Source organism: Lactuca sativa, chromosome 8 (genome assembly GCF_002870075.4).
Source record: "Lactuca sativa cultivar Salinas chromosome 8, Lsat_Salinas_v11, whole genome shotgun sequence".
Lineage (NCBI taxonomy): Eukaryota > Viridiplantae > Streptophyta > Magnoliopsida > Asterales > Asteraceae > Lactuca > Lactuca sativa.
This window is the reverse complement of record NC_056630.2, coordinates 296,480,927-296,625,105: the sequence shown is the minus strand read 5'-3', so window position 1 is coordinate 296,625,105 and position 144,179 is coordinate 296,480,927. Positions and strand designations below refer to the sequence as shown.

The 144,179-nt window shown below is 37.9% G+C and overlaps 5 protein-coding genes, 4 long non-coding RNA genes, 1 other non-coding gene and 1 pseudogene across 19 annotated transcripts; 6 read left to right on the top strand and 5 right to left on the bottom strand.

Moving 5' to 3' along the window:
* Positions 1-63,093: 63,093 nt before the first annotated feature.
* Positions 63,094-64,758, bottom strand: LOC128128011 (uncharacterized). Its single transcript, XM_052766767.1, has 4 exons — positions 64,669-64,758; positions 64,368-64,603; positions 63,866-64,281; positions 63,094-63,656 (listed from the first exon to the last, which is right to left on the bottom strand). Exons 1-4 carry the CDS (start codon positions 64,756-64,758, stop codon positions 63,094-63,096), a joined length of 1,305 nt encoding a protein of 434 aa, XP_052622727.1.
* LOC111884901 (small nucleolar RNA R71) lies at positions 64,165-64,271 on the top strand. The gene has a single exon (XR_002847949.1). It is a non-coding gene; the product is annotated as a small nucleolar RNA R71 (small nucleolar RNA).
* An 8,188-nt stretch (positions 64,759-72,946) lies between the features above and the next one.
* On the top strand, positions 72,947-74,526 carry LOC122195614 (uncharacterized). Of its 2 annotated transcripts, XR_006186015.2 has the most exons (4): positions 72,947-73,460; positions 73,540-73,629; positions 74,229-74,296; positions 74,396-74,526. It is a non-coding gene; the product is annotated as an uncharacterized LOC122195614 (long non-coding RNA). The 2 variants fall into 2 exon arrangements; XR_006186014.2 differs by having other exon boundaries at positions 72,947-73,629.
* A 1,582-nt stretch (positions 74,527-76,108) lies between these two features.
* LOC122195752 (uncharacterized) lies at positions 76,109-76,935 on the top strand. Its single transcript, XR_006186451.2, has 3 exons — positions 76,109-76,572; positions 76,658-76,776; positions 76,861-76,935. It is a non-coding gene; the product is annotated as an uncharacterized LOC122195752 (long non-coding RNA).
* A 6,130-nt stretch (positions 76,936-83,065) lies between these two features.
* LOC111884897 (E3 ubiquitin-protein ligase UPL5-like) lies at positions 83,066-84,615 on the top strand (annotated as a pseudogene).
* Positions 84,616-95,956: 11,341 nt separating this feature from the next.
* LOC122195306 (uncharacterized) lies at positions 95,957-96,633 on the bottom strand. The gene is made up of 2 exons (XR_006185581.2): positions 96,306-96,633; positions 95,957-96,211 (listed from the first exon to the last, which is right to left on the bottom strand). It is a non-coding gene; the product is annotated as an uncharacterized LOC122195306 (long non-coding RNA).
* A 353-nt stretch (positions 96,634-96,986) lies between these two features.
* LOC122195561 (probable inactive poly [ADP-ribose] polymerase SRO3) lies at positions 96,987-98,454 on the bottom strand. Its single transcript, XM_042897567.2, has 4 exons — positions 97,867-98,454; positions 97,477-97,715; positions 97,289-97,401; positions 96,987-97,193 (listed from the first exon to the last, which is right to left on the bottom strand). Exons 1-4 carry the CDS (start codon positions 98,358-98,360, stop codon positions 97,095-97,097), a joined length of 945 nt encoding a protein of 314 aa, XP_042753501.1. The 5' UTR covers positions 98,361-98,454; the 3' UTR covers positions 96,987-97,094.
* A 6,902-nt stretch (positions 98,455-105,356) lies between these two features.
* On the bottom strand, positions 105,357-107,790 carry LOC111884898 (glutamate--tRNA ligase, chloroplastic/mitochondrial). 8 transcript variants are annotated; one of them, XR_006186089.2, is made up of 6 exons: positions 107,442-107,788; positions 106,803-106,959; positions 106,604-106,706; positions 106,151-106,252; positions 105,817-105,931; positions 105,357-105,737 (listed from the first exon to the last, which is right to left on the bottom strand). XR_006186089.2 is itself a non-coding variant. In XM_042897673.2 (5 exons), exons 3-5 carry the CDS (start codon positions 106,684-106,686, stop codon positions 105,675-105,677), a joined length of 261 nt encoding a protein of 86 aa, XP_042753607.1. In that variant the 5' UTR covers positions 106,687-106,706; positions 106,803-106,959; positions 107,442-107,782; the 3' UTR covers positions 105,357-105,674. The 8 variants fall into 8 exon arrangements, 2 of the variants coding, with proteins under 2 accessions (XP_042753607.1, XP_052622907.1); XR_002847943.3 differs by having other exon boundaries at positions 105,817-106,311; positions 107,442-107,790; XR_006186088.2 differs by having other exon boundaries at positions 105,817-106,252; positions 107,442-107,790.
* A 74-nt stretch (positions 107,791-107,864) lies between these two features.
* Positions 107,865-111,527, top strand: LOC111884900 (uncharacterized). Of its 2 annotated transcripts, XR_002847947.3 has the most exons (5): positions 108,360-108,501; positions 108,926-109,009; positions 109,360-109,413; positions 110,544-110,604; positions 110,700-111,527. It is a non-coding gene; the product is annotated as an uncharacterized LOC111884900 (long non-coding RNA). The 2 variants fall into 2 exon arrangements; XR_002847948.3 differs by lacking the exon at positions 108,926-109,009 and having other exon boundaries at positions 107,865-108,501.
* Positions 111,528-138,110: 26,583 nt separating this feature from the next.
* Positions 138,111-141,208, top strand: LOC128128160 (uncharacterized). Its single transcript, XM_052767037.1, has 3 exons — positions 138,111-139,685; positions 139,761-140,399; positions 140,483-141,208. The coding sequence occupies exons 1-2, from the start codon at positions 138,264-138,266 to the stop codon at positions 140,004-140,006; spliced, it is 1,668 nt and encodes a 555-aa protein (XP_052622997.1). The 5' UTR covers positions 138,111-138,263; the 3' UTR covers positions 140,007-140,399; positions 140,483-141,208.
* A 573-nt stretch (positions 141,209-141,781) lies between these two features.
* Positions 141,782-144,055, bottom strand: LOC128127600 (uncharacterized). The gene is made up of 3 exons (XM_052766240.1): positions 143,984-144,055; positions 142,645-143,243; positions 141,782-142,559 (listed from the first exon to the last, which is right to left on the bottom strand). Exons 1-3 carry the CDS (start codon positions 144,014-144,016, stop codon positions 142,406-142,408), a joined length of 786 nt encoding a protein of 261 aa, XP_052622200.1. The 5' UTR covers positions 144,017-144,055; the 3' UTR covers positions 141,782-142,405.
* Between the last annotated feature and the right edge of the window lie 124 nt (positions 144,056-144,179).

Genomic DNA, 144,179 nt, shown 5'->3' with positions numbered 1-144,179 from the left:
ACACTTTGCTACAAGTGTTAGGAGTACCAAGGGTTGCATATAAAGAGAGTATGGCCTCACATTGGAGTTTACTCCTCAAATGGTGGCCCTTAGGGATGTTTACGGTTTCTAGACCACTTACCCCATGATTTTACGGCCGTAAACTCATGGAAGTGGTGCCATTGGGTGTTCAAAGGTCTTATACCACTCAAGGAATTATGCTAGACTCGAATCAAGGGATTAGGAAATGACTAGGGCTCAAAATGACCTTCTTTGGAGTTTACGGTCCTTGGACCACTCCTTGGGAGTTTACGGTCGTAAACACATGGGTTTACGGCCGTGAACTCATGTTTGCCCATTCCTTTCGTGTTTTTGGTGGTTCTATCTTAGGCATGCAAGGTTTTGGGAGGTCTCCCCAAACCGTAAACACATATAAACATGGGGATTTTGATTATTTTCGAGTGTAAACAAGTTCATATTAAGCACATAAGAAGCTAGGGCAAGTGTACTTACGATCTACGAGCTTGAATGATCAATTTTGGCCCAGAACACTAGTGTGTGTTCTTGGTGTTCTTAGTGTTCTTGATGAACACTTGAAGATCTAAGAAAAGAGAAGATTTCCATGGATGAAATCGAGTATAAACACTAGATAAGGTGTTATATGAATGAATCTAGGAAGAAAAACACTTACATTTTGGCGGATTTAACGGAAATGTGATATGATACTTGAGAGAGTTTCTTGGGTGTTCTTGAAGTTGGAAGTGAAAAATGGGAAATAGTGGGTAAACTCATGCTTTATGTATGAGTCCATGCCAAAGGGGGTTTACGGTCCAAACTCCCTTGTTTGGTCGTAAACACCTAGTTAAGGTGTTAAATGGTTATTTGCTACATAACACTCCGAACGGACACTTCCATTTAATTGTTCGTTTAACAAAAAATTAAAATAAAATACTCAAACGGATTTTAATCCGGCCAAAATGTTTTGAGATGAATTTGGCAAATTTTTGATGTGCTTGATTGCGGAGTTTATACAATGAAAATTTCGGGTTGTCACATCATCCCCCCGTTAGAGGGAATTTCGTCCTGAAATTAGAGTTCAAGCACACACACAGATGCAATTGAGTGAATCAAAAGATAAGGATGCTTTAGACTCAACAGGTCTCCTCGCTCCTAGATGAATTTAGGTCTTCACTTGGCGTTCCAGCGAACCTTTAATAACGCGATGCGGATTTGTTTCGGTCGCTTGACCTCTCGGTCCCTGATCCCTATAGGTTCTTCTACGAAGTTGGGCTCTCATTGATTTCGATCTTGACGAGTGGGATTTCGAGAGTCACGTCGGACAAGCACTTTTTCAAGTCTAAGACGGGGATAGGTTCGGGTGGAATTTATGGAATTCCAACAGAAGTTGTGGTCCGACGGGGGTTGGGCCAATTCTTATCAAGAATCTCAGATAGTCCTAAGCTCTTGGGAAGATAGAGCTTTTCAGTACTTAGAACATAATGTACTTCCATGGTTAGATCATCACTTGGCGTGATCGCCATTCAGAAGTTCCAAAAGTTCTTTCACACTGGGAGTGTGGTTCTCCGAGTTGGTTCTTAGAAGGATCAGGTCGTTTTCGGATTCACATTTCCTACTGATTGGCTTTCGTAGGTTTTCTGGATCGTCGGATGTATTGGTTATATGCTGGCAACTATTGGCTATGGGCATCTATCTCCAACTAGTGCAAAAATGGACCTGCACTTCTGACTCTTGAGATGTTTCTAATGGAAACTCTCAAGGTCGGTGTGATAGGGGTTTTTACCAGACTATGCTTAGGAAATTTAAATTTTTATTATCATCTGATAGATGCTTTCACATCATAATCCCTAATCGGAATGAATTATGCTCTTACTCGCTTTGTTGTTTCATGCATAGCAGTCTCCGATCAGGGCTAACTTAGTCCTTAGAGATTTTCTGAAGTGTTGGACTATTTCAGGAGGTGGTTCTACTATTTCTTTTAAGATAATATTCTTTGGAACACCTGATAGCCCAACTAATCTCTAAGGCATGCCCCGTTCTCAATTGAGTTGGCTCCCTCCAGTTTGTAGGAAGCGCGTGTTCTTGTACAACCCATCGACTAACACCTAGACTGGTGTCGAGTCTATAATCTCTTTATGATCTAGGTTATAAGGTTTAACGCAACATACCATTTTACTTTATTCAAGTATTCTTGGTTGCCGAGGTGGTCCTGTGGTTCTTAGCATTCTAGTATTCACTTCGATGAATGCAGTAGATCGTCTATAGTGTGACGGTGACTTTTCTCGCATGGGGCGGCGGTGGGTCCTAGGCACTACTCGTCTGTAACGGAATGGACGAAGTGCCTGAGTAGTGCGAGTATTACTTGCAACTACTCTTCTGGTGTTTCTGAGTTTCCTCGATCTAGATCAAATCTAGAGAGTATAGGGTTCCGTCACTCGGAACTTCTAATTTCCTCATCCAGTCTTCTCAGAGTTTAACCTGCCATAGCTTCCAGGTTCTTGGGATCTCTGCTGAGATGCTTAATTCGTGGCATTAAGCGTAAATGGATGGTCGTAGTCAATGTTTTGATTCTTACGACTTAAGTTACTTTTCCTAACCGAGGGTGTTAGCTACTATGTTGGCTTAACCGGGATGACAACCCACAGTGGTTTTCTTGACTCTAGCTCCTTTTCTATGGGACAAGATGAAGGGTCTTATTATAAGGTTCGTGGTCGACCTCATACTCGGCTTAATCACTAATACTCGGTGTATGCAATTCATATATAACTGAGATTTGACGGGATGTTCAGATGTGTGGCCCCACGCAGACCCACAACCAAACGAGGAACAGGGAGTAGGGAGGAAGCACACATCTTAAATCTTATTGATCTAAATTATATACCACTCTAATGCATATACGCAGTAGTAGTAAGTTAATCCCATGAGTTCTTTCTCTTAATTCACGAACCTGATTGTGCAGTCTGGATGGCCTTTCTGCGGGATCTATTGAATAGGTTTCAGGCAGTTGTTGTCTTCCAAAGAATCTACGGTGCCTTTCGCTTCTGGTTCTAATGTCTAGGGGGGGGGGGGTTGGTTAACAACGTGTGGTACCCTTCTCCTGGTTACTTCAGAGGGTTTGGATAAGAGAGATGACTGACGGTTCGCATTAGGTTTTCTTATTAGGTTTGGAAGAGCCTTTATTTGATGAATAGGCTATGGTGAAAGTTCTCTTTACACAGCACTAGGAATTCTCACGTGGTCGCACCAAGTCGAACCATGATTGATGGCAGTGTCGAATTTAACAAACATCGACATGATATGGAATGGAGATCGATAGGACCATGTGCTGAACAGGGCACACAAGCTCTTAGCGTCTCGGGTTTCGTCCATGGTATCACTATCACGGATACTTGGACCGCTGGAATTGACGCGAAACTCTAGGGGGTCTTAATGTTTCGGAATAATGTACTTTTCATGAATGGATTTCTCACGAGGCCTCTCTATAATCGCCTAGTATACACTAGTCATGTATAATTAAGATTAAAAGGACTATTGACTGAGTGACTCCGCCCTAAATCCACAACCAAACGAGGAACAGGAGATAAGGCAGCATCACTCACTTGAGGTCTATCAATCTAAATTATAAATGGCCTTAATGTATATACCAAGCCATCATAGCTTTACCCAATGGGTTTTTATGTTTTTCAATCGTGCTGCGACTTTCACCTTAACAAGGGAGTAATTACAATTAGAATTGATTATTTAAAGTTTTAGGTTAGTTACTCAGGATCGAGAGAGGCACCAAAATTCTACCAGGTTCTTTGATGTTCCCTTAGGCATTAGGGTTAAAATCCTCCTGCGCCCTTGTCATTTCTTTCCGTTGGGCAGTCCCTCTTGAAGTGCCCAATTTCATCGCATAGGTGGCATACTGGACTGGTGTGACAACCCGTAATTTATTCCGTCACTATAAACCGTTCACGTAAATAAAACCGTTCGTATTCCAATTTTTCCGTTAACTTTTGGTTTAAATTAATTAAAGTGGGGACTTTTATTATGACCTCATGAGTGTCCAAACCCATTAGAAACGCGTAAAAAGACCCTCGTTATTTATTTGGAAAATTTTAGTTACGGCTAAGTCGTAATTACGGCAAATTAATAGGGTAAAATTTTTAAACCCCGTTTAACGTCGGTATCAGGTAGATTTCCATCGGGTCTCAAACTCAAACGATATATAAAGTTGAGAAGACTTCATTTGAACTTTTCCACCACCTCACACCTTTCTCTCTCTACTTTCTCTCTCTAAAACTCAAACTTGAGCCAAGAACATCCCTTTCAAGCTTCAAAGTGGTAAGAAATCTATTCTAGCATGTTTCTAAGCTTGTTTAGCTTGAAAATCTATGTTTAATCTACCCAAAACACTCAAGAACAAGTGTTTACAGTTTAGGAACATCTCCCAAAACCGTAAACTCTCTTAAAGGGGTTTTGAAGCCCCAAAACCCTTCCAAGTCCCTTCTAGTGCTTAGATATGGCTTAAGGACTTGCATGCACGAGATTTGAACACCAAAATCACATGATTTGGGTAGTAAACATGAATTTACGGTCCAAGAACATGCTTGGACCGTAAACCCTCATTCATAGACCATAAACACCTTTTAAGGTGTTAGATTGCCCCTTAAACCCCTCCAAAAGCTTCGATGAGTGCCTAGAACCTTATATTCTTTTATGAGATGCACCAAAACATGTTCAAATGTGTCACACTTGAGTTTACGGTTTGGGAAGGTCTCCCAAAACTGTAAACACCTTCAATATGGTGTTTAAGTGCCCTTAACACCTTATATGACTTAGATTTGGGTTTAGAACCTTATATGCTTAACCTACAACCACCAAAGCACATGATTCATGGACAAACATGAGTTTATTGCCATAAAATCATGTGTTTACGGTAGTAAACTCCTCAAGTTCCATTCAAGAACCATAAACTCCTTTTCCAAGGTCAATTCAAGTCCCGATCAATTCCTAAACCATGGAATCAACCCTAGAACCTTCCTTTGTGCATTGTAAGACCTTTAAACATCCAAAAGCACACCACCCATGAGTTTACGGCCGTAAAACCATGGGGACATGGTCTTTGGACCGTAAACACTCCTAAGGGCTTACTCTTGAAGAGTAAACTCCTTATTTAGGCCATACACACCCTTAGATGCTACCCGGATCACTCCTAACACTTGAAATAGAGTGTTTTCGCGTTTTGGAGTATATTGTCTTACTTATTTGGTAGTTCAAGGTCTAATTAGATACAATTATGTATCTCGTCATATTACATAGGAACCTTGCGTGTACTCAAGCCCCAATCTGACGTTTAGCATCCAAACCGACACGTTTCTTGACTGGTGAGTTCATACCCCTACGCCTTTTTTCGTGTTTTTCAATGTCTTCAGGGGGGAATACAAGCAAATTATAAATGTTTTCGAAACTTAAAACTAATGTAATTCTATAAATATCTGGCAAACTTTTAGATATCTTTACCTCTTATGTATTATGCGGAGCATAAGGGATGTTTTATCGAATATAACTACATGGATTTCAATTACAGTAAAGGAAACAATCAAACCAATCAAATTATTATGGGAATAATTTGGGGTCTTCAATTCTCGTTTTATGAATTCGGATTTCATGCAATGGCAATAGATAAACTATGTCTGATTCAGTTGATCTCTATTTAATGTGGAGTATTATGCCGGATAGTTTCTTTATACTCAATTATTTATACTCTATTATGTTTCGAAACGAATATGACATTCGATAACGACAGAGTACACAGTGAATAATTTAATACTAGCTTGTGAGATTAATCTTCATTATACCCTACGAGTTATCAGTAAATCCTCCCCGGAAGTATAACCAGAGTCTCCTGGAGGGAGAGCGTGGAATTTGTGAATAGATCTATTCGGGACTGACAATCCCACACCTTAACTGTTAGCTACAGTTAGGCGGGAACGCCTGGGGTGACAAATTATGGATATCGTTCGACGCCTGAAGAACGTCAAGGAGGTCTCGGGTCACATTAGCATGGTTATACGACTCACAATATGTATTAAAATATAAGTTTATTCATGGATTCTATATCTTCCTTTAATCTATAGTTTTATGTATTAAAACTACCTACTGTTGTACTGGATGGTATTCCCAGGGGTTTTCAATCTATAGTTGTACGTATTAAACTATCTACTGCTGTACCAAACGGAAATTCAGATGTTCTAACTAAACTGTCTTTATAAGAAAATATGGAATTTTCTTGGATAACAACTTTTCAGAAAACCAAAAGAAACATGTTCTTTTTACATAAACAAACATCTTATGAACTCACCAGCTTTATGCTGATTTTCAAACTGCTTGTATTCTCAGGTTCACATTAGACAGGTACCCAGTAATCTTTTGGAGAAGATGGAGCATATAGAAGACTCGTCTTAGCTTTTGTTCATATGATGTATACGTATAAGACTGTATCACTTTACTTTCAAACAAATGTAAACACTTCTATGTAATGTAATGGTTATGTTTACTTCGCTTACTATGTACATTGGTTGTGATACTTAACATGAAGTCACCTCCGCCCCGGAACGTTTCCGCCTTCGGTTTCGGAGTGTGACAACTGGTCCCCACATTGGTGGTTGATGTAATGAATTCAACCGGGGTTCTATAGAAGCGAGCGGTATGCCCCTTCATGTTGCACCTAACGCAAGAGAGTTCCCGACAGATACCATGATGATGGTAGTTACACTTGCTGCAGCGGGGGAGGTTTCCTAGGTATGGCCTTCTTGGAGTCGAGACGGAAGGGTTGACAGAGGCATTGATCACTTCAGCTCGTTGCCCTTCGGAAGGTCCTTGAGTCGAGGTACTCCCCTCCTTGTTCTTAATTTTTCTTTTCAGTGGATTTGGTTGGGTTTCTTGGGTGGCTTTACACACCGGTGCTGGTTGCTGCTGTCCATTGCTTTGATCGGGATTCCCGATAGGGCTCTTGCTAACATTGGCGTTGTTAGCGTTCAGGTGAGGCGTGATAGCTGCTACGGCTACCGAAACTGCAGCTTAGAACATAGATTCATCGAATTGAAGGACCGGTGTCTTACTAACAGGTTGGTTACACTTCTTCGGAGGCATGGTTTTTCCTACACGAAAAGGAACACAAGCTGATGAGAGACGATAGTTAACCCTAGACGTAACTTTCTTTACTATGATAGGCATAAATTTTCCCGTTCCTTGATTGATGGTTATCTGAGCGTCGACCTACATCCCTATGATGTAGTCTAGGTAACTGGGTAGGAGTAAGTGTATCGGAAGGCCATAAATCGGGGCTTATTCCAACTAAGTTATCTTTAAATTGGAGAGGTTCACTCTCCAGCTTTGAAAAGACCTGAGAGAAGTTCGGAACGAAGATCATAGGAGAAAAGGCTCATGAAAACTTATGGATCAACACTCTCAATCGAGGTTTTGAGATCCGATCTATTCGTATTTAATCGCGACGGGAAAGACGATTTGCCTAAAACATAGTGTGAGTAGTGTAATCACTAACTCACTAAATTGTATTATTTTATGGATTTATTAGCATGACGATAAGGGGGAAAAGACACTTCTCGGGTTCCATGCATTGGCTCCCTCTGTCCACCTCTTATCCCTGACTGGAACAGGCGTTGGCTTTCTTCGGGTACTTATCTAAGGTTCTCGTCTCTTATAGACATATTGAATTTCTACTCCATCTTACTTTCGATTCTGACTCTGAGTTTCATCACTTCATGATGGATGACTGGAATCTCGGAAATTCAGGCGAATTTCCCACTATTGTCCCTAAAAGGTATAGGCACATGGTGGTTTCAATAGTCTCGTCCATGTTCATTTATTTCCTAATTGGAAACCTTCTCAATGAACCTCTTTTGGGTCTGTATCAACTCTTCTATCGATCACTGAAGTGGATAAGGTTTTCTAAAGGGTTTCGTGCGAGAATGGAAATGTTTAAAGAATCCTAAGAGATTATTGAAACATTTCACTGGGTGATCCATATCGAGTCCTGCTACAATTTCATAGTGTATACAAATCATATATAACTTAGATCTGATAGGCCTTCGAATATGTGATACTACTCTATATCTACATCCAAACAAGGAAAAGGAAGTAGAGCGAAACCACACATTCTTAGCCTATGAGATCCTTACTATATATAATCTTGGAAGTATACACTTTGTAATCATAGGTATATCAATAAGGATCTTTTTAGTTTTTTTTTTCACACAAGGTTATTTATGGTTCCTAAAATACCCCTATGGTATTTTAATTACATGGTTGATTCTTAAACTCTGAATATGCTTCTGGGTTTATTGTAAATCTTTTAGTATCCTAAAATACTCCTATAGTATTTTAAACTTTATGTTTGGCTCTAGCATTCTTATTTGGTAAGTTTCAGATTAGTTGCAACATCACCATCACTCCCAAACACACATTAGTCGCATCTCAAATAAATGTAGTTGATCAGGTTACATTTATTCCAGCTTACGATTACATAACTGCCCAGGTTTGACGGTAATGGTCAACATCCAAAGACTTTTATTCTTGTTTGTCTTGTGATACTTTGTTCGGGTGTTTAGATTCTGGATGTTCTTATACTTTTGTAAAATATGGTTATATTTTAAAGTAAAATTATTGGTCAAAATGTAACATCCCAAGTTCAGAAGTGCAAGTTCAGGGTTCAAAGTGTAAATAAGGATGGTCAACTCGGCGAGTCCATGGGTAGACTCGGCGAGTTGAGTCGCGATTCTGGTCGCGTGTTAAGTGGCCAACTCGGCGAGTCGGCGGCTGGACTCGGCGAGTTAGTGCTGAAGAGAGAAAAACCCTAATCTTTGGGATTGCACCCTATTTAAAGGACTTAATGTCCTCCCTTTAGTCCCCTTAGCCCCCTTTGAAGTCCAGAAAACCCTAGATCCGTTGGTGAGAGCATTGGAGAGCAAATTGGAGCTTTGAGAAGTGATTGGTGAAGAGATTTCGAAGATTTAGAGGTTTGGAGCAAGGGGCTTTGCAGAGATTGGGATTATTCTTCAGTTGGAGCTTTCTTTTGAGGTAATAATTCATTTCTTGAGCTTTTGTGCATCTAGATCTATCATTTGTGGAAGTTTTGGGAGCATATCTAGTGTTATGTTGGGTTTGGAGGATGGATCTGAGGTTGCTACCTCAGATCTGGGATTGAGATGATTTAGAAGTGCATAAAGTCCATGTCCTTGAGTTGTTGATGAAGCCTTCTTGTCCCAAACCCTAGCCTTGAGTGTTTATGGCTTAGATCTCTTTGGATTCACGTAAAGTTTGCCACTTTACGTGATGGATGGCTTGTAGAAGAGTAGATCTATGGATTGGAGCCCTTGCATGACTTGAAGTCCACTTCATAACTAGAGGTACTCGGCGAGTCACATGGGTGTATTCAGCGAGTTGTATGAACATGAGCATGGACTCGACGAGTTTGAAGAACAACTCAGCGAGTCTGTTGAAGATTGCCTTGGACTCGGCGAGTCTATTCTTGGACTCGGCGAGTCTGGTCGTGGGACCCTAACTCTTCTGGTTAAATTGTGAATCGGTGAGTCGAGGGACGACTTGGTGTGTTGAACAGGATAGGACTCGAGGATTCTTGGACTCGGCGAGTCTCGGGGTGACTTTGCGAGTAGAGTCGAGGCATGGGAGTTTTCAGAGCATAGGAACTCGACGAGTCATCGGGTTGACTCGGCAAGTTGAGTCGTGATATGGGGTTTCTCAAAGTATAGGGACTCGCCAAGTCAGCGGGTTGACTCAGCGAGTAGAGTCAGTCAGGAAGGTTGACTTTGACTGAGGACTTTGACTTTCACCAAGGGTTGACCAGTTTGACTTCCAGGGGTATTTTGGTAATTATTGGTATTTATTGGTTTGTTTATTTGGTAATGATCAGTGGTGGAGTTCTTGCTGGTGGTCGGAGAAGCGTGGTCTTAATCCTTCAAGTCGGCAGTTGCAGGTGAGTTATCCTCACTATATCGATGGGGTCTAAGGCACCAAGGTCGGCCCCCTTTACCAGATGGAAAGCCGGATAGTTGTTGATTACTTTATTGTAGAGTTATGTTACGATATGAGCATGAGATATACGTGTGACCGGAAGGTCTTATGTGCTATGGATAAATAATTATATGATATGTGATCCGTATGAGTCAGGATGCGATATGAGTATGAGTTATATGTGCGACCGGAAGGTCTTAGTTACCATGAGAAGTATTAGCTAAGTTGATAGATGTTATGTGATTCATATGAGTAGGATTGTGATATGAGTATGAGATATATGTATGACAGGGAGGTCTTATGAGTTACGAAGAGTATGCGATATCGGTTGTCTTATGATATGTGATATGTATATGTCATGTGTGACAACTCTAAATTTATTCCGTTACTGTATCCCATTTCTGTTAAAAAAATTTATTTTTATTAAAATTTTCCGTTAACTTTTGGATTAAGTTAATTAAATTGGGACTTTTATTTTGACTTCATAAGTGTCGGAACACATTAGAAACACGTTAAAACACCCTCAATATTCATTTGGAAAAGTTTTAGTTACAATTAAGTCGGGTTACGACAATTTAATCGGGTAAAATTGTAAACCCCCGTTTAACGTCGGTATTGGGTGGATTCCCACTTGGCCACAAACTCAAGCCTTATATAAAGAATGAGTGGCTTTCATTTGATCTTTTTCCCACCTCCTCATAACTTTCTCTCTCTACTCTCTCTCTCTAAAACTCGAATTTTGATCCAAAAACGACTCTCAAGCTCCAAAATCGTAAGTAATCTATCCTAGATTGTTGTTTAACTAATTAAGCATGCAAATCTATGTTTAAATCATCCAAAACTCTCAAAATCATGTGTTTACGGTTTAGGAACACCTCCCAAAACCATAAACTCTTATAAGACGGTTTTGAAGCCGCAAAACCCTTCCAAACCCTTTCTAGTGCTTAGCTATGACTTAAGGACTTGCATGTACGAGCTTAGAACACCAAAATCATGTCATTTGAGTAGTAAACATGATTTTACGGCCCAAGAACATTCTTGGATCGTAAACACCCCTTCATAGACCATAAACACCTTTTAAGGTGTTCAATTGCACCTTAAACACCTCCAAAAGCTTGCATGAGTGCCTAGAACCTTGTATTCCTTCAAGAAATGCACCAAACCATGCACAAATGAGCCACACTTGAGTTTACAGTTTGGGAAGGTCTCCCAAAATCGTAAACACCTCCAAGGGGTGTTTACGTGCCCCTAACACCTTGTATGGCTTAGATTTGGGTCTAGAACTTGTATGCTTAACCTACAACCACCAAAACACATGAATCATGGAAAAACATGAGTTTACGGCTATAAACTCATGTGTTTACAACCGTAAACTCCCCAAGGGTCCTTCAAGAACCGTAAACCCCTTTTCCAAGGTCAATTCAAGTCCCGATCACTTCCTAAGCCTTTAATTCAACCTTAGAACCTTCCCTTGTGCATTGTAAGACCTTTAAACATCCAAGAACACACCAACCATGAGTTTACGGCCATAAACTCATGGGGATATGGTCTTTGGGCCGTAAACACCCCTAAGGGTTTACACTTGAAGAGTAAACTCCTTATCTAGGCCCTACACACCCTTAGACGCAACCCGTACCACTTCTAACACTTGAGATGAAGTGTTTTCGTGTACCGGAGTGTATTTTTCTTACATAACTAGTAGTTCAAAGTCTAATTCGATACAATTATGTATCTCCTTATGTTACATAGGAACCTCGCGCGTGTTCAAGCCTTAAACTGATACTTAGCATCCTACCCGGCACATTTCTCGTCTGGTGAGTTCATACCCCTACACCATTTTCCGTATTTTTCACGTTTTCAGGGGGAGAATACAAGCAAAAGTACAAGGAAACTTGTACTCAAAACTTACTATTTTGTATGAAATGTTACATGTTTAGTATGCTTTTTACACTGAAATCCGTATTAACCAACCGTCTAACTTGCAGAGCTAGTTTTCAAACTAATTGTGAAACTTATTATAAAATGTTATATTTTATATTTCACGAAGGATTTCATGCCATTCATAAAACTGGATTTTTCCGTATTATTACTTGTAAATTCGTTATTCTTAAGATTGGAGACACGTCCTCGTAAACACTCCACAAAGATACGCGATTGGAGGACCGCCCCTATAAAAAGAATCTCTTAGAAGGAGAGCGTGACTTGAGTGTATAGATCTATACGGGGCTGACTACCCCGCACCTTGTTGCTAGGTATAGTGGGACCGACAAGTCTACGAGTGACAAAAGTCATAAATGATACTGCCCCGTTACGCGCCATATCTAGTTATCGTATGGTTATGGAACTCGCAACATAGATAATGGTGATTTACTCTTAAGTAATAATGAACCTAGTGAACTAACCTCAAAGTAATAATTGTTTTCATTACTAGAGGGTATCAGTAATACCCTTAGGTATTAGTTCACAACCTACTTATTAGTTTTATGTACGTGTTAAAACTAATGTACTTTCCAAGGATAACTAAACTTTCAGGGAAACTTTACTTAACATTGCAAGTATGGTAGATACTTGTAAGTTTCATTCCGGATCAATAACCAACCACCTACTTTTAAGGAAAATAAGGGTTTTTCCTGGGATAATTTAACTTAACTTTTCATAAACAGACTGTTTAATAGATGGATAACCACACTTCTTTTATAAGGAAAATATGGGATTTTCCTGGGAAACAACTTTTCATAACACCAAAGGAAACTTATTCTTTTACCAGAAACAAACCGCTTATGGACTCACCAGCTTTATGCTGATATTTTAAAATTGCTTGTATTCTCAGGTTCACGTTAGACAGGTATCTCGCTTTCTTTTGGAGAAGATGGAGCGTATAGAAGTCTCGTCTTTACTTTTGTTATACTGATGTATATATAAAACATGTATTACCTTGCTTTTGAACAATGTAAATATTCCTATATAATGTAATGGTTGTGTTTGCTATGTTTGCTATGTACATTGGTTGTGATACTTTACATGACGTCCTCCGCCCCGGAACGTTTCCGCCATCAGTTTTGGGGTGTGATAGATTGGTATCAGAGCCCTTGTTTATAGTGAACTAAGTATACCGAACCTTACATGGTATATAACTATAAACACTAAGGGGCCGAAGCTCTGAACTAAAAGTATACTTTAAAAATATAAGTATTTTTACTCCAAGTATACAAGAATACCTAAATGCCAGAAACCGTAACCCCGAGTAGAACAAAACATAAGTAATTGGGTGTTGTACACTGCGGTTAAACCTGGGAAGTTATGTAGTCGTGTCTAGGGTCAATATAGCCTGATCAACTATATTCATTCGAGACACGGCCAACATGTGCTTGGGAGTGACTGTGGTGTGCAGCAGGCCTAAAACTTACCTAATATCCAAACAATGAGTCATCGTCCCAGCGAAACATAAAATACTATGGGAGTATTTTCTAGAGCCAACTTCGTTATAGAAATCCTCGTTCATGTGTTTCTACTCATTCCCCTTAGCATTAAATTCCCTTGCTTTGGTAGCTTTTCTATATATTATCGCATAGTAGAACACTCTATCTGTCATAATGAGATATCTCTTGTTCCATATCTCTTGATTCAATTTAGAGGACTTACCATCCTCTCTTTCCTGATCATTTTAGATCAAGATGCCTCCAAAAAAAGACCCAGCTCAAAGAACAACAATCCTCCTCCACCACTACCTCCCTCTCCATTTGATCCTGCCATGTTCCAAGCAGCTGTTATTGCTGCTGTGGCAGCTGCCATGTCGCAAATGAACCCTGGTGGTCTTGGCGGGCCAGGAGGTGGTACTCAGCCTCAAAACCAAGAAGGTGGCCACGGACACCAGAAGGAGTGTTCCTGCAAAGATTTCATGAACGCAAAACCCACATCCTTCGACGACACAGGAGGTGTTATTGCCTTGACTCAATGGATTGAGAAAATTGAGTCCATTTTCGAAATTTGTTCCTGTTCCGAAGCCAACAAAAATTCGCTACTTGCACTTTCGCCAACAGGGCATTGACCTGGTGGAATGGTTGGGTCAAATCCCTAACCCTACCAATGGCAAACGCTATGGGTTGGGAGAGTATGAAGGAGCTGATACTTGCAGAATACTGCCCTCGGGGCGAATTGCAGAAACTGGAGCACGAACTCTGGAACCTTAAGATGAAGGGTTCCGATGTCACCGCTTACACCTCCAGATTTGAAGACGTGGCGCTTCTCTTCTCGGGAATGGTTACCCCGGAAAGTACAAAGATTGAAAGATTCATCTGGGGATTGACCCATCCAACCAAGGGTAATGTTTTTGCTGCGAAGCCAAACACATTCGACAGCGCTAAATGCTTGGCGCAAACCCTGATCGACCATGGGGATGATCTTGATCAAGTGGCCACTGCTCCTGAACCGGCGAAAAGGAGTGGTGAGAAAAGAAAATTTTAGATGCAGAAAAGGGTCAATCTTCCCAAGAGCCCTCCAAGAAGCAGCAAACTGTGGCAGTCCACGTTGCTACTACTCCCGCTGCTGTTTCTGTCGTCGCTTATATAGCTCAAGCACCTACCAGTAGGTATGCTGGTACCCTTCCTCAATGTGAAAAGTGTAAATTCCACCATAACCCCGGTCCTTGTCGTGAACTTTCATGCTCCAACTGCGGTAAGAAGAGGCATACAATCTGATTCTACAAAACACCAACCCAATCAACCAATCAAACTTCCGGAGCGGGTGTCGGTCAGACCTGCTACGGTTGCGGTGAAGTCGGGCATTTCAAGCGAAACTGCCCCAAGGCAGCAACAGCTGGCAACACCGGGAGAGTTCTATCTATGGGACGAAATGAGGCAGTCGCCCATCCCACCGTTGTCTCAGGTACATTCCTTCTCGACAACTCTTATGCTTGCATCCTTTTCGATTTTGGTGCTGAAAGAAGTTTTGTTAGCCATTCATTCAAACACCTTCTTAAACATAGTCCTCAACCCTTAATCGAGACGTTTACCGTCGAGATAGCTAACGATGAGAAAGAGAACGCTAACGATATATTCATAGGCTGTACCTTTACCCTAAATGATCATTCCTTTCCCATCAACTTAATGCCAGTTTCCATAAAGAGCTTTGATGTTATTATTGGCATGGATTGGTTGAGTCCCAATCATGCTGATATCCTTTGTTACGAAAAAGCCATCCGTCTCAATCTCCCCTCTGGCCAGACTCTCATGATCTACAGCGATAAACTTAGTTCTAATCTTCGCATCATTTCATGCATCAAAGCTCAAAAGCTTCTATGAAAGGAGTGCCATGCATTCCTAGCCCATGTAGTCAACGAGAAAAAGGAAATTAAAGACCCCGAGAGCTTCCCTGAAGTCTGCAACTTTCCTGATGTCTTTCCCGAAGAGCTTCCAGGAATTCCTCCTGAACGGCAAGTCGAGTTTCGCATCGACCTAATTCCTGGAGCTACCCCCGTAGCCAAGTCCCCATATCGCTTAGCGCCAGCAGAAATGCAGGAGTTATCTAGTCAGCTCAATGAGCTACATAGTAAAGGGTTCATCAGACCGAGTTCCTCACCCTGGGGAGCCCCGGTATTGTTTGTGAAGAAGAAAGATGGATCCTTTCGGATGTGTATAGACTACCGCGAGTTGAACAAATTGACCGTCAAAAACCGTTATCCTCTTCCTCAAATAGATGACCTCTTCGATCAACTTTAAGGAGCCAGTTACTTCTCAAAGATAGACCATAGATCAGGGTACCATCAGCTACGAGTTCACGAGAGTGATGTTTCCAAGACAGCATTCAGAACTTGATATGGTCACTACGAGTTCATAGTGATGCCCTTCGGTCTAACCAACGCACTGGCAGTGTTCATGGATCTGATGAACCGGGTGTGTCGCCCCTTTCTAGACAAGTTCGTTATCATATTCATTGACGACATACTTGTCTACTCCAGAAGCGAAGAAGATCACAAACAACACTTGAGGATAGTGTTGGAAACTCTTAGATCAGAAAAGCTGTACGCGAAATATTCCAAGTGCGAATTCTGGATTCGGAAGGTAGTATTCCTTGGTCACGTAGTAAGCGAGGAGAGTATACACGTGGACCCGTCCAAAATCAAGGCGATAGAGAATTGGTCGGCACCGAAGACACCCACATAAATCCGTCAATTCTTGGGTCTCGTCGGCTATTATCACAGATTCATTCAGAATTTTTCCATAATCGCCAAACCCCTAACCACTCTGACACAGAAAGGTGTACCCTTTTGTTGGAGTGAAAAGCAAGACACTGCATTCCAAAGGTTGAAGCGAGCCTTGTGCAGCGCACCTATTTTGTCCCTGCCCGAAGGGACAGAGGATTTCGTTCTCTATTGCGATGCGTCCAATCAGGGCTTAGGCTGTGTGCTTATGCAGAGAGGAAAGGTTATCGCTTATGCCTCGAGACAGCTGAAGGCACACAAAGTTAACTATACGACTCACGACTTGGAGTTAGGAGCAGTGGTCTTCGCACTGAAAATTTGGAGACATTATCTCTACGGAACCAAGTGCACAATCTTCACTGACCATAAGAGCCTGCAACATATCTTCGATCAGAAAGACTTAAACATGAGACAACGGTGATAGGTAGAGTTGCTCAATGATTATGAGTGCGAAATCCGCTACCATCCCGGCAAGGCCAATGTGGTAGCAGATGCCCTTAGCCGAAAGGAAAGCTCAAGCAACAAGGCGAAGACACTAACAATGACCATCCATTGCCACTTATTCGTACAGATTCGAGAAGCCCAGTTAGAAGCCCTAAAACCAGAGAACATGTTGAATGAAGCCTTGAGGGGGATGGATAAGAAAATTGAGATCAGAGGTGACGGAGTCTACTATTTCATGGACCGAATCTGGACCCCAAGGTTCGGAGGTTTCAGGGAAGTTGTCATGAACGAAGCTCACAAGACCAAATACTCCGTTCACCCAGGTTCGGGTAAGATGTACTTGGATCTCAAGAAACTACACTAGTTGCCAAACATGAAGGCTGAAATCGCTACCTTTGTGAGCAAGTGTCTGACTTACGCCAAGGTAAAGGTCGAGTATCAGAAGCCCTCAGGTTTGCTCCAGCATCCCGAGATACCTGAGTGGAAATGGGAGATGATTACTATGGATTTCATCACCAAGTTACCCAAATCTCCGAGTGGGTACGATACCTTTTGGGTAGTTGTCGACCGATTGACAAAATCCGCTCACTTCCTTCCGATTAAAGAATCATTCAAGATGGAAAGACTCACGCGAATCTACATCCAAGAGATATTCCGACTCCATAGTGTACCTGTGTCCATTATCTCCGATCGAGATAGCAGTTTTACCTCAAGGTTTTGGCAGTCCTTCAGAAAGCTCTTGGAACTAAGCTGGATATGAGTATAGCTTATCATCCTCAGACAAATGGACAGAGTGATAGAACTATCCAAACCTTAGAAGACATGTTTAGAGCATGTGTCATCAATTTCGGAAAGTCATGGGACACTCATCTACCCTTGATCGAGTTCTCGTATAACAACAGCTACCACACCAGCATCAAGGCTGCCCCGTTCGAAGCCCTCTTCGGTCGCAAGCGCAGATCCCCTCTGTGCTGGGCCGAGGTAGGGGACATGCAGCTAGCTAAGAGTGGAGTCCCCGACAGTGCTCTCACTGGTCCTAAAATCATCCGCGAAACCACCGAGAAGATCATCCAGATCCGAGAACGACCGAAAGCTTCATGAGACAGACAGAAGAGTTACGCCGATAAACAACGGAAACCTCTGGAGTTCCAGGTTGGAGATCGTATCCTGTTAAAGGTCTCGCCCTGGAAAGGCATGATACATTTTGGAAAGTGCGGAAAAGTTAACCCGAGGTATATAGGACCTTTCGAGATCCTCGCTAGGATCGGTCCCGTAGCTTATAAACTCCGATTACCTCAAGAGCTTAGCAACATCCATCTTGTATTCCACGTCTCTAACCTTAAAAAGTGTCTATCTGATGAAACCCTCGTAATCCCCCTTGATGAGATCAAGATCAACGAAAACCTGAACTTTGTGGAAGAACCAATCGAAATCATGGATCGATAGATCAAACGTACGAAACAGAGTCGCATCCCGATAGTGAAGGTTCGCTGGAATGCCAAGCGGAGACCCGAATTCACTTGGGATCATGAAGACTCGATGAAACAGAAATATCCGCATCTCTTTCCAAATCCATGATTTGTAACTTAATTTTAAATTTCGGGACGAAATTCCCTGTAACGGGGGGATAATGTGAAAACTCTAAATTTATTTCGTCACTGTATCCTATTTCCGTTAATAAAATTTATTTTTATTAAATTTTTTCGTTAACTTTTGGATTAAGTTAATTAAATTGGGACTTTTATTTTGACTTCATAAGTGTCGGAACACATAAGAAACACGTTAAAACACCCTCACTATTCATTTGGAAAAGTTTTAGTTACAACTAAGTCGGGTTACGGCAATTTAATCGGGTAAAATTGTAAACCCCCGTTTAACGTTGGTATTGGGTGGATTCCCACTTGGCCACAAACTCAAGGCTTATATAAAGAATGAGTGGCTTTCATTTGAGCTTTTTCCCACCTCCTCATAACTTTCTCTCTCTAAAACTCGAATTTTGATCCAAAAAAGCCTCTTCAAGCTCCAAAATCGTAAGTAATCTATCCTAGATTGTTGTTTAACTTATTAAGCATGCAAATCTATGTTTAAATCATCCAAATCTCTCAAAATCATGTGTTTACGGTTTAGGAACACCTCCCAAAACCGTAAACTCTTATAAGAGGGTTTTGAATCCGCAAAACCCTTCCAAACCCTTTCTAGTGCTTATCTATGACTTAAGGACTTGCATGTACGAGCTTAGAACACCAAAATCATGTCATTTGGTTAGTAAACATGAGTTTACGGCCCAAGAACATTCTTGGACCGTAAACACCCCTTCATAGACCATAAACACCTTTTAAGGTGTTCAATTGCCCCTTAAACACCTCCAAAAGCTTGCATGAGTGCCTAGAACCTTGTATTCCTTCAAGAAATGCACCAAACCATGCACAAATGAGCCACACTTGAGTTTACGGTTTGGGAAGGTCTCCCAAAATCGTAAACACCTCCAAGGGGTGTTTACGTGCCCCTAACACCTTGTATGGCTTAGATTTGGGTCTAGAACTTGTATGCTTAACCTACAACCACCAAAACACATGAATCATGGAAAAACATGAGTTTACGGCTGTAAACTCATGTGTTTACAATAGTAAACTCCCCAAGGGTCCTTCAAGAACCGTAAACCCCTTTTCCAAGGTCAATTCAAGTCCCGATCACTTCTTAAGCCTTTAATTCAACCTTAGAACCTTCCCTTGTGCATTGTAAGACCTTTAAACATCCAAGAACACACCACCCATGAGTTTACGGCCGTAAACTCATGGGGATATGATCTTTGGGCCGTAAACACCCCTAAGGGTTTACACTCGAAGAGTAAACTCCTTATCTAGGCCCTACACACCCTTAGATGCAACCCGTACCACTTCTAACACTTGAGATGAAGTGTTTTCGTGTACTAGAGTGTATTTTTCTTACATAATTAGTAGTTCAAAGTCTAATTAGATACAATTATGTATCTCCTTATGTTACATAGGAACCTCGCACGTGTTCAAGCCTTAAACTGATACTTAGCATCCTACCCGGCACATTTTTCGTCTGGTGAGTTCATACCCCTACACCATTTTCTGTGTTTTTCATGTTTTCAGGGGGAGAATACAAGCAAAAGTACAAGGAAACTTGTACTCAAAACTTATTATTTCGTATGAAATGTTACATGTTTAGTATGTTTTTTACACTGAAATCCGTATTAACCAACCGTTTAACTTATAGAGCTAGTTTTCAAACTAATTGTGAAACTTATTATAAAATGTTATATTTTATATTTCACGAAGGATTTCATGCCATTCATAAAACTGGATTTTTCCATATTATTACTTGTAAATTCGTTATTCTTAAGATTGGAGACACGTCCTCGTAAACACTCCACAAAGATACGCGATTGGAGGACCGCCCCTATAAAAAGAATCTCTTAGAAGGAGAGCGTGACTTGAGTGTATAGATCTATACGGGGCTGCCTACCCCACACCTTGCTGCTAGCTACACTGGGACCGACAGGTCTACGGGTGAAAAAAGTCATAAATGATATTGGCCCAGTTACATGCCATATCTATTTATCGTATGGTTATGGAACTCACAACTTAGATAATGGAGATTTACTCTTAAGTAATAATGAACCTAGTGAAATAACCTCAAAGTAATAATTGTTTTGATTACTAGAGGGTATCAATAATACCCTTAGGAATTAGTTCACAACCTACCTATTAGTTTTATGTACGTGTTAAAACTAATGTACTTTCCAAGGATAACTAAACTTTCAGGGAAACTTTACTTAACATTGCAAGTACGGTAGATACTTGTACGTTTCATTCCGGATCGATAACCAACCACCTACTTTTAAGGAAAATAAGGGTTTTTCCTGGGATAATTTAACTTAACTTGTCATAAACAGGTTTTTTAACAAATGGATAACCACACTTCTTTTATAAAGAAAATATGGGATTTTCTTGGGAAACAACTTTTCATAACACCAAAGGAAACTTATTCTTTTACCAGAAACAAACCGCTTATGAACTCATCAACTTTATGCTGATATTTTAAAACTGCTTGTATTCTCAGGTTCACGTTAGACAAGTATCTCGCTTTCTTTTGGAGAAGATGGAGCGTATAGAAGTCTCGTCTTTACTTTTGTTATATTGATGTATATATAAAAACATGTATTACCTTGCTTTTGAACAATGTAAATATTCCTATGTAATGTAATGGTTGTGTTTACTATGCTTGTTATGTACATTAGTTGTGATACTTTACATGATGTCATGTATGAATTGTATGTATGTATGAACTGTATGTTATGGACCGGAAGGTCAATGGAGCATGGACCGGAAGGTCAATAGAGTATGGACCGACAAGTCATTATGGGTAAGACTGGAAGGCCTACCAGGTTTGGGACGGAAATCCCCTGAGACATTTCGATCGGAAGATCCCATAGAGTTATGGCCTGGAAAGGTGTATGTGTTGCATGTGGCATTTTGGGGGTAATTCACTAAGTTTTCGAGCTTACAGTTTCAGTGTAATGTTTCAGGTAATTCAAGACATCGTGGCAAGGCAAAGGCGTGATCGTACCGCTCCTTAAATTTTATGTTGATGTTCTGGGATACTCTGATAATAAATGAAATGAAAACCTTTTTGTAATGATTTTATGAATATGGGTTGATTTTTATAAGTTTAAAATTTATTGTAAATTTTCACGGTGTTACACAAAATGTTTTATCCCAATGTATTTATAGGTTGTATATCTTTTATGATTAGATATACTGAGCTCACTATAAAGAATGCTCTGATACCAATCTGTCACACCCCAAAACCGAGAAAGGCGGAAACGTTCTGGGGTGGATGATGTCATGTCAAGTATCACAACATATGTAGTATAGTAATCAATGTACAACAACCATTGCATTAATAGTAATAATTTTACATAGGTTACATTTAACAACAACATCAAGAGTAAAATACAGAGAATAACATATAATGCAACTCGGTACAAGGTTGTCTTCGCGAAAGCCCCCGAAGTATACTTGTCTACCGATGACCTGAGAATACAAGTTATTTTGAAAGCGAGTATCAGCATTTTTAAATGCTGGTGAGTTCAAAAGTATTGAATGACATTGGTATAAATACAGGTTTTACTTCAAAAATAATCTCACACAATGATGGTGATTTGAGTTTACAGAGTATTAGAATCCTTTCCAGAAAATCCTATATTTTCTAATAAAAATAGTCTTCTACGAAGACCCAACTATTTTATGTTTAAGAAACATTTTCCCCTTAAAGGTGCTATCATGATCAAAATATGATTTATACTTTAAAGATTATGTGAGAAGATCATATTCAGAAGTAATAGGGAAAATAATATTTTTACCTCAGCAGTAACGTTGCTGGCTAAAAGTAAATAAAACATAGACTTCGGGTAGTATTGAATGAACAGCGGGCCTAGAAAAGTCTAAAGGTAAGCAAAACATAGACTCCAGGCGGGACGCCTCACAAAGTTTAAAAAGGGTAAATAAATATAGACTCCAGGTGGTGTTGAATGAACAACACGCCTAGCAAAGTCTAAAGGTAAACAAAAAATAGACTCCAGGAGGGATGCCTCGAAAATTCTAAAAAGGGTAAATAAATACAGACTCCAGGTGGTATTAAATGAACAACACGCCTCGCAAATTCTAAAAGGATCAAATACAGACCCTAGGGTGGTGTTGAATGGACAACACGCCTCGGAGGGTTTAAAAGAATAAAATACAGACTCCAGGATGGTATTGAATGAACAACACGTCTCGCAAAGTCTAAAAGGATCAAATACAGACCCTAGGGTGGTATTGAATGGACAACACGCCTCATAGGGTTTAAAAGAATAAAATACAGACTCCAGGTATTGAATGAACAACACGCCTCACAAAGTCTAAAAGGATCAAATACAGACCCCAGGGTGGTGTTGAATGGACAACACACCTCGGAGGGTTTAAAAGAATAAAATACAGACTCCAGGATGGTATTGAATGAACAACACGCCTCGGGGAGTCTAAACTAGTCTTTTATCCTATGCGGGTTGGTTTAAAGGTTTATAATGTGACCTGGTATATAACTAGGAAAATAGGTTATGATGGTTTCATATATAGAAAATACCGTGATAATACTTATTACCTTAAAGCAATGAATTATAAGGTAAGTCTAAGATACTTGTAACCATACTGATTAACAATCGAATACTTGAAGACCTGCTGGCGTCGGAATGAATATGACATTTGTCACCCCATGGCTTGGTCGGCCGGGATTGTAGCTAGCAGTCAGGATGTGGGAGTGTCTGTCCCGTATAGATCTATACACACAATGCCCGCCCTCCCTCCAGGAGGCTCTGGTTACCAACTTGACAACGGTGGAATCCGTGTCATGAGGATGTATCTCGTGGTTCGAATTCTATAACCTTTCTCTTTATTAAAAAGTATAAGTGTTTAGAATATAGTTATAACTAAGTTCTCTTTCATGAATGTTATGGTTGGTTTATAAACTATACCTATTATAGTTTAATTGAGAAGTTATCTAGATGCCTTTGCTACCCAAAGGATGATGATCTGGTTGATGGAACCTTTATGACTACATATGTTTACATGATATATAACTACTATTTAAACGACCTTTGGACGGATAACCAATACCCCAAAGCCACATCCAAACAAGGAAAAGGAATTAAAGCGAGTTAGCCTTCCTAAGTCCTTTAAACATTACTTATATAACTATACATATAAAACCATGCATTTAACAATAAAAGAGTATAAAAAGAAGTTTTTGGTAAAACCTTTGGAAAAACTTATAAATAAGGATTTATCACTTGATGTAAGTTTATAAAACAAGCTTTGAAAACCTTTAGCTGGATAAAACAGTTTAACATGCAGAAATCTATTTGCTATACAGTTATTAATCACATGTGATTGATATAATAACCCTATAGTTCAACTTGTATCCCCCCAAAAAAGCATTTAAAATCATTTAAAAAGGTTGATTAAGGGGTATGAACTCACCTGACGTGGGTGTCTCGGATGAACGGACAGTATAGGATGCTAAGTGTCAAGTGAGGACTTGAACACAGACATAAATCCTATTTAACATGTAATGATACATTTAAGTATCAAATTAGTCATTTAACAACTAATTATGCAAGTAAGGACATCCTAAAGCATGAAAACACTTTGCTACAAGTGTTAGGAGTACCAAGGGTTGCATATAAAGAGAGTATGGCCTCACATTGGAGTTTACTCCTCAAATGGTGGCCCTTAGGGATGTTTACGGTTTGTAGACCACTTACCCCATGATTTTACGGCCGTAAACTCATGGAAGTGGTGCCATTGGGTGTTCAAAGGTCTTATACCACTCAAGGAATTATGCTAGACTCGAATCAAGGGATTAGGAAGTGACTAGGGCTCAAAATGACCTTCTTTGGAGTTTACGGTCCTTGGACCACTCCTTGGGAGTTTACGGTCGTAAACACATGGGCTTACGGCCGTGAACTCATGTTTGCCCATTCCTTTCGTGTTTTTGGTGGTTCTATCTTAGGCATGCAAGGTTCTAGTCACTTATACAAGCCATAGAAGGTGTTAAGGGTACTTAAACACCCTTTGAAGGTGTTTACGGTTTTTGGAGGTATCCCCAAACCGTAAACACATATGAACATGGGGATTTTGATTATTTACGAGTGTAAACAAGTTCATATTAAGCACACAAGAAGCTAGGGCAAGTGTACTTACGATCTAGGAGCTTGAATGATCGATTTTGGCCAAGAACACTAGTGTGTGTTCTTGGTGTTCTTGATGAACACTTGAAGATCTAAGAAAAGAGAAGATTTCCATGGATGAAATCGAGTATAAACACTAGATAAGGTGTTATATGAACGAATCTAGGAAGAAAAACACTTACATTTTCGCGGATTTAACGGAAATGTGATATGATACTTAAGAGAGTTTCTTGGGTGTTCTTGAAGTTGGAAGTGAAAAATGGGAAATGGTGGGTAAACTCATGCTTTATGCATGAGTCCATGCCAAAGGAGGTTTATGGTCAAAACTCCCTTGTTTGGCCGTAAACACCTAGTTAAGTTGTTAAATGGTAATTTGCTTCATAACACTCCTAACGGACACTTCCATTTAATTATTCGTTTGACGAAAAATTAAAATAAAATACTCAAACGGACTTAAAACCGGCCAAAATGTTTTGAGATGAATTTGGCAAATTTTTGATGTGCTTGATTGTGGAGTTTATACAATGAAAATTTTGGGTTGTCACATTGATTCATGATTGTTCTTAAGATTTTGCATTCGTCATCTCATTGTTATTCTCAACACTCTAGTGATGAACGCGTCACTCCATAGCGAGAACACATGAAGATCAATTCATTCAATCGGTCATAGTATGATTCGATTGATTCTGTTTCCTTATGCTTGAATTCTCCTAACTCTAGCAAGCATTGTTTGACTAGACTTTTCTTTGTCTTCTCATTTCCTTGATATTTCTCATTCAGTGTATCCCAAATATGATTTGCAGTTTCACATCCTCGAACATAATTGTAAACTACTGGTGGAAGAGAACTATGTAATTCACGCAAACATTTCTTATCGTTTTCCTGCATCTTTCCTTTTCTTGTGATCATGTCCTCAAGAGTTGTAGATGTACCAACAATGACTAACATGTCTTAACTAAATGGTCATCTTCTTATGGATCTCATCATATCTTCATCAATACCATTCAGATAATCCTGCATCCTGTCAGCCCATTGCATATAATACTCCAGAATCAACATCAGAATCTTTGCTGATGATCCGAGCAAGTGTGAGAAATTAGTCATCGTGTTCATACTGAAATTTGCCATTGTTGTACGTATTTTGAAAAAAGAGAATTTTGATTCAAGTAGAAATCTAAGAAAGAGATTGATCAGAAATCGGTCGATCTAACAAAAAGAGTGTAGAATCAATTCAATACAATCAATTCACCAATTTCATGATTCAATTTGCGGAAGATTTTGAATCGAAAAGAGTGATTCAAAAAAAATGAAAAACTACGAGAAAACTGCAATCGATTGAGTGAATCTGCTCTAATACCAATTGATGTGAGTTAGAGATTGATTAAGAACACAATTGAATCAATAAAAGTTGCAAATGGAAACGAGATCTAAATAAGATCTGTTTGGCTCAAATATAGTTTGAAGAGTACAAGAGAGAATTTCGAGTACAATTGACAAAGACGTTCTAATCGTTACTTTATTCTATGTACTTATCCTATTTATAGGATACAACAGACTCACAAAAAGTTACAAGGACTAGGCATTGGGTGTCGAAACTAAGATGCCTTGTAAATAGATATAGTTTCGAAGCCAGACTACTTTCGACACTATACAGACACAAACTACATTCGACTTCTCACTATCCACATTCGACCCAACAAGAACCAAAGAATGCATTGATTCACTTGGTTAACTAACATTTTGAAGTTGAGAAACAACACAAATTAGAAAAATATTGAGCAAATTTATAAAATGAATCAGAACTTTAAGAAAAGAAATCAAAAAGCCTAACCTGACTTGTAACAATTGGTAAAAATTGATCAGAGTTCGGTGGTCAAACCACTGCGAACCTTTGGGTATTAAAGACCAATTGTGTGTAATTATATGTTTATAATGTATAATAAATATATTATATTCATAAGTACTTTTAGAATGTCTCAAAATGTTCAAAACATCTATCGCTGAAGATAGAATCGAAAACTGCTAAAAATTAATTATTGGTAACGTTAAAAAAATAAATTTTTTGCATCAATTGTATCTTAGAGTTATGGATAAGATATTTGAATAGATTATGTTTTCCTAATTTCGTGGATAAAAGAACTTCGAAAATTCAGCTAATACGTTAGAGTTGTAACACTCGTGTTTCAACGAATTATTGACCAAATATATTTTTATGACATTAATTACCGATTGTTGAATTTAAATAGGTCATAATATTATTCTTTATATATTTAATAAAGATAATCTAACATTATTATATATTTAGCCAATTTGAAATTTATATATATATATATATATATATATATATATATATATATATATATATATATATATATATATATATATATAAAAGGTTAGGTTCATGTGAGACGGCCTAATTTTGTGAGACCGTGAGACGCATTTTTTTTTATTTTTTTTATTTTTTTAGTTAATTCAAGTTCCGAAAATAATATTTAAAAAAAAGAATTTTTAGATTTTTCCATTTATTTTGCATTTCAAAATTATTTTTTAGAATATGTACAGTGTAATATTCTATTATAATATTTCACGTATTTTTCAAAACATACGGGATTTTTTTTAGTTAATTCAAGTTCCGAAAATAATATTTAAAAAAAGAATTTTTAGATTTTCCGTTTATTTTGCATTTTAAAATTATTTTTAGAATATGTACAGTATAATATTCTATTAGAATATTTCAGGTATTTTAAAAAAAAAAAAAAAAAACGGGATTTTTTTTTGTTTTTTAGTTAAGTCATGTTCCGAAAATAATATTTAAAAAATGAATTTTTGGATTTTTCCATTTATTTTGCATTTTAAAATTATTTTTAGATTTTGTCTCATGGTCTCACAAAATTAGAATCGTCTCAAATGAATTTGAACCTCTATATATATATATATATATATATATATATATATATATATATATATATATATATATATATATATATATATATATATATATTGTAAGTTATAGTTTCTTTTAATTGATTTGATTATTTACGTCCAAAATATCTTTAATTTAAAATGCATGTGTGTATATTTAGAGGATCATCTGGTACAATTCCTATCTTCTAAAATCTATTATTACACAGACCATTTCACTCATTCCTCCCCACCTATCTCCTAACTCTCGATTTCCATTTCTATATCTCTATACATACACATGCATTCTCAAATCTGGTGAGTACCGGCTGTCACCTCCCCCTCCGGTCGATGAAGCACCATCCAAACCCACCCTCTTCTTCGTTTTTCTCCCGCCGATCGGAACTGCTGAAGCCCCCATTGACGGCGACTGCTGCTGCCTTCGTCCCCTTTTCTTCTCCGATCAGAAGGGAATTGAAGACCCGTTCCCTTTTGTTTGAATTGTCGGACCAAGCACCACTAATGCCCTCCTTGTGTTCCTCCTCGCCCCTGGATCGGTGGCTGCCGGAGACGGGACGAGTGAACCAAGGGAAGCAAATCAGCCCTCCATTCATTGTTCAAGATTTAAAGAGATCCCTTTTGATTTAAATCATTTCAAAAATAATCCCTTTAGTTAAAAACTTAAAATATTACAAAAATAGTCATGAGCTTTGTTTTAACTCAAGAAGACGTCAAGATGCGGTTTCTCTCATGAAACTTCACCAAAACCAAGCATAGATCGAAATCACGTATCGAATGTGAGTTATATGGCCCCTCTTTCACATTTTTAATATTTAGGGGAGAATATATATATATATATATATATATATATATATATATATATATATATATCTATATATATATATATATATATATATATATATATATATATATATATATATATAATAGCATCATAATTTATTATTGGTCAAAAGTTTACGAAATAACAAATCTATTAAGTTAAAGTGGATTATAAAAAGATGATGTATTTATATTTTACTTGAAATATGAATGTAATTATTAAGAAAAATCACAAGCTTATAAGTAAATTGTTATAATGATACAATTTATATTAGAAGTCACAGAAATGAAAATGACCAAAAATATTATGTGCACATAAAATGAAAGTATATTGTCATATTTGGTAGAAAAGTCAAATTTATGAAATCGTATAATTAATAGTTAAAATTATCGAAAATTAACTTTTAATATATAAGGTTATGTAAAAATGAATATAAAAGCTATTAATATATTTTTATATTATGTATAAAAATATAACTCATTTTTACCAAATCACGGATGTTCGTCACATAAAATAACATGTTTAACTTCAAGATTCAAGAATAATAAATTATGAAATACCGCATCGTATCAATAATATGACTTATTAATGTTATGGAATTTGTTGGTTTCACGCTGGTTGAAACCTGAAAAATGTTATAAAAGCAGCCGTTATGTTGCCCAAATTTCGTTATATCACACAATAAAAATTTAGGAAATCCATTAAGTCTTATTAATCTCAAATACTAAAAGACTTCAATCAACTATTATTTCTAAACAACAAAATCATAAATATTCAACAATCTTATAACAGGAAGTTTAGAACTAGGATGCCTATTAGACACATTGTTAGGATCCATCTGTCACACCCTAAAACCGGAACGGCGGAAACGTACTGGGATAGATGACGTCATGTCAAGTATTGTCACACCCCAGAACCAAGAACGGCAGAAACGTTCCGGGGAGGAGGGCATCATGTACAGTATCACAAACAATGAATAATAGTAAACAAGCAACAACATCATCCATTGCATTAATAATATAATTTCATACATGTGTGTTCTGTCAAAGTTATAGACACCAAAAAATACATATCAAAATAAAAGATGAGTCTTGAACGAACTCCATCTTCTCAAAAAACATGGCACATGTACCTGTCTAGTGGTGACCTGAGAATACAAGTTATTTTGAAAGCGAGTATCAGCTTAATGCTGGTGAGATCATAAGTATATTAATGTCTGAGTTTGTATGAAAATGTTAGTAAAATGTTTCTATAAGATGCTTTTGTATAATGTTTGAAATCTCCTAGAAAACCCTATGTTTCCTACTAACTGTAGCCTTCTACCAAGGCATCTAGTGTCTATACGTATGTCTCTTGATAGAGTGTGTGTTTTCCCCAATTCGGACTATCATTTACCAAAAATATAGATTCTACATTACCGTGCATCGTGTGAAAATTTACGAAGTGAATGTTAATGGAAAAAATGAGATAGTACTATGGTGTAGTGTCGTACTACAACCGTACTAATTACCTTAAGTCTAGGATAATCTTTATAAGTACTGTAGTATTTGTAATAAGTGACTACCTCTGTACTCCTATTGCCTTATTTGAGGGATAAGGCCTAATGTGATGGCTAGAACCCAGGCTAAACGCTCCCCTGTCAAAGGGATTTTGGGACCTTTACACGACGCTTGCCTGTATGCAAGCCGTGAACATCCACATTACTATGATCATGTATACCCGATATAGCTACCACAATGCGTTGTGATTCATCGGTATAGTTAGATCCTGAACTTGTTCTATGCTATAGCACCTAGTGATGTATGTCCTATCAAAGTATATGTAACCGCACTCATATAAACGAATATATGTAAACGTACTCATGTAAGCGTAATCATGTAACACATATCTATGTAATAGTATAGTAATGTATTGTAATGTTCTGTGTGTGCTAGCTGAAATGAATGTTCTCTCTCTATCTAGCAAGTATTTACTCATGAATGAACTGACTAATTGTATGTTTCATTGTTCTAGTAATAATAGTCTCCTCTTGTGCTACCCCTATGGTAACTTACTGGTGATGTACTGGTATGTATGAACATGGGAGTAAACCCTTGCTACCCAAGGGTACCGAATAAACTGGAAGGACTTTTTATGACTATATATGTACACATGATATATAACTAATATTTAAACGACCTTCGGACGGGTACCCAATATCCCACCAGACCACATCTCAAGCGTGAAAAGGAAATAGGGCGAGCAGGCCTTCCTAAGATGTTTAAACACTGCTTATATAACTATACATACCTAGACATGCAATTGATAATAAGTAAAATAGAATTTAAGCAAATGTATTTGATAAGTATAAGAACTTGTAAAATAGTTTGAAGCAAAACAGTTTGATAAACAATTTGAACAATAAGGAAATCACTGGTTTTGTAGTTATTAATCACATGTGATTGATGTAATAACTATAAGTACTTGACTTGTATTCCCCCCATAAAGCATTTAAAAACATTTAAATCATTGGTTAAGGGGTATAAACTCACCTGTAGATGGTGGTTTTGATGAACTGGACGGTGTAGGATTGTTAGGTGTCAAGTGAGGACTTGTACACACACTACGATCCTAATGAACATATAATCACACATATATGCACTCAATTAGTCTTATATTACTAATTGATAATTTTAAGACATCCTAGAACATAATAAACACTTTATATAAGTGTTATAAGCCCTAAGGATTGCGTCTAAGCTATTGTGGGACAAGGCACTTGGGTTTAGGGTTCCAAAGGACCCTATACTTGAGTTTACTCTACATATAACCTCACACATGGAGTTTACGGTTGTAAACTCTTGAGTTTACGGCCGTAAACTCCCAAGCTTGGTGGTATTTTTTGTTTTGAAGTTCTAAATGATCCCTAGGATTATTCCAACTTGGTGGTTTAATTCTTGGAGGGTTTAAAGCATAGAAACACCCCTTTGAGGAGTTTACGGCCCTAAGGCCATTTCCTTTAGAGTTTGCGGCCGTAAACTCTTAAGGAAAGGTGTTTTTGATGCTTTCAAGTCTCTTTCATATGTAGGATAGGTTCTATACATTTATCTAACGCTAATGAAGGCCTTAGGCACACATTGGTGCCCTTCTTTCATGTTTGCGGCCCAAGAGCCTTTTCCCTTAGATATTACGGCCGTAATCTCTCTTTGGGAAGGTTTTATGATGTTTTAAGGTCCCTCTAATAATTAGGAGTAAGCCTAGGTGATTGTCCAAAGCCTTAGGACTATTAAAAACACCTTTTGGTCCTTGTTTTTGGAGTTCACGGTCCAAGAACTCCTTGGGCCGTGAACACCTAAACTTGGGTGTTTCTTTGATGTTTTCTTGTCTTAAATACACTTACCTAAAAGCCTAAGGTCGTTATTTAACATGTGGAAGGGACTAGGCATCATATAAGCCTCATATAGGAGTTTACTCCCCAAGATGTTCTTGGGCGGTAAACTCGCGAATCTTGCTCTTTTGCTATGTAATCGATGTTATTAAACATGTTATAAGACATATAATACAACTAGAGAAGGGTACTTACGATTTGGGATGAAAACCCGAAGATCCGTGAGAGAGAATTGGCTTTTCTCTAGTTGGAATTGTCAATAATGAATGAATATGGCTCAAAATTCTATATATAGTCCTTAGATTTTTGGCAGAAAATATTTTATTCCTGTAATGAACTCTAATGTAATAGCGTTTTGGAATAACAGTGTTGCACAAAACCTTAGTGCATCCACTCTCTTGATATCTCCTTAAGTGTAAATCCAGAAATACTCAAAATTATACAGAAAAGTTTGAAAATTTACTGTGACTGTTATAACTTCTATTGACCTGATAAACTTCGTACAGAATGGAAATTTCGGATTGTCACATCATCCCCCATTAGAAGGAATTTTATCCCGAAATTAGAATTTAAGCAAATAAGAAGTTACAATAACTAAACGAAAAGATGAGGATATTTTAGCTTCATCTGATCCTGTCATTCCCAAGTGAATTCAGGTCCTCGTTTGGCGTTCCAGCAAACCTTCACTATTGGGATACGACTTTGTTTCGTTTGCTTTGTCTCTCGGTCTATGATCTCCACTGGTTCCTCCACGAAGTTGAGGCTCTTGTTGATCTCGATTTCGTCGAGTGGAATAACAAGAGTCTCGTCGGACAGACACTTTTTCAAGTTCGATACGTGGAAGGTAGGATGTATGTTACTGAGTTCGCAAGGCAAGTTAAGTTTGTAAGCTACAGGGCCGATTCTTGCGAGAATCTCAAAAGGCCCAATGTACCTTGGATTTAGCTTTCCATGCTTTCCGAAGCGTATCAAGCCCTTCCAAGGTAAGACCTTCAATAGAACGCGGTTGCCCACCTGGAATTCCAACGGTTTCCTACGTTTATCAGCGTAGCTTTTCTGTCGGTCTCTGGAGGCTTTTAATCGTTCACGGATCTGAACGATCTTCTCCGTCGTTTCCCGTATGATTTCCGGACCTGTGAGAGTGCTTTCAGGAACTTGTCCTTTAGCTAACTGGGTAATACCCACCTCAGCCCAGCACAGAGGGGATCTGCACTTTCGGCCATAGAGGGCATCGAATGGAGCAGCCTTTATGCTCGTGTGATAACTGTTGTTATAGGAAAATTCGACAAGGGGTAAGTGAGTATCCCATGCCTTCCCGAAGTCGATCACACAGGCTCACAACATATCTTCCAAGGTTTGGATTGTTCTCTCACTCTGCCCGTCGGTCTGTGGATGGTAGGTTGTGCTCATGTCCAGCCTAGTTCCTAAGGAACTTTGTAATGACTGCCAGAACCTCGAAGTGAATCTACTATCTCGGTCTGAGATAATAGATAAAGGAACACCGTGCAGTCTTACAATCTCCTTAATGTATGTCCTTGTAAGCTTCTCCATCTTGTCTGTTTCTTTGATCGGTAGGAAGTGTGCAGACTTGGTCAGTCTATCGATGATGACCCATATGGAATCAAGTCCACCCGTCTTCTTGGGCAACTTGGTTATGAAGTCCATAGTGATCTGCTCCCACTTCCATTCTGGTATCTCTAGTTGTCGTAAGAGACTGGAGGGTTTCTGGTATTCGACCTTGACCTTTGCACAAGTAAGACATTTACTCACGAAGGTAGCAATCTCTGCTTTCATGTTAGGCCACCAGTATAACTTTTTGAGGTCCAGATACATCTTATCTGACCCCGGGTGCACGTAATAACGAGTGTTGTGCGCCTCGTTCATGACTAAGTTTCTGAAACCACCTAGGTTCGGGGTCCAGATCCGGTCCATGAAATAGTAAGCTTCGTCACCCTTAACCTCTAAGTTCTTATCCATCCCTCTTAGGGATTCACCCGTCACATTTGCAGGCTTCAAAGCGTCAAGCTGAGCTGCCTTAATTTGTGTGGACAAGTGTGAATCGATAGTCATAGTCAAAGATTTGACTCTACGACCAGAATATTCCTTCCAACTCAGGGCGTCAGCTACTACGTTGGATTTACCCAGATGATAACGAATTTTGCATTCGTAATCACTGAGTAGCTTGACCCACCGTCATTGTCTCATGTTGAGCTCTTTCTGGTCAAATATGTGTTGTAAGCTCTTGTGGTCTGTAAAGATAGTGCTTTTCGTTCCGTACAAGTAATGTCTCCAGATTTTCAAAGCAAATACAACTGCTCCTAGCTCAAGATCGTGGGTTGTGTAGTTGACTTCATGTGTCTTTAGATGTCTCGAGGCATAGGCGATGACCTTTCCTCGCTGCATCAGAACACATCAGAGCCCTTGATTCGATACATCGCAATAGACTACGAAGTCTTCTATTCCTTCGGGAAGGGATAGTATTGGCGCGGTGCACAAGTATCGTTTAAGCGTTTGGAACGCTCTCTCCTGCTTCTCTTCCCAGTCAAAGGCCACGCCCTTCTGGGTCAGGGTTGTAAGAGGTTTCGCTATGCAGGAGAAGTTCTGAATGAACCTATGATAGTAGCCAGCGAGGCCTAGAAATTGATGAATTTCCGTAGGCGTCTTCGGTGCTGACCAGTTCTCAATGGCCTTAATCTTGGAAGGGTCCACGTGTATTCCCTCTTCGCTAACCACGTGCCCTAAGAATTCGACTCGTCGAATCCAAAATTCGCATTTCGAGAACTTCACGTAGAGCTTCTCTAATCGTAAAGTTTCGAGGACTTGTCGCAGATGTTGACTATGCTCCTCCTTACTACGAGAGTAGATAAGTATGTCATCAATGAAAACGATGACGAATTGATCCAATTAAGGACGGCACACCCGATTCATTAAGTCCATGAATACCACGGGCGCGTTTGTTAATCCGAATAGCATCACTACGAATTCATAGTGCCCATAACGAGTTCGGAAGGCTGTCTTCGGAACATCCTCCCCTAGTACTCGTAATTGGTGATATCCGGATCTTAAGTCAATTTTCGAAAAGAAGCTCGCCCCTTGCAGTTGGTCAAACAAATCGTTGATCCGTGGTAATGGATAACGATTTTTGACCGTTAGTTTGTTGAGCTCCCTGTAGTCGATGCACATGCGAAACGATCCATCTTTCTTCTTGACAAACAAGACTGGAGCTCCTCAGGGTGAGAAGCTTGGTCTTATAAAGCCCTTGCTGAGCAGTTCGTTAAGTTGACTGGACAGTTCTTGCATCTCTGCAGGCGCTAGACGATAGGGCGATTTGGCTACTGGGGTAGCCCCTGGAACTAAGTCGATCCGGAACTCGACTTAACATTGCGGAGGTAATCCTGGAAGTTCTTCTGGAAATATGTCGGGAAATTTGCGTACTATTGGAATGTTCTGAATGTCCTTCGTTTCTTGGCTCACATCGACCACATGAGCAAGGAATGAATGACATTCCTTTCGCAAGAATTTCTGAGCCTGGATGCTCGAGATGATACGAAGGTTTGTGCCGGGTTTGTCGCCATAAACTACTAAGGTTTCGCCAGATAGCAGATTAAGGCGAACAGCCTTCTCGTAACACATGATATCGGCACGATGAAGGTACAACCAATCCATGCCGATAATGACGTCGAAACTTTTAATTGAGACCGGCATAAGATCGATAGAGAATGAATGGTTATCTAAATTTAGGGTACACCCTATGAATATACTGTTAGTGCTCTCTATCTTCCCATTAACCATTTCTACATTGAACGGTTCATTAAGTGCTCGTGATTTCTGCCTAAGTAAATGAGCAATTTTTTGGTTCACGAAACTCCTCTCCGCTCCACTATCAAATAGAATGCATGTATAAGAGTTATCGAGGAGGAACGTACCAGTGACCACTGTAGGGTCCGCAACCGCTTCCTCTTGTCCTATGGCCAAAACTCTTTCCACTCCACCGGCAAACCCTACCTTCGGGCAGTTTCTTTTGAAGTGGCCTACTTCGCCACATCCGTAGCAAGTTTGGCCTGCTCCAGCACCGGGGGATTGGTTAATTGGCTTCGCCGGAGCTTTATAGAAACAGGCTGTGTGCCCCTTTTCGTTGCAGTTCAGACACTGCATCTCCCGGCATGCGCCGACTTGATGGAAGTTGCATTTGTTGCACCTAGGCAAACTTCCAGAGTACTGCTTTACCGGAGCAGTAGCGGCAGGGGCTATCGCAACATGTACTGCCACGACTTGCCTCTTCTTGGCAGCCTTAGCCTTCTTCTTGTCATCCCAGAACTTCCACTTGGGGTCAGCGGTCCTTGCAGGTTCTGAGACGGACAGGGTAGTTGTTGCGGCCGGGGTACAAACCTCATGGTCTATGAGCCGTTGTGCCAATCGCTTGGCACTATCAAATGTAGCGGGGTGTGATGCCAAAACATTTCCCTGGTATGGGGGCACCAGTCCCCATATGTATCTTTCAATCTTCTTTCCCTCTGAAGGAATCATGTTGGGACAGAGGGCCACCAGTTCACAGAATCTGGCGGTGTAGGCGACTACGTTGGAGCCCTTCATGGTTAGGCTCCATAGTTCTTCCTCCAGCTTTTGGATCTCGCCCCTCGGGCAATTTTCCTCAATCATGAGGTCTTTCAAGGTTTCCCAGCCCATCGCATTAGCCACTATAAGAGTTAGTGACTTAACATGGCCGTTACACCATGTTAGGGCTTTTGTTTCAAAGGTGCAAGCAACATACTTCACCTTGCTCTCCTCGGGACAAGAGCAGATTTCGAAACCAATTCAGTTTTCTCAAACCATTGTGAGAGGGCAATGACTCCGCCAGTCCCTTTGAAGGACAATGGCTTGCAGTTCGTGAAGTCCTTATAGGAGCACTCTTTCGAGCGCACAGGAGCTTCAACCTGAACCGACTGAACAGGAGTTCCTCCTCCAGTAGAACCACATGAATGATATTGGGCCATGGCGGAAGCCACAGCCGCGGCTACGGTAGCATTTAGAGCTGTCGTGTCGAATTGAGGAGTAGGTGGTTGTGGAGGTGGAGGAGGTGGTGTTTCGTTATTTGGGTTTCTCCTTGGATTTCTGCGAGGCAGCATCTTTGATCTATAAGTTTATGAAGATGAAAGAATTGATAAGAATTTTAAGGAAGAATTGATGAGAAAGACTCATGAACTAACTCCCCATAGCCCAACTATATAATTGATCGAAGATCAAAACCAATAGATGATTATATTTAGATATTGATTCCCATATGATTAGGTACCTGTCAATATTACTGGTATTACTGCTGTAAAGAGTTCGGGAAAAACAGCCTACAGTAATAGGCCTTACATCAACCAAAATGGGAAAATTTTGACAGAATTACAACCTAACCAAGACCTAACAGGCCTATGATTTACAAGATAGGAAAATAGACCAAAGTTTTACATAACTAGGTTATATCCAAAAAGAGAAGTTGATAAGGGTCTATCGGCGACGAGAACTGCCAGAGTGAGTCCTTGATCCTGACAGAAGGTGTTCTAGGTCCCTCATACGCCTATCAGCCCTTGCTTGCTGAGCTTGAAGTTCTCTGACTTCAGCTCGTGTTTCAGTGAGTTCCCTCTGAAGAGCTGCATTATGGACTAGTGTCCTTTCATGAGCAGACTCTAGTTGGCGAATGCGGACAGTGTTAACACATGTTTTGGCATCAATCTCCAAGATTCGATTGACAGATGATTGACCCAGTATCGTGTTCCAAGAAATCCTACGAACCATGATGGGTAAGACTCTGTCAGCAGATCCTCCATTAGTAAGGTTGTATAAACTTATGTCCCCATTGTAGGGAATGGCTTGACCTTGTTCATGGCTCCATGTATCCAAGTTTGTTGCCCACAGAGGTGTGGGTCCTTGAAATACTGGTCGGGGGTTGTTATTTGGAGCTTGACCTACTTGAGGTAGGTTATTAACTTCGGGATCAGAGTCAGATCCATCCGAGAAGCCTTCTGCTTGATGATCATCCAAAGGGATTTGATGCTCATCATCGGACTCTGCCTCCAGCCATCCAGCATTTCCGTTGGGTGGAAAGTACGGGTCGCCATGATGAAATCCAACCATTAAAATCTACTCGAGAAAAGGGATATAAGAAATAGCTAATTTAGACGAACTAGCTAAGATAATTACAGTAAGACCAAATACCCCTATGGTATTTCTTTATGGTTGTGTTGGTAAGTTTTTAGACTTGTTGCCACATCACAACCATTCTTGGGCATATACTAATCACTCCTCGGACCAGCATAGTTGATTAGGCTATGCCATTCCCAAGACTGATCATATATCCCCAGGCTTACTTGTGATATTCAACAATCGTAATACTTTTGTTCTTGCCATTGGGACACTGATTTTAGTATGAATGCAGGCACGTATACTTAATTAAATATTTTATTATTTAAAAGTATAACTCTTGGACAGAGTCTTTTAATCCCTATGTATTTATAGTTAGTATATCTTTTATGGGTTGATATACTCAATTCACTATAAACAATACTCTGATACCAATCTGTCACACCCCAAAACCAAGAACGGCGGAAACGTTCCGGGGCGGAGGACATCATGTACAGTATCAAAAACAATGAATAATAGTAAACAAGCAACAACATCATCCATTGCATTAATAATATAATTTCATAAATGTGTGTTCTATCAAAGTTATAGACACCAAAAATATACATATCAAAATAAAAGATGAGTCTTGAACGAACTCCATCTTCTCAAAAACCTGGCACCTGTACCTGTCTAGTGGTGACCTGAGAATACAAGTTATTTTGAAAGCGAGTATCAGCTTAATGCTGGTGAGATCATAAGTATATTAATGTCTGATTTTGTATGAAAACGTTAGTAAAATGTTTCTGTAAGATGCTTTTGTATAATGTTTGAACACTCCTAGAAAACCCTATGTTTCCTACTAACTGTAGCCTTCTACCAAGGCATCTAGTGTCTGTGCGTATGTCTCTTGATAGAGTGTGTGTTTTCCCCAATTCGGACTATCATTTACCAAAAATATAGATTCTACATTACCGTGCATCGTGTGAAAATTTACGAAGTGAATGTTAATGGGAAAAATGAGATAGTACTATGGTGTAGTGTCGTACTACAACCGTACTAATTACCTTAAGTCTAGGGTAATCTTTATAAGTACTGTAGTATTTGTAATAAGTGACTACCTTTGTACTCCTATTGCCTTATTTGAGGGATAAGGCCTAATGTGATGACTAGATCCCAAGCTAAACGCTCCCCTGTCAAAGGGATTTTGGGACCTTTACATGACGCCTGCCTGTATGCAAGCCGTGAACATCCACATTACTATGATCATGTATACCCGATATAACTACCACAATGCGTTATGATTCATCGGTATAGTTAGATCCTGAACTTGTTCTATGCTATAGCACCTAGTGTTGTCTGTCCTATCAAAGTATATGTAACCGCACTCATATAAACGAATATATGTAAACGTACTCATGTAAGCGTAATCATGTAACACATATCTATGTAATAGTATAGTAATGTACTGTAATGATCTGCATGTGCTAGCTGTAACGAATGTTCTCTCTCTATCTAGCAAGTATTGACTCATGAATGAACTGACTCATTGTATGTTTCATTGTTCTAGTAATAATAGTCTCCTCTTGTGCTACCCATATGGTAACTTACTGGTGATGTACTGGTACGTATGAACATGGGAGTATACCCTTGCTACCCAAGGGTACCGAATGAACTGGAAGGACTTTTTATGACTATATATGTACACATGATATATAACTAATATTTAAACGACCTTCGGACGGGTACCCGATATCCCACCAGACCACATCTCAAGCGTGAAAAGGAAATAGGGCGGGCAGGCCTTCCTAAGCTTTTTAAACACTGCTTATATAACTATACATATCTATACATGCAATTGATAATAAGTAAAACAGAATTTAAGCAAATGTATTTGATAAGTATAAGAACTTGTAAAATAGTTTGAAGCAAAACAGTTTGATAAACAATCTGAACAATAAGGAAATCACTGGTTTTGTAGTTATTAATCACATGTGATTGATGTAATAACTATAAGTACTTGACTTGTATTCCCCCTCATAAAGCATTTAAAAACATTTAAATCATTGGTTAAGGGGTATAAACTCACCTGTAGATGGTGGTTTTGATGAACTGGACGGTGTAGGATTGTTAGGTGTCAAGTGAGGACTTGTACACACACTACAATCCTAATAAACATATAATAACACATATATGCACTCAACTAGTCTTATATTACTAATTGATAATGTTACGACATCCTAGAACATAATAAACACTTTATATAAGTGTTATAATCCCTAAGGATTGCATCTAAGCTATTGTGGGACAAGGCACTTGGGTTTAGGGTTCCAAAGGACCCTATACTTGAGTTTACTCTCCATATAACCTCACACATGGAGTTTACGGTTGTAAACTCTTGAGTTTACGGCCGTAAACTCCCAAGCTTGGTGGTATTTTGTGTTTTGAAGTTCTAAATGATCCCTAGAATTATTCCAACTTGGTGGTTTAATTCTTGGAGGGTTTAAAGCATAGAAACACCCCTTTGAGGAGTTTACGGACCTAAGGCCATTTCCTTTAGAGTTTGCGACTGTAAAATCTTAAGGAAAGTTGTTTTTGATGCTTTCAAGTCTCTTGCATATGTAGGATAGGCTCTATACATTTATCTAACGCTAATGAAGGCCTTAGGCACACATTGGTGCCCTTCTTTCATGTTTGCGGCCCAAGAGCCTTTTCCCTTAGATATTACGGTCGTAATCTCTCTTTGGGAAGGTTTTATGATTTTTTAAGGTCCCTCTAATAATTAGGAGTAAGCCTAGGTGATTGTCCAAAGCCTTAGGAGTGTTAAAAACACCTTTTGGTCCTTGTTTTTGGAGTTCACGGTCCAAGAACTCCTTAGGCCGTGAACACCTAAACTTGGGTGTTTCTTTGATGTTTTCTTGTCTTAAGTACACTTACCTACAAGCCTAAGGTCGTTATTTAACATGTGGAAGGGACTAGGCATCATATAAGCCTCATATAGGAGTTTACTCCCCAAGATGTTCTTGGGCAGTAAACTCCCGAATCTTGCTGTTTTGCTATGTAATCGATGTTATTAAACATGTTATAAGACATATAATAGAACTAGAGAAGGGTACTCACGATTTGGGATGAAAACCCGAAGATCTGTGAGAGAGAATTGGCTTTTCTCTAGTTGGAATTGTCAATAATGAATGAATATGGCTCAAAATTCTATATATAGTCCGGAGATTTTTGGCAGAAAATATTTTATTCCTGTAATGAACTCTAATGTAATAGAGCTTTGGAATAACAGTGTTGCACAAAACCTTAGTGCATCCACTCTCTTATTATCTCCTTAAGTGTAAATCTAGAAATACTCAAACTTACACAGAAAAGTCTGAAAATTTACTGTGACTGTTATAACTTCTATTGACCTGATAAAGTTTGTACAGAATGGAAATTTCGGGTTGTCACAAGTATCACAACATATGCAGTATAGTAATCAAAGTACAACAACCATTGCATTAATAGTAATAGTTTTACAAAAGTTACATTTTACTGAGACATCAAAGTAATACTGAAACTAGTATAGATACAGCTTGGTTCTTGGTTGGCTTCAAAAAAGCTTTCGGGTGTACCTATATATTGCTGACCTGAGAATACAAGTTATTTTGAAAGTGAGTATCAGCATTTTTATAAATGCTAGTGAGTTCATAAGTATTTAGTGTCATTTGTGTAAGTAAGCATTTTATTCAAAATAACTTCATGAAAAGTAGTAGTTTAGAATCTACGGTGTATTAGCGTCCTTTTCCAGAAAATCCTATATTTTCTAAATAAAATCAGTCTTCTACCAAGACTCGACAGAGTTTTGTTTTAAAGAGTAATTTTCCTTTAAAACTATCATTACTAAAATACGGTATTTGACATTTAAAGAAGGTAGGAGAATATCACTATGTAACAGCCCGGAATTTCAGGTATTTCTTTAAATTATTTTGGGGCACATTTAGGAGGGGACTCGGCGAGTTGGTGCATGACTCGCCGAGTAGGGCCATGGTCTTGGTCGCAGACGCGCGACTGGACTCGACGAGTCCAATAAGGGACTCGGCGAGTCGACGCTGTTCAGCTGAACCCTAGCCGTTTCGATTCTGAACCGTATATAATGATATTATGGCCGTCATGTCGTGTTTTTTTGGCCGATTGAAGATCCCCTGGGAGTGTGTGAGCATTTGAAGCAAGAGAGAGGACTTGAGAAGGCTTGAAGAGATTGTTAGACAAGGAGGAGCAAGGTGGTGATCAAAGGAATTGAGTATTGGAGGTTTGGAGACACAGGAAACACGTTTCCAGGTAATTTTCGGATCGAAATCTGTAACTTTTACGTTGAATGCGAGTTTAGGGTTTAGGAAACCCAATTAAGGGTTAGTTAGATTATATTGTTGTTATAAGTGTTTAAAAACCCCTGTGATAGTATATGTGAAAGTCCAGGAAGCCCTATATCTATATACTTCGAAATCATGCGAAATACAGGAGGCAGCGGGTTGACTGCATGGCGGGGACTCGCCGAGTCCAATGATCAGACTCGGCGAGTAGCTTGAAGATTCACTAGAACTCGCCGAGTTGTTCTTCAGACTCGGCGAGTAGCTTGAAGGTTCACTAGGACTCGTCGAGTTGTTCTTCCGACTCGGCGAGTAGCTTGAAGATCTACTGGAACTCGTCGAGTCGTTCTTCGGACTCGGCGAGTGGTGTCAGGATGTCTATACTCGTCGAGTTACCCTTTTTACTCGACGAGTCCGGTAAAGATTGATCGTTGACCTGTATATATCTTAGAGGGGTCAGTTGTCTTGTTTGATAAGATCATTAACTAGGGCTGTGGTATTATAGGGAACCTGCGGACTAGCGGATTGTGTGCGAGTAGCTCGAGGAGGTTATAGCCTGCGTACTACGAGGTGAGTCTTCTCACTATACTTCACCCGGAAGGGTTTGACTGTTAGACCGGAAGGTCGCGTGTGTTATATTCATGCTATGTCTAGAGAGATAGATGCTTTATATGCGATGTGTGCTTATATGTGATGTATGATTATACGGGCCGAAAGGCGAGACTTTATGTGTTAGAAAGAACGGTATGATATATGTGCTTTATGTGTTAGAGTATTTGTGTTATGTGTTATATATGTGTATGGGCCGGAAGGCAATTATCTTGTGGATCGAAAGATCCGGGCCGGAAGGCAATGTTATGTGGATCGAAAGATCCGGGCCGGAAGGCAATGTTATGTGGACCGAAAGGTCCGGGCCGGAAGGCAATATTATGTGGACCGAAAGGTCCGGGCCGGAAGGCGTATGTGGGTAAGTCGTATACTGGGGAACTCACTAAGCATTTATGCTTACTAGTTGTGTTTATGTTTTTCAGGTACTAGTGATGACCGTGGGAAGGCGCCGGCGTGACACGTACACACTGCCACTGTTGGAGATTCTGGAGATTTATTATTTTTATTTTGAAATAAACTTGGAATAAACCCTTTTGTCGAATAATGATGTTTTATTTTTAACGAAAAATTTATTTGAAAATTTGAGCTGTTACAATTGGTATCAGAGCCTTGGTTTGAGGGATTCGGGTGTACTTTTGGGTGCAACTGAACTCAGACCGGGGATTTGAGGAAAAAACTTTTTCTTAAAAATAATAAGGACATAACATTTTATAAAGGGCAAGGCGGTAAAAACAAGGGTGGAACAGTGTGTACAAGCAGCCAGCGTCCGAACGGTAAAGATCCCCAGAATACCTTACGATGTTATGTTATGCACTGAATTATGAATTGTTATGCATGCTAGAAGACTAGGTATACATGATAGGAATAGAATTGCCTGTTTTGTGATGCCTTAGTCTAGGGAGATTGCTTAAATGAGATATTTGGTAGCGTGCAAGTAAATAGTACATACTAGAAGTAGAGTACCCGTTATTCGGGATTTGGGGAGGAAGATTTGGGACGAATACTGATACGGTGTGGTCGGTAGTATTGGGCCCGTACTACCGAAGGCACCGGATCAGTGGAAGACTCAAATAAGAATCCCTGGAAATCGGAGACTGGGTAGGGCGCGTATTGAGTACAATTGTACTTGGTGGAGTCTCTGATGATTTTATGTTGTATTTCAGAGACATCATGGTTGTCACACGCAATGGGGCGAGTTCGAGCGGTGCGAGTGACGAGGAGATTCGTCAGATTATTCAGGAAGAGGTAGCTGCGGCGGTCCGGGCTGAGATCCCGGAGATGTTTGGGTCTATTAAGACCACGTTGATGGAGGAGTTTGAGGAGCGGTGCGCCGCAATTTCTGAAGCTGCAGTTGCTGCCGCTACCGCAGCGGTGGCTGCTGCCAGGCCACAAGGGGGTGATTCATTACCATTCAGGGAATTCAGCAACACAAAACCCCCTGAATTTGATGGGACGCAGGATCCGATTGTAGCCATGAGGTGGATCGCCGACATCGAGGGGTGCTTCTATACTTGCTCATGCCCGGAACACTTGAGGGTACGGTTCGCCTTGAACCAGCTCCGTCTGGGAGCGAAGGATTGGTGGAAGTTCGTGACGGTGAACTTCACTCAGGCAGAGATTACGGCAGTGACATGGGAGAGGTTTACGGAGATGTTCAGGGATGAGTACGTTCCCCCGGTAGAGAGGGAGCGGTTGATTCAGGAGTTCTTGACCCTTAAGCAGGGTACTGATTCGGTGGCAGTGATCACACGGAAGTTTCATGAGAGGGCAATGTTCTGCCCCGAGCTGGTATCTACGGAGCAGTCGCGGATGAGCCGCTATTTGGGTGTTTTGAAGAGGGAGATTCGGGAGTTTGTGTCAAACTCCACCTATCGCACTTTCACTGAGCTTCAGGCGAACGCCAGGAAGCGCGAGATTGAGTTGGAGACTCAAGCGAGGGAGGAGGTTGAGTCTCAGCAGGTGGATCGACGGCCGGCCCAGTCTCAGCCGGCAGCCAAGCGGATTAAGTTCGTTGGTTCGAGGATGGGAGGTTCGAAGGGTCGCACTTGCGCGAAGTGCGGCAAGAGTCACGAGGGGGCGTGTCGAACTGGTGGTTGCTACAAGTGTGGCAAGGACGGACATATTGCCAGGGATTGCCCTAAGGGGTTTATGGTTTGTTTTCACTGCAACCAGACAGGCCATCGGAAGGCCGAGTGCCCGCAACTTCGTCAGGGAGCTACACCTACTACCCGGACTACTGAGACCCGACCGGTGAAGGTCGAGGCCCCGAGGGCTCGCGCGAGAGCCTTTCAGCTGACTGCGGAGGAGGTCCGCGCTGCGCCCGATGTTGTGGCAGGTATGTTATCTTTCATGTATTTAATTAAAGGTCGAAATGTTATGCTTATGTTAATGTATGTGTAGGTACTTTCCTTGTGAACTCTATGCCTGCTCTAGTATTATTTGATTCGGGTGCGAGTAGATCGTTTGTATCGTTAGCTTTTAGTCAGCACATCGGCATTAGTCGTGAGCCGTTAAGTCGGCCTTTGAGCGTTTCCATTGCGGCTGAGAGGGTGATTTGTGCTACGGAGGTTTTTCGGGGATGTGTGCTAGAGATCTTCGGGGTCGCATTTCCGATTGACCTAATTCCTATTGCGATGGGTGATGTCTGTGTCATTGTAGGCATGGACTGGTTGAGCCGATTCAGCGCTGTCATCGACTGCGAGCGTCAGTTGGTGACTATACGAGACCCTAGTGGGGGAGTTCTTACGGTGTACGGCGAGGGTACCCGTTCGAGATCAGCTTTTTGTTCGGCTGCTAGGGCGAGGCAATGCCTACAGCGGGGATGTAACGGTTTCGTGGCGTATGTGATGGATACGCGGGAGAGTTCCGAGAGACCGAAGACATTGCAGGAGGTTCCAGTGGTGCGCGAGTTTCCAGATGTTTTCCCCGAGGATTTGCCGGGAATACCTCCTGCGAGGCAAGTGGAGTTTGGTATCGACCTAGTTCCAGGGGCGGCGCCTATTGCGAAGGTGCCTTATCGTCTTGCACCTCCAGAGATGCAAGAATTGTCCTCGCAACTTCAAGAGTTGTTGGGGAAGGGATTTATTCGGCCGAGTAGCTCCCCGTGGGGAGCACCGATTTTGTTCGTCAAGAAGAAGGATGGTTCACACCGGATGTGTATCGATTACCGGGAACTGAACAAGGTGACAGTTAAGAACCGCTATCCGTTACCAAGAATCGATGATCTATTCGATCAGTTGCAAGGGGCATCTTGGTTTTCCAAGATTGATTTGAGATCAGGGTACCATCAGGTAAGGGTGCGGGATGAGGACGTCCAGAAGACAGCCTTTAGGACGCGGTATGGGCATTACGAGTTCGTGGTGATGCCTTTTGGGCTCACCAATGCCCCAGCAGTGTTCATGGATCTCATGAACAGGGTATGCAGGCCGATGCTGGATCGGTCTGTGATTGTATTCATCGACGACATTCTGGTGTATTCGCGGTCTAGGGAGCAGCATGAGGGACATTTGAGGGAGGTCCTTGAGGTACTGAGGTCGGAGAAGCTATATGCAAAATTCTCCAAATGTGACTTCTGGTTACGGGAGGTTCAATTTCTGGGGCACGTTGTAAATCAGGCAGGGATATTGGTCGATCCGGCCAAGGTGGAGGCGGTGATGAGATGGGAGGCACCAAAGTCACCTTCGGAGATCAGGAGTTTCCTTGGGTTGGCAGGGTACTATCGAAGGTTCATTAGGGACTTCTCCAAGATCGCAGTGCCACTTACCAAATTGACCCGAAAGGGTGTTACATTCTCATGGGGACCCGAGCAGCAGACTTCCTTCGAGACACTTCGTCAGAGACTGTGCGAAGCACCAGTATTAGCCCTTCCTGAAGGGATGGAGGACTTCGTCGTATATTGCGACGCATCGATTTCAGGACTGGGTGCAGTGTTGATGCAGAGGGGCCATGTGATAGCCTATGCATCGAGGCAGCTGAAGCCTCACGAAGCGAGATATCCCACGCATGACTTAGAGTTGGGGGCAGTAGTGTTCGCCCTCAAAATTTGGCGTCACTACCTGTACGGGGTTCGTTGTACCATATACACGGACCATAAGAGTTTGAAGTATTTGATGGATCAACCCAACCTAAACATGCGCCAGAGGAGATGGTTAGACGTGGTTAAGGATTATGACTGTGAGATCCTATACCACCCAGGCAAGGCTAATGTGGTAGCCGATGCATTGAGTCGTAGGGCGGGGGGTACTCCGTTGCGGGACGTATGTTTGAGATTGACGGTGGTAACTCCGGTATTAGATACTATTCGTGGGGCACAGGCCGAGGTTGTGAAGTCTGGGATGCAGAAACAGGAGCGGGTCGTCGGGTTAATTTCAGAGTTCGTTACGGATGGGCGGGGACTTCTGACATTTCAGGGTCGGATCTGGGTGCCATTCGTGGGCGGTACGCGTGTCATTTTGATGGAGGAGGCACATAGATCGAAATTCTCGATCCATCCCGGTGCTACGAAAATGTATCTGGATTTGAAAAAAGAGTACTGGTGGCCTTGCATGAAGAGAGACGTTGCGTGGTTCGTGGAGAGGTGTTTGACCTGCCGTAAAGTTAAGGCCGAGCACCAGAGACCGCACGGTAAGTTGCAACCCTTGGAGATCCCTGAGTGGAAGTGGGATCAGATCACGATGGATTTCATCACCAAATTGCCGAAAACTGCCAGGGGAGTCGATGCGATTTGGGTGATTGTGGATAGACTAACAAAGAGTGCACATTTCCTTGCCATTAGTGAAAGTTCATCAGCAGAGAAGTTGGCGGAGTTGTACGTGAGAGAGATAGTATCTCGGCATGGAGTGCCGACCTCGATTGTTTCGGACCGCGATGTACGTTTCACTTCCAGGTTCTGGAAGAAATTCCATGAGGAGTTGGGTACTAAACTGCATTTTAGTACCGCATACCATCCCCAGACCGACGGTCAAAGCGAGCGGACGATCCAGACATTGGAAGATATGCTTAGAGCGTGTGTGTTAGACTTCGGGGGTAGCTGGGATGCGCATCTGCCGCTGGCTGAGTTTTCCTACAACAACAGCCATCATTCGAGCATTGGTATGCCACCTTTTGAGTTGTTGTATGGTAGGAGGTGTCGGACTCCCATTTGCTGGGGAGAAGTGGGACAGAGAGTGTTGGGCAGTACAGAGATCGTACTTCAAACGACTGAGCAGATCCAACGGGTGAGGCAGAGGTTATTGACCGCCCAGAGCCGACAGAAGAGTTACGCGGACAGACGCCGGTCCGAGCTCGAATTCCAGGTCGGCGACTTCGTTCTCCTAAAGGTTTCTCCTTGGAAAGGGGTGATCCGGTTCAGGAAGAGGGGCAAATTGGGGCCCCGGTTCATAGGTCCATTTCGGGTAATTGCAAGGGTAGGTCGGGTAGCTTATCTGTCACACCCCAAAACCGAGAACGGCGGAAACGTTCTGGGGCGGAGGACGTCATGTATAATATCAACAACAATGTAAAGTAGTAAACAAGCAACAACATCATCCATTGCATTAATAAAATAATTATTATACAATTGTATTCTGACAAATTTTGATAAACACTAAAGCATAAATCAAAATGAAAGATAAGTCTTGAATAAGCTCCATCTTCCGTTTTCCTTGCATCGGTACCTGTCTATGATGACCTGAGGATACAAGTAATTTTGAAAGCGAGTATCAGCTATAAAGCTGGTGAGATCATAAGTATTAATGTGTCTTAATTTGTGAAAACTTATAACTTCTAAGACTTGACATTGCTTTAAAAGAAAACGAGTATAAGTATGAAAATATTTGTAGCTCAACTGTTTATGTTTGAAAATCCCTAGAAATCCCTATGATTTCTATTAGTAACAAAAGGAGTCTTCTACCAAGACTTAACTGTTCTGTGTGTGTGTTTCTTGTAAGAGTATGTATTTTTCCAAAGTATAACTATTATTACTCAAAATATAGATTGTACATTTATGTTTAAGTGAGGTTATCACTGAAATATGTACTGGAAAAATTAACGTAGTACTAAATCGTAGCTCTAAAAGGGCTACTATTTATCAACAGATAGCATCTACATTACCGCGCTTCCTATGAAATATTCGCGAAGTGAATGTAATGGGAAGGAGATGGTACTATGGTGTAGTGTCAAACTACAACCGTACCTATTACCTTAAATCTAGGGTAATACTACCAAGTACCACAGTATTTGGATATATATATATGTCTATATATCAATACACCGATACTCAACTTGCCTTATTTGATGGATAAGGTATAATGTGATGTCTAGATCCCAGACTGATTCGCTCCCCTATCAAAGGGATTTTAGGACCCACACACGACCCCTGCATGAATGCAAGCCGTGAGCACCACATTACCTGTGATCATGTATACTCGATATAACAATCACAATCGTAGTGTGCTTTATCAGTATAGTTAGATCCTAAACTGGTTCTGAGCTATAGCCCCTAGTGACGTCTATCCTATGTATATGAAAGCGTACTCATGTAAGTGTGATCACGCAATTGTACTTATGGTGTACTGAAATGTTCTACGTGTGCTAGCGGTAATGTGTGATCTCTTTATCTAGCAAGTATTGTCATGTAAGTGTTCTAGTATAGTTGTATATGTTCTCGTAGTATAGTTGTATATATTCTCTTCCTAGTATAGACTCATGAATGAACTGACTCATTGATCTAGCAGTTGTAATAGTATGATTCTGTGTTACCCCGATGGTAACTTGTTAACGGTGTGTTTAGTACGTATGATTATGGAAGTACTTTTATGTCTATATATGTCTATTTGATATATAATTAATATGGAAACGACCTTCGGATGGTCACCCAAAATCCTATCAGACCACATCCAAATCGAGGAAAAGGAAACAAGGTGGATAGCCTTCCTAAGCCCTTTAAACATTATTTATACGTCTATACATATATGGGCATGCAATTTGTAATATAAAAGCATAAATAAGTTTGGTAAAACATTTGAAACATAAATATTAGTTTTAAGGAAAGATCGACTTGATGTCAATCTATAAACCATTTGAAGGCATAAGTTTGATAAAACAATATAAGTATAAGGAACATTTGTTTGAAACACTGTTGTAAATAAGTTTGAAATATGATAAACAGAGTAAGAGGCACAGTGTAATAAGGAGTTTAAAACATATAAAATGTTTATAAAAAATCATTTGAAGGAAATTGTTTGGTAAAACGGCTAAATGAGTAGCCAAATCTTTTGATTGTTGTAATTTAATCACATGTGATTGATGTAATAAGTAATATACTCCTACTTACTAATCACATGCAATTGACATAATAAGTAGCATGATTCTACTTGTATTCCCCCCCATAAAGCATTTAAAAGTAGTTTAAAACATTATTTAAGGGGTATGAACTCACATGAAAGCTTGAAGATAGCGAGATGGAAAACCGGGCAGAGTTTCGTCTCGGGAAACGGATTTTCCTCGGGATTCTCGGGAATCTCGGGAGTAAAATCGACCCTCGGGACTTGAGCAAAAAGACCAGAGCTTCGGGTTATAACGGGCACGGAAAACGAGGCAAGATCGAGAGAGAAATGAGAGAATTGAGCAACTTTTTCGGAAAGCCTCGCATCCTATTTATAGGAAGGCTGAACCGCCTCCGAACGCGGGGCGTACGCTCGTACGCAGCGCGTACGCGTACGTCATGCGTGACCGAAGCCTCGACTGCCTCGGTTCGGATGGGACGGGTTGCTGGGTACGCGGGTCGGATGGGACGGCGGGTCGGATGGGACGTCGGGTCGGACGGGTCGGAGCTTCGGACGGGTCGGATTCCTCGGATATTGGCGACGTGGACGATCCGAAGCCCTTGATCTCAGTACGCGGGGCGTACGAAGGTACGCAGGGCGTACTTCGGACCTATCTGATGACTCCCCTTCGGATAATACCAGGAATTTACAATTAAATTTATATTTATTTTAATTAAACTTCTAAAATTCATATCTCCCTCATACGAACTCCGTTTTTGATGTTCTTTATATCCACGCGAAGGTGAGACCATGATCTACAACTTTCGTTTAGATTCCGTTGGCAAATTCCGAAATTATTTTTATTATTTATTTATTAAAATGACGTGATTAAGGAATTTCTTCTAAAATTCATAACTTTCACATCCGAAGTCAGATTTGGACGTTCTTTTTATGCACGATCATAGATTGAGGTTGTCTATAACTTCCATTTAGATACTTAAGGCTAAAAACTATTGCATCGAAATTTCACGTCTTACGATTAATCGCTGATGCCGGTTTTTCCGAGAATCTTCGGTTGGTCATAACTTCTTCGTTATAACTCGGATTTTAGGGTTCTTTATATGTACGAAAACCTTGATAAGATTCCTACTACTTTAATTAACCCAAATAAGTTTTTAGGAAAGTTACAATTTTGACCTAAATTTGATTGGTTTACATTACATTGTCTCGAAATATCGGGTTGTCACATCATCCCCCCGTTAGAAGGAATTTCGTCCCGAAATTAGAATTTAAGAAAGGAAGTATGCACGAATGATTGAGTCGTGAGGAGGAAACTTCCTAATCGATTGGTTCTAGCGCACCTAAGTGATAACGGGTTCTCGGTTGGCATTCCAACGAACCTTCACTAACTGGCGATGGCGTTTCTTCGTCCGCTTGACCTCTCGGTTGAGGGTCACTACGGTTCTAATACGAAGGCGAGGATCTCGACGAGTGGACTTGCAAGAGTCCTAACGGAAAGGTATGGTTTTACGATCGAGATGCGAAGAGTAGAAAGTATGATACTGAGTTCGCGGAGTAGGTCTTGTTTGTGTGAGGCACAGGACCAATTTTGATAAGAATCTCAGAGGTCCTGTCTAACTTGGATTTAGATTTCCACGCTTTACGAAGCGTATTAAGCCATTCCCAAAGTGAGTCATCCTAAAGAACTTGGTCACTCACTTGGAAACTCAAAGGTTCCTTTTCTTACGTAACTCCTCAGTCAAAGGCCACCCCTTGCTGGGTCAAAGTCGTACGAGTTTCTGTAGCTTGCGAGGAGTTCTGAATGAACTAAGGCGGTAGGTCGGTAAGACCTAGAATCTGACGAAAAACTGTCGGAGTCTCTGGTGTTGATAATTGCTCAACGGTTTTGACAAATTGAGAGAGTACTCAAAATTTCTCACATTGCCATCAGTGTGTCCTAGAAATTTGACTCTTCAATTTCAAAACTCAAGCCTAGAGAACTTTGCTAAAAGTTCCTCTGTAGGAATGTTACCATGGGCCTTCTTCTTACTACGAGGGTAGATAAGTAAGTCATTTCATGGGGAAATGACGAATTGATCCAAGTAAGAAAGACGTAACCCTTCATTTAACTCATGAAAACCATGGGCGTATTGGTCCTATCGGAAAGGTATCACTACGAACTCGAAGTGTCCGTATCGGGTTTAGGAGATAGTCTTCCGGACATCCTCCCCTAACACTCGAACTGGTGATATTCGGATTCCAGATCCATTCCTGGAAGTAAATTCTTTCCTTACGTTTGCTCAACCATTTTGTATATGCGAGGCAGAGATAACGCTTTCTATGAAAGTTTTGACGAAGTCCTCGATATCTGAGGCACATACGATGCGATTCGTCGATCTCTGGAAGAATATGACCGAGGTTCTCTAGGGTGAGAAACCTAGTCTTCTAATTCTAATTCTATGTGGTTCGCTTAGTTGTTTGCACTGTTCTGGTATCTCCATGGGTGTTTAAACTATTGGGCGATCTGTTTTCGGGAGTTGTACTGGGTTCTAAGTCTATGACGATGTGATTACTCGTATACTTAGGCAGTTTCTCCGTCCTGAAGTCCATTTGAGAATTCATACAGGGTTTCACGATCACCATTTCGTGTATACGAGGCGTATATAATTAAGATTGAAAAGGTAGTCGAATAACTGATTCTTCCTTACCCTCACATCCCAAGGAGGAAAAGAGTTAAGGCGAAATCATTAATTCTAAACCTGTAGAACCTTGATCATATAACACTCTTATGTATACCTTCCTCAGTGATAGATCATCCGTATGAATTTTCCTAGATTGCACTTGACGTACTGCACGAGTGGTACATCGAGGATTTCCTTGGAAAGAAACTATCTAAGAGGTAATCCTGGAATGAGCACTTCGGCGTTCTGATAAGACGGCTTCGCTGAAAAAGTGATCTAGAAGAAAGAGATGTACGCATGAAGCTGTTTTCGCATCGATCAAATTGAATCTGATTGTATGATAATGTCGGAATCATACAGAACTTTAAAGACATTAGAATTAAACATAGACGATTACAGACAAAACACAACTGTGCATCCATGAACAGAGTTACAGTACTTTAGATTTACCACTAGACTATTGCTGCGAATAAGATATACTACAAAAGACAAGTATACGCAGCACGAGAATTCTTATACAGACAGGATCTCGCAAAAGGTAAGACTCTAGTTGTACTAGTTCTAGATAGTTTATAAGTCTGTTACAACGAAACGCCTTAAATACAATAACGTGGTTCCTGAGCAGGCTCTCCTGCAGCTGTGATCCTGGGAATCTTCCCGTCTGCGCCAGGGTTCTGCGTTATCGGGCAATCCTTCTTGAAGTGCCCTAACTCACCGCATTGGTGGCATGACTGGCTAGTACTCACATCAGTGGAGGAAGTGAAGTGTCGGGTAGGAGTCATGGGAACACGGGTGCTTTCCTTGTTTTCCTTCTTTGAGCAATCTCTTTTATAGTGCCCAAACTCACCACAGTTATAGCAATTTAGGCTGGCCCTAGTGGTGAAGGTAGCTTTACAGAAACGGGCGATGTGTCCTTTCTTGTTGCAGTTCACGCACTGCAAGACGCGGCACATTCCCTCGTGGTGGAAATTGCACCGGTCGCACTTCGGGAGTGTTCCCTTATATGGTCTGCTCGGTACTGGGATGGCAGAGGTTTGTGGCTGCTGTCTGGCAATTTTCTGAAACCGTTTGCGTTCCACTTTGGCTTGACATTTTCTTTTCTTGTTCTCTGCTTTCTGGCTTTGCGAGCCTGTGGATGTTACTGTTGGATGACTTCCTGGATGGATATTGCGATTGGAAACTTTATTCCCATTAGCAGCATTGACTGTGCTGTTAGCGCTACGGTGCGCCATGACCGCGGTTACGGCCGCCACTACGGCAGCTGTAACTGTCGTTTGAAAGGTGGCGGCGTCCATTGGAAAAGTAGAGGTCTTGTTGCTTGGTTGGTTGTTTCCGGACGACGCCATGATTCTGTAACATGAAAGAGTAAAGATTTGTAAGCGATTATGGTTGACCCTGATGTACTTAGATTGTTCATGAAAAGAGTAAGAGTATGATCTCTAAAGTTTGACCTACATCCCTATGATGCAGTCCTAGTACGGAATGGAAATATGTTCGTAGAATGGTCACAAGACGTTTGTCGTTCGAACTGAGGTATCGTGGGTTGGTGAATAACAAGATCCAACCACTGAAAGAGACTTGGGAGTGTCTCCTAAATAAATCACCATAGTCCAATGACTTGACTAAAACATGTTTCAGATAGACTCAAATGAAGGTAAGATAAAAGTACTTGAATGAAGAATGACACAGAAGTTAGCCGGCTGTCAATATCTTTGATATTCACGATGTAACGTTTTTGGAAAATGACCTTGTGAAGGTCTTACATCATATCCTCGGAAGATAGTTCCTGACAGCATAAAGACCTAACTAAAGTACTTACGGAATCAAGATAATTTCATAGAAAATACCACATTGGGCATAGACAGAAAAAACACGGTTTCTTGTTATAAGGGAAATAAAGTAAAGCGTCTACTACCGCGACGGTCATCCCTCTGGTGAACTCTTAGTTCAATCAATTGACGTTCCATGTCAAGTAGGTGTCTTTCGCACACCGTCTAGCGTACTCGGAGCTCTATGACTTCGGCTCGGGATTCAGCCAGTGCTTGCAGCAGGGTTTCGTGGTTTCTCTCTGATCTCTCGTGAGCATCCTCTAGAAGAAAGGTGTGGAGGGTATGCATTCTAGCATAGGCGACTTCTTCTGAAATCTGATGTAGGGCTGTCCTGCCTTGAATCTCATTTATGGCCTCTCTGCGGACCAAGATTGGCAAGACTATATCTGCTAAGCCCTCATTACTCAAGTCGCAAAAGTTTCGGTTGCCAATAAATGGCATGGGCTGATCTTGTTCTTGGTTCCATGTTTCCGAGCATTCCACTCACTCAGGGTCAGGCCATGAAAAGCCGGAAGAGGGTTAGGAATTTGGAACGGGAGCTACTCGGGGTAGGTTCTCAACTTCTGGTTCGGAGTTAGCATCATACGAAAAGTCTTCGTCATGGTGATCATCCCAAGGGATAGGATGATCGTTCTCTGGTTCTTCTCCAAACCAACCAGCTATGACTTCATTCGGAAGATATTGGTTGTCACGGGGATGGAGTCCAGCTATGATTTTTATGCGAGAATTTAGGGTAAGAGGATAATTATCAGACGAACTATCTAGATAATTATTTAGAAAACCTTCATTAGTTACATCACTATTTGTGAAGTGCATACCAGCTATGTGTAACCTAAACAGGATAGACCTTCGAATAAATGACCTTAGTTCCAAATTCACACAGAATAGGGGTAAGGCAAAATTTTCACAAATTCTAAGTCTATAACATCCTAATTACATATAGCCTTAGTGTATCCACTTAGCAACTATCAACTTAATAATGAAGATCCCGTTTTAATTCTCAAGTATAAAGTACTTATAGTAATACCAAAATACACCTATAGTATTTTAAATTTTTTTTTTTTGTTATGTTGTATTGTTCTCATTGGGGTAGGGTTGGTAAGATTTTAGCATTGTTGCAACCACACACTTAAACTTAGGCACATGCTAGTCAACCCTCGGATAATATAGGCGATCAGGCTATATCTTCCCAGTTTTGACCATATGTCTCTAAGCACATTTGTGTTGCCCAACAATCGTAATTCTTTTGTACTGTCCTAGTGACACTGATTTTAGTATGAATGCAGCACGTATACTTACTTAAATATTTTACTATTTAAAGTATAAACTCTCAATCAGAGTATTTTTAATCCCATATGTATTTATAGTTAGTATATCTTTTATGGGTTGATATACTCAATTCACTATAAACAATGCTCTGATACCAATCTGTCACACCCCAAAACCGAGAACGGCGGAAACGTTCTGGGGCGGAGGACGTCATGTATAATATCAACAACAATGTAAAGTAGTAAACAAGCAACAACATCATCCATTGCATTAATAAAATAATTATTATACAATTGTATTCTGACAAATTTTGATAAACACTAAAGCATAAATCAAAATGAAAGATAAGTCTTGAATAAGCTCCATCTTCCGTTTTCCTTGCATCGGTACCTGTCTATGATGACCTGAGGATACAAGTAATTTTGAAAGCGAGTATCAGCTATAAAGCTGGTGAGATCATAAGTATTAATGTGTCTTAATTTGTGAAAACTTATAACTTCTAAGACTTGACATTGCTTTAAAAGAAAACGAGTATAAGTATGAAAATATTTGTAGCTCAACTGTTTATGTTTGAAAATCCCTAGAAATCCCTATGATTTCTATTAGTAACAAAAGGAGTCTTCTACCAAGACTTAACTGTTCTGTGTGTGTGTTTCTTGTAAGAGTATGTATTTTTCCAAAGTATAACTATTATTACTCAAAATATAGATTGTACATTTATGTTTAAGTGAGGTTATCACTGAAATATGTACTGGAAAAATTAACGTAGTACTAAATCGTAGCTCTAAAAGGGCTACTATTTATCAACAGATAGCATCTACATTACCGCGCTTCCTATGAAATATTCGCGAAGTGAATGTAATGGGAAGGAGATGGTACTATGGTGTAGTGTCAAACTACAACCGTACCTATTACCTTAAATCTAGGGTAATACTACCAAGTACCACAGTATTTGGATATATATATATGTCTATATATCAATACACCGATACTCAACTTGCCTTATTTGATGGATAAGGTATAATGTGATGTCTAGATCCCAGACTGATTCGCTCCCCTATCAAAGGGATTTTAGGACCCACACACGACCCCTGCATGAATGCAAGCCGTGAGCACCACATTACCTGTGATCATGTATACTCGATATAACAATCACAATCGTAGTGTGCTTTATCAGTATAGTTAGATCCTAAACTGGTTCTGAGCTATAGCCCCTAGTGACGTCTATCCTATGTATATGAAAGCGTACTCATGTAAGTGTGATCACGCAATTGTACTTATGGTGTACTGAAATGTTCTACGTGTGCTAGCGGTAATGTGTGATCTCTTTATCTAGCAAGTATTGTCATGTAAGTGTTCTAGTATAGTTGTATATGTTCTCGTAGTATAGTTGTATATATTCTCTTCCTAGTATAGACTCATGAATGAACTGACTCATTGATCTAGCAGTTGTAATAGTATGATTCTGTGTTACCCCGATGGTAACTTGTTAACGGTGTGTTTAGTACGTATGATTATGGAAGTACTTTTATGTCTATATATGTCTATTTGATATATAATTAATATGGAAACGACCTTCGGATGGTCACCCAAAATCCTATCAGACCACATCCAAATCGAGGAAAAGGAAACAAGGTGGATAGCCTTCCTAAGCCCTTTAAACATTATTTATACGTCTATACATATATGGGCATGCAATTTGTAATATAAAAGCATAAATAAGTTTGGTAAAACATTTGAAACATAAATATTAGTTTTAAGGAAAGATCGACTTGATGTCAATCTATAAACCATTTGAAGGCATAAGTTTGATAAAACAATATAAGTATAAGGAACATTTGTTTGAAACACTGTTGTAAATAAGTTTGAAATATGATAAACAGAGTAAGAGGCACAGTGTAATAAGGAGTTTAAAACATATAAAATGTTTATAAAAAATCATTTGAAGGAAATTGTTTGGTAAAACGGCTAAATGAGTAGCCAAATCTTTTGATTGTTGTAATTTAATCACATGTGATTGATGTAATAAGTAATATACTCCTACTTACTAATCACATGCAATTGACATAATAAGTAGCATGATTCTACTTGTATTCCCCCCCATAAAGCATTTAAAAGTAGTTTAAAACATTATTTAAGGGGTATGAACTCACATGAAAGCTTGAAGATAGCGAGATGGAAAACCGGGCAGAGTTTCGTCTCGGGAAACGGATTTTCCTCGGGATTCTCGGGAATCTCGGGAGTAAAATCGACCCTCGGGACTTGAGCAAAAAGACCAGAGCTTCGGGTTATAACGGGCACGGAAAACGAGGCAAGATCGAGAGAGAAATGAGAGAATTGAGCAACTTTTTCGGAAAGCCTCGCATCCTATTTATAGGAAGGCTGAACCGCCTCCGAACGCGGGGCGTACGCTCGTACGCAGCGCGTACGCGTACGTCATGCGTGACCGAAGCCTCGACTGCCTCGGTTCGGATGGGACGGGTTGCTGGGTACGCGGGTCGGATGGGACGGCGGGTCGGATGGGACGTCGGGTCGGACGGGTCGGAGCTTCGGACGGGTCGGATTCCTCGGATATTGGCGACGTGGACGATCCGAAGCCCTTGATCTCAGTACGCGGGGCGTACGAAGGTACGCAGGGCGTACTTCGGACCTATCTGATGACTCCCCTTCGGATAATACCAGGAATTTACAATTAAATTTATATTTATTTTAATTAAACTTCTAAAATTCATATCTCCCTCATACGAACTCCGTTTTTGATGTTCTTTATATCCACGCGAAGGTGAGACCATGATCTACAACTTTCGTTTAGATTCCGTTGGCAAATTCCGAAATTATTTTTATTATTTATTTATTAAAATGACGTGATTAAGGAATTTCTTCTAAAATTCATAACTTTCACATCCGAAGTCAGATTTGGACGTTCTTTTTATGCACGATCATAGATTGAGGTTGTCTATAACTTCCATTTAGATACTTAAGGCTAAAAACTATTGCATCGAAATTTCACGTCTTACGATTAATCGCTGATGCCGGTTTTTCCGAGAATCTTCGGTTGGTCATAACTTCTTCGTTATAACTCGGATTTTAGGGTTCTTTATATGTACGAAAACCTTGATAAGATTCCTACTACTTTAATTAACCCAAATAAGTTTTTAGAAAAGTTACAATTTTGACCTAAATTTGATTGGTTTACATTACATTGTCTCGAAATATCGGGTTGTCACATTATCGGTTGGAGTTGCCAGCGGAGCTGAATCAGATTCACAATACCTTCCACGTATCGCAGCTGAGGAAGTGTATAGCCGATGAGGCAGCAGTGGTTCCGTTAGAAGATATCCAGGTAGATGCGAGTCTGAATTACGCCGAGAGACCAGTAGCTATCAGAGATCGGAAGATCAAGGTTCTTCGGAACAAGGAGATACCTCTGGTGTTAGTTCAGTGGCAACATCGGAAGGGATCGAAGATGACTTGGGAGCCGGAAAGAGAAATGCGGGAGCAACATCCGGAGTTATTCGCAGAATGAGAGACTTCGAGGGCGAAGTCTAGTTCTAGTGGGGGAGAGTTGTAACAGCCCGGAATTTCAGGTATTTCTTTAAATTATTTTGGGGCACATTTAGGAGGGGACTCGGCGAGTTGGTGCATGACTCGCCGAGTAGGGCCATGGTCTTGGTCGCAGACGCGCGACTGGACTCGACGAGTCCAATAAGGGACTCGGCGAGTCGACGCTGTTCAGCTGAACCCTAGCCGTTTCGATTCTGAACCGTATATAATGATATTATGGCCGTCATGTCGTGTTTTTTTGGCCGATTGAAGATCCCCTGGGAGTGTGTGAGCATTTGAAGCAAGAGAGAGGACTTGAGAAGGCTTGAAGAGATTGTTAGACAAGGAGGAGCAAGGTGGTGATCAAAGGAATTGAGTATTGGAGGTTTGGAGACACAGGAAACACGTTTCCAGGTAATTTTCGGATCGAAATCTGTAACTTTTATGTTGAATGCGAGTTTAGGGTTTAGGAAACCCAATTAAGGGTTAGTTAGATTATATTGTTGTTATAAGTGTTTAAAAACCCCTGTGATAGTATATGTGAAAGTCCAGGAAGCCCTATATCTATATACTTCGAAATCATGCGAAATACAGGAGGCAGCGGGTTGACTGCATGGCGGGGACTCGCCGAGTCCAATGATCAGACTCGGCGAGTAGCTTGAAGATTCACTAGAACTCGCCGAGTTGTTCTTCAGACTCGGCGAGTAGCTTGAAGGTTCACTAGGACTCGTCGAGTTGTTCTTCCGACTCGGCGAGTAGCTTGAAGATCTACTGGAACTCGTCGAGTCGTTCTTCGGACTCGGCGAGTGGTGTCAGGATGTCTATACTCGTCGAGTTACCCTTTGTACTCGACGAGTCCGGTAAAGATTGATCGTTGACCTGTATATATCTTAGAGGGGTCAGTTGTCTTGTTTGATAAGATCATTAACTAGGGCTGTGGTATTATAGGGAACCTGCGGACTAGCGGATTGTGTGCGAGTAGCTCGAGGAGGTTATAGCCTGCGTACTACGAGGTGAGTCTTCTCACTATACTTCACCCGGAAGGGTTTGACTGTTAGACCGGAAGGTCGCGTGTGTTATATTCATGCTATGTCTAGAGAGATAGATGCTTTATATGCGATGTGTGCTTATATGTGATGTATGATTATACGGGCCGAAAGGCGAGACTTTATGTGTTAGAAAGAACGGTATGATATATGTGCTTTATGTGTTAGAGTATTTGTGTTATGTGTTATATATGTGTATGGGCCGGAAGGCAATTATCTTGTGGATCGAAAGATCCGGGCCGGAAGGCAATGTTATGTGGATCGAAAGATCCGGGCCGGAAGGCAATGTTATGTGGACCGAAAGGTCCGGGCCGGAAGGCAATATTATGTGGACCGAAAGGTCCGGGCCGGAAGGCGTATGTGGGTAAGTCGTATACTGGGGAACTCACTAAGCATTTATGCTTACTAGTTGTGTTTATGTTTTTCAGGTACTAGTGATGACCGTGGGAAGGCGCCGGCGTGACACGTACACACTGCCACTGTTGGAGATTCTGGAGATTTATTATTTTTATTTTGAAATAAACTTGGAATAAACCCTTTTGTCGAATAATGATGTTTTATTTTTAACGAAAAATTTATTTGAAAATTTGAGCTGTTACACACTAGTAAAATACTAAGGGAAAATAACATATGCCTCAGCAGAAATACTGCTGACTAAGGCAAAAGAAATTATAGACTCTAGGAGAGTATCGAATGAATGATACGCCTTGCTCAGTCTAACAAAAGGAAACCCAGACCCCAGACGGTATCAAATGAACGGTACGGCTAGCAAGGTCTAAAACAAAGAAACACAGACCCCAGACAGTATCAAATGAACGATACAGCTAGCAAGGTCTAAAACAAATGGTAATCCTAAGTGGGTTGTTTCAAGAATACCGTGTTAATTCTCATTACCTTAAGGCCATGAATTAAAAGGTAAACATCGAGATACTCGTAACCATATTGATAGACATTAGAGTACTTGATGCCCTGCAAGCGTCGGAAAGAATGTGACATTTGTCACCCCTTGGCTTGGTAGGTCGGGGACTGTAGCTAGCAGTCAGGGTGTGGGAGTGTCAGTCCCATATAGATCTATACACACAATGCCCGCTCTCCCTCCAGGAGACTCTGGTTACCAACTTGACGACGGGGAGATCCGTGTCCTGAAGATGCATCTCGTATTTTAAATTCTATTGTAAGTACTAGAATAATGATATAGACTCACGAATGAACTGACTCCTTTGGAATTCTATGAACTAGAAAGAGTGATTAGAATCTCCTAACTATTCCTATAATAGTTACTAGTGTCTATGATCTATGAATGATGAATGGAAGGATGCCCTTGCTACCCAAGGGAAATGAAATGGTCGATGTAAACCTTTATGTCTATACATGTATACATGATATATAATTAATGTTTAAACGACCTTCGTACGGATATCCGATACCCACCAGACCACATCCCAACGAGGAAAAGGAAATAGGACGAACTAACCTTCCTAAGTCCTTTAAACATTATTTATATAACTATACAAGTACAGGCATGCATTTAACGAAGTAGAAGCATAGAAGCATAGAAGAAACCTTTGGTAAAACCTTTGGAAAACCTTTAAAAATAAGAATTTACGACTTGATGTCGTTATGTAAAACAAGCTTTGAAAACCTTTGGAAATCCTTTGAAAAACCTTTCCTAAACAACTTTGTAAAATGGTTTGTATAAAACGGTTTAAGTGAAGAAAAACATTTGATATCAAATCACGACTGGATGTCTCTTAAGTAAACAAACTTTGAAAAACCTTGGATAACCTTTAATGATCTAAAAAGGGATATTCATACTTTAACAAGATTCGAAAAACCTGATTTGGAAACCTTTAATCTGGATAAACAGTTTAACATGAAAAATCTATTTTGTTGTACAGTTATTAATCACATGTGATTTATCTAATAACTATACAGTTCAACTTGTATTCCCCTCTATAGAAGCAGTTAAAATCATTTAAAAGGTTGATTCAGGGGTACGAACTCACCTGTCGTGGGCGATTCGGATGAATGGACGGTATAGGATGCTAAGTGTCAAGTGAGGACTTAACCACACACGTGAATCCTATTTAACATGTAATGATACATTCAAGTATTTAATTAGTCATTTAATAACTAATTAAGCAAGTAAGGATGTCTTACTACATAAAACACTTTGCTACAAGTGCATAGAAGGTGTGTATGGATTCACATTGGAGTTTACTCTTCAAATGATGGCCCTTATGGGTGTTTACGGTTTCAAGACCACTTCCCCCATGAGTTTACGGCTGTAAACTCATGATAGTGGTGTCATGGGATGTTTAAAGGTCTTATCTCACTCATAGAATCATGCTAGAGTCAAATCAAGGGCTAAGGAAGTGATTGGGGCTCAAAATGGACACAATAGGGAGTTTACGGTCCATGGGCCACTCCTTGAGGAGTTTACGGCTGTAAACACATGAGTTTACGGTAGTGAACTCATGTTAGTCCATTTCTTTTGTGCTTTGGTGGTTCTAGGCTATGTAGACAAGGTTCTAGTCACTTATCGGCCAATCGCAAAATAATATCAGTTTGTTCTAAAGTGCCTAAGTCATGTTGATCAAAAAGATTTCCTGGGATTATATTAACACTTTTGATATTAATATTACCTAGGGTAATAGAAATGAAAGGTGCCCCGGGATCCTTAAGCTTGGGTGAAAGTTTATTTGATATTATGGAACTCGCATGCTCGGTTAAGTCAATCTTTTTAGGGAGGTGTGCTTGGAGTTTGCGTTTTTGAACACACAAATCCTTCAAAAATTTAGCATAAGAAGGTACCTCCTTAATAAGTTTGACTAACGGGATATTTATTTTAATTTTGACTAAATAAATCTCACATGTCTTCCATTTTCTGCCCTCTCTTCCCAAAAGGGAAGGATGTCGGTTTCTCTAAAGCTGAAGGGTATGGTGCGGTATTAACCTCCACACCATGCTCCCCAACTTTAGAGTCATCTTTACCCTTAACTACTTTTTGTTTTTCAGATTTGAAACCTTTCTTAAACTCTTCTTTTTCATCAAATATGACTTCAGTGTCACTGTCATTATCTAAGGTGGGAGCACTTACCTTGTTGTCAACCTTTTTCCCACTACGCAAGGTGATTACCTCGTTCACTTGATGCTCTTTTCCGGGTCTTTGGGTGTGAGATGGGTTGACTGTTGTGGTGCTTGGAAACTTGCCATCTTCTCTTTTCCTAATTTTCTCCGCCAGTTGAGCAATCTGCTTCTCGATAGCAGCTATGGATTTGGAGTTGGTGTCAGCTTTTTGGTATGTTTGAGTTATAAACTCCACGATTTTGTCCAACTTGTTGCTACCTATTTCCTCCTTCTTTGATGTTCCACCTTGGTTAAAGTTGGACTGTTGGAACTGTTTTGGCTGATTTTGGTTTTGGTAATTCCCTTAACGGTTGTTGTTGTTGAAATTCCTATTATTGTTGTAGTTCCCGCCTTGGTTGTAGTTCCGATTGAATGATCATGGATTATTTTGGAATTGACCATAGTCATGAACTTGATTGATTTCCTCTTGACTTCTCATGCACTCATCTGCAATGTGTCCTGAATCTCCACAACTTACGTATATCTTATGTCCCTGCGAAAAAAAAACACACCTTTCTCTTTGCCTAGACTAGAGAGTAGTAAGTCAAATTTTTTATTTGAAGAATTAATATCAGATTTGACTTCATTTTTCCAGTTTTTTTCTAGTCCAACAGAAACAGCCAATGAAACTGGGTTGTCCCGTTTCTTAGCTGAGTAATTGGTTTTTGAACCATGACTCAACTGCTCCAAGAATCGCCAAGCATCTTCACTATCTTGCATCATAATTGTGCCGCCAGACGAGGCATTAATCATGGTTTGATTGGCAGTGTCGACTCCATCATAAAAGAAACGTACAACTTGCCAACGGGGAAATTCATGATGGGGACATGAACGCAACAATTCCTTGAGGCGTTCAAATGCATCATGAAATTCTTCATTGGGTTTTTGAGCAAAATCTTGTATAGCTTTTCTTATTTCCGTTGTTTTACTAGCAGGGTAAAACTCTTGCAAAAATTTAGTTTTTAATTGCTCCCAAGTAGTAATACTATGGGGGAAAGAGAAGTGAACCAATACTTAGCTTTTTCTTTTAAAGTGAACGGAAATAAATGAAGTCTAAATGAATCTCTATTAGTTCCTCGCGGAGTATTCGCGTTAGCAATTGCAAGGAACTCATAGAGGTGATTGTATGGATCATCAGTTTTATGGCCTCTAAAGATGGGTAAGACACTAATTAGTTGTGGTCTTACTTCCACATGATGCTCATTTCCTTCCACGAAGAGTATAAGTGAAGCATCATCATACTCTCCCGGCTGAAAATGAGACGCCACAGATTGTCTATTAGGTTGCGGAAAATAAAGATGAGGGAATTGGTTACCTTTGTTGTAGTATCCTCCATTTGCATTATTGAATCCACCATTTGGATTCCTTCGATATTGATTCCCAAAGCCTTGATTTCCGAATCCATCGTTGTAGTCATTGTTGCCACCATTGGGGAAATTCTAGTTGTTCCAATTATTGTTGTAGTTCCCATTTCCACCCCGATTGCCTTGATTTCGCCTGTTACCACCATTGTGGTTCTGATTCCAACCAAGTCCGTTGTCACTTCCATCATCAAAGTCCCAGTCATCCTCGTTACCACCATCACCACCATTACCGAATTGAGGACCAACATTTCTAGGATTTTGGTTTTGATTTCTAACATTACCACCGTTGTGGTTTCCTACATTGCCTCCCATATTTTGTGCCCAATTTCCTCCATTCCCACCATTTTGGCCACGGTTGTTTCTATTTGGTTGTGGTTGCACTGGTTGGATGATTGGTGCACCGGCATTGTTGTTATTCTCATTATTCCCATTGTTGTTGTTTGGGAATTGAGGAGCTAATGGTGGAACTAGTGGTGGAGGATTGTTGGCTGCACCCTCACGCCCCTCGACCACATCTTCCACAACAACATTATCTACACTCATAGTGTTGATTTTCCTTTTGGCGACCCGATTTGAGCGAGTTGTTCGTTCGATTTCCGGATTGAATGCAAGTAGTGAAGAGCATCCGCTATGTCTCGTATGCATGCACCGGTGTGCCTGCACAACACAAATAAAACAAAACGTGAACTGCAAACAAGAATTTAAAATGAAAGTAAAAGACTATAACTAATTAAACACAATAGCTCAAGTGCACAATCTCCCCGGCAACGGCGCCAAATTTTGATCGAGGTCGTTGTCTCGGTTAAAAATAAACCAACTAACCTAAGTAGATATGGTAAGTCGGGTCGAATCCACAAGGAGTTCGTGGTTAAACTTTGTGTCAAAGCAGTCAATAAAAAGAAAAGTATTACTATCAATTGTCACAAAAAAGATTAAAACAAAATTCAAACAAAAGCTTGGAAATTTATTAATTAAAAATAAAAATCTCAATGAGAAAACTAGAGTACTCTCGGTTCAGTTATAGACAGTTTAGATTCACACACTTTCTTCCCTAGAATCCTAATTCAATTACTTAGATGTAATTGGGGTTTATTAACTTGGAACACATAGTTTGGGTACATAATATGTTCATTCAACTAATTGTCTTACTCCTTTATGTCTAAATGAAATGTGAACAGTTAGTGAACTAGCAATAAAATGTCTTACAACTACCTATTACCATATTGAGATTCAATATCATAAATTGGAATAATATATGTTGATTCATTCACTTGTCTTTATTCCTAAACTAATTGAATTTGGAAGAAATGATAAATTGGCAATAAACTATCTTAATTATGACATCAAACAACTTCATACAACCCAATTTCAATCGTTATTACCAAAAGATCATCATGTGAAGCATAAAATAACAATTGGAATTAATTAGAATCAAGTAATAATCAAGTGTGTTCATCCAAAAGTCATAAACATCCCCGGAAGTAACCCTAACGGTTTAGCCATCCATTAAATTCATAAAAATAATAACTTTGATTAAATGATTGAAATGCACAATAGAATTCATAAACAAACTTAAAATCATCCAACAATTGTAACCTAATGATTATCAAAATATGGAACAAATGAACCTTGTGAAGAAGTAATCGTTTCTGAAAGTTACTAAAATTGATGAGAATCACCGATTGAATGATCTTCAAATGTTGCTTGATGATGAATTGAATCGAATCTTGCCTTGAATCCGGATTGAAATGGAATGGATTTGTGTTTCCAAATGTTTCCAAGGGTTTTAGAAACCTTAAAAACATAGGGAAAACTCTGAAAATCGCAGGTGGGAATCCTAAAAACGAATGCACCAGTCCCAATTTATAATGTGAGACAAAAAATAATGAAACTGAGCGATGTGGGACGTTGGACGTCCCAAGAGACGTCTTAGACGTCGTGTATAACGCCCATGCGTTCTTTGTACATCATTGCATGCCTTCTATCATCCTTGAAATACACTAAAAAATGGCCAAAAACGTCAAACGTCTTAGGAGACGTCTTAGACGCCCTCTAGGACGCCCTTCCTTGATTTCCAAACTTTCCGAAACACACTGTTCCAACACGAGACGTCCCTAAAATGCCAAGACGTCCTAGGAGACGTCTTAGACGCCATGTAAGACGCCGACGGGGCTCTCCCTTCTTTTCTGCTCTGAATTAACGACCAAATGCTGACCATTTGACCTGGACGTCCTAGGGGACGTCTTAGACGCCTGGAGGCGTCCTTCATCTTCCGTGCAAGTTTTGGTGGTCAAAACGACATAACTAGCATAAACACAAAACACGAAAGTTGTAGCAAATCTTGTCTAGTTTCCAGAACTTCATTATTCATGTCAATCGGAGCTCCAAAACTTGAGATACGATCAAAGCAATGAAGAGTGGTCAACTTTCCTGACAACATTTCTTCATTCCTTGAGCAATTCGTTTTACTTGCAGGTTCCGCCCACTTTTAGTACGATATATTGACCTGCATATGAAGTTCAACAACTCATCAAAGTAGTGCCATTCTTGGACAATTACACATCAATTCAACATAACATTGATAAAATAGACTTATCAATATTATTTAAAATATTCCAACAGGTTTAAATCCGGTCAAAAATATTTTTGGGATAAATTTGGCTAATTTTTGACGTACTTAATTTCGACGTTAAAAAAAACGGAAATTTTTGGGTTGTCACACCATCACTCCAGGGTTTCCCTGTAGGTGTCATGTTGTTTCTAATCCATGTGAGTTAGCTTCGTTTCCTAAGCCATTTTAGACTATGTTTCTAGGTATACTAAGACTGTGTGTCTTGGTGGAAAACCCTTCATTTTCATAATCGTTAATCCGACAAGAACAACTAACGACAAGTATAAGTGTCATACTATTGATCTTGTATGGTTAGACCGTCCGCCTGGAGTTGCTACCTACAACTAAGACTGACGAGACGAATTTTGGTGTTGACGTTAGTAACATTGAATATTACCACGTGTTATAACGGGGTGAATGACTTAAGCATGCCCTACTATGGAGCTAGTGCAAAAAATGTAGTGTCACGAGTTCGGTTATGAGTTCATTATAAAATCTCAGTTTTGTTTCGTTAACGTATAGAATTGATATTGGGTTTATACGGGGTTTTTGTTCACTTATTCTAGTTGAAAGATATTGTATGTAGTGGGATGGTTTGGGATTCTAATTGACAAGTGTCAATACCATAAATTAAGTCATATAATACTTAATTAATAGCAGGACATGCCTGATTAAGGTTTAATAACTTACAGTTAATAAGTTGTTTTTATAAACCATTTGCTTTTATAAGAGAATATAACATTTATATGCAAGGGATCTGTTAGAACCTGAAAGTGAACCTCTAGCAATCACAAGTTATGAAGCTTCTAGATCAGCTTATGTCCAAGGTGAAGATGATGTCCGAAGTGAAGATGAATCTAAGATGCAGTAATAATTCGAGCTCAAGTGTCTCTTTCAGCATTTATTATTTCTTGTCTTTTGTTTGATGTGACATTTCATAGGACTAAGCTTTTTTTGTATATGTTGGATAATCAGTTGTCAGAAGCTGTTTATTATCTAGTCCTTAGAACGTGTTGTAGTTTGTATGATGTACCTCCTTTTGTTATATAAGGAGTGTTCAAAATTCAAGAAATACAACGAATTGTTCCTTCAAAGATAGCAAATATTACTTTTAACTCTTTTTCACTTTTCTCTCAAGTCAAAACTCTTACAACATTCTTCTTGTTCATTTATTGTCTTTAAATTTATTATACTCATAGTTTCTTCATTAAATACTTGTGTACTTTGTTGAATATTAACTTCAAGTTTCGATTGGTTTTACCAGACTTAGTTGGAACATCAATTAAGAGCAGACATTGATTCTTAAGATTAACTCAAGGTTTGAGTTTTCAAACCTTGTCCTTGCACATTGATTCTAGTACTCACAATTGATATCAGAGCTTGAGCGGTTGTCCCTTGAATTCGTAAGAACAGATTATAGTTAATTCGAATTCACCTTGGTATTTCGATCATTTCTGTGTTCAGGATAAAAGTTCTTCTATATACCACTTCTACTCTCATATCTAAGATTCAATGGCTGCTCCTAATTCTCAACAAATATATTCAATGCAAATAGCAAATAGCGTGGGTTGCCCTTCTCGTTCCCCATTGCTAGTTGTTGAAGAGTATGATCACTAGAAAGTCAGAATGGAAATGTTCTTACTTGGTAAGAAAAAGGTGAAACTATCTGGAGGTCCGTTAAAGAAGTTCCATATGTTCCTATAAGACAAACTGTGAGAGATGTTGCTGAAACTCTCATGGGACAGGATGAACAACGTTAAACACCTCTTACTGCTGATGACATCAAGAAATTGCATGCAGATCAAGTTTCATTTTCCAAAATGGTGTTTGGTGTTCCACCTTCTCTCTGTGAGCACATTAAGTTGTGCAAATTTGCTAAAGAGATCTAGGGCACTCTCCAAGACCTGTTCGAGGGATCAAAAAACATGAAGGATAAGCGTTTGACTTCTGTTGTCAACGAGTTTGATACTTTCACCATAACTATCTGTGAATCAGTTGTCTCGGCCTCCAGCAGATACCAAATCGTCGTCAACAACATGACAGCTCATGGGATTGTCCGAACTCCTCTAGAGTAGAATCTCAAGTTCATTAACAGTCTCGGAAAGGGATGGGGAAATGTGAAATCTTGTCTTCAAAGTAATTGATATCTGAAGAAGTTGAAGCTCTACCAATTGTTCGATGAGCTTCAAGGTCATGAATCGAATGTTGCACATAAGAGAACTCTCAGGAAGTCTTCTAGCTCTTGTCAGTTCCTATGATCCTCAAGTTCCGAACCTCTCTGTGTCGGACTCTTTCAAAATTGTTATCCCATCTATTCCACATGTTCAACCCACTTCAACTCTACGTACTCTTGCCAGTTCAAACTATCAGTTTGACGGAGACATCAAACCTGAAGCAGTTGACTCCGAACTATGTTTTCAACAAGAGTTTGCTTTGCTCTCCATGAAATATAAGCGCCCTTTTAATCCCACTCACAAACCATACCACAACCGTTTCCAATCTCCTCATCAAAGTAATCCCCAACCATACCCTAAACCTTCCAAAAATCCACCTGCATAGAAGCCAAACATTCTAACACAAACTCACTCCTCGGAATCTCACGAGACTCTGAATTCAGACAAATCAAAAACTGTTTGTCACAAGTGTGGTCATGCAAACCACTTTGCCAAAGACTGTGTGACAACCCGGAATTTAGGGCTAAAATTCTAACCGGCTGTTTAACCGTGAATCTCATGTTTAACCGGATTACTGAGTTTTAATGTATCCTAAGAAGGTCAAGTACGTAAATTTTAACTACTATATGATATCTGGTGATATCATACTTCCAAACGTATAAGTTCAAATTTATATAGTTATATGTTTTATACAATTTATAAAACAAAATCATGACAAATAAAAATGGATTATAATTGCTAAGGAATAATTGGTAAAAGTTTTAAGAATACATATATACATATACAAATACATGTCAACACATACACATTACACACACATTGAAACAAATATGTTATATAAATTCATATACAAATACATCCATTTAATCAACCAAAATGAAGAAATAAATAAATAAAATACAAAAAAATTGATTTTACAACAAATATCTTTATAAATCCAATCTTGTACAACAAATCGATTAACAATCTACCAAATCTTAGAAAGATTAGATCTTATACAAGACTAGGTGAAAACCCGTGGGACCCACGGGTGTTAATGTTAAATAGAATTTAAAATTTAATTATGTAATAAATAATATATCATTAAGTTAGAAAACTTATATAGTATTTTTAAATAACTTTTTTATTTGTAAGTATTTAATTACACAATAAATGGTAAGTATTTAACTACAAATGGAGATTTTTAATACCCTTACTTTTTACTGCTTCTTAATCGTTCATGGTAATTGCACGTTAGATTAATAGAAATTGTTGTTGTTTTCATCTGTTTTTTTCAAAACTTTACCTTGATTTACTGCGTCATGTGTTTCTTTTTTAGGCTTACTGGCTGTAACCTTGAAATCCGTTCAATGTTGTTGTTTTTCTTAGGATATGTTCTCTATTTTTAGTAAATTTGTAAAATTTAAGTATTTAATTACAAATGTAAATCCACATATTTTATAAAAGTTATTACTTTATATAATGCAACATACGTTTAAATAATGATAAAAAAAACCCAAAACAACATCGAAATTGATTTGATACAAAACAAGAATAAGATGTATGTAATGAAATTAACATAAAAATACAATACGTAATTATAAATAAATAAATTATTATGATGGATGAAATGTGCTTTGCTAAAAATGAGTAAAACATTCCACAAAAAAGTTGGTTATAAATTGAGAAAACTTCCTTATAAACAACATTAGAAGTTTTATTTGTGAGTCTACCATATTTATCTAAAATTAATAATTTCAATCCCTCTCTGCTTTGAGCTCTAGATAACGCAACATACAATTGTCCATATGAAAAAACCGGATCTTTGAGAAACAAACCAACATTCGATAACGATTGTCCTTGGCTCTTATTAATAGTCATTGCAAAACATACCACCAATGTAAACTGTCTTCTTGTGAATTTGAAGGGATTTTTTTCTAATTGAGTTAAAGACATTCTTGTAATAAAATTCCGGTTTCCAATATTAGTTCCAAACATTATACGTGTCTTAATAACACGTTTGCCCAATGATATCACTTGTAGTCTTGTGCCATTACATAAGCTGTTTTTCTGATCAATATTTCTCAGTAACATTACTGGAACACCAATTTTTAAAACTAACTTATGATTTGGTAGATCGGATACTTGAAGACCATTTAATACATCAGGCGAGTATAAATTTGCATCAAACTGGTCATGGAAAAATTCGGACTGACATAGGCTATCTGAACTTAAATATTCAACCTCATCTCCTGGAAACTTGTTAAGCAAACGGTCGTTTATTTCCTAAACAACTTCATTCTTTGGAGCAAGTATAGCTCTTTCTTGGAAATAATTTGTACTGCTATACTTCTCCAAAATTGAAGGATATACAAACTCAATTAATGAACCTATAGGATCATCTGGATCATTAATGAGAATATCATTCGGAATATCGATAACCGTTTCGCCGTCGTTCGGACCACCGAGTTTGCCTTCTCCTATATCCAATAACCAATTTGCAGAATCTCTTATTTTTCTATATCAAGTTGATCCATTCCAACAGTTAGGCTCATGTTTTTTTTGTTAATATATACACTTTGCAATGTTGCCATAAATATGAAGAACTCAAAGAAGCATTAATTATGTTCTGTCTGCTGCCACCCGGAACAACAGAATATGTCTGAAATCTCCTCCAAAGACAATAACTTTCCCTCCAAAAGGAATAATTGAGATGCTAGAATTTCCACACCTTAATACATCTTTCGAAGTTCGATCTAAAGCTTCAAATGCATGCTTATGGATCATAGGTGCTTCATCCCAAATTATCAAAGAGGTTTTTCTTAATAAGCTAGCCAACTTACCATCTGGATTTATTTTACAAAAAGAATCCTCTATAAGTTCAAATGGAAGTATAAATCGAGAGTGTGTCGTTCTACCACTAGGAAATAATAACGAAGCAATACCACTTGAAGCAACATTTAAAACAATATTACCGTCAGATCTAATTGTTCCAGATATTGTCTTCTAGAAAAAAGTTTTACCCGTTCCACTATAACCATAAACGAAGAAAACACCTCCTTTATTTTCTTTAATAGCACTCATGATGTTAAGGAAAATGTTACATTGCTCATTTGTTAATGCAAGAAACATATGATCAAACTCATTCTTTATAACGGGAATGTCGTAATCTAGCTCCTCAATGATAAGTCGTTTGTTCGAAGAAGAAACTGATTCAACATCTGGGTAAGGCATCTTTGTGAAATTTCACTACTAGAAAATAGCCCTTTAATGACGCGCAAACAATGACACTCGCTGATAGAGGACATGCATTGGTGTGTGCCCTAAAAGATAATGTCAATTTTGCAAAATTTGAAGGATAGTGGACACGCATTTGTGCGTGCCCTAAAATTAGTGTCAGAAAAGAAAAAAAATGCGAAAGGCGCCTTTCGTAAAATGTGCATCCTCTAAATGTGTCGCTTTATATTTTTTTTCTTAAACGCACGTTTTTAAAGGGGGAAAACGAAATCGTCTGAAATTCTAAAATTTTGAAGAACCCCGCTTCTACCCTCTCTACTCAGTATCTCCCTTCATTCACTCCTTCCTTTTCTCTCCTTCTCTCTGTAAACCCTAAGCCATCGCCACTGCCACCGCCATTGAACCTTAAAAACTCAATCCACACTTCACGCTTCTATGACTCTCTCTTCTTCGGCTCTTTAATAATAGAACACGTGTTCCATCCTATGGGGAAAATGAAATCCCCAAAAATTAAAACCCTCGCCTTTTGCTGAAAACCCTCGTCTCCTTTACATGGCTGACAACCCCCTTCTCATCAGATTTCCAAGCTATCTCTTCGTTTTGTCTGAGATTGTTGTAAACTGCAACATTCTTAAACTAGGGGATTCAACTAAATACCACAACCCAAACCTATTCTGGTAATTGGGAGCCAATTAGTGCAAAATGCAACCCTCCTACCACATTTTCTCTCAAGAAACCTCATGTACGTACACTTTTTCTCCCATCTCTCGGTCTCTCCGATCTTCTCTTTGTTTGTGATCCTACCTACCCTGAATGGTCAGAGCATCCACGAATGCTGCAAGCCCTAAAAGATCTTAATCACCGTCGCTCATGTTACCTTCTACGAATTCAACGTTGACCTCAATCAATAGGTTTGGATTTCTTTTTCTGTTTTCATTTTGATTCATTTAGCTTTTTTGAAATGATTCGTACGTGAAATGATACTAGAACGATGGTAACGGCAGCTATGAACATTAGTTAAAATTGAGTTTGACTTTAAGAACGATTCGATCCCGATTCTGTTTCCAGTACTCGAGCACATCAATCAAAATAAGATTCGAATCCATAAGTATTTAAGTCCAAACCGATCCATCGAAATCGGTTTTGACTCCATGAATCCATCAAAGTCGATATCGTATTTTGATATCGCATTTTCCAAAATCGATACATCAACACTCGATTTTGACAAATAAAACTTCGATTTTGACTTTTTGTTTGACTTTCGATTTCAAGCTGTCACCGTTGATTCCAACTCCTTTTTCAAGATTTTCGATTCATACACAAAAATACAATAACTAGATTTCTATCGCGATATACTCCTGTGGGATCTAATAAAATTGATGGTTCGGTTGACTTTTCTCTTATCGGACAATGATTTTACGACTTTTCCATTGTTATATATTGTAAATCTCAAATCTCAATTGGAAGCCATGAAATTCTAAAAAGTTTCCTTCTTTTATGGTTGACCCAGGCTTTAGGAATCAAGGGTAAGCTGTTTGCTAAGAAACGATATGCAGAAAAGGCTCAAATGAAGAAGACGTTAGTATCTCTGCTCTACTTTTATCATTCATTATCATCTTATGGCATCAATTTCTTTTTATTTGCTCCTTCTAAGCTGTAAGTGTGTTAATATAATAGATTGGCCATGCATGAAGAATCATCAAGTAGACGCAAGGTGGATGATGATGTTCTGGAATATGTTGTTCCTGCCTATCTTCTTGATCGTGAAACCACAACATGTGCAAAGGTTTGTTTCTTTTCCTTAAATTAATAAACAAAAACACTTCTTCTCTTCTCCTTTATAATATAATTAACAAACATTCAGATTCTTAGCAACAAAGTAAAACAAAAAAGAAAGGAGAAAGTAGGAAAGTGGGATGTGCCTTTACCCAAGGTAAGACCCGTGGCTGAAGATGAGATGTTCAAAGTGATCAGAACTGGGAAAAGAAAAAGTGAGTATTTTGACTATATTACCCTTCTTCTTCATCTGTTTTGTTTGTAAGCAAATAAGTTACGTTGATTGATTGCAGCGAAACAATGGAAGAGGATGATCACAAAAGTGACATTTGTAGGACAAGGTTTCACAAGAAAACCTCCAAAATATGAGAAATTTATTCGTCCAACTGGTTTAAGGAGAAATATTTAAGGAAAAAGATAAAATATTTAAAATATCACTTGTTGATGGATAAAAAAAATCCTTATATTGGCATGTTTATGCTCTCATAAGGGAAAGAGATACCATACATAGAGAGCAAAATAAAAAGAGTGATGATGCTACTCTTCTCAAGGAAAAGGATGAAATCATCACTCAAGTTATGGAAGAAGGTAATGACTAGAAATTTTAGTACATAATCAATATGATAAAACATTTATTTCACAAAACTGTTATTTCACAAAAGTTTCTACATATTGTTATTTTAAAGGGGTTTTTTTATGATCACTACTACATCAGAGACTTTGAAGAAGAGAAAAAGGGATTGACAAAAGGCTACTTTAATTTATTATTTAAAAAACAAACATCAATTTATTTTCCTTGCTCTTATTATCCCTGATTGAGCAACATATAAAATTTGATTCATTGTCCCTTCTTCCTTTGATCATTCTAGATTAATCTTCAAATACAGTTGGAGACTAGACAGATCTTGAAACGGATTGCAAAGGAAAATGTAAAATAGCTTGGAAGAATGGTGGCAAAATTATCTCATGCGAATCCCATGACTGTTCTTAGAACAATTGTGCACCAGGTACCCATTGCTTTCATGAGGTTTGCTTGTCAGGCATTAAGTATCTAAAACATCTTAGAAGAATGGTGGCAAAATTAGTAAGGATTCCTGGCAATTTGTGATATGTATATCAGGATGCTTTCCTAGTTGATCAGTAGATTGAAGTGTGTGAATGCATTATGTATTTTGCTGACTGGTATCAAAATCTTCATGTTGAAGCATCATGTTTTTATGGAGATAATTGTTTGATTTTATAGTAGCATAGTACACATGATATTTGTGCATGCCACCAGATTCCATGTGGTGGTGGTGGTGATTTTGTTCTGTTGATGCCTTTGATGGATGTTTAAGATTCTCTTATTGCGTGTGATATTTGAAAAGGAATTGAATTGTGGTTTGGTGGTTTTCTCTACAGCTTGAGTATGATATTTTGGAATATGTTGTGATTGAGCGGCTTATACAAGGGGGTCGTGAGAAGCTAAAAGATGACGGCCTAAACTTAGCAGACTGGCTTCAGTATTTGGCATCATTTTGGAGTCATTTGTAAGTAATCTTTTATCCTTTCTACTTCATCTTGCTGCCTCTTTTTTAATCTATGCTCCTAGACCTTTATGTGCTGTTACTAATCATGCATGACCTTGTGCTTTCTGGACATATATTAGAGAAGGTCTAGCCCAGGTCCGCATGAGTTAATTTGTTTTAGGTCTATTAATGGCAACCCTACTTCATAGGAAGGAAGTAGAGAAGCCAAAAGCAGTATGTAAATGTATATAAATGAATGTATGTGAAATTTACAATTCCAGGCCAGTGTCTTCTCCTCCAACTTCCGATCCAGCACCTGTTGTGAATGCCACATCAGCATTTCTCTCGAAACCTAATTATAAAATACAATTAGTCCTTATTATTTATTAATGAGTGATAATGTTTATTTTTTTTATTTAGGACCGAGGATGTATACGATCAAGTAATTTGGAAGGTACAATTCAACATCTTCTTGATATGGGAGGAGGAAACTGGGATAGGGATACAGTTGTTCGTGCTCTTCATGTTGCTTTCAATAATCCAGAAAAAGTTGTTAAATATCTTTATTTTGTAAGCCTAAACTCCTACAATTTCTTTCTATTTTAATAATTAAATATAAAACATTTTAAATTTATAATTTTACCGGAGCCAGCAGAACTCCCGCCAGCTGCCGGAGTTTCACCACTGCCAGGTCTGCAGGCTGCCCAGCCCCCGCCATCTACAGTTGTTCCTCCAAGTGAACCAAATTCAAACCCTTTGGATCTCTTCCCTCAGGTATTCAATATATTTTTTTGACTTTCAGTTTGTCAATTTTCGTTTTAGACCCTGTATATTGTAAACTTGTCGTGTTTGGTCTAGGGACTTCCTGACATGGGCACAAATGCTCCTGTTGGTGCTGCTGGCAACTTGGATTTTCTACGTAATAGTCCACAGGTATTTATTTATTTATTTGTTTGTTTATTTATTTATAAACTAGTCAACCATATCTACATACATATTAATTATTAATTATCTCAATAAAATAAAAATGTAATTTATATTAGTGTTCCAGTTTCAAGCACTTCGAGCCATGGTGCAGGTTAATCCCAAAATCTTGTAGGTACTTCATAAATACAAATCAAAATACTTCTCAAAGACATAAATGGTAGCTTCTCTTTTATCTTATTTCTTATGATTTACAGGAAAGTTTTGATTAAGAACAATTTGAAGATCATCATTCAGTTGAGGTAATAATATCATTAGTTCTTACAATTTTAGGTATTTAGTTTCATGTTTTTTTCTCTTTTATCTCATTTATTATGATTTATAGGAAAGTTGGGATGCTGGATTTAACGATGATTGGAACATTGGGATGCTTGAAGAGTTGAAGGCAGAAGATAGTGAGGGTATTATTGGTTCACAATCACATGTTGAAAAAAGTTTAGATAAGTTGAATGCTAGAAACCAAATTCTTTGTGACCAATTTGGGATTGATATTAAAGCTAAGAGACATGATGAAGGGTTTTAGAGCTTCTTCAGACAGCTTAATGACGAGTTACTGAAACAAGAAGGTGCCCCTTTATAGCAATGTAGTATTAGGTTATATTGATAGGGAAAACCTCTTAATAACAATGTAAATTTAATTTATATATTGTAAGAAATGGAATTGTATGACATTAAATTTTATGCAATGGATTGTATTTTTTGTATATGGTATTTTATTTCTATTATGAGACATTAAATGAAATTTAATTTAAAAATTAATAAATATATAAATATATTTTTTAAACATTTAAATTTACGATACGCAAAAGTGCATGTCATCTTCATTTATGACATGGCCTTTCTTGACAAGGCTTTTAATGATACGCATTGTGTGTCATTAACACGCGCGTCGTAAGGTTACGACACGTGAATGCGTGTCGTCTTCCTTTATGACAGGGTCTTCCTTGATACGCATTCCGTGTCGTAAACGCGCGTCGTAATTGCGCGTCGTAAATGAGCGTCATAAATGCGCGTCGTCTCTCTTTATGACAGGGCCTTCCTTGACGCGCATTTGCGCGTCGTCTGATCCTTTTACGACACGCAATGAGCGTCGTAAAAGGCTGTTTTCTAGTAGTGTTTTTGAGAGTGGAGTTGTTTCGAAGTAAAATTCGTTCTATTTCAAACAAAGTTAAGTTCTTAACTTCATCTTCATTGAGTGATAACTCTGCACCATAAATTTTAAATTAATTATAAAATATAAAATACAATATTATAATATTTATAATAATTATTTAATGGGTGTTGAGAAGAAAAATAAATTATTTTAAATATAAATGAAGAAAATAATTTAAATACCTGGAGACTTGAACTTTTGTCGTTGGTTATATAGAATTCCATCCGCCAAATACTCCCATGTATTTTCCTAAACGACCTCTAGTTAGACATACTATTACACATCAACAATGTGGCAAATAAGAAGCGTAGATAAAAACCAGATCCAAAATGACTTGCTTCTTTAATTGCATCGATGTATTCCTTGTCATCATCTAATAGCCCGAGTGCATAACAAGCATCTCTAAAAGAAGAATATGTTTCGCCATTTACCGTGCGAATTTCATCAAATGACGTCGGACCTTTAACTTTATTTAATAGAATCCTTAAAAAATAAGCTTCACCAAGATTAGGTGAAACCGAATGAATTCTACCAATGCCTTTTCCTACTTTCCTTCGCTTCCAAAACCTACCATTTAATACCCAAACAAACTTTGTAGGAAATTCAACATATGTAAGTTCTCATGCTTCACTATTAATTGCATAACAGTCCATCTAAGATGTGAACTTTGAAGCAGCAACAGAAGGTTTGTCCAGAACATCGTCAATATCATCGTCTTCGCCATATACAATTTGTTGTTGATTAAGAAGATGAAAAGGTAGTCTAACCACAGAAGGATACCTGCAATGAACATCATATTCAAAATTTTGCCATGATGCTTCACATGAAGATAAATATCTACAATCGTAATATTCAACTATTTCATCGACCGCATCATTATTTTCACATTCATTGTTTTTTGGCACAACATCAACTGTAGCTCTATCAGGACCCTTGTTTATGTATTTAAACATATACTTTATAGAAGATCCCTGATTGCACCATTCAATATTAATATGTTCCTGATATCTTTTTAATAGATATTTGTTGTATGGAACAACATTTCTATTATCCAACTTGACACCCAATTTTTCAACAAAATGACCATCGTTTCTTCTCCTATATAACGGAAAACCATTTTCATCAACAAACGAATGATTACAGAATTGTTTTGGAAAGTTTTTAGAGCACTTTTTATCCGTCATGCATGGAAAATTGATATTTTTAGCTCCACGTGGACCATGAATCATGAACTCATTGACAAGTGAATACAATTCTGGCTCTTCAATTTTGTCTGGTATGTTGGCAGAAATTATCGGATCGATAAATTCAACAGTGGGTAACTTGTTGTCAGAATGCATAAATAAACATCTGCCAAAATATGTGGCAAAAAAACAAAATATGATTAGACTATAAAAACATATAAAAAAAATATACTATAATAAGAGTAATGGTTTATCAATAATGAAAAAATATAATTTTAATTACATGCTTGAACTTTGTCGAAAATTTGTTTCTCCCTTAAATCTTTAATAAATGCATTGAGCTTGATCTTTAACAACCTACATAATATATCAAGCATGTCTTCTGGTTGAAGTGAAGTATCCTTAAGAAACCTTTTAATGTAAAGGTTATGAAAAAATCTGGATATCCAAACCATTTACATAATGACACGGCATCCAAATAGTTTTGCAGCATATAGTGTGCGCCACTAGTAAAGGATGAAGGTAATATGAAACGGTGGGCGGCATTGGAGATATTAGTGGTTCCTTGAGCTTTTTGGTTACATAAATTCTCATAAGACTCACATCTAAGAACATGTTGTTGCCTACGTATGTAATGCAATCTCTCCGTTTCCATCATAGTATAGACATCTACCAGAAATTGTTAAAACAATCTTTTTGAATTAAGAATGAGCAAGAACGAATGATCTCTATCTTGAATTCTAAAAGCAAAATATTCTCTCATTGTACATTTCGCCTGCTTACTTTTGGTCGTAAATGACACACCTCTATGAAGAATGTCAACACTGTAACCATCATCTCCATATGGAAATAGCAGTGGATATTGAAGAGGAATGTATGAAGGATGCAATTCACTGATACGTTGTAGAAATCCAGTTTTTTTCAACAACAATATCCCTCTTTTCAATTAAATCACAAATGTCATCGACAATTAAAGCGGCAACCTCAGAAGCAGTCGGTAGGTTATATGTTCTTCCATCTCGCTCCCTTCTCCCGATAAGTCGTAGTTTCATATCAAGTTGAGGATTTTTCTGAAAAGTATCTCTTACCATCTTATAAGATCTAACCAACACATTATTTGAATCCAACATCACCTTAATATCTTCAATAATATCACTATCAATTGATGTTGATTGATCATTTTCCCCACTAAAATAAATGAAATTAAACATAATATTAGTAATATATATATATATATATATATATATATATATATATATATATATATATATATATATATATATATAATGAATAATTATGAATAAGAAGGTTGAAAAAATACCCAAAGCATTTTTGTCTATTTGAAATTTCGTTCTTAGTATGATAAATGTATAACTGAGAGAATTTTGGTTCCGATCCTTTTGTTGGTAAAAGACTTCCAAGTTCCAATACTATGATAATTTTAACCACCGAGTCTGAAAATGTATGGAGCGTTTCCTCTAGTGATTGAAGAATCAATTTTACCACCCATCAACGTAAAATAAAACATTGAATTTTAACGTCTAATGTTTTTCATCAAGTGTTTGCTTTTAGAATCCATATTTCGAAACATTTTTTCATAACTTGGGGGTGCTTTCTTTAAATCTGGAAGTTGAATTTTGCCGTAACCACAACATAATGAATAATCTGTGTTCCCCTTTTCTTTTCCTCTAATGAATTCATTTCTCCATAACTTTGCATGACATGTTTGACATACAACATTTTGATCACCATGATCCAAATATTCTGTAAAATAAAAGGCCTAGAAAAAAAATATCAGTGAAATTTATAAGTATATACAACCCAGTATTTGAAATGTAAAAGAAAAATGAAAAATGGATATTATTTTTTTATTACCATTTGAGATACCAACTATAAGGTTTTTATTTATGACTTGATGTATATTTTCTACATCTTCTGTCAAATCAACCAACGGGATAGGGGATAAATATGTCGTCTTCCTTTTTAATTTATGACATCCTGGAGTTAACTTGACTGATGATGAAGAACTAGTTATTGTAGATGCATTTTTTAATGTCATATCATTTGAAAATACATAATACTGTCTTTTGTCTGGTAACTTGAAAGTGGCATATTTATCGAAAGTGATGTTATCTGAACAAAAAATAAAATAAGTATATATATCCGGATTATAAAGAAAATGAATAATAGTATATTTTAAAAACAATAAATTATTATCATTTGTAATGTTAGATAACAGATTTCTAACATTTGTAATGTTAGATAACGAAGTTCTAACATTTGTAAAGGAATGAGAGTTGTACGGTTGTATTTTGGATTCCAGGCGAATTAAATGAATTGACATTTTCAGTTTGACCAACAATATTGGTTGATTGATCTGCAAATAACAAAAACTTATGAAAACTGAAGACATATGTATAAAATAAAGTAATAACCTGAAATCATATAATATTAAAAGATAATAAAAAAATATGAGAAATCATTTATTGTATATAAATGTAAAATAAGCGTAAAACATCGAATAAAAAAATACTAGGGTTATAATTAATTATATTTTTAAGAGATGCGGTATTGAAGTACTTGGAACGTTGGATCTTGTATTCATTTTCTTCGATCTTTTATTTTCCAAATATATATTTTTTGTCTTCTTTTCTCTCTGGCTTGCAAGTGGTACATGTTATTGTTGTTTTCTGCATAAGAGATAATAGGACAGGATATGAAATGTATAATTACGTAAATAATATGTTTATATAATAATATTGAAGAAATAAACGTACCTTTGTAAGCATCGGTTACCAATTTCGACGAATATTGACTTGTTGCGGACGAAGAATTTGACAATTTATCTACTTTTTTATGTTAATAAATGTGTATGTTATTAAAATAAATTTTATGTGAGTTAAAAAAATAAGAAATAAAAATAATAAAAATTCTATACGAAAAGACTTACCTTTGTAAATCGAAGTATTAACCGTTGTAGTTGATGATAGATGTGATGATGTAGTACCCAAATTAATATTTTTTGTATTATCTAAATAGAAACTATTTAGTTTTCTAGTCTTTTTAGAAGAAAGTGAATGCATTGTATGTCTGCAACCTTAACAGATAAATCAAATTAGTTTATAAATTAATATGCTTAACAAATAACAATTAAGTAGTTCATATAATAATTATTTAGCGAACAAATGGGTAGAAATTCAATTTGTAGTCATTTTTAAGTATTCTTGTTAAGTAGTAGCAAAAACAATACAATTTAACCGTGTCATTTTTTTGAAATGGTTTATTAAAATGTACATATAAATTAAATTTAGTTTATTAATGTATTATTTTTTATAAAAAATAAGTCAATTGAATAGGTTGTATTTAATAGCTATAGAGTTTAATAGTAACATACGGGCAGTTTTGGTATTTCAGTTAGACATTTTGAGCGGGAAAAAAGCTAGGAGAGGGGTTGAGCAATTGTCACGTGGCAATTTTATACTTATTTATTAGGATAGGGGATTGTTTAAGGCGTTCTAAAAATGTATGTTGTGATTCAATGACAAAAAGTTATGATTACAAAATCAAGCAAAACGTATTTCAATTTTCAACTACAAAGTGTAATATGGGTCGGAGTTGGATCCAAATAATACTCGATACCCACACGCACTCTCACTCGTCACATGTCTTTTATATGCAGAAAGAAATTGGGTCAAGAAATCGTAATACTCTCCCCACCCACTCTCTCTCCTGATGTCTTCTTCATTACTCCCTCTCTTTATCTTTTTATCTCTGTGTGTGTCTTCGTACCAAAAAGCCTAAAACCCAGTTGGTTTCACAGAATTCTGTATTTGGGTTTTTGTTTCCATGGACTCTAACCGACCATAGACACTCGTCACCAGTTAACCCTCAATGACTCTCCTCGATTCCCCCATCATCGATTGCGTTCAAAAACACATCAAATGAAAGCTCGAAGATTTCATCAACGATGACCTCTCCTCCTCCGACTTAGTCTCCGTCAGGATGAGAAAAGACGATCCTAACCCCGACTCTCCTTCTTCCACTACCACCCTTAATTCCTTCCCTGATCAAATCACCACTCATCATCCTTATTTCCAACCTAGGGCTTCTTCCAGTTCCATTTGTTCTTTCCCCAATTTCACCAAATTCTTCGTTCGGATGATCTCAGGGGGGTAAAACCCTAGTTCTCTATGGAAACCCTGAAGATAAAATCATGTCGAATCACGAAAAAATCCAATCCGCCACTAGAATTCCCTTGATGGAGCAAAGGTTAATATATTGTGGGAAGCAGCTTCACTGGGAGCAAAGCTTGTCTATGTGTGGGATCACAAACGACTCCGGGTTGCATTTCGTTGATCGAATGCGAAGCACAGGACATCCGCAAGCTTGGCAAGTCGTCGATTATTTAGTTTCTGTCATCTGCAGGATGTGTAAAGGCGAAAGAGGGGTTTGCATAAAGTCTGTCAAATCCAGGTTAATGGAATTCTTAAACATGACACCTAAAGACGGAATCGACCATGCCGCTCCTTACCTAAATATATTTCTCTCTTCATTCGCCATTGCAGCACTGGTAATGCTTTACAGGTTACCTCATCCGAGCAACAAAGAATGTGTCGAAGACTCGATTCAACATTTCATCAAATCCAATAGGAACGTGTTACCAAGACCTATATATCCTGAGTTCGCACCTATAGTATTAGAGTTCTGTAAATTGCTTGGTAGAGCTACTGCCCATGAGGATCCTCTATATAAACTATGTCGAAGTAGTCTAGGATCAATGGTGGAGCACGTCAAATAGGTAGAAATTCAAAATACTACGATGGTAGTGGCTACAAAAAGGTGGTCATAACAGTTCAAGAGATTTTTCCATTTGTAGACGAGCTTGCAAAGAAGCTGTCTGAAGGTTCAATTTAAAGTATGGAGTCCAATTTTGGTCCTTCCCCAAATGACGTCCGTGATTTTGTAGCATTTGTACGACCTCTGAAGGATGCAATCATTAGCCATGTACCTTTTGGGACTCTCATACCAATGCCATACAATCAAAACCTCCCTTGTTACAGTGATGAAGTCAAATTTCTTTACATGCTGTTCTATGACTTATAGGTAACACATTTTGCTCGAGGATTTGCAGATATTGTTACAGATGAAGAGATTCAAAAACGTTGTTTTAAAAGCTTAGAGCTTGAAGATCTTGATGGAATGTTACATGGTAGTGAAAGTGATGTTTCTGTTGATGATTGGAAGGCACATACAGAATATAATGGATATAAAGATACAGATCCACATATTTATTGGTTCTGGAAGGTACATAATATTTTCTTGTTTTTTTTTTAATATTTTTTAATGGTTTAGGTTGAAAAATGCATTATCTATATATAAATAAATACACACCATTATGACCTGTTATAACAGGTTGTTTGCCAGTTATAAGGGTATATTTGGTACCTTTATAAGGGCATTTATGGAAGGTACATAGTATTTTCTTAGTCAAGATGCTTTTTGATCGATGTTTTTCTTTAGTTTGGTTGGAATTGGAATTCAATTCCATTCCAACATTTAGTTAAAAATGAGTATGGAATTGGAATCCACAAAATCCATTGACTAACAAATTTCAACATCCATACAGAAACCATGTAATCTAATTTCAAAACACTAACCTGATATGTGAATTTGGAAATCTTGCAGGAATTAAAAGGGCTTTAAAATCAAAAGCAGTTGACGTGTGAATTGAAATGAGGAATAGAACTTGTATGAAGCAGATTGACGTAACTTTGCCGAAAGAAGATTCGTAGATGCAATTGAAAGACAAAGAAGATGAACGAGGAATTTCAAAATGATGGATTTCACATTCTGAGGTATATTTATAAATATAAAATTATTCTTTTAATATCTTCGCAATATCATCCTAGATTTTATGAATTTATTGTTGTTGAAATTATATTGGATAATTTTGTGTTACTGATTTTATGGGATTTAGTAGATTACAAATCAATTTAATTTTAATAAAGGATTTGCATTTAATAAGGGATTACAGAAAATTAGGAAACAATCAATTAAATGGACGAAATTTATATAGTATTTGTTATATTGATATCTTTGACTTACAAATCAAGTGTAGACTATTCCTGATTTATTGGTTTTTGAATCCAGAGAATGAGTTTAAATTGGAAAATATATGACGTTCGTGATTAAAGATCAACATGCGACTTTAATGGAGGTAATGGCATCCTTTTTGCCTAAATGTCGGATTTATTATTTAATTAAATTTTATATTTAATAAATAAATAAAAATATTTTTTATTGTCAAGGTAATGGCATCCTTTTTGCACCATCATAAATAAATAAATAAAAATTACATTGATAATGCATTCAACTTATCTATGAAAAGCTTCCAACACATGCTTCTCATTGATCCCGTTCTGAATTTTCATAAAATAAAAAGTATATATAATCTATAAAATCATATTTTGAATGATTAAAATTGAAATCATATTTAAAATAAAAACAAAAGCAGTGAAAGAAATACAAAAGTGAAATTCTTTGATGTAATTACATAGAACCGTATATAGAACAGTTTAAAGTTTGTAGAATGTAAATTTTAAAGACAAATGACATAAGAATCATTGATACATATAAAGTAATATTTTCTAAAATTAAAAATGTGAAAAGGGATCTAGTATACTGATTTTTACATCATAAAGAGAACTAATATGAATTTGAAGACCTTGAAATAACATCATAAACAGAACTAATATGAATTTGAAGAGCTGATTGTCAAGATAAAAGAAGATAATGTATGTTTTGATTAAATATCACACATAGATAAAAAATAATTTTTATATTAAAAGGAAAACAGTAGAAAAATGAACCAAAATGAATAAAATTTAAATCAACCATCGTCTTTAAATTTGCAGAATGTAAATTTTAAAGACAAATGACATAAGAAGCCTTGATACATATAAAGTAATATTTTTTTTTCTAAAATTAGAAATTTGAAAAGGGATCTAATATACTGATTATTACATAAATTTATCAATTAAAATTTAAAAGAAATTTATAAATAAGTTCAAATTTATTAGAAACTTATATTATATAAAAGTAGTTTATTTGTATTAAAAGATACGATATGTAAATTTTATAAGACTTTCAATATAAATTAAAATATAATTAATTGATATATATAAATTAGGAAACGCACATTTAATTTTCATAGTAATAATATTAATATGAAATAACATCATAAACAGAACTAATATGAATTTGAAGATATGATTGTCAAGATAAAAGAAAATGATGTATGTTTTAATTCAATATAACAAATAGATAAAAATAATGTTTATATTAAAACCAAAACAATAAATAAATGAACCAAAATGAATAAAATTAAAATGAATCATCGTCTTAAAATTTGTCCAATAACAACCTACATTTCCAACAATCATTGTACCAAATAAGCAAACATTTTTTAAAACCAAACCAACATCAACCAAATTTATTTGTTTGTTAAAACAGAAAACAACTTATTTTTCCACTTTTGGAACTAAAAGTGGATTTCCCTCTCCTATTGATTTTCTTTTAGATTTTGTTGAACTCAAATCATCTCCACCATCAACGCCATAAATATCATGGAGGTTGCGCTTCAAATCACCTGATATTTTCATTGGACTGGTTGAGGATGATTTATCAACTGTTGACGGAGTAAAACTCTCATCCGTTTGTATCTGATTCCAGGGGTACTTCATTTAAGGACACAGATTGAATACTCTAGAAAATAAAATGGAAATATGTAAAACGTTATGTATGTAAATAAAAAACAAATATAAATGTTGAACATTAAAACATTATGTACCATAAGTTCTAGTTTACTTTCCAATTCGGAAATAATGGACACATCTTCTGTAAGTTTGACAATGGTGTATATATTATTATCGTTGTTGACATTGTAGGATATAATATCTACAAGAAACGCAAATTTGCGGTTTCTCAAGACGTTCATTTGATTTGGAAATAGTTGCAAATTGTCGCCAGCCTGTAAGAAGATTGTTTAATATATTAAAACAAATAAAATGTTATTTGATAGAAAAATATGAATAAAATATTATACCGCTTCATGTATTTTTTTCAACTCGAATGCATTTATATCCAACAACCTTTTCGTTTTCCTATCAAAATGAGTAAATTTGATGGTGCTAGTATGATCTTGTATGTTGATTGGAATTATATACCTAAAAAAAATATTAGATTAATAGTAATTTTGTTGAAAGATTGAAATGATTAATATAAATAGATATGTGTATACTTTGTAGCAGTATGAAAATTCGAATCATTGCAAACTGCATTTTACATTTAATAACAACACTTTTTGAAATCTTGTCGGGGGAGGTATAGGAAAGATTAGTTTTGGGCACTGTGTTTATCCTTTTTCCACATTTGTAGCACGCATTGTAATACCAAGGTGGATTCTGTCTTATATTGACGATGTAACTAACTAATAGAAATTTCATTTCCTATATCAAATTAAATGTAAAATTTAAAAAAATCATACGATGTTTAAATAAAATTAAAAGATATAAAGTAAAGAAATATACCTTCAATGGTTCTCTGATCTCTCAAACAGTTTTTAAAGGGAAATCCTCTTTAAAATTCTATAAAAGAAGAAGAGTAGCTTAGGAGTGTAATTATTATCAGTTTTCAATATGTAATGTTTAAAATTACTTTATTAAATATAAGAAATTGTATTGATTTAAATAAAAAAACAATATAAAAAAATTTAAATAAAAATAAAAACAAACTAACTATTTCTTAAACTCGTTAATTTCGACAATGTCAGAAATAATGAACATTTTGGTTACATCAAAATGACTTTGGGCTTGACAAATTCCTGTAAAAATAGATTAGTCAATAAAAGTATATTGAATATATATATATATATATATATATATATATATATATATATATATATATATATATATATATATATATATCTTTAGTATCTTATAAAAGAAATCTCACTATTTCTAAAAATAGACTGAATATAATAATATTATTTTTTTAAGACGTTCAAATCATTAAGCTAATAGTACAAGTAGTCATCAATAAAATAATATTAAATTTTAACCTGTGCTTTGAATCATTATATTTCTCAACAAATTCTATCTCATTCCCTGAATTTCGGATAATTCAAAATTTGAAACCATCAGAAAATACATGTTGATTCAAATATCCCTCCTGCAGATGGCTCTTTATTAACAAGTTTTTATTTTAATCCTTACTTGTAATTGATTTCATCATTTTTAACTTTTTGTATTTTTATCTTATAAATATATTGGGTGAAGGTTTTATTATATCAGGTTTGTTTCTAAAAAGGTTTTTACTATGTTTTTTTAATGTGTTGGCTTTGCAGGTTTAAAAAACTCAACCAAGAGGGCCAGTTAGAGCATTGTATTATCATTAGTTTGTATATTTTGGCATCTTACTTTTGCAATAAAGAACGGTTAAACACAAGATTTGACATGATTAAGGTAGTTTGTATATTTTTCATCTTGTTTAGTCTAAAAATGAAACATTTTTCATCATTGGTCCTTATACTATCAAGTTTCATCACATGGACTTCCTGATTACGGTGATTATTGTCCTTATTATAAGGTTCTATATAGATTTTGTTCAATATTTTAAGGTTTTGAGAACCTAAATCAATATGAATCCTTGAATTACATACCATCGTTGAAAATGTTTTAATTTGTAACCAAACTTGGTTTAAAATTATAATAAACAAGTTGACACCTGAGTATTTTGGCATTCTCAAAGGCCTATTTATCGACTTTTGAATCACAACACCTGATATTCTAAAGGTTTATTTTTATAAACTATTATTTATATATTTTAGCATTTTACTTAGTAGGACATTAAATTAATAAAGGAATTAAAGAAAAGAAAAAAAAAAAAAAGAGGACGATAAACAGTACAAGTGGTTTGGGTATGTATAAATGGAAGTAATAACCATTTAGGGGGTGTTTGGCAAAAAAAGCTTATTGCTTATTAGTTTATTAGATTATAAGTTAATAAGTAAGTGTAGGGTAACTTATGAAAAAATGACGTATTAGAGATTCCCCATCGGAATATGTTATTTTAATCTAAACACTTTTTTAACTTATAGTGATGTGGAACATAATAAGTTGTTTTAAAAAAGCTTAGCCAAACACCCCCTTAATATGGTATGGTAATGCTCTTGAAAAATAGATATCATTTAATATTCATTTCTCGAAGTGAACGCAAAATGATTTTAACTCTAAAGAGATCAAACTATTCGCCGCCCGCCGCTTTGCGCGGGTAGACGGCTAGTGTGTATATATATATATATATATATATATATATATATATATATACATATATATATATTGCGACAACAAACCATCCCAAACGTTAAGTTTGACAAACTGCATCACTATAACAACACAAGTAATCATGGGGTTACTTTTCATGTACTGTGACATTTGTTGTGCTTGACTTCCAAATATAGTGACCTTGAGGTGTACAGACCTAAATAAAAAATGAATTTAATTAGTATGAAAAAATATGATTAAAAATAATAAATAAATTAAATAAATATCATCTCACTATAAGTTGCTAATAGTCATCTTTATGTAATGCCTGGATGGGTTAGGATTGGATGTCTCAAGTGGCCAAAATGAGACAATTTGTCCAATAACATCTACATAGTTTTAATAAAAAATAATATATAAGATTAAGTTAAATACTAACATACTAACATGTATAATAAATTACACAAGTTATAAAAGTGAATGGAATAAACATAAACACCTAATAAAGAATGAGTCTCTTGGGCATTTCTATTCGATGATAGAGTTAAAATCAACAAACACAAAACCATTATTTGGACCTAAAAAATCCTCACATTTTTTACAATACTTTTCCAATCCAAAGTTAAGGTCTGTTTTTGACCGGTAACACTAAAACCATTTCTAACAGCCGCCATGTTTGGTTTTAAAATGATATAACTTTGACCTTCCTTTAAAAGGTCACCAAATCTGGAAAAAATTTGGTTGAAAACACGAGAATGGTATTTTGTACCATGTTAAAACAAATAAAAAAATTATTGATTGAAACATATGTAATATTTAGTGGGTTTAAAAAAATATAACCAACGTCCTCGTCCATGACGATTATTTCAATCAATTATTCTTTATAAAATTCCAAATCTTTAGCACCTGTACTTTGAGATGTGAATCATCAGCAATATGTTCAATGTCTTTTAGGTATAGTTTATTACTTATATTCATTTCCTGCAAATAATTGATAGCATACTGAAATTAATACCAATTTTGCACTTTTCATTTCAATTGAAAGCATATGATTGAATAGAAATGTACTATAATAGCAAAGTACTTTCATTTAATGATAAAATAGCAATATATTATAAACTTTTTGCAGATACTGTTTAAACACTTAACAGAATTAATTAATATTAACTTTTTTTTATAATTAAACAGTTAGTATTAAATGCAAAAAGTTAAAAACATATTACATCACATATATAGATGGAAAACATTATCGTTCGACATAATGTTACATATACATTCAATTTCTGTTTATCGAAATCTGCAAAGTACATCTATATTCAATCAAGGGTATCCTTTCCTATGATTGTAAACACTCGTTATTTGATAAAAAGTGAATACATAACTCCACCGAAATTCATCTATTTGATAAAAAGTGAATACAAAACTCTTGCAAAATTTCAATGTTTGCATGTTATTGAATCCATTTCCAGATATAAAGTAATAACCTAAGGAATGACAACAAAAAATTGCAATTTGATGAATAAATCTGTGTATCAAATTAACAAAGCAAGCATACCCAAATTTCGATTTCATTAATAATGATATGCCATGGTTGATTTCAACTCATCAATGGTAAATATGATGACCTCTCATCTTTTTTTTTCTCAAAAACAATGTACAAAGGCTCAAAAGAGTCATTTGTAGATAAAGATGGAAATAAAAGAAATGGCTCATTAGAAACCAAGGAAAAAAGAAACAAACTTACAACCCAAACATACAAACAGATAACCAAACATACAAACAAATAAATGTACATATACACATTGTAAAAAGTGAATACACCGAAATTGATTTATTTGATAAAAAGTGAATACAAAACTCTTGCAAAATTTGACTATTTGCATGTTATTGAATCCATTTTTAGATATAAAGTAATAACCCAAGGAATGACAACAATTTTTTTTTTAATTTGATGAATAAATCAGTATATCAAATTAACAATACATACCAGAATTTCGATTTCATTAATAATGACATGCCATAACTAATTAGAAATCATGGAAAAAAGAAACAGGGACAAATACATTCACATACAAACAGATAGATATACATATCCACACACGGTAACAGATACATATACAATGTTTAAACCATTGACATAAAGAGTGACTATAAACAATATATTACATCGCTATTACAAATATATACATACACTAACAGTGACAAATACATTTACATACAAACAAACAGATGTACCTATACACACAGTAACAGGTACATATACAAACAAATCGAAGGCAACTTCAAGATGAACACATTCAATAATCATAACAAAAACTTTTAATACCATACCTAAAAGAATAACAGAAGGCGACTTCAAGATATAATATTACGTTCTCTTTTGCTCTAAAATTTGGATTCGTTGTGAATGAAACTAACGGTGATAATGTATTTAAAATAAATTGATTAGGTAACTTACGCTTTTTAAGGAATTGATAAGCATGATATATTTGAAAGATATCTTTATCGTTTTAAATTAAATAATGATTATTTACTTTCCATTTGTTTGAATGTTGCAGGAAACAATCAAATTGACATGCATCAATTAAGCAATCGATGTGTTTAATGTTGGGCAATATCGGAAATTAACATTATGAGAAAAAGAGTGGGAAAATTCGATTGGGGTGCTATTTGACTACCACTTGTACAAATTTTACTTATTTATTAGATTAGATTAGGGATTAGATCTTAGACGGCTAGGAGCGGGCAACGCCTAATGGCGTTATTATGACGTGGCCTCCAAACACGGCGTTATAACGCCTGGAACACCGCACCCGGTGGCGTTTTTGCGTGTTACGTTACGACGCGTTATCGTGGTAACGCTTGAAAACGGCTATTTCTTCGAGGCTCAACGTATACATTTCGTTTTTCAACCGTTGTAAACCGGTCAAAAATGTAAAAAAAAATAAATAAATAATTTGAATGTTTTTACCTTTATACGCCTAATATATATATATATATATATATATATATATATATATATATATATATATATATATATATATATATCCATGTTATTTCTTATCTCATATCAAACTACATTTCAAATTCTTCAAAAAATTTATCTTTTGAATATTATGGATCAAAACCCCAACATTCCTCCTCCAAATACAAATACACATCCGCCTCTCGGTTTTGCACAATACGAAATGTATGCGAACATCCTCAACACTAAAGGCAATTTTTTCAATCCTGTATCACCCCTTCCACAAAATTTTTTCAACTCATTTGGTACAATGCAATAAAATACCACACAACCACAACCCACCCAACAAACTGTACCCGAGACGCAAGGGGGGGCGGAAAAAACGGACCAAAAAGGGATATCACGAAGGAAAGGGAAATCGGTTGCGGTGGAGCAATCGGAAGACGAACCTCCAACATGGTGGACCGCAGACGAGGAGTACGCATTGGCGGTGGCTTGGTGTGGGACATCAAAAAATCCAATGCAAGGAAACGACATGCGAAGAGTTGCCTTTTGGGAAGCCGTGATCGGGAAATTTCGTAGCCTTTTGAATAAAGATGAAAATTACCATAATCACGACATGTTGAGTAGCAAATTGACTCAAATAAGCAAGAACTGCACCAAGTTCAATTCCACCTATTGTGGAGCAATCGGAAGACGAACCTCCAACATGGTTTTATTTTTTTCGTTGGAATGTCGTTTTATGTTTTTTCGCTGTAATGTACTTTTTAATTAGTATTTAATTTAATCATGTGTTATTTAATTCATATGTTTTTTAAAAATTATTATGACATAAATTAAAAAATTAAAACAAAATAGAGAAATGAGAATTACAAACATAAAATAAAATATAAAAAAAATGGTGTTATTAGATGTTATTTGGTTTTGCCCATTACCACATTTGGTGTTATAACACCCATTTATAACTAGGATGATGATGTGGCTCCTTTTGAGTGTGGTAACATGTAATAACATGTATACGAGCTTCGCTTTCGACATTCTTTATATTGTCGATTTCGTATCAAATAGTACTACAACTTTCATTTAAAATGTTTTATTTAACGAGCAACCGAACTCTATCTCACATTTTATGACACATACATTATATCGTGTCGAATGCGAAACTTCGAAAAATCACAACTTCCTCATACGAAGTCAGATTTAAGCGTTCTTTATATCTGTGTGCTCGTGGTTACGGTTTCTACGACTTTCGTTTAGATTATTTAACCTAAATAACCTTTTATTTTTAATGTTATTTTATCGCTTAACGATAAATTTTATATTAAGTTTTTCTACCAATATTATAATACTAATAATATTTGTTTACATATCATGTATACGAATATATGATAAAAATTTATTAGCTCATAACGCGTATAAAAAACAATTACCCTATTCAATGATTTTAATTGTTCGATAAGATATATAATTATTACTCTCTATGTCCCATATTTATTGTCGACTTTTGACTTCTGAAGTATTTATTTTTTAACTTTAACCTTAAATATTTATATTTGTGTCATAAAATCTTTGATGCAACTTATAACAATGAGAAGACATTTAAAACACAATACATTCAAATATTTTGCATCAGTATTATATATCAATTGCAAAAATATTAAATGTCAAAGTTGAAAAATAAATATTTTAAAAATAAAAAACGGACGATAAATATGGGACGGAGATAGTATTATTATATCTTAAACATCTAATAGCTCAAATTTGTGGGTGTTACTTTAGTTTTTCAACTTTTTTCGATATTTAAGGGTATATTGCATAACGTAACAATGTACTTTACTATTTTTTCAATATAGGCAACGCATTTTATTCTTGACCCATATTAGCAATATATTTTTATTTCCTTACCCACAATAATAAGAGCATACTTATATTTTCTTTTACCAATAATGTGTAACTCAACTCAACCACCTTAGATATTTTTTACACCAACATACTTACAATTCTTTACTTATAATAGTAATGTTCTTGGTTATTTTACACACATTAAAAGAATACATATAATTTTTATCCATTATTAGAAGCATACATATATCTATATAACAATAAAAGCAAATAAACAACATTGTCCATACTCATAGCAAAATAAAATAATGTTGCTTTATCACCTTATTCGTAAAAATATAAAGTACATTGCTATTGTTGTTGAAAAATTAAAATTTATGGATATATGGTTAGAAAACTATAGATACGTTACGTTCTTAACCTAAAAGGAATAACGACTTAAAAGCCCAACAAAGTTTTCAAACCATTCAAAAAATCTCAATCATGTTTTGTATGTTCAAAAAATCCCAACGAACTTAACTTTTTGTCTAAAAAGCCCAACAATGTTCCAAACCGTTCAAAAAATCTCAATTTTGTTTTGTTTAAGTTCATTGGGGGTTTTTTTAACTGTCAAAACATGATTGGAGTTTTTTAAACGTTTTGGAAACTTTGTTGGTCTAACAAGTCATTTTCCCGATCCGGTAATAAGGCACGTCATTTTTTTCTCTTATTTGACTTTCAAGAAAGTGTAACTTAGTTGGGTTTTTTAAAGAAAATGTTAAGTTCGTTGGGTTTTTTTGGACAGACAAAACATGATTGAGATTTTTTGAACAGTTTAGAAACTTCGTTGGGCTTGTAAATCATTTTTCCTAACCTAAAACTAGACAAAATTGCAAAAATAGTCCCTGTGGTATACAGTTTTTTGGGGTTTTAGTCCAAATCACGACTATTTTGGATTGATGGTCCTTTTGAGCTAGTTCCGTTGCGTTTTTGGTCCCTCTGAATAGTGAAATGACTGTAATGCCCTTGGGGTATTTATTTTCCATTTTTAAATTTAATTTTTTTAATTTAATAATTATTTATTCATTTTAATTATTAAAAAAAATGAGAGACCCACCTTTCTCTCTCTCTCTCTCTCTACAAACTCCACCCCCTCTTCCTTTATTTACGACTAAGAACTCCCCACCGGTGGTAGAGTTGTTTTTCCGGCCACCATCCATCGTTGTTGTTGTTCCCCTTCCTTCTCGTCAATCCGAGCCGGACTCCAACACCGAAGGTAGGAAAGCCGCCGGAGGCAGCTCGCCACCCCACTACACCAACTGCTTTCCCTTTTTACTCTCGTTGTGTACTGTCGGACGGGAATCCAACTCACAATACCATACATGCCATTCAAGAACACCCACATACAAATCAGTTTATGGGGGATGAACACCCACAAACAAATTGATTTCAAAAAATGAGAACACATACTCTCCAAAAAGAAAAACACACACATAAATCAATTTCGGAAATGAGAAAACACAAAAAAAACAGAAACACACTATCTGATTCCATTTGAGGGAATTAATACACATAAACACGCACAATTTCGGTTTTGATTCAAATTTAGGCTTTCGATTCTTGAGTTACCATCTGAAAAACCCTTGGCGAATAAATTTGGGAAGGAGGCGATGATCTTCATCTGATTTCGTTTTTTGCTTGCATCTAATTTAGATCTTCATTGCTTACAATTTGTAGGTTTAGTACCCCCAAGATTCCCCAGTGAGTAAATTGTTAGAGACTGAAAAGAAATAGACATAAATGAGGTTTACCCCAATGCTTTAAGGAAGTGAAGAATTGAAAAGATTGTTGGAGAAATCAAAGAAGGCAGCAACTTGTGGTGGAACCGGAATCACCCTAGTGAGGCGATTGGAATACAGATTGAGGACAAAAAGCGGAGGAAGGTTCAGATATGAAAAACCTCCATTTCCAACCTCCCAGATTCAACTTGGTATTTCTCCAGCAATTTTGTTGTCTGAGAGGTCTAAATTTATAAATCGTGTTTGGATGAAATTAGGGTGATCGTGTGTGAACCATAGAAAGGTAGAGACTGGAGATGAAAGGGATGAAGTCGAGTAAATGTACAGACAGCAAAACCTGCAACTCCGATCTCTCTTTTATTTGTCCTGATTTTAACCCATGTGGAGAGAGAGAGAGAGAGAGAGAGAGAGAGAGAGCTTTTATATTTTAATTATTAAATTGAATAAAACATTATTAAACTTTAAAAAAATGAAAGAAAAATAGAAAATAAACACCCCAAGGGTATTATAGTCATTTTAGTTTACTGAGGGACCAAATCTGCAACGAAACTAGCTCAAAAGGACCACGAAGCCATAAAAGTCGTGGTTTGGACTAAAACCCCAAAAAAATGCATACCACAGGGACCAATTTTACAGTTTTGTCCTAAAACTATTTATCGTTTATTTATTTTGGTTTTTTACACTATCCTTACCTAGAATTTGTTGACTTGAATAGTAAACATACTAAAATAAATTGTTATGCAAAGTGGTATTTTTTTTTCTATTTAAATGTGAATTTACCTTCATATACAATTAACAAAATCCCAAAACATTTCACCCAAAAACGATATAATATCTAACGATATCATCAACAAATATGGCCTTTTACGATGTATTATGAACTCGAATTATCTCCCTTATAATATCATCTCCAGCAATTATTCGTAAGTTTCTTACGAATGTTTCTCCTGATATCTTCTTTTTCTGCAAAATAAAATGTTAATTAATCATTAGATTTAATAACTCATTCATCGTAAGCGATGATATAAAGAAAGAAAGATTCAATCGAAAAACTTTACATAAAAATCATAATGAAGCTTTTTAATAAAAGCCATCTTTGAAGAACTCAGATACTTGGGGAAGTTCGTCAACAGAATTTTCATCATAGCATGCCACCTTTCCTTTCTTACTCCTAAAAAAATGCGATTATCAATCTTGAAACAAATTCTGTTTAACAAATTGGGTCATAGAGATTAAGAATTTTCACCTATTAATGAATTTGCTTTGAAGGTGACGATGAAAAGGGGAAGAACGAAGGTGTTCATGTAAGGTTCCCAAATGATGTATCTCTTGGGTGATGAAAGATCATCGACACCCGAATTGAATTCTGTCGATGTCGGATGATCGATTTGTGAACCAAAAGGAATTGGTTCGAGTTTCCCTAAAATCAAGCGACATAGTAAGACATGCATCGCTCCATCTGAATCAGCTATTATCGATTTTTGACTGGAAGAAGAAGAAGAAGAACAGTTGATATGAACACCAAGAACAGATTTAAACAAAATCGCATTCGAATTGAAGCATATAATGAACTTAATTGTAACAAATTGATAAAAAGAATGGAGATATGAATGAATCGAGAGGAAATGTTACTAACCTCGCATTTGAATTGTTCACCGGAGAGAAGTAAACACCGCGGCCATAAGATGACGAACTCTTTTCCAATCGACGAAATCCATAACACAAAATGTCACGAATCTCTTCACGAAAACCGCCGTACCAACCAAACCTGATGTTCGGATCTCCGCCGTTTCTATTGGCAACCGCCGTCGCAAAACGCCTAAACGCCTCCGCGCGAGCCTCATCCATCACACTCCATTTATAATTCTTCCGGTGAATCGCAACGACGTCAACATGGTTCTCGAAACTCCTCATCCCATTGATAAAACTCCTCGCGACATTCACGTATTCACTGGTTCCTTTCTCAACTCTACGCAACATCAACTGGTTGTTGTTTCTGAAAATTCCAGATTGCCAGTAACTGGGAACAGCTACTTTGGTATTTGATTCGGAATCGGAATCCGGCTTAGTGATTTCATCGTCTTCGATTGTAATATATTCTTGATCTTGATTATGAACAGGTTGATCCATGCTGCTGATTGATATAAGTTGTGAAGGAATTACAAATGCAGAATTCTCAAAAATAGATTCGAAGTGGAAATTTTGATTGGAGTGGTGTGGGAATCGGGGGAGATGAAGAGGTTAAATAAACAGAGCAAGAAACAATTAAAGTTTAATATTGACTAATCACTATCGATACTAATTTTAATAAATAATCTATTTTACTTTTTAGTCCTTTATTTATGTTAAAACATTATCTAGAATTCTACATTTGATGAAACTGAAACACATATATCTAGAATGGTTATCATTTCTTTGTTTATGTAGTTATATATTTGATGAAATCTAAAAGTCTTCCAAGGAAAATTATTTAAAACATTTTGTAGGGTACAAGTTCAACTTGGGCAAAGTTTAGTTCATGGTTTATTTGATTCATTTTATTCTTAATCAAGTTTTTTTTTTATCATACATTGCACACAATTTAAATCGAATTATCGTTTATTTTGGAATGATGGACCTACGGATGCAAACGAGTCAAGCTACTCGCGAGCTACTCGAGATCGGATCGTTAAAAGCTCGACTCGAAATCGATTTTAAACGAGCCCGAGCCGAGCTCGAGCTTAATATTAAGCTCGTTTATTAAACGAACTCGAGCTCAAGCCTATGTTATTAAGCTTGATTAGGCTCGCGAGCCTAAACGAGCCTTTATATAATATAATTTAATATTATTTAAATATATTAAAATAAAAACATATTAAGGAAATTATGGATTTAGGGTATTAGTAAACGAGCTCGAGCCGAGCTTAAGCTTATTTAGACACATCGGATAAAAAACGAGTCGAGCCCGAGCCGAGCTTGTATAATTCTTTACGAGCTTGAGCCGAGCTCAGTACAAGGAAGCTCAAACCGAGCCGAACTCGATCTCGAGTCTTATATAACTTAAACGAGCCCGAGCCGAGCCTGGCCAGGCTCGGGCTCGACTCGACTCATTTGCACCCCTAGATGGACCTATTTTGGTTGAAACTTGTGAGATTCAAATCTAAAATGACTATATTTTTGAAATGATAATTATTATCGGAACGTATTATGTTGTATGGTATTGGAAGCACAAAAGGGGCTTGATGCCTACATGGTATGTGTTATAACGTGCAAATTTCAAACCCTATAGACGTGATGTGGTGATTTGTTGCCAAAGCCACATTCTATTCAATTTTTTTTTATGGTGTTTACTTTTAAATTCTATAGAAAAATAACTATATTTTTTTACTAACCAGTATATGTATAAATACACAATTTCCTCAAAACAACACATTGAACTAAAAAAAAGAGAAGATTACTTTGAGACGTGAGCACCATATGTTAACTTATCACTGATGAAAATTCTGAAAGTGTCATCCGATAATGTTCAAAGTGAAGACCTTGGGACTATGTTAGCAATGCAAAAGATGATCCGGAAAAAATACAAAAAAATTATACTTTTTTAAAATTTTCTTTATGCAATATTTTTTATTTTTATTCATGTATTGTCTTTTGTTTTTATTTATGTGATGTCACTTATCTTTTTAAACGAACAAAATGTTTCATTTTAATTAAATATAATGTAATATAAGGATGTTGAAATCATTTTTTAGGTGGGCGAGTAGTGATAACTTTGATTTTAGTATTTATTAACGTATTTGATTTTAGTTTTACCATTTTTAATCTTTTTGTTGCAGAATTATTGTTTTGGATATTTTTATCCGTTTAAGTTAATTTTATATGGTTTTGTACGAGCATGTTGGTACTTTAAAGCATCTATAAAAGCAAAATGAAAAACCTTATAACCACAACTAAAGTCACGTAGAAAAATTCGTGAGCGAGAATAAAAACAAAATTATATAAAAAGATTTTTGGATTTTTGACAACATTGCATGACTTTCTTAAAACGATCGAATGGAGGGGCAAACATTTTCCGGCTGAGCTGAAATTTTGAGGCGTCCTCCCAACTATGCATGGGCAAAAAAACCGGTTTAGGGACCGAACCGGTTGGTGAACCGGAAACTGGTTTAGCCCTGAACCGGTTCATACATATGAACCGAACCCATAATGAACCGAATCGTCGAGTGTTACCAGTTCGTATTTTTTACCCTCGAGACCGGTTTGGAATCGGTTTAGCCCTGAACCGGTGTGTTGAACCGGTTTTGAACCGGATTGCGAACTAGCCGTTGGTGAACCGGTTTTGAACCAGTTTGAACCGGTTTTTTTATTGTTACGGTTTGTTTGTCTTTTCCTAACGGCAATATAGCCGTTTGAGGCTGCTCAAGACTCGATTTTTGCTCCTTTTTTACCATATTAACCATTCCTTATAGTATATATATATATATATATATATATATATATATATATATATATATATATATATATATATATGTATTACATGTTTAGGTCTCAAATTTACCTTAACCAAACCTCAAAAAACTTCTCTTAGTTCAAAAACCGCTCTTAATTCAAACAATGGATTCGGCTTCCATTGGTGTTGGAGATTCATCAAACAATCTTACCCTTGTTAGCATCAAAGAAACAAATAGAAATCCGGCTATTTGGTGCAACTACGATTTGTATGTAATGTTGAACGGTACAAAAAAAGTGTGATGCAAGAAATGTGGTGCTTTTTTTAATGAATAAGGGAATTCGACATTGAAAACTCATATGACCAAAAGACGCCCCGCGGTGAAATTTGGGTCGGGACATAATCAAACAACAATGGCGAATGAAGCAACATTGTGGAGTTACGATATGGCTAAAGTTCGGGATAGGATGGCGAAGTTCGTGATTCAAGAATGTTTGTCTTTTGACCACTTCGACAACAAACGATTGACTTCACTCATCCAAGATACTCTCCAACCACGATATTTCCATGTGAGTCGTACTTCTATTAGACGTGATTGTATTGAAATGTGGAAACTTGCAAAAAATGAATTGATGATTTTAGGATTTCAATCTTTAGAAACCGGTGTGAATTTAACTTGTGATGTTTGGACGGCTCCTCACGGTTCACCGGATGCGTACCTTTGTGTTACCGCTCATTGGATTAATCCAACTAATTGGGTAATGATGAAGCGTACGATTACGTTTGAATTGTTTGAGTACCCGCACACCAGTAGAAATTTATTTAAAATTTTAGATTGTGTGATCAAAACTTATAAACTTGAAGGAAATATTTTTTCTATATCTTTTGATAATGCTTCTAACAACACCATCGTGGTTGGACAACTAAAACTAAAATATAAACCAATTTGCGATGGTGTTTTTTTTCATAGTCGATGTGTTGCACATATCATTAATTTGGTTGTGCAAAATGGACTAACTAACATTGAAACTATAAAAGATGGTTTCAAAGACATGCTAAAAGATATTTTTAGTTCTAGTAACGCTCGATATCATAATTATATGCAATTTTGTGTCGATGCGAATGCCCTCTTTTTAGGTCCGAATTGGGAAAATAATACCCGATGGAACTCCACTTGCAAAATGTTTGAATGTGCCTTACGTCAAAAAGATACTTTAAAAATGTTCCATGACAACCTTGCGAACCGTAATAAGGTTACGGCTTATCCGAAATCAAGTTGTGATACTATCAAACTTGTTACGGACATGCTTGATGTCTTTAAAAAAGCAACTATTTTTTTATCGGGTGTTTATTATCCTACAAGTTATTTAGTTTTAAACCAAATTTTTTTAATGTGTGCGAAAATAAATGAGTTTGAAATGAGGAGCACAATGTTTGCTAATATGATGAAACCGATGAAAGCAAAGTTAAAAAAATATTTTCAAGAAATGTCTCCCATTATTATTTGTTCCGCCGCTTTGAATCCGGCTCTAAATATTGGGGGGTTGAGACTTTAATTGAAAATATTTGTTACGATTTGGGTTTATTGGATGATGACATGGATTATGCATCAAAGGAAGTTTCAAAATTTAACAAAGTTTTTCAAAATTTGTTTGAAGTTTATTTAACAAAATATGGTTCAACAAATATTTATGACATGATGCAAAATACGGAGGCATCCGGATCCACTTCTCACCAAAATAACGAAACAATTAGGCTTTATAATACTTTGAGGAATGAAAACTCCAAACGAGCTCGGTCTAACACCCCATGTAACGAGCTCGGAAGGTACATTGGTTCCGATTTCTTGTCTCAAATGAGTATTCAAGAGTTTGAAAATTTTGATATTTTGGCTTGGTGGAAAGGAAAGGAAACCCAATTTCCGATTCTAGCCGCTATGGCCCGTGATCTACTAAGCTCCCAAGCTTCTACGGTAGCTTCGGAATCAACTTTTTCTGTTAGTGGCAGGGTAATATCACCAAGAAGAGCAAAACTAACCCATTTGTCGGTGTAAGTGTGCATTTGCTTGAAATGCTACCTTGATGGCGTGGAAAAGATACAAGACATTGAAGTACTAGAAGGCACATCGTTGCATGCCGAAACACGAGTACATGAGGAAGAAGTAGCGATGGGAATGTCGGTGCCACTCACCCTAGAAGAGATCGAGTATGAGAGAAGATTACGCAACGACATGACGGATGACGAATAAATACAATGACTACGGACTTGGAATGAAGACTACAACAACATCAATGTTTTATATTTGAAGATGTATTAGTTTGACAATTTGGATGTTTTGTGTTTTTATGTTTGAAGTTGTATTATGTATTTTCAATATAAAAAAACAAAAAAAAAATGAAAAAAGAAGGTTGAAAATTGCTCCAAAAAATGTGTTGATTCAATTTGAACAATTTTATACATACATTATGTTTTTGTACATATACACAAACATCAAAAAAAAAAAAAAAAAAAAAAAAAAAAAAAAAAAAAAAAAAAAAAGACCTTTTTGGCATATATATGGACGTGTGTTTGTATGTGTGTATTACCAAAAGCCTAAGCCTTCCGAGTTCATTCCCCCATTTCCAAGTAACCTACTCTAGACCCCCCCCCCCCCCCCCCCCCCCCCTTTTTTTTTCACATTAAAAGCAATAGATTAAAAAAATCCTATTTTTCAGTTATTAGCCTAAAAACAAAAAAAAATTGAAAAAACCTTTTTTTCCATCGAACCGATTTTGAACCCTTTTTGAACAGGTTTTCGAAACTGTATTTGGACCAGTTTTCTGAACCGGTTTTTAGAGAACCGAACCGGTTTACAAAGGTACAAATTATTTTGAGGCTGGACCGGTTTAGAACCGAACCGGTTTTGGGGTGAACCGGTGTTGACTAACTTGACCAGAACTGAACCGGTTTTCTGAACCGGTCCGGTTTAGAAAAAAAAAACCGGTTTATGCATGCCTACTCCCAACTCATTGATTTGACCAAAAATAAGTGGATTGGGATGACGTTTGGTCCAGTTTTTGGCCTGCTAAACAGTTGGACAGAGTGATGTCGAACATGATGTAATGGTAGCCTAATCTACAACCCATTTCTTAATTTCCGGCAGCCCAATATGAAGCCCATTCTTTAATTTGTTGAAACCCACAAATGAATAATCTTTGCAGCTTAAAAAAATTAATAGAGCAGCTCAATATATAAAGTAAAATCTCATTTTTTGTGTTAGTATGTAGTAAGGAAAAACGCAACATATATAAAATGATTCGAATATTTTTTTCTCTGTACTCGACAATTTATGTTATATATATATATATATATATATATATATATATATATATATATATATATATATATATATATATATATATATATATATATATATATATATATATATATATATATAATTTTAAATTACAAATTATTGTATATGAATCACTTTCTAAAAAAACAAAATATATGGCATTTGGAAGCATCACAAGAGAAATAGGAAGGGGGAGGGGGCTTTTGGTGTCTCTCCTTTCTTTTGCTCTTCCTTACTTTTGGAACAAATTAATATTCCTGGATAATTCATTTCTTTTAGATTAGATTAGGTTAAATTTTATATCAATATTTTGATTATGGGTGGAGTTTTTGGAGGAACAATAAAAGACAATTTCAAAAGGCTTTTATCATTTTGGTTTTGCAATCGGTATTGGTATAACTTTCTATCATTTTAATTGTTATTATTATTATAATTAATTATTTTTATTTTCAATATTGGATGAATCAATGGAGCAATTGGTTAATTATGGTTAATTTTGTATAGGTTTTGATTCTATGTTATGATTACATTTTCTACTTGCATATTTATATCATTCTTGTGTTTTTAATCATGAGCTTAATGTATAAATGATAATTAATTGGTTAATTTTTCGATTAAGTAACATATCTTAAAACTAATTAGAAAAACAAATGGTTTTAATGTATGTTTTCATTTCATTTTAAGCCATATTGATAGGTGTCTCATTAGGGATCATATGATGCAATTTTTTGTACAGGGACTCACGGAGGAGGAAAAAACTCTTTTTCGTCATTCTTGTTGTACATTGGTCATTGGGACCAAATATATAAGTGTCTTAATTATTATTCATGGTCCATAACGTGATTATTAGGTTCTTAACTTCCATCGGAATCAACGTCGTCATTCAAACCATATACCTAAGACTAGGTTGTTTTAATTATATTTATCTTTAACGAGTCAAATGGGTTAAAAGTCGAACAAACTATACTTATATGATTTTATGAAAAAAGGTTATTCTTACAACCTAAAAATATACTTATAGGATTTTATGAAAAAAAATGTTATTCTTACAACAAGGTAAAAGTATAGTAGTTGATTTCATTTATAACTTAGGTTGAAAAGCTATATGTGATATGGTTTTGCAACACTTTCTAATATAGTAGAATCATATATGAGGCCGTAATATAACCGGATTTACAACGACACCCCAAAATTTATATCTAACTAGTGAAGAATCTCCCGCGTTGCGGGGTTGAAAGGTATTTCATAGCGTTTTAATACTTTTTCTGCATGGATGAGGATTTCAAACTTAGGAAACTCAATTCATTGCATGTTCTAAAGAAGTATATACTCATTGTTATTTACAGATCTGACCACATTTAGATGTAGAAATGTCTATTTTAATCACAATTTCTCCCGCATCACCAATGGATGTTTTATACTTTCAAAACTGATTAAAAAAACAATCTTGAAAAGCATATGTTCATGGAATGGGAATAAGGAAGAGCATATTTCTTTTATACATCATTTATAACCCAGAAACAGACAAAAATTTACATCCGTTTACAGTACCAAGTAAGTAGTTCAACATTTTGTAGGCCTAATCGTTTGAGGTGGTTGTGAGGAATATGGCAATTGTATTTGTATGTTAGATCCATCCATCCATAGTTATGAATGGTGAAACTTGCCTGCCACTTCAAATTTACAGTGACTTTTCTGCATCAGTAATCACATCAACCCCACCTTCTAAAAGCTTATAAGTATCCTGTATAGAAAAAAACTATATATTGTAACACCAATTTTTATTTTAGAATATAATATAATATAAAATAAAATATTCTTACTTCTATAAAGATCCCTTCTGACTCTTTAGGGATGTCAGAGCTTTTCCATTGATCACCAACTGTCTTTATCAACTCTTCCATGGGAAGAGCTTTTGAATGCAAGCCATTCATCCATCTTTATTTTTTTTAAATACAAAAGTTATAAAAGGCTAATGATGAAAATTAATAATACAATGAGTTATTTGCATTATCTCAATTTGGTTGAATCAAATTTGTTGACACAATTAATTGAGAAATTTTCAACTGTAACAGAAAAAAGAAATACATTTATTTAAGAAGACGAAAAAGGGCATATTATGTGCATATAACACAAGATTACATTACATGAACTAACCTAGTTGGTCAAGGGTGAAAAAATCATCATTAGTCCCATCACTCCAACCCAACAATGCTAGATAATTCACAATTGACTGAGGTAAATACCTAAAACAACCACCTAACCCACAATGGTTGCAGAAAATAAACCAAAACCTTCTCAGTATCTCGATTCCAATTCTAATTTCAGCAAAATAAACAAAGTCAGATCAAAATTCCGGTTGCCATTACTAATTTAGTACACTATGTAAAAATACATTGCAATAAACAATTCATTAATTTCTATCAAATATAACAATGAAAGAAACATTTATTAGGATCATCATCAAGTTATGCAGTTACACGATCAACATCCAATTTTAGTTTCTCGGGCTACATTCACAATTGACTTCATGTAACTTCAAAACTGATAAGAATTTGTTTTTTAGAAGGAAATTTACTACAAATAAAAAGCTATAAATATGATAATTACCTGTTCTTATTCCAGTTTCTCATGCGTCTCTTCCTCCTTTTGCCTTTCTTCTTCCATGGGTAGCAACTCCTTTTCTCAGTCATGTTGCAAGAGATTCATCATCCTGTAAAAAAGCTTGTATGGCTTAATGTGGACAAATAACCTTTGACTTTTATATATTAAGTCGTTAAAAAAGAATACATGTTGTTCTCTTATCAACCTTTGGGTAGTAAGGGAGGGAGATGTAAGGCCCAACTGCAACACCTGTATTGAAACCATTTTGCATGTTACGATGTATCCAAATCCACCAAACATTGCAGCCTTAAGCATGTTCTTCAGATGACATGTCTCCCCACCAACAACTGCCACTCCTGCTGCTATATGGTTTAATTTAAATTCCAAATAAGTCAATCCATACATGACAAAATTACCATTTTAGCCCTATTTTTCATCAAATCAATCATATCACAACATATAACATATTAGACAAAATCAAACTTTTAATTACCATTAGTTAAGGATAATATGAGTTGGGTTGATCTTAAAATTAAAGTTCTTGAAATGGGTTAATCAATATTTTTCTACTTGGCATTTTGTCGAGCACGAGGTGTGCAGGAAGGAAAAATCCAAATTAGACAGTATCACCTATAATTGTTTGAAATTGCTATAACCAACATCAACTTAATTTCAACGTCAACATGATTACAACTTCGAATCATGATTATTTTGAATTAAATTTGTGAGTACTTGGAACAATATAAGGCAAGAAGGGAGCATTTTTTATTGACTGAAAAAACCGATATGGAAGTAATTCTTTTAATCAGTATTTGAGGGAAGATCTAGAAGGAACGAATAGAACCTGTGGAAAGAACCGATAGTGGCATGGACGACAGTGGCGATCGATGATGGTGTAGAGAAAATAGAAAGAAAGATCTTCAAATCTGGAAACCAGCGAGCAAGTGCTTGATCGAGATTTTGTGACGCAATCGCATTCATCTGATTACTCACTCCTTCTATAGGCTTTTCCTTAGCCATGATCTTCAAATCTGGAAACCGGAAGTATCGAGTCTGTGATGTCGCAGGAGTATTTGGTGCACTGTTGGTCTGTTCAAACCATCGAATGTACTATCTAGTGCAGCCACAATCAGTAATGAGAAGGTGGGGTCGATGAATCGGAGCACCAGTGGACCGCTTCAACCTTTGTTGTATAAAAAACAATCAACAACGGAAAATCGTATGAGCATTATATACATATATTAAAACCCAATGCATCTGACAACAGTAAACTTCCGGCTTTTCAGAATTTCGCCACATCACTTTAACAAAATTATTGTTTACATCCTTCTAAGTTTAACATCGACATCAGTTTGTAACCATCCACATCACTTTGTAAATTCCTCCGCCCCTTTCTTCTTCATTCGTCTCCCCTACTATCTTCCTTTCTTCTTCATTCGTCTCCCACTGTTCCTTTGATTCTCCCGACGACTTCATCCAAAAATATAGGATTTCGATTTCTCTCACCAAAAACTTTTGCGCTCTATTTCCGCCACCAAACGCCTGTAACCAAGTGCATGTAATCTGAGGAATTTCGGTATGTTGTTGGTTGTTTCAACCCATCGCCTTCTCTACCGGTCGAATTTCTTTTCATCGGCCACATGTTTCACAGTTTATGCTTCCACGTTTTCTCCACCGTCTTTCCTCTTATCCTCTGCTTCACCAACAAATCAAAACCCAAAACAATCTCAATAACCATCCAAACACATCACCATTCGGACCAAAACAATCTCAATTATCCTTCAAAAATCAAAATAATCAGCGAGCGAACCCCATAATTCGAAATCGAAATCGAAAGAGGAGCAGGAACCAAACGAAATTCAACGTGCGTTCTTCAAATATTTCTAAATTTCCTGACAAGTCAGGTATGTAATCGCTAAGGATTTCCAATTGCATAAAAAAACATTGATGGCAACTATCGGTTGGTATTGACCAGAACATACATCACTCTCTTTGAACCCTCAATTCCGTGTGGGCGTTTCCTTCAAATTCTTATATATGTTTGTGTTTTATGTAGTTTTAATATAAGTTTTCCATTGTTTTTGCCCTTTACGTTCGAGGTATAGAAGGATATCATAAATAGTGGTATCGTTGGTGGTGGAATTAAAAAAAATTGATTTGCACACCAACTTTTTGTTCATATGTCTCAATGAACTTCAGTTACTTGATTTCAAAACTGGTTGCTTACTCCAACGTAACTTTCTTTCAAATCATAGTGTCTTCCATGAAATTCAGTCATCACTTCAAATATCTTAACATCTTTCCTATTTTTTCTATTTTATCTTACAGTGTTCTCGGAAAACATCTTGATTCTCTCCAATGAGTCTAATATGCACTACACAACCTTTCTTTTTTTGTTTTGTATGAATTCAGGTGTGTGAAATGTGAATCTTTTAACTTGATTGAGTTTTTGATGGATTTCTTCATGTTTCTTTTGTTTGTTGCTGTAAGTTAGATCATTGCAACAAGTCCCATGACTTAAATGTTTGTAAATAGCAATTAAGGATTACTCAATTGGTTCATGTCAGTTCTAATCTACCCTTTGTCACAGGTGTTATATTCCTTTTTATATTTTCATCCATGCCATAGGAGAGGTTGAATGGTTTAGTCATGTTTCCATTAGTTTCTCTTAATTCCTTTTGTTTTTACGTTATAAATTATTATATTTTATAGAATTAATGGTAACTTTTAAATTGTTCATATTTTTGGTTTTGAAACTGTAGGATGATTGCAGGCATCTAAGGCAAAGTATAAAGTATGCATGGTAGCAGTGTATTGTAAGTGTTGTTGAACTGCACCAAATAACAACATACTCTTCAGTTTTACCATTTTTTTTTATTTTATGTTGTTAAACAAGTTAATAAACAAATGCAAGAAATAATTGGTAATGTTTCAGTATGCATGTGTAGCTTATGTTCAACACTGGTAACTTGCCTTTCTACTTACACCTTTTAATTAAATGGAATGATAATGTGTTTTGTAAAACAACTATTTGTATACTTCGTTATTATTAAATGATAAAATAATCAACTTCTTCGTTTAGCTACATCTTTGCATGTATTACTATCAAGAAGACTTCAAGAATACAAAAATAATCTGATGTTGATGTAACCTTTGAGTTTAATAGGGTGGCTACAGAACATGAATGTTTAAAGTTACTAATGCATATGATATACAAGACCCACCTTGGATTACTTCATTGCTAATGAAGAATTTTTATAGGAGTAATGTTAAAAACAGGGTTAGATTTTAAATTGATACGAGAAATTGTTATTTATTGAGAAGGCGACAGATAAAGGCTGAAATAGAGGCTTGGGAACTAAATATTTACAAAGCATTCTTAAAATGTTATAAATTGGTGGAACTTTGAAAGTGTAACGTCATTTAGGGCTTCCTTGAGTTGGAGATCATCATAATGAACAAACTTTAGCTTGCATATTTCATATTCTAACAAATATAACGATATATATATATATATATATATATATATATATATATATATATATATATATATATATATATATATATATATATATATATATATATATTGCATTATTGTGACGAGGGATATTAGGAGATCATAACAGTTGAGCAACTGCATCAATTGCATATCTTTATATTCTTCTCTTCTTGGTCGTGTTTCATGTAATTTATAACGCCCTCAAAATGAATTTTCGAAGAGCAAACGTTAGAATCTTAATTTATTTTTACATATTATAATATTGTTTTTTTTATTAAAATGTTACAATGGATGCCATTGACCTATTTACAAAAATCTTAAAATGCATCTTCAACCTCACACTAATATGCCTGTGGAATTCTAATATATATGATGATTAAAAAAGTCCTACTTATTTCAAAAAATTAGGAATCACTTCAATAAAAGCGCCAATTTTGCTGAATGCAGACACGTAAGTGGAAGTTATGGGAAAAAGAGATTTTTGAGGAACTTGTACCCCATGGCGCAGGTACTATTATCAGCATCATGTATTTGCTATGAATTTAGTTTATTTTTGAATAACAATTGTAAATGACTAATTTAACCATTTATGCTCATGTGCAGATCCATCACAGTTTAGGCCTACCAAGGAATTATCTTTTGTGAAACATCACATTGTTTCTTTTACCAGTACTCCAACAATATTTTACCTTGTAAGGGAGTTATATATAACAAAGTGAAATAGTTTTATAATTATTATATCTGAAATTTATGTGCAAACTAATCACTAATAGTTTTTTAAATTAAAAAAACATACACAAAGTATATAATTTCAATAGTTAGTTTTTAAGAAAACTATGAGTATGATAGTTATAATGATTCACACTCAACAAAGAGAAAACCTAAAAAAAATTATAGAACATTTACCAGCATCAATACTAACTGTATGGGCCTAAGAACAAAACCCACTTCAAAACAGAAAAAAAACCCCAAAAACAACCCGACCCGTGGTTCACCACGGGTTCACTTACTAGTTAAGATTAAATAAAAGAAGCGGATCAATTAATCCCAAAACAGAAACCAAGAAAGCACGGTCGAGGATCACTTTGTATAGAGAATAGTAATCGGTGGAGATAGAGTGATAGAACGCGAAGAGATAAAGTGATAGAGATCAAGGCAACGTAGTGGGTGCATCACTGCATCAGCGAGCTGTGTAAGCATTTCATTGGAGAACAAAACGGCAGGGAAGAAGAAGCTCACACGTATACGTGACCAAGACTCCTCAACAATTTGACAAGGGATTATATGTAAAATATTAGGATTGTCACACCCCCGAACCAGACGGCGGAAACGTCCGGGGGCTGTTGTGACTCGATTGAATACCATTACAATGAATATACATGAAACATAACATCATTCATCACCAAGCATTTGAATATTACAACTGATAGTGTTTACATCCATTACATTGTTCCATAATATTACATGCCCAAAAGTAGATTGTTCGATACTAATTAAACAACAGCAAAACATCATAGAGTACAATTCTTCCTTCACTTTATCTGTTACCTGAGAATACAAGTATTTTGAAAAATGTCAACATATGAAATGTTGGTGAGTTCATAAGTAATGTTTGAAATCCAATGTTTTGTATTGTTTTGAAAACCACCAAAAAATCCGATATTTTCTGAAAATAGTATAGTCTAAAAGGTGTGAAGATCCATAAGTATGCTTGTTTGTTTCTATAAATGTAAGAGTACGATTTGTAAAACTCGGTATGTAGTTCGAAGGTGTATTAATTGAAAACCCTAGGAAAACCCGACGTTTTCCTATCACTTTACTTTAATAAGTTTATGTGTTGTTATTTCGTTACGACAAGTGTATTCGTTGAGCTCCGGAGACGTGGGATTAATAGTGGATTGTGAATTGTTGTAACGTACATTATTGAAAACGACCAGTTGACAACCGTACAAACGATCCCTTAGGCGTCGCTTGCACTTATTCACTTAACCCCCTCCCCCCCCCCCCCCCCCCCGGACTCATGTAGCCCCACAACTGAGGGGAAAAAGAAGGTGCGAAGCCCCCGGTAATTCCCTACGTCGTTCAAGGCTATAGTGAATGCGAAGGGCCCTTAGCCCAACTCGCATTGGTGAATTCTCGACTTCGCTAGCAGTACCGAAGGACCCATGGGGACCAACAGCACGTTTGCCATTGAAAGTCCTTTTACACGGAATTAAGTCGTATTAGACCCAACTACATGTAAGCAAATTTCCTTCGGGCCTAAAGATCATGTCATTGGGCTAGCTAGGCCCAACAAGCATGATTTGAAACTTTTGGGCCCAAGGACTGAGTGTCGACGTCTAGTGTATTTCCGCGTGTGTATTGAGTTTTCGAGATTTCCATGTGTGTATTGAAGTATCGCCGCGTTAGTAGTTTCGGATTTGTTATTGATTCGAGACCGAATCAATTCGTTTGATAACGATTTTTGGTGTTGTAGGTGTATTGTATTTCGCCGATAGTTGAGGTACTAGCATTTCATTGTGTCGGGTTCATTGCTTAAGACATTAATCTTTTATATTTTTCAGACCCTTCTTTTTGTATGAATTTACACTTTTGGACCCTTATATAAAATAATTTATATTTTAGTCCCTAAGCCATTTTTCTTGACACTTTAGTATCAAAACTTATAGAAAAAGTATTTTTCAGCTCAAAGCTTTTTGAAAAACAGTTTTAGTCCCTCAAAATGAAACTTTTTCGGCTGGAACCTTCATTTTCGCAAATTTTACACTTTTGGCCCAAAATAGAGAATTTTTGCATTTTTTGGTCCCTTTTAAATGTGAAAAGCATTTTTAACCCTTGAAATGGACTTGGGACATTAGTAGACCCCTGTTTTACAGGAAAACGCATTTTCAGCCCCTCAACTTTGAAATTTTCGCATATTGGGCCTTATTGGGCCGAAAAGTTCTCTTTTAGCCCATTAAGTTTAGAAATTTACATTTTAAACATTCTAAAGTGTATATTTCTGGAAAATTCCTTTATGAAATTGTTTTGACACATCTTAACCTCCAGAATTTGTATTTTGACATTTTGAGCCCTTAAACTTCATATTTTTAGCATTTTAAGTCAAAAAAATGTGATTTTTAGCCCAAGATGTTCATCTAAACCATCTTGGTTATTTTTCTAGTAATGACTTATGTATAATGTTATGTTTTAGCACTTGATTCATGCATCATAATACAAATCTCGATTTTTAGGTCCTTTTGACTAGTTTCAACACCATAAACACACAAAAGTATGTAAATAAACATAGAAATCATACAAGGCATACACATAATGATAGATCTACACATTTGCTTGTATTCTCCCACCACAAAACTTATAAAAACCGAAAATAAGGGGGTATGAAGCTCACCTTGGGTGTGGTTTCGGTTTTGGAGAAAAGATGAAAGAAAATGAGGTGATTTTCGGCCCTAGCACACTTTGATGAAGATCTCGGCCTTGAGGTGTTTCTAGGATGCAAGATCATGAGTTTGAATGAATTAAGTGGTGATTTTTGGATGAAATGAAGTAGCTAGTTTAAGGATCTAAGAGATTTCTTACCTTAGATGTTGATTTTTGTGTAAAAATCCTCTTGATTTCTCCTTAGATCTCAAAATATGGATGAGTTATGAGAGAGTTTCCTTGAGAGAAAAGTGAGTGAATTGTGTGTGTGTGTGTGTGTTGGAATCGGCCGAGAATGAGAGAGAGGGAGAAGAAGAGAGTGGTTTGCATGGAGAGATGAGATTTGCATGGATGTTTGAGGTGTAAAACTTGGATATCCCCCATACAAAAGTGAGGTGTCATGCCAATAGTCCACTTCCTCTTCTTGGGCTTGTCTTGGGCCGAGATTTGGAAAGGAAGAAAAGATTTTTGGGCTTTATTGCCCCTAAGCCCCTATTATAGTTATTTTGGATGATCTTTAGCCCAAAAAAAATAGAATATGATTTTTACACTTTGTTGGGCTAGTTTGAGTTAATTATGATTCATAATATTTAATTTATTTCATTCTAGGTCCAATATGGCCCAAAATGTTCAAATACATGAATGTGTGTCTAATTAGGGCCCATTTAAAGGTTCTAATCCCATGATAGTCAAATTGGAGGCTTATTGGCCCAATGAGTCCAATAAGGAAGTCCTAGTCCCAAAATGGACCTAACAAGAACTTCTAGGGTTTCCAATTGCTTGATGACTATTTGTAGCACTTGTATGGTGCACTTGTTTGAAAATTAGATGTCATAGAGTAAGCATCATACATGCTCTTTGAGTTTTTGATTCTACATTTAACTTGAGTGTATAGATTACATGACACAAAATTTCTATTTGTGACATCATCCCCCCGTTAGAGGGAATTTCGTCCCGAAATTCTGTTTGAAGGATAGATTTGAGAATGCTAGAATAGGTGAGGGTACTTTTGCTTCATTTGGTCTTCGCGCTCCTATGTGAATTCTGGCCCACGCTTCGCGTTCCACCGTACCTTCACGATCGGGATGCGGCTTTGCTTAGTACGCTTCACCTCCCTGTCCATGATTTCAACCGGTTCTTCCACGAACAGGAGATTCTCGTTGATTTTGATTTTGTCAAGGGGAATGACGAGTGTCTCATCCGATAGGCACTTCTTTAGATTAGAGACATGGAACATGGGGTGAACACTATTTAGCTCTGTGGGTAGCTGCAGCTTATACGTCACTGGACCTATTCGGGCGACGATCTCGAAAGGTCCAATGTATCGTGGGTTCAGTTTTCCCCATTTTCCGAAACGTATAACCCCTTTCCAGGGTGAGACTTTCAGCAGTACTCGATCACCAACCTGAAACTCTAAGGGCTTTCGTCGTTTATCGGCGTAGCTCTTTTGTCGGTCACACGATGCTTGTAATCGAGCCCTGATTTGGACGATCTTTTTCGTGGTTTACCGAATGATCTCCGGTCCCGTTAGTGCTTTGTCCGACGTATGTGTTTTCGCTAGTTGGGTATCACCCACCTCAGCCCAACATAATGGTGATCTACACTTACGCCCGTATAGTGCTTCGAAAGGAGCCACCTTGATGCTCGAATGATAACTATTGTTATATGAGAATTCGATTAAAGGTAAGTGGGTATCCCAAGACTTCCCAAAGTCTATCACGCATGCGCGGAGCATGTCTTCGAGCGTTTGGATGGTTCGTTCGCTTTGACCATCCGTTTGCGGATGATAAGCGGTGCTCATGTCGAGATGAGTTCTCATTGCCTTATGGAGTGATTGCCAAAAACGTGAAGTGAACCTACTGTCCCTATCCGAGATAATAGATTTTGGCACTCCATGGAGTCTCACGATTTCTCGAACGTATAAACGCGTCAATCTCTCCATCTTGTAGGATTCTTTGATTGGCAGGAAATGGGCAGATTTCGTCAGTCGGTCGATTATTACCCATATGGTGTCTAGTCCATCCGATGTTTTGGGTAGCTTGGTCACGAAGTCCATAGAAATCCCCTCCCATTTCCACTTAGGAATTACCGGTTGCTGTAATAACCCTGAGGGCTTCTGGTATTCCACCTTTACCTTGGCACACGTAAGGCACTTACTAACATAGGTAGCAATTTCGCCTTCATGTTAGGCCACCAATAGTGTTGTTTAATATCCAAATACATCTTGTCTGAACCAGGATGAATGGAGTATCGCGTCTTGTGGGCTTCCTTCATAACTACCTCCCTATATCCTCCGATTTTAGGGACCCAAATACGGTTCATGAAGTAGTATACTCCATTCTCCTTTGCCTCTAGGTTCTTCTCCATCCCGCGCAGTGCTTCACTTGCCCTGTTTTCCGCTTTCATGGCCTCCGACTGGGCTACCGCAATTTGAGTGGCTAGGTGAGATTGGACGGTTATAGAGAGTGTTTTCGTACGACGATTTGAGTACTCCTTCCGACTTAATGCATCGGCTACCACGTTGGCCTTGCCCGGGTGGTACTTGATTTCACACTCGTAATCGTTTAACAATTCAACCCATCTTCGTTGCCTCATGTTCAACTCTTTCTGGTTCAAGATGTGTTGGAGACTTTTGTGGTCCATGAAGATGGTGCACTTCGTACCATACAGGTAGTGCCTCCAAATTTTCAGAGCGAAGACCACGGCTCCCAATTCCAGGTCATGGGTCGTATAATTTACTTCGTGCGTCTTTAGTTGGCGAGATGCGTAAGTTATCACCCTTCCACGTTGCATGAGAACGCAACCTAAGCCTTGATTTGACGCGTCACAGTAGACCACGAAATCTTCCGTTCCCTCCGGTAGCGATAGTACCGGGGCGCTACAGAGAGCTTGTTTCAGGGTTCGAAATGCGGTTTCTTGTTTGTCCGTCCATTTGAATGGTACGCGATTTTGTGTAAGCAAGGTAAGTGGCTTGGCGATCTTAGAGAAGTTTTGGATGAATCTCCTATAGTAGCCTGCTAGACCCAAGAACTGACGGATTTCCGTAGGTGTTGTCGGGGTTGCCCATCCTTCAACAACTTTGACTTTAGAGGGATCCACATGGATTCCATCTTGGCTGACTACATGACCTAGGAAGTTCACACTCCGGAGCCAGAACTCACACTTGGAGAGTTTGGCGTACATCTTTTCCGATCGTAGAGTTTCTAGGACTTGTCGGAGATGTTGGCCATGCTCTTCTTTGCTTCGAGAATAGACGAGGATGTCATCGATAAAAACAATGACAAAGTTGTCGAGGAATGGTCGACAGATTCGATTCATTAGGTCCATAAATGCGGAAGGGGCATTTGTCAGACCGAAGGGCATTACGACAAATTCATAATGTCCGTAGCGAGTTCGGAAAGCGGTTTTTGGAATATCCTCTTCCCGGACTTTGAGTTGGTGATATCCGGATCGTAGATCTATCTTAGAAAAATAACTAGCTCCTTGGAGCTGGTCAAATAGATCATCGATTCGTGGGAGTGGGTAGCGATTTTTAACAGTGAGTTTATTTAACTCTCTGTAATCGATGCACATTCTAAAAGATCCGTCCTTCTTTTTGACAAAAAGGACTGGAGCTCCCCATGACGAGTAACTAGGGCGGATGAATCCCTTGTCCAAGAGTTCACTGAGTTGGCTGGACAATTCCTGCATTTCAGCAGGAGCTAGCCGATAGGGTGATTTAGCGAGAGGAGTTGCTCCTGGAACGAGGTCAATTCGAAACTCCACTTGTCTCTTTGGGGGTACTCCTGGAAGATCTTCAGGAAACACGTCTGGAAATTCACATGCTATGGGAATGTCTTGAACGTTAACCTCTTCCTTGGTTTTATCCACTATGTGAGCCAGGAACGCCAAATTGTTCTTTCGTAGATGTTTTTGTGCCTTCATGCACGAGACGAGGCGGAGGTTCATGCTAGGTTTGTCTCCGTAAATTACTAGGTTTTCATGATTGGGGAGGCGAAGGCGAACGGCCTTCTCGTGACACATAATTTCAGCATGGTGGGAGCTTAACCAGTCCATGCCAATAATCACATTGAAACTCCTAATTGATACGGGCATCAAGTCTATCCAAAAGACATGTTGATTTAGGGTTAGGGTACATCCGATGTAGATTTCCCCGGTGGATTCGGTTTTCCCATTGGCCATTTCCACCGTAAATGTTTCATTGAGCTTCTGGGGTGGTTGTTTTAATAAATTGAAACGACCCAAAAATACGACCCAAAAATTTCGTTTTTCAACATAACCAAAAACCATAATCTGAGTGTCATATCATAAAACCATACATGATGTATCTCAAAATAATACTCAACACTGTGCGGAAAACTGTATCATATCCATGTCATATAAAAATCAAGAAATAAATCAACTCCCAGGATAAAAGCTGAAGCTGTGGTGTGTGCGATGCCATCAACCCGAGCTCTTCCCTCTGCTAGCGGAAGTACCTGAAACCAAAACTGAAACTGTAAGCACGAAGCTTAGTGAGCTCCCCCAAATTACCACATACCATACAGTACATATAAAGCACATACTGGGCCTTGCCCACTGCATCAGACCGAAGTCTGGAACTAGCTGCATCGGACCGAAGTCCGGAACTGACCGGGACCTTGTCCCCTGCATCGGACCAGAGTCCGGAATTAACTGCATCGGACCGAAGTCCGGAACTAACTGCATCGGACCGAAATTCGGAACTGACTGCATCGGACCGAAGTCCGGAACTAACTGCATCGGACCGAAGTCCGGAACTGACTGATCATGACATAGCATAACACATAACAACTTTATAATAACATATACTGCATACTGCATCGGACCGAAGTCCGGAACACATAACACAAATATGCTTGAATCACAAAGACATCAAGCACTCTAGCTACTGCATCAGACTAAAGTCCGAAACTACTGATAATTAAACGGGCCGGCATTGTGGCCGTAGACCCGTTCCTACTGAAGGGAAACTCACCTCGTGAACTGGATGCTGAGTGAATAGCTCTGAGGGCTAACTGCTGCTGCTCCGGTATCTCCCCGGCTACAAGTCCATAACACACTCAATCAAATACTAAACACTGCACTGGGTAAAATGACTCTTTTACCCTTGGTCAAAGTCAACTCTCGGTCAAAGTCAACTCTCGGTCAAAGTCAACCCACAGTTGACCTGACTCGCCGAGTTGGGCCGCCAACTCGCCGAGTCCCTATCCTCACTCCTCGACCCTACTCGCTGCTACTCGTCGAGTATGGCATCGACTCGACGAGTACTCATTCGATCCAAGAACTCAGACAAATCTTCATCCGACTCGCCGAGTCATATGAACAACTCGACGAGTTGTTCTTGAGCTTAAGAAGATTGCCTTGGACTCGCCGAGTTGTATGAACAACTCGCCGAGTCCCTCCATTACTGAGTCTACCCTCAAACTCGCTGAGTCCACTCCACAACTCACTGGGCCCACTCGACATCGCTCAAAAGGAAGAAATCGGGGACTCGCGACTCGACTCGCTGAGTCGTTCTTCCGACTCGCCGAGTCACCGCCATGCAACTATTCTACACTCGATTCTGCTCGAATCCAATACATACAAATGATAGATCTGAGTCCAATAAGCTGATTTACCACGTAAAGTTTCCAACTTTACGTGTACAAACACATGAAAAGGGAATAAAGGCTAAAAAATGCTTAAAAGGGGTAGATCTAGGGTTAATATGCAAAATAACTCCATAAAGGCAATAGATCTGGGTTCTACAACTCCTAAATGAATAGATCTAAGGTTATCTCGGCATAAGAGAGCTTCCATATCAACATAAGGCTTTAAGAAGGCATTAATAAGATCTAGAAGAGGGTTTTAAGGCATAAAAGAGAAGGAAAACTGAAGAATACCTCAAATAACTCTTGCTTTCCCTTGAATCTCTGCTCTACAGCCCTTCTCCTTGCTTCTTTCTTCTTCTCCTTCTTTAATCCTTCACAATAGCACACAAAAATCACTATGATCACTCAAGAACGAATTAGGGTTTTCTCACAGCTTTAGAGGGTGAAGGAGGCGAGATTGGGGGCTATAAGGTGGCTTAAATAGTGGGCAACCCGGGGATTTAGGGTTTCTCCCAGACGGACAGACTCGCCGAGTCCGGAATATGGACTCGCCGAGTCGTCAGCTAACACGTGCTCGAAAACCCGACCTTACTCGGCGAGTCAAGCTATGAACTCGCCGAGTCCCTCTTATAAAACTTCAAAATAAATACCAAGGAATTATCATACCGGAGACGGGTCGTTACAATTCTCCCCCACTTATCTCAGACTTCGTCCTCGAAGTCTGCTACGGCTGAATCTGCAAATATCTCTGGGTAGTGTTCCCTCATCTCATCCTCAGCCTCCCACGTCCATTCCGATCCCTTCCGGTGCTGCCACTGCACCTTCACTAACTGAATTACCTTGTTCCTCAAGGTCTTGGTCTTCCGGTCCAGAATCGCGACCGGCCTCTCAATATAATTCAGGCTACTATCAACCTGAATATCCTCTAGGGGAACGACTGCTGACTCATCCACCAGACACTTCCTCAACTGAGACACATGGAAAGTGTTGTGGATCTGACTAAGCTCCTCAGGAAGATCTAACCGATAAGCAACCCGACCCACCCGGGCCAAAACCCTGAAAGGACCAATAAATCTGGGGCCCAACTTGCCCCTCTTCCGGAATCTGATGACACCCTTCCAAGGTGAGACCTACAGAAGGACCATATCCCCCACCTGGAACTCCAAGTCCGAACGCCTCCTATCGGCGTAGCTCTTCTGCCGACTCTGAGCAGTCTATAGTCTACTACGGACCTGCTGGATCAACTCAGTCGTCTTGAGCACCACCTCCGTGCTCCCGATGACCCGCTGACCGACCTCGCCCCAACAAATCGGGGTCCTACACTTCCTCCCATACAGCATCTCAAAGGGAGGTCGGTCAATGCTCGCATGATAACTGTTGTTATACGAGAATTCCACTAACGGAAGATACGTATCCCAACTGCCACCGAAATCTAGGACACATGCCCTAAGCATGTCCTCGAGAGTCTGAATCGTCCTCTCGCTCTGCCCGTCTGTCTGAGGGTGGAAAGCGGTGCTGAAATGGAGACGAGTACCCATCTCATCGTGGAACCGCTTCCAGAATCTGGATGTGAAACGGACATCTCGGTCTGACACCACCGATACCGGCACTCCATGACGTGCCACAATCTCTCGCACATAGATATCGGCTAACTTCTCCGCCGATATACTCTCCTGGATCGGGATAAAATGGGCACTCTTCGTCAACCGATCCACTACTACCCATATCGAATCCACTCCTCGTGCGCTCCTGGGAAGCTTGGTGACAAAATCCATGGTGATGTCCTCCCATTTCCACACGGTAATGTCTAACGGCTGCATCCTGCCGTGAGGTCTCTGGTGCTCCGCCTTGACCTTCCGGCAGGTCAGGCATCTCTCGATGTACCAGGCGACGTCCCGCTTCATGCAGGGCCACCAATAATCAGGTCGAAGATCTCGATACAACTTCGTCGCCCCTGGATGGATAGAAAACCGAGACTTATGAGCCTCGTCCATCAACACTTGTCGTACTCCACGCCAGTACGGTACCCACACTCTCCCATGAAGCGTCAGCAAACCGCGACTATCATAATCAAACGAGGCTACCCGGCCCACGATCCTCTCACACTTCTGTCTCTCCTCCTTGAGGCCCTCCACCTGAGCCTCCTTGATCCGCTCCAACAACGGAGTGATCACTGTCATCCTCAAGCATAGATCTCTGATAGGGGCCGCCGACACTTTGCGGCTCAAGGCATCGGCCACCACGTTGGCCTTCCCTGGATGGTAAAGGATCTCACAGTCGTAATCCTTTAGCACATCCAACCACCTCCTCTACCTCATGTTCAGACTCGGCTGATCCATAAGGTACCTCAAACTCTTGTGATTCGTATAAATAGTACAACGGACCCCATAAAGGTAATGCCTCCAAATCTTGAGGGCAAACACAACTGCCCTCAGCTCCAAATCATGGGTAGGATAATTAGCCTCGTGAGGCTTCAACTGTCTCGAGGCATAAGCTATCACATGGCCTCGCTGCATCAAAACTGCTCCCATACCTGTGATCGAGGCATCACAATAGACTACAAAGTCCTCTACTCCCTCTGGCAAGGTAAGGATCGGAGCCTCGCACAACCTCTACCTGAGGGTCTCGAACGCCGACTGCTGCTCTGGACCCCAACGAAATACCACTGACTTCTTGGTCAGTCGGATGAGCGGCATTGCTATCTTGGAGAAATCCTGAATAAATCTCCGATAATACCCTGCCAACCCTAGGAAGCTCCGAATCTCAGATGGAGACTTCGGGACCTCCCACTGCATCACGGCCTCTATCTTGGCTGGATCTACCAAAATACCCTTCTGGTTGATGAGGTGACCAAGGAACTGCACCTCGCGCAACCAGAACTCACATTTGGAGAACTTTGCGAAAAGTCTCTCCCTCCTCAAAGCCTCCAGCACCTCCCGCAGGTGCTCCTCGTGCTGCTCCTGCGTCTTGGAATATACCAAGATATCATCAATGAACACTATCACTGACCGATCCAGCATCGGCCTACACACGCGGTTCATGAGATCCATGAACGCGGCTGGAGCATTGGTGAGCCCAAATGGCATCACCACAAACTCATAATGACCATACCTGGTCCTGAAAGCAGTCTTCTGTACATCCTCATCTCTAACGCGCATCTGATGATAACCGGAGCGTAGATCGATCTTGGAGAACCAAGACGCTCCCTGAAGCTGATCAAACAAATCATCTATCCTCGGAAGTGGGTAACGGTTCTTCACCGTTGCCTTATTCAACTCCCGATAATCTATACACATACGATGCGACCCATCCTTCTTCCTCACAAACAGGATCGGCGCTCCCCAAGGCGAACTGCTCGGCCGAATGAAACCCTTGTCTAACAGCTCCTGCAGCTGTGTAGACAACTCCTGCATCTCAGGGGGAGCTATTCGATATGGTGCTTTGGCTATCGGAGCCGCACCAGGAATTAGGTCGATCCTGAACTCGACCTGTCTCTCAGGAGGTATCCCCGACAAATCCTTGGGAAACACGTCCGGGTAGTCTCGAACAATAGGAACATCATCAACTGTCGTCTTGCCCTTCTCCCGGGCATCCAAAACGTAAGCTACAAAACCAGCACAACCCTGCTGAACATAGCGCCTCGCCCTTGCGGCGGAACAAAAGGTCGGTCCTCGCTGTGGCCCCTCGCCCTGAATCACTAACTCTCCCCCACTGGGAGTGCGAACCCTCACTAGCTGAAGCTCACAATCAATCACCGCCCCATTGGGGCTTAGCCAATCCATACCCACAATAACCTTATTCCCTCGCAGGGGAATAGGTACCAGATCCACTGAAAACTGCTCATCAAATATCTGAAGAGAACACCCTCTATGCACTCTGCCGACCCTCACGGTCCTATCATATGCTATCTCAACCTCTAATGGACAATCCAGCTCCCCAGGAGCTCTACTAAATCTCTTGCTAAGCGCAAGCGATACGAATGATCGGGTAGCCCCCGAATCGAATAATACCGAAGCCGAAATGCCGTTCACAGAGAACGACCCTAAATAAAACATACAATCATAAGCAATATTCAATCAATAATAATAAATAAGAGATGAAGGGAAGATACATACCTGTCACCACATCAGGAGTCGCCCGCGCCTCCTCTGCTGTCATCTGAAACGCCCTGCTCTTCGCCACCGGCGTCTCGGCTCGGCCCTGCCGGCCATCTGTAATCCTCAAGGTAGCAGGGGCAGGTGCAGCCACCTTCCCTGCTGCAGCTAAACTCGGACACTGGGACTTTTTATGTCCCCTCTGATTGCACTGAAAGCAAATCAGATCTGATGCTGCGACGGCAGTAGCAGGGGCCGTGCAATCCCTACTCAAATGCCCAATCCAACCGCACTTGTAGCAGCCGGAACTCCCTGCCTTGCACGCTCCCTCATGAAATCTCCCACACTTGCCACATCGACCGTGGCTATGCTGACTCCTAGATCTGTGATCCAAAACCTTGGGCTTTTTGCCCGAACTGCCTGAACCCGAAACCGCCTCCGGTTTCCTCTTCTTCTCCATCTCGAGATCAATCTCCCTCTCCCGAGCCCTAGCAATCATATCTTCCAGCGTTTTACAGCTGGACCGGCTCACAAACTGGAGGATATCGCTCCGCAACATCTCATGATAACGGGCCTTCTTCATTTCCTCATCAGCTACGTACTGAGGAACGAGAAGAGCCCTCTCCCTGAACTTGGCGGTGATCTCCGCCACTGTCTCTGTAGTCTGGGTGAGGTCCTGAAACTCCCTAGCTAACTGCTGCACCTCAATGACCGGTGCAAACTCCGCCCTGAACCTGGTAGAGAAATCAGCCCAGGTCATGGCGTCCAATGCTGCATCATCCCCAATGGCATGTCCGACCTCCTCCCACCAATCCCGTGCCCTGTCCTTCAGAAGACAGGACGCCAATCTGACCTTGACCCCCTCGGGACATCTGCTAGTACGGAAAGCGTTGGCCACATCCGCCAACCATCTGGTGCTCGCTATGGGGTCTCGCGCCCCATGATAGTCCGGAGCTCCACATGCCCTGAACTCCCTGAAAGTAAGGGTGCGCGACCCCATCATGGCCGCCACCTCGGCACGGAAGGTGCCCAATCTCTCATCCATCAGCTCAAGAATCCCCTCCTTGATCGAACCGAAGATCACAGGAGTCTACTCTATAATGATGCGCGTAATCTCCGAAGAAAGAAACTCTCGGGTCTGCTCATCGATGCGCTCACCCCCCGAGCCTGAACCTGATCCCTCCCCGGCACCTCCACTGTCGGCTGCTGGTCTCGAACGTAAAACCACCATTCTGAAACATATCACAACTACATCAGAAAACCGAAATATCTCAAGGGATCATTGATACTACAACTAGCTTCCTGGTCTTGTCTCAGCCTTTCTTGATTCGAGTACGGATCCTCTGCTTTCAGTAGTACGGGCCCATACTACCTTCCACATCTATCCGTACTTTCTTCAAGAACTGCCTTGACTCCACCAAGTTACTTCTACTACTAATGATCTCTGCTACTCTCATCCTAGGCTTGCCCTAGTGAAACCTCAGACTCAACTCAACTAGTCCTCGGCTGCTGAAGGTCTCCTTATAATGCTAGTTAGCCACCACCTGAACACCATCACATGTGACGAGGATCAGATAATCCTTCAAGTAAAAGACCCGTCCCTATAACGGTTGGACTCAAACAAGAGTTGCGCAATAGGGCCAGTTCTAGCACTCTGGGATTATTCAACCCTAATCACATGTGGTGTGACATGTTCACCTATTGGCTAACTCCCATCACTCAGAACTCCCACAAAGCACGAAGCAAGCAGCACTCGGATAAAGGAAACATACTCAGGCATAACTATTCTCATAACGAGAAACTGTACTAACATACAATGCTAAGCTCATACTATCAGGCATAACCTAAACAGGCTATCCTACTGCTGTCTACTCAATACTAGCATGCAATACTCATAAAGCTGTAACACATAAAGCAGGCACAATAAGCATCCTCCTAAATCCTTAGTTCTATTCTAGCATGCTGTTCTACTGAAACTGAAACTGAACAAATAACTTGTATGGGTAATTTGGGAGTACTTACTTGAGCTCGGCTGATCGCATGCACCACACCCTTATCTTGTTTAAAAATTTCTTTCTTTCTAAGTGCTTTCAAAATTCTTTTAGAAAACATTTTCCCTTAAAAAAAATCTTTTTATTTCCCCTTAGTTTGAGTACAGATACACCCGGAAGTGTATCCGAATCCCTCAAACCAGGGCTCTGATACCAACTTGAAACGACCCAAAAATTTCGTTTTTCAACATAACCAAAAACCATAATCTGAGTGTCATATCATAAAACCATACATGATGTATCTCAAAATAATACTCAACACTGTGCGGAAAACTGTATCATATCCATGTCATATAAAAATCAAGAAATAAATCAACTCCCAGGATAAAAGCTGAAGCTGTGGTGTGTGCGATGCCATCAACCCGAGCTCTTCCCTCTGCTAGCGGAAGTACCTGAAACCAAAACTGAAACTGTAAGCACGAAGCTTAGTGAGCTCCCCCAAATTACCACATACCATACAGTACATATAAAGCACATACTGGGCCTTGCCCACTGCATCAGACCGAAGTCTGGAACTAGCTGCATCGGACCGAAGTCCGGAACTGACCGGGACCTTGTCCCCTGCATCAGACCAGAGTCCGAAATTAACTGCATCGGACCGAAGTCCGGAACTAACTGCATCGGACCGAAATCCGGAACTGACTGCATCGGACCGAAGTCCGGAACTAACTGCATTGGACCGAAGTCCGGAACTGACTGATCATGACATAGCATAACACATAACAACTTTATAATAACATATACTGCATACTGCATCGGACCGAAGTCCGGAACACATAACACAAATATGCTTGAATCACAAAGATATCAAGCACTCTAGCTACTACATCAGACTAAAGTCCGGAACTACTGATAATTAAACGGGCCGGCATTGTGGCCGTAGAGCCGTTCCTACTGAAGGGAAACTCACCTCGTGAACTGGATGCTGAGTGAATAGCTCTGAGGGCTAACTGCTGCTGCTCCGGTATCTCCCCGGCTACAAGTCCATAACACACTCAATCAAATACTAAACACTGCACTGGGTAAAATGACTCTTTTACCCTTGGTCAAAGTCAACTCTCGGTCAAAGTCAACCCACAGTTGACCTGACTCGCCGAGTCCCTATCCTCACTCCTCGACCCTACTCGCTGCTACTCGTCGAGTATGGCATCGACTCGACGAGTACTCATTCGATCCAAGAACTCAGACAAATCTTCATCCGACTCGCCGAGTCATATGAACAACTCGACGAGTTGTTCTTGAGCTTAAGAAGATTGCCTTGGACTCGCCGAGTTGTATGAACAACTCGCCGAGTCCCTCCATTACTGAGTCTACCCTCAAACTCGCTGAGTCCACTCCACAACTCACTGGGCCCACTCGACATCGCTCAAAAGGAAGAAATCGGGGACTCGCGACTCGACTCGCCGAGTCGTTCTTCCGACTCGCCGAGTCACCGCCATGCAACTATTCTACACTCGATTCTGCTCGAATCCAATACATACAAATGATAGATCTGAGTCCAATAAGCTGATTTACCACGTAAAGTTTCCAACTTTACGTGTACAAACACATGAACAAGGGAATAAAGGCTAAAAAATGCTTAAAAGGGGTAGATCTAGGGTTAATATGCAAAATAACTCCATAAAGGCAATAGATCTGGGCTCTACAACTCCTAAATGAACAGATCTAAGGTTATCTCGACATAAGAGAGCTTCCATATCAACATAAGGCTTTAAGAAGGCATTAATAAGATCTAGAAGAGGGTTTTAAGGCATAAAAGAGAAGGAAAACTGAAGAATACCTCAAATAACTCTTGCTTTCCCTTGAATCTCTGCTCTACAGCCCTTCTCCTTGCTTCTTTCTTCTTCTCCTTCTTTAATCCTTCACAATAGCACACAAAAATCACTATGATCACTCAAGAACGAATTAGGGTTTTCTCACAGCTTTAGAGGGTGAAGGAGGCGAGATTGGGGGCTATAAGGTGGCTTAAATAGTGGGCAACCCGGGGATTTAGGGTTTCTCCCAGACGGACAGACTCGCCGAGTCCGGAATATGGACTCGCCGAGTCGTCAGCTAACACGTGCTCGAAAACCCGACCCTACTCGGCGAGTCAGGATATGAACTCGCCGAGTCCCTCTTATAAAACTTCAAAATAAATACCAAGGAATTATCATACCGGAGACGGGTCGTTACATAAATGCTTAAACTTATTACTTACGAAGCTTCGTTTCGCTCCGGTGTCAAACAGGATGCATGCATAAGTGTGGTTTAGGGGAAACGTACCGGTAACAATAGCGGGGTCCTGAATCGCCTCTCCCTGACCCATGGTCAGCATCCTTCCTGTTCCTCCGTTTCCTGGATTGTTATTGTTAGGGCAGTCTCGGCGGAAATGCCCAGTCCTCCCACACCCATAGCAGGTGTGGCTAGGCCCTGCATTGTTGCCGGCGGTGGTGACGTTGTTGTTGTTGCGATTGTTGTTGTGGTTGTTGTTTCCCTGTTGTTGGTTTTGGGGAGGGTAAGCCCTGCAGTACTTCGCCGTGTGTCCCTTTCGGTTGCAACTGGTGCACTGTAACTCCCTGCATTCTCCATTGTGATGGAAACCGCACTTGTTGCATTTGGGAAGATTACTGGAATAAGGTCTGGAAGCATTTGAAGCAGCTGAGGCTGGAGCATGTGGTGTGGCTGGAACCGGTGCGGTGACAGCGTTAACCGCCACTGTCTGCTGCTTTTTAGAGGTCTCGGGGCCCTGACATCCCTTCCTCTTGTTGTTCTTCCCTTTCTTGCCATCACCTTCCTTTTTGCCCTCAATCTCCGCTGGCTTCTCACCCTTTTTGGTGTTATGGTCATACAACTTCTTCGCCAATCTCTTTGCACTGTCGAATGTTTCCGGGTTTGCAGCTATCACATTTCCTTGAATTGGTGATGTTAGTCCCCAGATGAATCGCTCAATCTTCTTTCCTTCCGAGGTTATCATACCCGGGCACAACAGAGACAGTTCACTAAATCTCGATATGTAGGCATCGATATTCGCATTCTGCACAGTGAGGTTCCACAGCTCTTGCTCCATTTTCTGAATCTCACCTCGTGGGCAGTATTCAGCCATCAGCATTTCTTTCATCTCCGCCCACGGCATGGAGTTGGCTACCGGGAGTGTCATGGCTTCCACGTGTCCGTTCCACCATGTAAGCGCTTGGTCGACCAGAGTGCAAGCTGCGAACTTCACTTTCATCTCCTCAGAACAATCGCATATCTCGAATACCGATTCCACCTTCTCGATCCATCGCTTCAGAGTGATCACTCCTCTAGTGCCGTTAAAAGTTCGTGGTTTGGCGTTTGTAAAGTCCTTGTAGGTACATGTTTTAGTAGGTCCTTGATTCATCCCGTTGTTCGAACTCCCTGCCCCTTTCCCGTTGCCTCCTCCGTTATTCCCTTGGTGGAGTTGTTCCATAGCTACGGTGACCGCAGCAGACACGGTTGCCTGAAATGTAGTGGAGTCAACTTCGGGTGGGGTTGGTCCAGGGTTTCCGCGAGTAGGTCGGTGAGGCATCTTTCTGTCATGAAACGGAAAGATGTTGAGTGTTTGGGGTTTCTGGAAGGTTGTGACCCTACTGACTAGGTGTAATGTACGTACTAAAACACTCCTACGATTCAACATACAATCATAGATTCTCAACACATAGCAATTTGTAATATTATAACAAAGCACGTAAAAGTTTACTAATATTATCCGCATTTGATATATGAAAATTTTGCTCGTAAGAGCATACATGAGTGACACTAGTTCGACAGCATAACGGCTCTATGAGTAGTGTAGTCACTTAAACATAGAGTCGGAGGTACATAGCATAGTTCCTAACGACCTACTAAGATAAGTCTATCCCTAACCACGACGATCTGCGTCCGGAGGTGGTGCCGAGGATGTGGATGCTCCCTGAAGACGAGCCACCATTCGTTCTGCGTCCTGAAGTCGAGACTCCCACCTTACCTGCCTCATGTGAAACTCCCGAAGGACGTCACGTGTCTCCTGTTCCGCACGCTCGACCCTAGTCCACAGCTGGCGTACCTGATCAGCAGTGCCCTGAGCAAGATCGCCGGTGTTCCGTAAGCGTCTCACCATGACCGGTAGGGCTCGTTCGGCCGGTCCTCCGTCCCTCAGGTCAAAGAACTCGCGTGACATGCCGAACGGGGGTCGCTGTCCCTGCTGTCTGCTCCATCTCCAAAGATCAATACCCCAGGGAGGGGTAGGACCAGTGGGGCCCACACGGTAAGCAGGCACCCTGATCGGGTAAGGGGGGTTGATGACTTTGGACTCTGCGTCCGAATCACCCCCTTCACTGTCATTGGGTTCCTCTTCGAAGTTCTCTTCGTCCTCTTCTGGTTCGGCAGGCTCGCCTTTGTCTCCAGCCTCCGGTTCCCCGTCGGATTCCTCTTCGGGGTCTTCCTCAGGCTCTTCCTCTAACCATCCGTTATTCCCCTGATTAGGGAAATAAGGGTCTCCAGGGTGATGAAAACCAGCCATGCTGTCTGCGCGAGTATGTAAATATGCTAACATTATTCCTAGGATTCTACAACTATTGTACAGACTAAGCAAGCGTTCTCTTTTTGGTGATAAAGGGGTATAGTTTTAGGTTCCCTAGCTATCCTGATCTCATCAGAACGTGTGTTAGTTATACTTTGGAGAGAATGTAGTTGATCAGGCTACATCCACTCCTTGGTACCACTAAGAACAGTCCTGAATTAACCGAGATACTAGCATTATTTTGTTTGATTCGACGATAGGTTCCTTGTTCCTAATGCAAGCAAAGGTGTTTTATTGTTGTATTTTTACTTGTTTTATTCAGAGTTAAGTTAGTCCCTCTTTTGGTTTATAGTTGCATATCAATGTATGGTTCGATATGCTAGCTCACTATAAACAGTGCTCTGATACCAACCTATCACACCCCCGAACCAGACGGCGGAAACGTCCGGGGGCTGTTGTGACTCGATTGAATACCATCACAATGAATATACATGAAACATAACATCATTCATCACCAAGCATTTGAATATTACAACTGATAGTGTTTACATCCATTACATTGTTCCATAATATTACATGCCCAAAAGTAGATTGTTCGATACTAATTAAACAACAGCAAAACATCATAGAGTACAATTCTTCCTTCACTTTATCTGTTACCTGAAAATACAAGTATTTTGAAAAACGTCAACATATGAAATGTTGGTGAGTTCATAAGTAATGTTTGAAATCCAATGTTTTGTATTGTTTTGAAAACCACCAGAAAATCCGATATTTTCTGAAAATAGTATAGTCTAAAAGGTGTGAAGATCCATAAGTATGCTTGTTTGTTTCTATAAATGTAAGAGTACGATTTGTAAAACTCGGTATGTAGTTCGAAGGTGTATTAATTGAAAACCCTAGGAAAACCCGACGTTTTCCTATCACTTTACTTTAATAAGTTTATGTGTTGTTATTTCGTTACGACAAGTGTATTCGTTGAGCTCCGGAGACGTGGGATTAATAGTGGATTGTGAATTGTTGTAACGTACATTATTGAAAACGACCAGTTGACAACCGTACAAACGATCCCTTAGGCGTCGCTTGCACTTATTCACTTAACCCCCCCCCCCCCCCCCCCCCGGGACTCATGTAGCCCCACGACCGAGGGGAAAAAGAAGGTGCGAAGCCCCCGGTAATTCCCTACATCGTTCAAGGCTATAGTGAATGCGAAGGGCCCTTAGCCCAACTCGCATTGGTGAATTCTCGACTTCGCTAGCAGTACCGAAGGACCCTTGGGGACCAGCAGCACGTTTTCCATTGAAAGTCCTTTTACACGGAATTAAGTCGTATTAGACCCAACTACATGTAAGCAAATTTCCTTCGGGCCTAAAGATCATGTCATTGGGCTAGCTAGGCCCAACAAGCATGATTTGAAACTTTTGGGCCCAAGGACGGAGTGTCGACGTCTAGTGTATTTCCGCGTGTGTATTGAGTTTTCGAGATTTCCATGTGTGTATTGAAGTATCGCCGCGTTAGTAGTTTCGGATTTGTTATTGATTCGAGACCGAATCAATTCGTTTGATAACGATTTTTGGTGTTGTAGGTGTATTGTATTTCGCCGATAGTTGAGGTACTAGCATTTCATTGTGTCGGGTTCATTGTTTAAGACATTAATCTTTTACATTTTTCAGACCCTTCTTTTTGGATGAATTTACACTTTTGGACCCTTATATAAAATAATTTATATTTTAGTCCCTAAGCCATTTTTCTTGACACTTTAGTATCAAAACTTATAGAAAAAGTATTTTCAGCTCAAAGCTTTTTGAAAAACAGTTTTAGTCCCTCAAAATGAAACTTTTTCGGCTGGAACCTTCATTTTCGCAAATTTTACACTTTTGGCCCAAAATAGAGAATTTTTGCATTTTTTGGTCCCTTTTAAATGTGAAAAGCATTTTTAACCCTTGAAATGGACTTGGGACATTAGTAGACCCCTGTTTTACAGGAAAACGCATTTTCAGCCCCTCAACTTTGAAATTTTCGCATATTGGGCCTTATTGGGCCGAAAAGTTCTCTTTTAGCCCATTAAGTTTAGAAATTTACATTTTAAACATTCTAAAGTGTATATTTCTGGAAAATTCCTTTATGAAATTGTTTTGACACATCTTAACCTCCAGAATTTGTATTTTGACATTTTGAGCCCTTAAACTTCATATTTTTAGCATTTTAAGTCAAAAAAATGTGATTTTTAGCCCAAGATGTTCATCTAAACCATCTTGGTTATTTTTCTAGTAATGGCTTATGTATAATGTTATGTTTTAGCACTTGATTCATGCATCATAATACAAATCTCGATTTTTAGGTCCTTTTGACTAGTTTCAACACCATAAACACACAAAAGTATGTAAATAAACATAGAAATCATACAAGGCATACACATAATGATAGATCTACACATTTGCTTGTATTCTCCCCCCACAAAACTTATAAAAACCGAAAATAAGGGGGTATGAAGCTCACCTTGGGTGTGGTTTCGGTTTTGGAGAAAAGATGGAAGAAAATGAGGTGATTTTCGGCCCTAGCACACTTTGATGAAGATCTCGGCCTTGAGGTGTTTATAGGATGCAAGATCATGAGTTTGAATGAATTAAGTGGTGATTTTTGGATGAAATGAAGTAGCTAGTTTAAGGATCTAAGAGATTTCTTACCTTAGATGTTGATTTTTGTGTAAAAATCCTCTTGATTTCTCCTTAGATCTCGAAATATGGATGAGTTATGATGTAGTTTCCTTGAGAGAAAAGTGAGTGAATTGTGTGTGTGTGTGTGTTGGAATCGGTCGAGAATGAGAGAGAGGGAGAAGAAGAGAGTGGTTTGCATGGAGAGATGAGATTTACATGGATATTTTAGGTGTAAAACTTGGATATCCCCCATACAAAAGTGAGGTGTCATGCCAATAGTCCACTTCCTCTTCTTGGGCTTGTCTTGGGCCGAGATTTGGAAAGGAAGAAAAGATTTTTGGGCTTTATTTCCCCTAAGCCCCTATTATAGTTAGTTTGGATAATCTTTGGCCCAAAAAAAATATAATATGATTTTTACACTTTGTTGGGCTAGTTTGAGTTAATTATGATTCATAATATTTAATTTATTTCATTCTAGGTCCAATATGGCCCAAAATGTTCAAATACATGAATGTGGGTCTAATTAGAGCCCATTTAAAGGTTCTAATCCCATGATAGTCAAATTGGAGGCTTATTGGCCCAATGAGTCCAATAAGGAAGTCCTAGTCCCAAAATGGACCTAACAAGAACTTCTAGGGTTTCCAATTGCTTGATGACTATTTGTAGCACTTGTATGGTGCACTTGTTTGAAAATTAGATGTCATAGAGTAAGCATCATACATGCTCTTTGAGTTTTTGATTCTACATTTAACTTGAGTGTATAGATTACATGACACAAAATTTCTAGTTGTGACAAGGATGGTGGGAGTTTAAGAAAATAAGACATCTGTAATCTACTATGTAAAATATTTAATAATGTAATCAAGACAACCAGTGAAGAAAAAAAAATCCCAACAGCCAATAAGAAGCCAGAACTGTTCATGGTGTAGTTTGGAATTAGTATATATATAAATGACACAATTACTTAACCTGCATTGGTTTTAAAAATAAATAGTACGGATGCCCCAGGATTGGTTTTAAAAATAAATAGTACGGATGCCCAAAGTATGTTTTACAACCAAAAGTATGTTTTACAACTATGTGTCGTTTGTCATTTTCAAAAAAAATATATAATAAAAAAATAAAATGTGTCCTTTAACTAGCTTTGTTTGATAATATGTTTTATATAACCCAACTAGGCGTGAGACTCATGTATTATATAGGTTTATAAAAAAAAATAAACATAAAATTCTAAACATTTGAAAAATATGAATTTATAAGAAAAATAAGAAAATGTTGAATTATAAAAATTAAAGTATTTTTTCTCTTTTAAATTTAATCAGATAGTTTAGAAGATAACTAAATAAAGAAAATTAATTCTCTAATTTGGTAATTTTAAAATCAGAAGGAAAGTTAATTAATGAAATTGATACACATTATTATACTATCTACAATTTAATAAAATTAATTTAAAATAATCATAAAATTACACGTGGCAAAATAAATAAGAATATGACATGATAAAAATATCTTTATTTATTATAATGATTATTAATTATTATTAGGGATGATTTTGTCTTACTGACAACATCGGTATAACAATACCTTGGAAGTGAATACATGATTATTTTAATAAATAAACAAATAAATAAATAAATAATAAAAAAAGAGTAAATTACACGAATGGTCCCTATGGTTTAGGGTAACTTGCGTATTTGGTCCCTAACTTATTTTTTTTAATTCGGAAGGTCCCTACTATTTGTTATTGTTACATGCTTGGTCCCTATTGTTTGTTTTTGTTACGCGTTCGGTCCCTATCTTATGTAAAAATACAGTTATTTAAATATAGAAAAAATGGTATGGTAGGTAAGGTAAGGTGAGGGGGTGTGTTTATTTAAATAAATTAAATAATCAAGAAAAAAATAGACTTTTTATGTAAGACAGAGACCAAGCGTGTAACAAAAACAAACAGTAGGAACCTTCCGAGTTAGAAAAAAAAGTTAGAGACCAAATGCGCAAATTACCCTAAACCATAGGGACCATTCATGTAATTTATCCTAAAAAAACTAATATAACAATACGTTGATATAACAAGTTTGTCTTGATGTAATTTACCCTAAAAAAACTAATATAACAATACGTTGATATAACAAGTTTGTCTTGGTCCGTATTGAATGGTTTCAAGTACATGGGCGGGTTCTACCGTGTTAAGGGCGAGAGGCCCAATAACATTTGTTCGAGAAAAAAGAAATTATGTTGTTAATTCAACTATAATTTTCAAACATATAATGTAGTAGTCGATGGTTACCCCAACTAGTATTCGTAAACTAAAAACACACAAATCCATATTGGGAATCTAGCACGTGGTAACAGTACTAAGTGCTGTTTGTTTTTTTAGAGACAAAAGGTCTGCAGTCTGCGGACCACATCTGCAAATCTTTTCAGAAAAAAAGGTGGACCAAACATCTGCAATCTACAAGAAGAATATTGTTTGTTTTTTTAACGACTGCAGACTGTTAATAATAAACCGAAATTTAAATAATTATAGTCTCTTTATATATATATATATATATATATATATATATATATATATATATATATATATATATATATATATATATATATATATATATATTAAACCTAAGAAATATTTGCATTAAAAAACATACATAATGATTTTCCACCATGCGACATACTCCATTATAATGTTAGGGGGTTTAATGAATTTTCTGAAGAATATTTAAACCAATCTATTTGTTTTGACTAAATTTGGATACGAGCTTAAAGAAAAAAAAAACTTCATAGTAAAATAGCATTAATAATTGGGTTTTATACAAATAAATTTGTCGGTTGTTTCTTTTGAAGAAATGGATGGGGCGATGTGAATAAAAACATTTTTTCATTTAGGTTTGAATGTGAGCCTTTTTTTTGTTTAAAATTAGTGAGAAGAGGTTAGAAGACATAGGTCCATGTCTGCACCAATAAGAGGACGCACAGACATTTTTAAGTCTGCGGTCTTCTGAAAAACAAACAGTCTGCAAGAGTAAACGTCTGCGCGCCGTCTGCGTGGCGCAGACAGAAGAGGTCAAGAAGAGGTTTTTGAAAAAAACAAACACCACCTAAGTGATTATAATCTGTGTTAATCCATATTGTGGCGCATAATTGAACCAAAGATAAGATAAAAATAAATAAATAAAATAAAATAAAATAAAAAAGTCATTCAACTCATAAAAATAATAGAAAACCTAAAATAATTACCTATGTAAGTGTTTCATCCTCCTTAATAAATAAAAATAATTTTCCCACATGTCACTCTCTTACTAACTTGGACACATGTCATTTTTTTGTATTTTTGAATAAATGTTTTTTATATAACGACCATAAAAATTCAACCAATTTTAACTTTTCAAAAACAACTCATTTTCTTAATATTATTACAAAAAGGTTTTCAATACAATTATTATCAGAGTCTTCCCAGAATCACATCATAAAACATAATCATGAGGAGCGGTACAATCACTCCTTTGCCTTGCCACGGTCTCCTGAAGAACCTGAAAAACATTACCAGGTCTCTAACATATACCATCCTAGCTACCAGGATGCAAACATATCAAAGCAATAACATAACAACAATACCTGGATCTCAATCCGATAAAGGGACGACCTTGGTGTCTTAGACCCTATTGATATAGTGAGGATAACTCACCTTGCCACTGCCGAAACTCTTAACTGAAGAAGCAGATTCTCGAATCACCGACTCACCGAAAATCCCGAACTAGCCAACATAGCACGCATAATCATTAGGCTAAGCACAATACCCTTCCAAGGGTAAATTGACCATTTTACCCTTAACTCAATCCGTCCCAACACTAGGTAAGCTCTTAAGCCCACTGATGGCCCAAAGACCAAAAGTCAGAAGCAAAGCCCACTATTGACCCAATTTACTAAATTGGGTCCACCACACCAAATGGGCCTAGACCCATGGTCCATAATAATTAATGGGTCCACAATACTCCATCTATAATGTCCAGTCACGGCCCAAAATCCATCAGCCCAATAACAGCCCAATCCCTAAGTCCCAAAATGAAAAACCCAACAGAGGGAGTACGTTGGGCGTACCCTCCTTGGTACGCTGGGCATACACGCTGATTCGCAACTGAGGATCGGGGCACTGACCCGCTATGCGGGGCGTACTCCTAAGTTACGCGGGGTGTAACTCCGCTGCTCATTAAGTCCTCATAACTTCTTAATGGCTTAAGCTCTTAAGCCCAAACTTCAGATCCTTAGACCAAATATGCCTAAGATTCATAAAGTCTCAAACTTTATCACTTGGGACGTCCATAAAGCTCTTAATCCATTAAGACCTACTTATCTCACACATGGAACAACCACAACCCTTGGGACCTCATTTTTCTCACTCAAGACCTCTCCAAAGGTCTGAAAGGACAGATAATCTCAACCAACTCAAAACATGCATCAAGATGAGGACTTTTGGGACAAGAATGATGTCAAAACTTCACAACACTTAGATCTATGCAATATAAATGACAAGCAAGAAGCTTTATACCTCAGATAGGCTCCAAAGGATGATATCTTTCCAGATCTATAAGCTCCAGCCACTCAACTCCTTCTTTGACAACTTCCTCTTTCTTCTTCTAGCCTCTCCTTTGCCAAAATAAGCTTTCCAAGGCCAAACACACCCAACAATGGAGGTGGAACGGCTATCAAGGGTTTCTGAGGTTAAGAGAGAGCTTATGGAGGCTAGGTTATGAACCAACATGTTCCTTATATAGTGGCTGACCCTAATTTTAGGGTTTTAGAACTCTGAGAGTACGCTGGGCGTACTCAACTTTGCACCCGCGTCCAATTACGCACTTACGCTGGGCGTACTCGGTGTGTCCCAACTTTCATATTTGAACCTCTTTTTCCACTTTTCCCACAAAAGGACCAAAATACCCTTCCTCTTAAATCCCGGGGACGCACAAATAAGTACTTTTAGGAACGGGGCGTTACATTTTACATGTGTCATTTTCTCACTGTTTATCTTTTTTTAATTAATACATTATATTTACACCTCAATTAATAATTGCCTTATTTGAAAATAACCATTAAATTACAATATTACAACTCATATACTATTGAATATGTTTCCTTTTAAATTTAAATTTTCAAATTTAAATAAATTTTTATTTAAACATTCATATTTAATTTTTTTGTTTTATCCAACCCGTATAACATACGGGTCTCACAACTAGTAATATAATATGTGTCACTTAGTTGTTTTACCACTATTTTACTTTTATATTCATATATTTTATAACAAACGAAGACTTAAACCATTTAGTTAGTAACACCTACACTCTTGTGCCACGACCCATTTGGTGTGTTAGTTAATAGAGAAAATGACAAAAATAGCCAATTACACTAATTGCATTACAAAAATAGCCAAAAAAAATCGGGATTGCATATTTAGCCACCCATTTCACAGATGAGAAGGCCCCATCTGCGAAATGGGCATCTCATCTGCGAATGTACAAGTGCCTGAAGCACAACTGTGCTTCAGGCACTTGTACATTCGCAGATGAGATTTTTTTTTTTTTTTAATATTTTTCGGTATAAATAGGGGTAATTTCGCAGATGGAATAGGTCCCATCTGCGAAATACTCTGATCCTATCTGCGAAATGATGATTTTTTTTTTTTTTTTTTTTTTTTTTTTTTTTTTAAGGTTGACTACGAAATGAATTGGTTTGACTACGAAATGGGCTTTGCTATATAAAAATTTTTGTAGAAAAAATATCATTTTGGTTGTTATTTGGTTTGTGAAATACTCTCTATCTCTACAATTTGCTCAAAAAATGATTGAATATTTGGTTTGTCTTGTAACCGGTGGGAGATGGCAAGTTAATGGAACTAATCTGGAATACATATGTCCACATGGAGGTATTTCTGAATTTGCTTTGATATTTTCTGAGTATATTAGTTATAGTGATTTTGTATCTATGGTAAGAAGCAAAATTGGTTTGTTAGACAAATATAGAATTAGTCTTCGTTTCCACCATCCTGAATTAAATTATTATATAGCTATAGTTGAAGACGTGGATGTTAGAATGTTGATAAACGTAATCAAATGTAGTGGAGGAAGGGCTGTGAAAGTGTTTGTGGTGGTTGATGAAGTTGAGGAGGTTAATGGGGGCGGTGAAATTGGAAACGAAGTTGTTGGTAATTTATGCAGTTTTAAAGGGAGCAACGATCCGATAGGTACTTTCAATACTCCTAGTGTACCTCAGTTTCACAGTGTTGCTGAAAATGTTAATGTTAGTTATTCACCTATTCAATATGTGGATCCCGAGAATTACAAGTATGTTGGTGATGATGATGTTGGTACATATCTTAATCATGTTGGTGGTCGTTGTGATGATGTTGCCGAACAAGAAGTTAAACTTATGAATAGGCGTGTGGTAGATAAAACTAAAAAGAAAAAAAATTCAACTCAAAAAAATGAAAAAAATCATGTTTACGGGCATTATGTTGATGTTGGTGATGTATGTTTAGATATAACCGAGCTACAAAGTAATTCCGATAGAGATGAGTTGGGTGATGAAGTTAAAGCTAAGTATCCCGATAACCTTTTTTACGGTATGCCCCCTGTACCAGCATGGCCAGTTGATAATAATGAAGATATCCCAACACAGATGGTAGACATTAATCTTCAAAAGATTCAATGTGAGAGTATATTTAAAAACAAAGAACTTTTAAAGCGGTGTATTGGTAAAAAATGTCTTCGAGAAGGTTTCCAGACGAGGACAAGTAGATCCACCAAATCAAGGTATGAAGCTGTGTGTGTTTCGAAAAATTGTTCTTGGTTACTAAGAGCAAAAGCAATTAAAAATACTGATGGACTTTTCCAAGTGAATAAATTTGTTGATGTACACACATGTTCTTCAACATTGTTGCAACCTAATCATCGACAAGCAAACAAATATGTTTTGGGTGAATATGTTGCTGATGTTTTGGCTGAAGACTATAGTAGAGTTTATCGGGGAAAAGAAATTGTTAATGATATGAATGCTCAATTGAATATCAATATCTCATACCATCAGGCATGGCGTGCGAAACAATATGCATTGTTGTCGTTAAGGGGTACGAAAGAGGATTCTTTTACCAAACTTCCGGCGTATTGTCACAACTTGGCCAAACATAATCCGGGTACTGTCACACATATTAAAACAGATGCTGATGATCGGTTTGAGTTTTTGTACGTCGCACTCGGTTGCTCGGTTAGTATTATCATGTTCTAATTTTTTTTTAATATTTATTTTGGTGTATTTGAATAGATATACAATGTATTGTAGGTACGAGCTTTTGTCAATTTTTGTAAGCCGACCCTAGTAGTAGATGGAGCTCACCTAAAGGGCGAGTTCAAAGGTACCATGCTACTTGCAGTTACTAAGGACGGACAAAATCAAATATTACCGGTTGCATATGGTATATGCAAAAATGAGTGTACTGATTCTTGGACATGGTTTTTTCAAAAACTACGTGATTGCATAGGAAATATGCAGGAGCTTACAATTATATCTGATGGTCTCCATCTATAGCAACATCCGTTGCCAACATTTTTCCTCACGCTCATCATGGAATATGTGGTGTCCATTTGTATTTCAACATAGTATCTAGATTCGGCAAGAGTAAGACGGTTAAAGGAATTTTTTGGGAGGCGTGTAGGGCGTACACAGTTGATGCTTTTGATGCTGCCATGGATGTTATGAAAAAGACAAAAGAACCAGTATGGGAGTACTTAAAAAGTATAAATCCAGAAACCTGGTCAAGGGCACATTTTAAAGGGAACCGATACAATCTTATGTCGTCCAACAGTGCGGAGTCTATAAATGCATTATCTAGACACGCACGTAAGGTGCCAATACTTATGTTGATTGATTTTTTTCGTGCTACAATGCAACAATGGTGGTTTCAAAGACGTAACTTTGCAGGTATTACGTAAATTTGTAATATTAATGTTTTATTAGTTTCGATGTTATTGATTTTAACTTCTTCATTTTGGCTGTTTTTTTAGCGGAAGCAACAACAACACTTACCCCTTGGGCGGATGAAGTTGTAAAAGAAAACAAGAAAAATTTTACCAAATGGGATGTTCGCATGATCTCAAATACGAAATGCGAGGTCAAAAAGGGGGCACAAAATGTGATTGTTGATTTTCAACATATGACATGTACATGTAGGCATTGGCAACTTGATGGGATACCTTGTGGTCATGTCATAAGATGTTTAACAGTGAACAATTACCAAGACTGCTCGAGGTTTGCATTAAATGCTTACTTTACCGAAACACTGAGGAAAACATATGAGGAATCAATAAACCCTCTGCCGAAGCCATCCGAATGGGAGATCCCCGATGATTTGATGATTGTTAAGCCACCTATAATGGATAAACGTCAGCCAGGCAGGCCAAGAAACACAGACCGCATTCCATCCCAAGGCGAGGGTCCAATTATAAAAGAGTGTTCTACATGTGGTCACCTAGGACACACGAGAAATAATTGTACTGGAAGGGCCTCTGGTAGCAGAGCAGGTCACATAATTTCTACTGCAGAAATGGCATATAATATTGGTGGTTCAGCGGGTTGCTCACAAACCCATAACGCTGATTTTGATATAAAACAACCTTGAAATTAAGAGTAATGACGAGTTGTTAGCTTATTATGTATTGTAATATTTTTATTAACTCTTACAAGACATTGCTATGCTTTCATATTTTAGTTAAGTTTGTTGATTATAACAATGAATGAAGCCTTTATATTATAAAATATAGTTTGCAGATTTATTTTAACAGTTACAACATGTTATTTAAAAAAAACAACAAACGATCATTTGGCAACCTAATCTGTTTCATGATAATATTACAACAACTTTATAACTAATTTTTAAACTCAGGGAACTGCAACGGGTACTTCTCTTTCTCCATTGTTATATAGTCATCCCTAATTCTCATTTTGTCTTCGAAACGATCCTTTTTTACCATAATGTGTATCAGCTGCTCATCCTTCTCAGCAAGCCGTTTTTCAGTCGTTTTGATTGCCTTCTTACTCTTTTTTATCCAATCTTTATGCTCTTTGATTTTGTTTTTATTGAGGTCAATCCATTCTTCAGCTTGTTTGCATTCCGAACCTATATCATTAGCAAGTTGAGTGAGAAGTCGGGATGACTCTTTGTCCTCTTCTTGTTGTGCTTCAGCCTTCTTTAATTCTTCAAAATTTTCATGTGACATATATGACCCGGCTGAAGAGGGTGTAAAAAAAGGGTCTACCGAATCACAGTAGTAACAATCTACTTCGTTGCATGAGCAAATTTCGAATTTGTGTGAGGAACTCATAATAAAATCGATGTTGTATTAAACTGGAGCAATAAGTGGTATTTATACATACTAGACAGTAATGAGAAGTCCAACTTTGAAATGACTAGACAGTAATGACAAGTCACTGTAGTAACCTGCACATCCCAGTGGGTCCCTTTAGTGACAAGAGATAAATGACAGTTTGACATGACAAAACACTGCATAAAGCTGAAATTCGTAGTCCAAATATAACCATTTCGTAGTCAAAGTATTATTTCATAGTCTATTTATTTATATAAATAGATGTTTAAGATCTATAAACCAAACACCCAAATCACCTAAACGAAACGAATTCCCATTATTAGAAATGTCGTCGAATGCAGCAAGTTCTTTGAATGAAGTACCTGGTTCCAATTCTGAAAGGCCATGGACGACAAACGAGGTGTTAGTTCTAACACGGTGCTGGCTAAGTGTTAAGGATGGTGAACCGTTACTTGCTCCCCCGCATTGCCTAATTGGTGATGAATGGAGTCGCATCACATCTTTGTTTAACCATGAGATGGGAGAAGGGCAAAAAAGAGAAAAATCAGATGTTGTTACTAAGTGGACGGATGTAAAGGAGGAAGTGACATGGTTCAATCGAGTTCAATCGAGTACCCTAATTGGAGCAGTAAATCCTGAGACGGAATACTTTAAAGTTTGACCACGCTCAGGAAGTGATAAATAATGATGTATCTTATTCCACGTATCCTCAAGGTCAACATAAGTAAAATCCCATAGATAGCTACCCCAAGCGAAGCTAACAAAACAAAAAAAAACAAAATTGATTATTATATAAATTATAACTTTAATAAAATAGAACTTTTAACGTAAAGAAAATATACCTATTCCAGAGATCCAAATTCTCAGCCAAATAAAACCAATCTTGTGGCACCCGATCGTTAACTTCTTTGCCCAAAAAACCTTCACACAAAATGTATATCAAACATACTCTAACTGCATCAAGGTCGTCAAGTGCTAGGAATGTTTGATTTAAAATTAAACTTTTCAGGTCGCCGATTTTCACCGAACTATTAGTATGGTCCGGAAATAGCCGTTCACGCAGTAAACATCTTTTTTTACTGCTTATTAATTTTTCCGACCCTTTTCTCCCAATGTTTTTTGGATACTCCCCAAAATTGAAGCCGGTAATCAAACAAAACTCTTCCGGCCCATAAACCATTTTGGTATTGCCTACTCGAAAATATAAACGTTTTATTCCATCTGGAGATAAAACAGGGTCCGGCCGGATCTGATGAAGGAACATTTTATGAAACAATAAAGCGTCCCCTTGTAAACGAGGGACATCAATAAAATAGCCAAAGACGGTATTTCTGAAAATAGCACGTCGGGCATCATCTAAAACTTCAAAGACTTCCCATATGTTACCGCCAGAGCCTTTTAGGTTCGCAAAGACTTTCGTATTCATTAAACTAAAATCATGCTGCAAAAAAAAACACAAAAACAAATTAGATAACTAAAAAATATACTTTTTTTTAAATATATTACGAACTGCAAAATACTTTCTTAATTACTAATATATATATTTCCGATAAAAAACAATAACATACACATATATAAACAATTTTCCAAGTTATACAACAAATATATTTACGATAGATCACAATATCATACATAATTATATAAATATTTTCAACTTAAACATATTTTCAACTTAAACAAATTTTCAACTTAAACGACAAATATATAAACAATTTTTATCTTTCTAATTAAAACTAACATTATATAACCATAACCATATAAACAAAAAAATTTAAAAATAAAACGACAACCAAACTAACAATTTTGCAAGTTATACGACTACTTTATACAAATTTTTCAACTTATACGACAAATAAAAACAATTTCTAACAATATATATACGACAAATTTTCAACTTATAAATGTTATACGACAAATATATATACAGTTTATATAAACAATTATAGGATAAAAATTTACAAGATTTCAGGTTATACAACAACTAAAAAAACTACAAAAATAACAAATTGTAAACATTATCCACGCAGTCTCTACTTGTCTCTACTTGCATTTAAACTTCAAGTATACTAAAAATATACTAAAACTATCAAACACAACAAAATTACCCTTTTTTAACACTAAATAATACAACAATTGATAAAAAAAAAATAACTTTAAACATTAAAAGAGTTAAAATCTAACCATATTTGCGGGATTGTTGACATAATCCTCCATTTTCTTCAAAAACTAGCCAAAATTCCTAGAGAAGCCCAAAGTTAGAGAGAGTTTTTGTGTAGAGAATGGTGAAAATGAAAAAAAAAAAAAAAAAAAAAACGTTTTTATACCTTTTAAACACCCATTTCGCAGGTGAGAAGGCCCCATCTGCGAAATGGGCATC

Bases quoted from the DNA above. Each gene is read 5' to 3' on its own strand.
- LOC128128011 (XM_052766767.1), bottom strand. From the start codon at position 64,758: ATGGATTCGGAAATCAAGGCTTTGGGAATCAATATCGAAGGAATCCAA. The intron at 64,604-64,668 runs GTAACCAATTCC...TCTCATTTTCAG, and splicing joins TGGAGGATACTACAACAAAG to CCGGGAGAGTATGATGATGC. The intron at 64,282-64,367 runs GTATTGGTTCAC...TTACCCTGCTAG, and splicing joins ACTTTAAAAGAAAAAGCTAA to TAAAACAACGGAAATAAGAA.
- LOC122195561 (XM_042897567.2), bottom strand. From the start codon at position 98,360: ATGGATCAACCTGTTCATAATCAAGATCAAGAATATATTACAATCGAA. The intron at 97,716-97,866 runs GTTAGTAACATT...TTCTTCTTCCAG, and splicing joins GTGAACAATTCAAATGCGAG to TCAAAAATCGATAATAGCTG. The intron at 97,194-97,288 runs GTAAAGTTTTTC...TTTATTTTGCAG, and splicing joins AGCTTCATTATGATTTTTAT to AAAAAGAAGATATCAGGAGA.
- LOC111884898 (XM_052766947.1), bottom strand. From the start codon at position 106,686: ATGACTGAGAAAAGGAGTTGCTACCCATGGAAGAAGAAAGGCAAAAGG. The intron at 105,932-106,603 runs GTAATTATCATA...AAAAAAATAAAG, and splicing joins AGAAACTGGAATAAGAACAG to ATGGATGAATGGCTTGCATT. The intron at 105,738-105,816 runs GTAAGAATATTT...TTTTCTATACAG, and splicing joins CAGAAGGGATCTTTATAGAA to GATACTTATAAGCTTTTAGA.
- LOC128128160 (XM_052767037.1), top strand. From the start codon at position 138,264: ATGATTGAATATTTGGTTTGTCTTGTAACCGGTGGGAGATGGCAAGTT. The intron at 139,686-139,760 runs GTTAGTATTATC...AATGTATTGTAG, and splicing joins ACGTCGCACTCGGTTGCTCG to GTACGAGCTTTTGTCAATTT.
- LOC128127600 (XM_052766240.1), bottom strand. From the start codon at position 144,016: ATGGAGGATTATGTCAACAATCCCGCAAATATG. The intron at 143,244-143,983 runs GTTAGATTTTAA...TTTTTTTTGCAG, and splicing joins TCAACAATCCCGCAAATATG to CATGATTTTAGTTTAATGAA. The intron at 142,560-142,644 runs GTATATTTTCTT...TTGTTTTGTTAG, and splicing joins AATTTGGATCTCTGGAATAG to CTTCGCTTGGGGTAGCTATC.